Source organism: Gymnogyps californianus, chromosome 27 (assembly GCF_018139145.2).
Source record: "Gymnogyps californianus isolate 813 chromosome 27, ASM1813914v2, whole genome shotgun sequence".
Taxonomy (NCBI): domain Eukaryota; kingdom Metazoa; phylum Chordata; class Aves; order Accipitriformes; family Cathartidae; genus Gymnogyps; species Gymnogyps californianus.
Genome location: NC_059497.1, coordinates 3,954,977 through 4,093,270, shown reverse-complemented (window position 1 = coordinate 4,093,270; position 138,294 = coordinate 3,954,977). Strand labels below are relative to the sequence as shown.

Genomic DNA, 138,294 nt, shown 5'->3' with positions numbered 1-138,294 from the left:
TGCACTTTGGTAACAATAAACCCTGCTTTTAATTTATGCTAATATGTAGGGTTGTGGTGACAGTAAGAACAAAATTACAGAGTGGCTTTCTAGCTGGTAATTATCCCTCCATTTTCGTTGCTCAGGAAGATGGACACACAATTATGCTCTCTTGCTGTATATTAATACGGATTCTTGACATCTTCAGCAGACCTGGAGCTGTCATCGGGCTTTTTGTCTACTTTAATTGAAAATTAATGGTTACTGTGTTACCACGGAAACCGTGGCAATGGACGCCAATAGCGCTCACATATCAAACAGGCACTGGTGGCATTGTCTGTCCGTGTTGACCTTGAAAGTTAAAAGAAAAACTTAAATAAAAAAAAAAAGGGAGGAGAGGGGTAGGGAAGAAGGGAAGAAACCCCTTGAAAACAGAGGGTTGGATACTGCGAATCAAGGGGAGGGGAGAAGGGGAAAGAGGGATGTGAAGGAAAAACTTGGTGCCTTTTGTATCTCGATGGGAAAGAAGAGGGAGCTTTGAAATGAGAGAGTTGGAGTGGCAAAGCGGAGAAGGATGTTTGAGTATGTAAAACCATACGGGTGTCTCGTGAGCAGCTCCGGGGCTGCGTGAGGCTCTGTGTGCTTGAGTCACTGTGTGAGCAAGGGGTGTGCGTGGGGCTGTCGGTGTAAACCATGAAAAAAGCATGCAAAGGAGCCCCAAGGAGGGGAGGGAGGAGGGTGGGCAGCACTGGGGAGAAAGTTAATGGTCTATGTGGAGATAAGAGAGAAGGAAAAAAAGGCAAGAAAGAGGGAGAGAAATAGGCTGAAGGGAAGAGAGTCCAGATTTGCTTTGACTGGAAATATTGCCTGGACGGTGGATGGTTGCAGTGCCTGTGGATTAAATCAGACCCGCCGGTGCTCTGGAGAGTGTTTGGGGCCTGCCGCCTCCTCCCGCGGCGCAGCACGGAGGGACCCTGCAGCCCCTTCCCTCCCCCAGAGATAAGAGCGGGAGGAGCGGGCTGGGGGCGCGCGGGGGGACCCTGCTCCAGCGCCTGGGATCGCTCAGCTACGGGGAGGGCTGGGGGAGATGGAGGGCTGAGACCAGCCCTGAGCCCGCCCAGGGTTCCTCAGCCTCCTCCGTCTGGGTGAGACGCGGGTGGGACTTTTTCTTCTTGGAAATGCAGTTTTAGGTAGGTTTTGGTTTCCCTGGCATCAAAATTTCGCTCTCTCCTTTCTTCTCCAGGTTGCCCAGGGGAAATGCAGCAGCGCCTGCCCTTTGGGGGCTGCTCCGTGCCCTTTGGCAGGGCTGCAACGGGGGGGAGGAGGACCCCAGAGCAGCCTTTGGAAAGGCGGACCTCCAGCTCTGCTTGCCAGGGTGCAAAGGCATGGCAGATCCTGGGGAAATGATAGGGGAAGCAGAGCAAAGTTGTGATACTGGGTGACAAGTGGCTGGGTCTCTTCTTGGTGACGTGGTGGAAAGCGAGCAGGGGACAGGCAGCAGCCGTGGGGAGCGAGGTGCTCCCTGCCTACAGTGGGTCCCAATTTCCTGCACCTAAACGAGCTGCGCAATTGGCCTGGCTTTTCCTCCTCCTTTCTTGCTCTCCTTGAGGTTCCCATGACCGGTGGTCCTGTGTTTAGCAGGGGTTGGAGCATGGGGAGAGGCAACTGCTCTGCTTTCCCATGTGCAATAAAATGGCACCTTAGAGCAAAGGGATTTGCAGCTGGTAAGAACGTTGTCACCACCCCGGGTGTGCCTGCTGCTCCTGCCCGGGAGGAAGGCAGAGACACCCCGGCCGAGAAGCACTGCGGAGAATGGAAGTGGGAATAGTTTGGTCAGGAAGTGAAACAGTGCAATTTCAGAAACCCCTATGAAAAGGCAGATATTCCTCAGGCACCTACGGCTGCTTGGTGCTGCTTAATGCATCCTCCCACGGGACAGCATTCGGTCTGCCTGGCCTCTCCCTGCTGCCACCGGTCCAGCTGCACCAGGGACAGCAGAACATACCCACTGCATCCTCACTCCCCTTGCAAACACCTCCAGATGCAGCACCGAGGTGAACCCTGGCCTCTTCAGGAAGGCGATCGGGGGCCTTTTAAAGCCAGGACCCCGTCCTCCTCCCGAGCAAACAAGAAGACAAACACAGCGGAGGCACGCCTGAAAGCCAGAGTCTTTTTTAATTTTCCCCGCATCCCTGATCCCAACCTTAATCCCCGCTCTGAATCCTGTCAGCCCGGCTGTTCTAGCACTGACATTGCTGCAGGCATCTTCTCGGCTGCCTTCCCTCAGATCTGCCTCCTCCTGGGACATCTAAAGAGGACTCCGAGATTTCTGTGTTACTGGATGATTCACTCTGTGCCCTCCAGCAAAGCGCCGGGGCTCCCCGGGGGAGGACGCAGGCAGAGGGGGGACGGGGGGTTGCGATGCCGTGCCGGCGGATGCTCCAGTACGGCAGCTGGGGCTCGGGGCCGGTGTGCGGTGGCTGCGGGCTCTGGCCATCTCGCGGAGGTCAGCCAAAAGCAAGGGATGGGCAGGGAAAGGGTGCTGCTGCCTCTTGCTAGCGCTGGCACCAGTGCCCAGTGGGGGAGATGAAACCGTCACCCCAGGACAGCATATACTGATTTTGCTGTCAGGTCGTTACAATAATGATGCGCTGGAGTATTTTGCCCAACCTGCCATCGATCGGAGGCTGTAAATTCTCAGTGATAGACACATCACTGGGCTAGGGGCTGCCGCGGGAGAGCGGCTCTGAAGGAACCTGTCTGCCTTTTCCCTCGCCCACCCACGCGGCCAGCCTCGGCGTGAGCGAGCCCACGGCCTGGCTGGGGTGGGGATAAACTGCAGGAGAGCAAAGGGGTTTCTGTGGGGTGGGTCTCCCAGCCCTGCATTCAGAGGGGCAGGTGCCATGAGCTCTCCCCTATTTGTGTGACACTGGGAGCAGACACTCCTGGTGATGGTGCAGAGAGCTGGGCTAAGCCCGTCTTGCTTTGACCCTCTGAGGTGGGGGAAGGAAAGGGAAAAAAAGTCTGTGGGCTGAAATCTTCTTGCTCGGCTACGTCCAGTTGCAGCAACAGCACGGGGCCTGGATTGCTGCAGGGTTTGGGGATTTCTGTCTCTGCGCCTCTGGAGCTTGGGTGGCACCGAATCCCAGATCCAAACACCTCTGCCTCCGGGCGTGTGGAAAACCGAGATTGTTCCACGACTGCGAGTCACAGGCTCCCCGTTCAGGCAGGTTTCCTCAATAAAAACCAGCCAAGCTGAACTGCAAACTCCCCAGCAGGCATTCCCCTTGGCTTTGGGAGGGATGACGATTTCTCACACCCACCTTCGGGCTCTGTGGCCCCTTCCCCGCTCCCCATCGGCTCCCAGCGGGGAAGCGGTGGAGTAGGACTGAGACTGGCAGCCCCTGGTACTCCCGATGGCGTAAGCCCCCCAAGATACCCCAAACTCAACCCCATTGTGCATTGCAGTAAGGAAAGGAGCGGTGTCTTTAGGACCTTCAAGCTGGAAAAAAGGCAGAGCTCAATTAGAGGGTCACAGGTAGGATCTGCCCCCCCACCAGTGCCCACGGGGAGGGTCTGTCCCCCTGCTAAACCCACCTGGGGCAGCTGGGACACCCCCAGGCACTGGCACCCTGGCTCCATACTTTAATCGCCACTGCTGCACGCATCTGAGCGGGTGTCAGTGCAGCGGCATAAAGCTTTTAGTGTGTTTTATGTGGGCACTTGCAATATGGGCAGTGTGGGGGATTTTTTTCTATTCTGTATGTGGGGACTCTAATAGTACATGTTTGGATTTTATTAGCCTGCGTACGTGGGGTTTATGACAGGAAAGGTGGGCATTTTAATGAACTGCTCAAGACACAGGAACAAGAATGGAAAGACATTTTCAATGGCCCTTTAATAAATAACAAAGAAGCCATCCATTTAAATGTTGTAAGCAATAAAAAATATGTATATATTTTTGAACATACATAGTTCTTGTGAAGTTAAAATCCATTATTAACCTAAGAAGCTAACTGTGCCCACTACCCAGACAAGAATATTTTTGCTTTCGGGGTTGCCAATGCATGATGCAGGAGGCGCTGAGGTCTTCTGCACACCCGGGGCAGGACGGACCAGCGCGAGGGTCGATCCCTCATGACTGAATGGAGGCGGTGGAGGGGCTGCCTTTGCCCACCGCGCTCTTTGGAGCAGCCCAGCAGCATGCTGTGGCTGGAGAGGTTCATCTTTGAGCACCACTGTGCTGCACGGCAAGTCCCGGGACGTTAAGAAGGAAAGAACTGTCTATCCAGGACCATAAAGGCATTTTCTCCCTGGGGAAATTCCCCTTGCTGCCCTGTTCCAGCCCTGCCCTCTGCTCTTCCCTTCTCCCCGGCTCCCCGCAGGCAGGGAGGTGGGCGAGGGCAGAGCATCCCGGCCGGTTCGGGCACACGGGGCGAGCGTGCGGGCTGCGGCTGGCCGCCGCGGTGCCCCAGGGATGCTCTGCGACGTGCCCGGCCGGTGCCAAGGCGGTTGCATCGCCGAGCAAGCCCCGTGCCAAATTCGAGCGCTGTCTTTTGGCTTAAGTTCTCCTGCTTTTTGAACCCCCGCAGATGAACGTAAAGTGGGCTACAAACCCGGCCGAATCCTGCAGTAACCCGACGCGGGGCAGGGGGGAGGGCTGGATTCCTGCAAGAGCCTGAAAATATCTTTCTTTTTTGAAATGTTTGTATAGCATGACTTGGCCGATTTACCTCATAATATCTCATGTTGGCCTAAAGCCGAGGGCATTAGCGAAACTGTGAGCCAGATAAATGATTCTAGCGCTTTTTCTTATCCGTATCTGCTGTTACAATAAAAAAGGGCCTGTTCCATCCAACTGCCTCCCGTTAACCCAGGCGGTGCTGGGCCGGGTGGCAGGAGCACGGGCAGCGGGGAGGCGGAGGGGGGTGCGGAGGCAACCGCAGCCAGCAGGAGCAGGGGCTGGGTGTTTGCACAGCCAGGAGTGGAAAAAGCCATGGAGAGCCTTTATGCTTCCTGGCATGGCCACTGTCCGACGTAGGGTCTGGAAGCCTGGAGACGCGAGATCTGCAGGTAGAAACGTTACCCGGAGGGACCTGGTTTGAAATTCCCATGAGATGGCATTAGATACGGTTCCCAGCTGACAGGCATCTTCTCCAGAGGCTGCAGGCTCCCTCCAGATGCCATCTAGGCGGTCTCCAGGATGGCATCTGCCGGTGTTCAACACGAGGCAAGAGGATTTGGGGTTCATCACCTCCTGGCTGATGTGACCCACAGCAGGAGGTGACACAGGTAAAGAGGTGGCACGTCCCACGTTGGCCAGGACAGCCACCTAGGGCCGCAGGAGCTGGTGGGGGAAGCATCCACAGCTCCTTTGCAGAGCGCAAACCCCCTCTGCACCAAGAGAGGTGCAATAAGGCACGTCGAAACCTCCGATGCTGTGCAGCAAAAGTTCGGCTTACGGAGGGAAAAGGGCCACATTAAAGATGAAATAACCCCAATTAACCTGCAACAAATTCCCAGCCCTTATTTTTTGATGCTTGCGGGGAGAGAGGAGCAGGACCTGGAGGCCTGAGGAGTGGGTTTGGGCTGCTTGTGGAAGGCTGTAAAAATTGCTGGGGCAGGAAGGGGATCAGGGGAACCAGCGGGGTCCATCTTCCCCCAATCTCCAGCTCAAGGTCTGCAACGAGAGCTCGCTGTCACCTGAAGCAAGAAGATACTGATTTTACTCAGTTAAATTGCTTTTAAAAAGGACAACTCCATCAACACTAAAAGTGTTCAGACACTCAGCGTATGGTTCAGACTTGGAGCTGGGGGGTTTTTGCTGGGGTGCGGTGGCTCCAGTCTGGGTAACAGCTGGCTTTTCGGTATTTGGGTGAATTTGAGCACATTTTTCACAACGGTCTCGCTGGTGGGACCTCACCTCCGAGACCTGGAGGATGCTGGTGCAGCCGGTGAAATGCCAGTCTCACCCCAAACCAGTCGCTGCTGTGTGTCACTAGAGTAGATGTAGGAACCAGCGAAGCAAAGTGTTGTGCAAATGCCTGTGTAATGAGTGTGCACGCGTGCGGGTGCTTGTGTGCAGGGCTGGGGGAGCAGAGGATGATCTTCTCCCTTTCAGGCACGCTGGGATTATTACGCACAAAACCTCCGGAGAAATGGTTTTCATACGTTTTAAAAAGTGATCAGCCATATGAGGAGGTGTGTTTGCTAAATTGAATTGAGGTAATTCAAACACAGCGAAGGCTTTGGGGTTCTGGTTGTAGAGATTAGGTATCGTAGCTAACATCGTGTACACGCTGTGATTACACACCAAGTAACGGGACCTGGACCCTGTCGAAGGCAGGCGGAGCGATGGGTCAGTGGGTCTCGTTTCAGGAGGTCTGGGCGAGGGAGATACGATACTCGGTGCTATTTCAGGACAAAGGGGCACATTCAGCCCCAGCACAGCTCCCTCAAAGCCCACGGCAGTGTATCGGGCAGGGATATTGGTAACCAGTGCCACTTGGGCTCTGACACCCATCCAACCACTGCCGCATCTACGCTCGGGTACCTGATTTGGCCTCTGGGAATTATGCCACAATTAATTGCCAGTTTCCTCGGCGATGGGATAAGGCTCTGGAGCGAGCCCAAATGCCGGATCGGGATGAGCCGAGCTCCCCGGCACACCCCGTTTGGACCAGGCTAGGTGTGCACCTCCCCGAACGTTGGTGACCTCATGCCACAGACATGGATGAGGTCACTCAGATAATTGCTCTCCCAAAACGATGTATCTTGCGGGAAGAGGATGTTATGAAGCCGGAGAACTTGCTAGGGCAAAAAAATACATTGCACGCCCCTGGCCGAGAGCGTTCCGAGGGGAAACTCATCAGCAGAGCGTGCCAAGACCTCCAAACAATAGACTGCAGGCTCCGGGGGCATGGCAGGAGAAGAGACGCCAGCAGCCGAGATGCGGCGCTGGGGGAAGCCGGGGGGATAATTGCAGGAGGAAGATGTGCGGTACCTGACGGGAAGGGAGAGGGGCCTTGCAGGGACCTGCCCTCCCCAGGGCACGCGCGGCAGGCGGGCAGAGCTGGGTACGCACGCTGAGCTTTCCCCGACGCCAGTCCAGGCTGCGCAGTGCGCTGCAAGTGCTTTTCCTCGGGGAAAGAGCCGCGCTCGTCTGAGATCTTCTCCTTCGCCTGCCAGGCTGCCTCCTTCCCCCCACCAGCTCCTTCTCCCCCAGTTAAAACTCGGCTTCTGCCACTCCGGGACAGATCAGTGCAGACGGCTGGGGGTGCGCAGGGTGCTGGGCTCTGCTGCTGCAGGTTCGGTGCCTGGATGAAATCTCTGCAGCGCCGTGCCTCAGTTTCCCTACTTGCAAAACGGCAGGAGCGATGCTCTGTTACCCTGGCAAAGCACTCGGAGAGCCTTGCTTGCAAAAATGTCACAGTTATCGCTCATCTAACCCTCCCTTCCCTTGCCAGGGAAAACTCTGATATGTTTTATCCTCCGGTATAAAGTTGCTGCAGCCTGAGAGAGATGCGGGCTCCACTCTTCTCACAGACCTCACTCAGGGTGCTGTTCCTTCACCAGTCTGTTTTCAGCTGTTTCTTCTCCCCGCAGCCCCGTGACAGGTATTTGAAAAGAAGCTGAGAATAGTCCTATCAAACCTTTGCAGTTATTGGGACAAGCCAGGCTTTAAGGAGACTGAATATGAGCAAGTTTCATAGGAAAACAAACAGAAATACTTTTGTCACTGCACCAGAAAAAAAAAAAAAAGGTGGGGAAAAAAATAGCCGCTCTATGGAAAAAATCAACTCTTTCCTGAATAAAGCAGAAAAAAATGCTGCCGTATTGAGCTGTGACATATGGTTACACAAATAGAAACCACAGAGGGGAAAATCATGTTTTCTCTTTCATTATTTATCACTCTCTAACTGTCTCCAGCTGGGTGAGTAAACAGCCTCATTGGGCTGTAATGAGAACAGCCTGCTGCCACTGTGCTCCGGGCTGCCGGAGCCCGATGGTGCGCGGCGCACGTGCGAGCCGGCCGGCGGGCGAGCGGGCGAGCCGGCGGGCGACACACCGGCCCCTGCCTTGCAAAGGAGGCCAGCCCCCGGCTCGCCCCGCTGCCCCTCGGTCCTCGTGGCCTCGCCGCCAGCACTGGGGGTCCGGTGGGATGAGGATAAGTTGGCCCCGGCACCTGCAGCATCCTCCCCTCGGCAAGCGCTAACTAGGTGCAGGCTCGGAGTTAAATTAAGCGGGCTGCTCCCGGTTATTGTTCAGGGGAATTATGTGCCCAATTTCCCCCCTGAGCCGCGTTGCAAATTGACTCCTAAGTGTCCCGTGAAATGGCTGCATAATTTGCACGTTTGAGAAGCGGTGGCAGGAACGGGTCTGAGGAGCCGGGTGCTTTGCTTCGCTTCCTTCTCCACCTCGCTCGGTTTTTAGCTGGTTTTATTGCCAGCTTTCGCCCACCCCACGGCTCTCACAGGGTTTAATCGCAGCGTCCGTGGGCTCTGCCACTCTCTGAATGCATCTGCCCTCCTCTCCCATCTTGAATGGCTCCAAAAGGTGAAGTTTTGCAGCTCTCGCCTTTCTGGGGACCAGACCCGAGGCCACGGTCCCTTCCTGCACCCCAAGCCCTGGTCCGTCCCCAGGAGCCCCAAGGAGGGGCCTCTGCGGATGCACGGCAGCTGACCCCCATCTCCTGAATCCTGCTGCATTTTCCCATTTGCTTTACTGGGGGGGATCAGACTTTAAGATTCAGATCCCCCTGATTAGGGCAGGCTTTGGATTAGGCTCTGAATTAGGTCAGGGTATGGGATGTTTCAGCCTCCCGGTTGCTTTCGTGTTTCCCTCCTGCATCTTTCCTGGGGCACGGCTGAACTCGAGCCGCCCTGGCCAACACGCAGCTCGTGCACGTGAACCAAAAGGCGAGTTACACACGCGACATGGGCACAACCACCACGGCCCAGCTTTGAGCAGTCCCTGTCCCTCCCCGGTCCTTGCACCCAGTACCCAGCACCCAGCGCAGGACCCTCGGGAAGGTGCAGTCATCGCAGGCTCCGTGGAGCACCGAGGCACTGCGTCCATCTGAGCCTTTCGGAGGAGAAAGGTCTTAGCTAAGAGCCAGAAAGTCCTTGAGCATCAACAGCAGTGAGGAGTGATTTCCCATGAAGATTAACCCATTTCTCAAGTCAAGAACGGCAGCCGTCCCCTCTGCGCCAAGTGGCGTTTTGAGCAGATCCGGGTCCTTCCAACAAGTGAAAAACTATTAGTAAACGGAAGCATTTTTAATGAAAACTGACCCAATTTTGAATGCCACTTCTCCTCCCACCTCAGGAATAAGTCTGTGCCAGAGTTTGAATGAAATTAGGTCATTGTTGAACAAAGGTCATGAAAGAATATGAAAAGCTTTTCAATGGGAAACCCCAGTTTTTATGGCTTTTTGTGGAAATCCCCTCCCAAATAAAGTTATAAATAGAGTCACAAAAAAGTGCATGGAGCAAATCATCCCTGTATTTACCCATTATGCCCAGTTGGGTACTGTTAAAATATCCAGCTTGAACCAACTGCAGATTTCACCCCTTCTGAACTTCCAGTGAGTTTTGGGAAGAAAAAGAAAAGAACCTGGTGAGAACCTGACTTTTTTTTCCTACTAAATCTTTGCATCCTTCAAACCTGGCCATTGCTGCCCTCCTGCAGGATGGGGATTTGGGTGTATGTCCTGAGAGACCTGGGAGCTCAGTGCTGCGGGCAGGGAGGGCTCGGCTGCGCCTCTGATTCAGCCCAGTGCAGAAGCACATACTCCCATCCCATTGACTTAGCACTTAAACACCCGCCTTGCTGAATCAAAGCCCTCTTACAGTAAATACTCACTTAGCTTTCACAATCGCCATCTGATGATCTAATCCCTGCCCATTTCCCTGGGAAGGGATTGCAGAGGCAGCTCCTTTCTGCAGAAAACTAGTGCAGATGAGTGCCAGATTTGGAATCATTGGGAAACATTTACGAATAAGTAAATACAAGTGAAAGTCTGGGGTGAGGCTCGCCAAGGGAAGTTTTCCAAAGTGCAGAGGATAGTCGAGGGGGGCTCCTGTAGGATTAGGGCCCCCCAATGCCTGCTCAAGCACAGACGCATCCCATCACCACGTGTGTGCGAATGGAGCAGCAGCCGGAGAAGCTTCTGTCTTTGGTTTTGGGAACGAGCTGGGGGACAAGGAGGCCGGATCCTGCGACAGAGGCAGCTCTGATCCATTGTTTGACTTGATTTGTAAAGGCTCCTGTGCCTGTGTGCACACACACGCGTATATACGTAACTGCAAATGCAAAACTTGATGTGTATTTTCCCCTCGCTCTTTAACAGAAGTTTGGTCTCGATTGCATCTGGTTTGGGGGGTTGCTCGAGGTGCTGGTGGCGACTTCCTCGCCTGGTCTTGCAGGACCAGCTCACTCCTGGCGCTGCCCATCTCTGGTCCCATGCGTGCCAAATTCAAAGCCCCGCTGCTGTCCCGTCCCCATCCGTGGCACCTCTGCAGGGGCCGGGCAACTGGCCCAAGGGCACAGCGAGCACAGGCACGGGCTGCACGAGGGCTCGTGGCATGTGCCCCTGTTGTCCCCAAGCTCACAGGAGCTGCTCCGTGGCTCCGGTCAGGATCCCAGGCTGGCGTGGGACCCAGGGATGCTGCAGTGTCGTTAAACCGGAGCGAGGCAGTGGAGGAGCCCTCGGTGGGGGAAGCGGCGCAAGAAGCTGAATTCTGGCCCCAAACAAAGTGCTTTTGTGCTCCCGCCGGAGAGGGAGCAGGGATGGCTTCCTGCTGCCCTGCTTTTGGGGGCTGCTTCCCTCTTCTTCTGTGTCCTGTCCCGCTGCTGGAGCATTAAACAAGCCAAATCCTGACCTCCAGAGCCTTCCTCCTAATCCATGTTTCTATCTGAGTGCATTGCAACCCCAGCACTGGCTGCCTCGCCACCTTTCCCTCTCCTCCTCCTCCTCCTCCTCCGGTCTGCGCCATTAGCATCCTCCCCGTGTAAATTTTAATGAATTGTCATCAGACCAAAGTAATCACCAGTCAGCAAAACTTAATTTTACAAAAAGACAAAAAGAGGCTTCGCTCTAATTGATGGAAAATTGGTCGTTTCTTGTCAGGTTATTGTTCATTTCCCGCCCGGTAATGACTCCGCTCCCGCCAGCCGTGCCAGGCCCAGGAGCCCGGCGAGCATCCCGGCCGCCCTGCGGAGCGGCCCCGGCAGCTCTCATCCTAAGCAGAGCCATGAGGAAACCTGAGATGAAGAGGAATATTTTCATTAATAAAATTTCAAAAGGCAATGCAATGGAAACTTCAAAAAGAAGCGAGGAAGATGAGCCGATGTCCTACCCGGCAGCCCAGGGGGAAGCGGCAGGAGCGATGGGAAGCACTCAGCTGTTTTCATCAGGGCACACAAGCAAGCAAACGGTGTTGATAAGAGAGAGCCGATTACATTTTTGGATGCCTTTCTGTTTTAATCACCCAAGGTGAGAGCCAGGTAAACGAGGCCGGAGCCCTGGTGCAAATCTGGCAGAGCTCTGCTGAATTCGTGGGCTCAGGCATCAGAACTGGCTTTTAATGAACCATCCCTTTATCACGACGTTCTTGGGATGGGAAAAAAAAGATGGATAATTTTCTTTCCCTTCAAATATTGGCACCCCAAAGGAAAACAGACCTGCCTCATGCTATCCCCAAAGCTGTTATTTACGGATCATATTGCAGTAGTGCCCAGGGACCCTGGTCTGGTCCCATCTTGCTCGGTATCGTCTAAACACACCCGTGGAGTACGTGGAGTCGTGTCCCTGGTGCAAGGCAGCCCCCGGCCTCCCCGCGCCGCTCCACGGGCTTGGTCTACACAGGCTATTACGGTAATTTGATAAGCCAGTTCTTCGTGATATGAATCTTCGCCTTCGTTAAAGGGAGGAAAAAAAAAAAAAAACCATTGCATTTTGATGGCTCACAGGGACAGTTCATTAAGCAATCAACTCTTTTAATGAAATATTTCTTTGTTAAAATATTCATTGATCTGCCGCGGTTTTGCATGGAGAAAGGGAAGGACCGTGTCCCAAATGCTTTTCTGTTGAGTCTTCCCAAGCACGCACTTGAAACAGCGGGTTGTGCCCCGGCATTGCAAACATGGTAATTCACATCTCAGCCCTTGGCAGGCACCCTTCGGGGAGCCCGGCTGAGACCCCGGGCTGAAACAAGGATCTAGGGTGTTCTGGGTGCTATTTCTTCCCCCCCCTTTATCACATGATTATGCCTAACGATGGCTGAGGTTTTACACATCAGGTCTGGGTCTTCTTTGGAGGAAGCAAATGGAGGGATGTCGGGGTCGGCTCTGGTCTGGCTTAGGCAGAGCGGTTTGTGCCGGGGTGGCCGGGTGCCACGTGGAGACATCGTGGCAGAGACGGGGGGGAAAGTTGGGCCAAGAGTGAGCGGAAATGGGCAACTGCGGAGCGGGCAGAGCCGGCAGCGGTGGGCAGAGTGGGAAGAGGAGGGTCCCAAAGGGAGGGACTGGTTCTCCCAGCCGGGTGCGAGGGGATGGGGGACCCCTTTGCACCCGTGGGGCAGCGCAGCAAATGCTGTTTTACATCCTGCAGGGATTCGGCCAGATGCTCTGGCCCTGGTGTAAGAGCAAAGGAGGAGGGAGCTCAGAGAGCCAGGGTGGAGAGCATTGGCAGAAGAAGAAAGAGAGGAGGGAAAAAAAATATATCAAAGAGTGAGAAATGAACAACTGCAGACAAAGCGCCAAATCTGGCCTCCCCCCTCCTTTCTCAAACCTTACACCATGAGTAATCCCTGCCGCTCGGCACCGTGACGACTCAGACAAGAAGTCACCACGTGCGGGTAAGCATCTCCCCGAAGGAAACAATGCAGACAAACACGGTGAGTGGTGAATGCAGACGTCCTGCTTTGGATGAGTAACATTATTTGAAAAGCAGATAAATGAAAAAAAAAGAGAAGAGGGGAAAGGAAAAAAAAAACCCACCAAGCCACGGCACATGCTGGTGGGGAGAGAGAAGCCAGGTGTCCTGTGTCCCCGTGTCTTGGCATGCTGGTGGCATGGCACAGCACGGCACAGCACGGCACACAGGCTTCTGAGCGGGGGGTACGGCTCCGTCGGGGATGGGGATGCCGCGGTGCCCTGCAGCAGGGCGATCTGCGGCCCCTCTGCTCGCAGGGTCCTTCCTCTCCTGCGCTGAGGCTTTGCAGGCACAGAGGAAAATTGGTCACTGTCTGGAGACCCCCCACGCCACATCCTTTTCTCCGTGTGTGGGAGCAGCACACCCAGGCGCTGGTGTTTTTGCCTCTCCGCTGTCTCTCCTTTAACCGTTGGCTTCAGCTCACTAAAGCCCAGCCTGGTCTGTCTGACCCTCCTCTGTCTGTGCAAGTAGGGGAAACTGAGGCACAGCACAGCCTCAAGCCAGAGGGGCTGCAGAGCCTCTGCCTGGGCTCCGAGGCTGTGCCTGGGATGCTGCACCCCCCGCAACATTTCCCCCCGCATCCCCCCCTCTGCCTGCAGCTCTGAAGCGGGGCCGCCAGCCCCCGTGGGTGTCAGGATCCCCCCTCCCCGGGGGGGGCTGCTCGCCTGGGGAAACGCCGCAGGGCTTTCTGGCCGAGGGCAGCGGGGTCACGTCGGCCGGGGCGGGGGGAGCGATGCCAGACCCCGGGGCAGACAGCAGCCTGTCGCTTTAAAAGGGAGTCAGGAGCCTCTCATCACTTACAGTAACTCGGTGCATCATTTCTTTGCCTTACGCAAGAGGCGAGCGGGGTCCAAGAGCTCGGCGTCGGCCGTGGCCCTGCCAGCACGTCCGGGCAAAGCCAGATTCCTCCGGGTGCTCGGCGGCCTGCGAGCGTGGGCTGAGCAGGACGTGCGGCCACGCCGGCATCCTCCCTCAAGGGCTCTGGGGGGTCTCCTTGGGATCCCCGGCTTCGCCAGCCCTGTGCTGGCTGTGGATGTAGCACCCAGAGCTGTGGGCTTGCCCTGGGGAGGATTGATCCTGCACCCATCTCCGCTCGCCCGCTGGTCGGTGCAGCCTGCGGTGATGCCCGGGAGGGCACCTGGGTGCAAACGCTGCCGAGATGAACCCCGGGGTGGTTCAGCCCCGGACCCCAGGGGAGGCGAGGGAGCGGGTGGAGGACTGGGCTGCAAGAACTGCATGAAAACGGCTGGTGTATTTTGGGTGGAAAAACAGCTTTTCTGCTCATCTGTTGAGATTTCCACCTTGGAAGCGATGGGAATTTGGGGCTTAGCTGTGTCAACACACAGCTCCCTCCCAAAAACTCTACTCTGGAAGGGAAAAAGTAACTTTCTTCCCTTGTTCTCCCTATTTTCCACTCCCAATTTTCTTCTTTCTCTTCTTTCCATATGTTTTTTAATTTATTTTGCCTTGAAAGGAGGAGGGAGAGAATCTGAGACATGGCAGGAAGCAGAGGAGTTCAGGGGACTTGTTCACATCATCAAATACAGATTTTTCAAACGAGCATCTTTAGAAAAGTGAGCTTTTCTTTTTGAAGTCACTCTTCCCATAGAAGAAAAAATAGAAAACAAACAAGATTTCTCCACCACCCATTTGCCAGAAATGGCCAATCCATAACCTGTGGCAAATGGGCTTTGGATTCGGCTCAGAGAGAATTTCCTGGAAGGATGAGGATGCTGCCCGGTTCGGAGCTGCTTTGCCTTGAGTGGGATTTAGGACAAACCCAAATTGACCTTTTCCACGGAAGATTTTGGCTTTCTGTCAACCTTATGGCAAACTGAGAATGCTTCCATTCCAGGCAAGCACAGGATCGAAAACCTTTGGTTGAAAATTTTCACTTTTTAAAGATTTTCAATATTCTGGTAAGAAGAGCAGAAACTTTCTGGAGGAGAAAAAAAAAACTTTGCCAGGAAAAACAATTTCCCACAGATAAGAGTTTGGGGATCGATCGCAGAGGCATAAAAGTGAGGATGAGCTTGGAAGAGCTGCAACGTGTAATTTTACTAGAAGAGACGAAGGACACTACGTTTGGGACCCGTCGCTTACGCCACACTAACTCCTGGTCCTCCAGCCACGTGTCTCAGTGCTTTATAACCAGACATTATGTGAAATCTTTCATCCAAGAGCTGTAAATCCTGCTGCCTCTGTTACACCCTTTTGGAGATGATACATGCCCGAAGCTTTGCCTGCTGCAGAACAAAAGGAAGTTTTTCCCTTCCATTTTTTCCCCCCCCTCTCTTTCTCTTTTGGGAGTTTAACGCTGTAGCACGAGCATCCGTGGTCTCTCTTGCTGTCACCCTCCTGGGAATCTCCCGGCCTCCCCTGCAGCATCCCTGATGTCCATCCCAGCCGCGGCCATCGGCTTTCCAGCTGTGGCAGGAGCGAGGTGGTCCCTCGGAGACCAAACCCCACCGAGCAAGGTGCCGTACAAAACTCTTACTGAAGCCCGGTCAAGCCGTGTCTCCTCACCCACATCCCTGCTCACTCCTGTTTTTTTTCCTGGCTGACACAGATGCACAAAGCGGGATCTTTGGGCCACGCTGAATTCACAAACTCCCCTTGGTGGAAGGCTGCCCATGTCTTTTTGTGCAAATCCTTCCCGCTCAGATGCTATCTGGTGTCTTCAAAGGGGCTATTCTTATGTTGAGAAAAGAGGGCAAGCGCAGGTTTGACGAGGCTCGTCACTCAAAGCTATTTTTCACTCAGAAAAGTGCCAGTTTGGGATTAAAAAAATATATTCTGTTTTTCATAGGCTGCTATTTGGGTGAATAACTCATAAAGTCAGAACACTGGGTATTAGGGTATAAATTTGGGGAGGCGAATGGGAAAACAGCTTTTATGTATCTAGGAGGGAAGTAAAACTCCTTGAACCCACAAAAATGCCTGAAGAGAATCGTCTCAGCCGAGCCAGGGGCAGGCAGCGACTTGCGGTCCCTCCGTTTGGGTGCTGCGGGTCAAGGCTACCTCCGGGAATGATGGTGGGGCGGGGGGGGGGCAGCGAATCTCTGCGGGGTTGCCCCTCTGCGTGTGGGGAGCAAACTCATCGCACCGGTCTCAGAGCTACCAACGCTTCATGGGTTTGCAATGTGCCAGGAGGGATCTGGTCTGAGCTGGGGGGAATCGAAGCCGTTCCGCTTCCCGTGTGGTACCCAGCCCTGAAATGGGTTGGGGTGTCCCGTATCTCCGAATCCTAAGCACAGAAAGGATTGAGCAAAAGCGTTGAGCGCTTCCCCCCTTTCTAACGCCTTCTTTAAAATTTCCCTTTTGAGCAAATAAATAGCTAAATAAAGGAAAAAATGCCTTCACAACAGTGGCTGCGGGGTCCCGGGAGGTGGCAGGCCTGCCAGCTCGGCCAGTCCCCGAGGGAGCTCCCGTGGGTGACGCTGCGGGATGCAGAGCCAGCCCCGCTCGGCCACCCGAGCAGATTCAAGGGGTCGCCCGGTCACCTTCCCGCCGCGCATCCGCCGTGGCTGCCGGCGGAGGCTGGAGGGTGGCGGGGAGGGAAGAGGTTGTGGCACGCTGCGGATGCCAGGCTGGTGTTTGCGGGGTGCGGAGCATCGTGCTGCCTGCCAGCCCGGCTCGCAGAGGGCTCCTGCTCAGCCCAGGGGCTGCCTGCACCGGGTCCAATCCTTGCAGGAAATCCCCTGCCTGCGATGGAGAAAACATCGCCGAAGCCAGGGAGCACGGAGAGGGCTGGCTAGAGGTTTTTTTCATCTGTTTTTTCATTGCAAGGGAGAGGGGAAAGCTGTCCCTCCCCGAAGGAAAGTGTGCTGGCAGGAAGCGGAGCCCTCCCCTGCCCGCAGCGCCGCAGGGCCGGTGCACCACGCTTCCGAGAAACGGGTCCTGGGGGGCCTCTTCCAAGAAAGTCGGGCTCCTGCCACCGGGACCTGATTCTGCAGAAGTGGGTGTGCAGCAAACGCTCATCCGATGGGAGCCCCAGAGCTGCCTGAAAACAAGCCGAGCCCTCCGGAAAATCCCAGGCCTCCAAAAGGGTTGGGTTAAGACCTGGGTTTAAGGCTAGGCGCAGCCTAGGAGCCAGTCCAGCGCTCACAGTGCTCGCAGCCAGCCCTGCCCTCGCCCTCGTCCTGTTTGTCCCCTCGAGGGAAGATTTTTGGGGGGCAAAACCAATGGGTTTGCTGGAATCTTTGCTGGGACCACCAGAGCTTGTAGCTGGGGGGGGAACCAGCTTTTCCATCGCACAGAAATTCCCAGATACAGACTTTTCATTCAAGAACAGAGTCTTTTTTATAAAAACAGTTTTCCTGTAAAAAAATTAAATTATAGGAAAAAAAAATCCAGGTGGGTTGAAATACTTTTCATTCCAATTTCACCTTTTAAAACTATCTTATCTGTCCATAAAACGGAAATTTCAAAAAAGCTACTTTTGAAGTAAAAAAAGGAGAACGGCAAGTGGTCACACTTTGATGCTATTGGAACATACTGGCTGCGACGCTTGCGAAAAAGCTTTATTTCACTCCTTCCGCGTGAGAGTTGGACCATCCGTCCCCAGCCCGTGCAGGTGGGAACGTCAGCTCCCAAACCGCTGCTCTGAGCCAGCCTCAGCGGCAAGGCCGGAGCGCCGAGCCCTCCTCCGCGGCCGGCTGCGTCTCCCCGTCCTGCTCAGAGGTGGCCCCAGCGCCTGGGCGATGCTTTGGGGTCCTGCATCTGGGTGACGATTTGGGTCCAGCATCCTCACGCAGGTTTGGGGCCTCCATCCAGAAGATGTTTGGGTCCAGCGTTTGGGTGCTGGTTTGGGTCCAGCACCCTGACGTGGGCTCTGCTTCCTCAAGGGCTCTGGGGACCCTGTCCCTGCCGGTGGGATGGGACGTTGGGGTGTAACAGAGCCGGGGTGGGGGCTGCTGGGGTCACCAGCTCAGCGCCTTGCTGTTCCCATCTGTAAAATGGGGTCAGTGACTCTGCCCCATGCACGTTGTGGGTGGAGGTGTGTCCTCCTCCAGCACTCCACAGCCGCCCGCTCCCCCCGTGCCTCAGTTTCCCTCTCGCGAACCCCCACCCAGCCTCAGGGCATCGCTTTGCCCCGGGGACCAAACGCAGCAGAAACCAATTAGCGCAGGCGTTAATGAGCAAAACGCGGAAGGGGAGAGGGGAAGAGACCGGGGCACATCGCACAGGGGTGGGGGTGCAGGGGGTGGGGACACCTTTCCCCCCCCCCCAAAAAAAAAAAAAAAAGGGCGGGCAGGGGGTGTGCGCCCCCCACCCGCCCCAGGAGGGGGAGGAGGAAGGGGGGGGGCGGGCGGGGAAAGCGGCTGCACCTGCTTTAGAGGAACTATGGTAGGGCGGCCGGCGCCCGCCCCGCGCCGCCGCGCCCGCGCCGCCGCCGCCGCTGCCGCCGCGCCGAGCCGAGCCGGACCTGAGCGCGGCGCGCACGGCCCCGGCCCGGCCCCGGGCTGCCCGCGCTCCGCACGGCCCGGCGCCGCCCAGCAACCGCAGCAGGGCGCCAGGGGCGGCGGCGCCGGTGCCCGGGAGCCCCCCGCCATGCCGCGCTGCTCCTAAGCTCGCAGCCCCGCCGCGGCCGCCCCGTCGAAGTTTGGGGAAGGGCGGGCGGGCGGGCGGGGGGGGGGGGTGGTGGTGGGGGGCGCGGTGAGAGGCGGCGCGGCCGCATGCTCCGCCGCGGACCCCGGCGTTCGGCGCGACCAGGTGGGTGAGAGCGGAGCGGGATCGGGCGGGAGGGTCCGTGCGTGTCCCCGCTCCCCACCACGGGCGTCCCCACGGGGGTGCGCGGTGCCCCCCCCCCCCCCCCCCGCCCCGCCGGTGGAGGGGGATTTCGGGACGGCCTCCCGTCCCTACCGGCAGGTGTGGGGCGGGCGGGGGGGTGCCGGCCGTGTCGTCCCCCGCCCCGGGAGCGCGGTGGGTCCGTTCCCTCCGCGCTCGGCCGCGGCGCGCTCGGAAGTTTGTTGCGGTGCCCGGACAAAGGGAGCGGGGGCTCGGTGAGCCGGGGGGGGCGCGGGGTCCCCGGGGAGGGCCGGGGCTCGGTGCGCACCGCGGGGGGGCGGGAGGGAAATGTCCCGGTGCGTGCGGGGTCCTCGGTGCGCCCGGGGCAGCCCCGGTGGCGGGCGGGAGCGGGGGTCTCCGCCGCCCTCCCGGCTGGCGGAAAGGGGGGGGGGGGGGGGGGGGGGGGGGCAGGCAGCCCCCCTCGGGGAGGGGGGGTCGGGCACCGGGAAACTTGCACTGCCGCCGGGAAAGCCGCGCTGCCGGTGCTGGATCCAGACCTGCCTCTGCTCCGGCGCCTTGGGGTCCCGCACCCCCAGGAGGGAGGCTTCGCACCGGGCGGGTTTTAGCCGGGGGGAGCACGGCAGCCCCTGCCCTGCCAGCCGCCCCTGGGCTCCCTTTGTTGGTGCTTCCCATTTTTCCCCCCCATCTTTCTTTTCTCTCCGGCAGTTTTGTTTTAATTCCGGCTGCTTGGGGGGCTTGGGTGGGTTTTTTTTTCCCCTTCCCACCTCCTCCCCCCCCCAATTGCATTTTCACTCGGCCCCAGCCCCGTCGCTCTGTGCCGAGGAGCGGCCCAGCGGGCGCGATTGCCTCCTTTGAGATAAATAAGTAAGTCAGCCCCAAGTTTTGAAATTGCTGGGAGAAGCAGCCGCCGCCGTCCCCGTCAACCTGCAGCCAGACCTGCCGTCGCTCCAGCAGCGCCCTGGGAAACCCTCTGCGGTGTCTAAAAATAATAAACCCAAACTGCAAGGTGAGGGGAGAGGAGGACAAATGCACGGCTTCCGATGGAGCTGGAGAATATTCCCGAGAAATTCCCGCAGGTTTGGATTCCGGAGGGGGGTTTATGGCAGCTGGCTGAGCGGCGAAGCCCTGCCCCGCGTTTCGCCCGTGCCTGCGTTTCACCCGGTTGCAAAGTTTGAGAGGCTTTGGTGTGTCTTTGTTTGAAAGGGGAGCGAGGTTGGGGTGTTTTTTTCCAAGGGTTTGGGGGGGTCTTTATAACCTCGACACGATGCTCGCTGCCTGCGGGAGGTCTCGGCGGGCTGGCTGGGACCCTGCCGGCAGCGGCTACGAATAATATCAGCGATAATAATGTGTTTGGAAAGAGTTTTTATTATGGAGCTGTCGTCTTCTGGGAGTTCAGAAATTCCCAGGCAAATACCATTCAGCGAAGCTGGCGGCGGGTCGCTGGGAGCCCTGGATCAGCTTCTTCCATCCCGTTCCCACCCCAGTGTCCGCCTTCGTTGCGAGATGCTCTCCCAGCCCCGGCGCTGGCAAAGTTCAGATATTTCTATTCTTCCCTGATCCATCTCCCTCGTCTGTGTGATAAACAAACGCGCCTCTGTCTCTTCTCCCCTCTCCCCCTCTCTCCCGCTAAAAAAGAAAGGCACTTCAGAAAGTGCTGCGTTAGCAGCAGATTGCTCTGAATATTTCTTTTGGTGGTAGGAAATCTGGTTTGAGTTGGCAGGCGCATTTTGAAGGTGTGTATAGGAGAGAACAAGTGGAGTGTAATTGGTTTTTCTTTTTCCATTTGGGAGTGATTCATTTTTTTTTTCTTTCCCCTTTTTAAAAAAAAAAAGTGAAGGGCTGTCTCTCTCCCCTCCTGTGCACTTTTTAATACAAATGAAAAATGTGCGTAGGGGAAAGCAGGAATAATTCGCAGGCATCTGCAAACTCCACTTTGCTCGGGGTAGTGGTCGGCAAGTGCCCGCTTTGAAAACTTGTGCTGGGATTTTTTTTTTTTTTTTTTTCTCTTCTTAATATAGTCGTAGAGGAATTTGTGTCCGAATTCCTCCCCAGGATCGCTCATCGGCTTCAGGCAGCTCTTCCATCCCCATCGGTTGTGCTGGGAGACCGCGATACCCAGAGATTTGCCTTTTACCGCATTCAGAACCAACTTAGCATCGGATTAAGACCTCACTTTTCTGCAAGCGCTGTAAAGCTGTGGGGCATACAATAAAAATGTTACTAGTTTCTGTATTAAAAGGTTGGGTTGTTTTTAACCCAAACCAGAAGTAGGATTTACTTTTACAAATTTCTTCTTGTGTGTTAAAAATTTACACGAGAAACGTGTTATGCTGGAGAACAGGCATTTGATGTTAAATCAACCCAACATGTGTCTTGCACAGGCGGTGTGACCCTGGTCCTTCTGTGTTTGCGTGGACGTGTTCCCTTTCATGCCTCCCCGTATTCTCAATTAAATGTAGCGAAGTCTCGGGCTCTTGTGAAATCTAACTCTTATTTTTATTTTTTTTTTTTTTAATTTCCACCCCACCTTAAAGTCCATCAAAAAAAATCCAACAAGCCCCCAGGGGTGGGTGGATGGAGAAAATAATCAGATTTGGAAAAATTATCCCATTCCCCTCCTTTTTCTTTTTTTTTTTTTTTTTCTTCCCCCTCCCCTCCAGGTCACTTAAATCAAACTGGGAAGGAGGATAAGTGGGGGAGAAGGGACAAAATTTCCTGTGCTGAGCCGGGGAGCTTTTGTCAGGGCTGCGAAGCCCTCGGTGGCTCCAGCTTCTGCCTTTCTTCTGCCCTTTGTGGGGCTGGGGCTGGGGGCGAGGCGGGGAAGAGCATTCCCGCTCCCTCTGCTTCAAATAATGGTCAGGAGCCCCTGTTTTGAGATGCTACGTGTTTGGTTTTTTTTTTTTTTAATTTTAATTTATTAGTTGTTGCGGGTTTTTTGTTGTGGGTTTCCCCCATGCCCGCCCCCCCCCATCCCAAGCTCCTTTTGCTGGGGTGTTTGGCGTGGGGATGGGGATGCCTCTGCTCCGAGCCCGGGTCGAGCATCGCTCCCGTGATAAAAGCCAAACCGCTCTGAGAAACTGGCCCCGTCGCTCAGCGCGAAGTTGGACTCGGTGAGGGGGGGGGAAAGTGCGGGAGAACGGGATCGATGTGGAAAATCCCCCCCTTAACCTGTGCACCCTGGGGACGCGTCGCCCAGCTGGGCCGGGGGGAGCGGTGGGTGCCCCCCGTTTGCTGGTTTGGGGAAGGGGCGAGGGAAGGAGGAGGCGATGGAGACCGCCCGGGCGAGGGGAGGGCTGGGACTTTGCGTGCCGGGGGGGGCAGAAGGCTGAGCAAACAGAGCGAAATGAAATAAAACGGATTAAAGTTGCTGCTGGGGGGAGGCGGGGAGGGGGTTGATACTCAGACCTGAAAAAAAAATACTCTAAAAAATATCTGTAAACGCTGTGTCCGGCCCTGGTCACCTCCCTGAAAGAGGGGTGACTGTAGGTTTTACGTTCCCCTTTGGAAAGGGAAGAGCAGGGCGCGTTTAAAAAAAAAAAAAAATCTGTGCAATGTATAAAATCAAGTGACACTAAAATATCTACTCCGGGCCCTCGCCCTTTCTCTCCTAATAACCCGGCAGGAATGCGAGTGCACTCAGTTGTGAAGTTGCTGCCCGGAGAGCCCGGGAGCTTTTCTTTTCTGCCGCTGGAGAGGGGGATGCTTTGAGTCTGCTGATGTTTGTGTCTCGCTGTGGGGCTGGGGGAAAGGGGGGTGGCAAGGCTCTGGCTTTCAGGTTTTTCTCTCCTTTTATTTTTTATTTCCCACCCCCCCCACCCCCCTTTCCTCTTTTCTTGTTGGTCCCGCAGGGAGGGTGGAAGGGGGGAGCGAAGCCGGAGGAGGAGAGGTACGGTGCTGGGTTTGCCTTTGTAGCAGCAAGGTGGGGGGCGAGCCGTGCCCCCAGCTGGGGACGGGGCTCATTCTTCCAACCGGAGAAAGGCAGGAGAGCCCAGAGTTCCGCGGCTTTTCTTTTGCTCGTTTAAAAGTAATACACGTTTATGGCTCTTTGCGTCGCGTTTCCCACTGCAGAGTGGGGTTTGGTAGCCTAAAGTATTTCGGGAAATTCTCTTATTTATGGAAGGGAGAGCTGGGGCGGTTTTCCCCGCTTCATCTTCCTTCCCCACGGTGGTTTTGAAGCACGGGAGAGCCCCCGGGTTGTGGCTGGCAGGTGGTTTGTGGAGGTCTCGTGGGGGTGCTCCCCGCTGCTCGCACCCCAGTATCTCCCTGGGTGGGGGTGTGTGTGTGGGGGGGGGTCCCACCTCCTGCTCGGGGGCCATCCTGGGTTTATCCTCCGCTCTGCACTGGGGCTCCCGAAATGAGCCTGCCGCCGCCTCGGTGTCACCTGCCACTTCTGGAAGTGGAAACTTGAAATTTCCTGTCCTGTCCTCTTTGATTTCCAGCTCCTCCGGCGCGGCCGCGGGGGTTACATGGGATGGGGGGGCACCTCGCAAACCCGGCTGCGGGGTGGGGGGGGGGGGCTCGGTCCTGCCCCCGGGAGGCATGTGCTGTGGGCATCTTCCCTGCAGAGGGACGAGCTCTGTGTTAGCGGGAGAGGGAAGGAAAAAGGGGGGAAATAAAACTGCAAATGCACTTGGAGCTTGGAAACCCATGTGTTTGCTTCGGAAGATGTAAAAATCCTCCGCGTGCCACTTCTGGAGACCCCGGGGCACCTGAGAGAAACGCAGGGGTAGCGACTCGCTTGAAAATAAAACCAGGGGCCGTGACATCAGTTTTGCAGTGAGTTGCCGTCCGCCTTGCGACCCTGTCGGGCTGGCCCTGCTCGCCCCTCCGAGCAGCCGCGGGGGCTTTGGCCAGTAAAGCTCGCTCCTCTGCCAACTGATGGGAGAGCGGCATGGGGAAGGACTCGCGCCCATTTTATCATCTTGCAAAACCTTCCCCCTCCCCCTGCTCGCTGTGCTGCACCTTTTAAAGTCAAATATAACTTGTAGATCAAGATGGGGCTGGGCACGGCTTGAAAAACTTCCTAATTTTTTTTTTTTCCCCGCTGCAAGTGTTTGTTGTGTAAAATAGAGCGGAGACGCTGCTTGAGGGTTTTTTTTAAAACTTTTCCTAATTTAAACCCCTTTTGGCAATCGCATAGGCGAGTCTCTATGATAAAACATGTTGCTGGTAATCAGACTGCCCGTGACAAAAACGTGTTTGCAAGTGGAACGGCAGCGGGGAAAGGGAAGAATTAAGACGCAGAAGCAGCGGAGGAGGAGAGCTGCTCCCTTCGGAGGTCGGCAACGCGATGCTGCGGAGGAAAATGCAACCTGTCCGTCCGCCACGTTTTATTTTATAAAGATCCTGCTGGAGGAGAGATTAGATCTGGGGACGGAGCTGGAGGGAAGTCATTAAGGGATTACGATGCCTTGCGCCGGCAGCGCAGACGCGGGCACAGGGCTGGCTGTAACGGTACCAGGATACCCAGGCAAACGAGCCCTGCGTGTGCGAAGCACTTGGCACAGGGAGTTGGGATCCTCTTCTTTTTTTTTTTTTTTTTTTAAGGGGGGGGAAAAAAAGCCTGTGTTTGCAATTCACTCGGCCGAGCAGTTAGCTCGGGTAAAGCGAGCTGGTGTCGGTGTTCGTCGGCCCCAGGCGACACTTGCTGCTCGGCTCTCGTGCCCTGGCAAGTTGGCAAAAAGTCTTTTGCGGCGTGTTCCGGCGGAAACCCTCCTGCGCCACTGTCGCCGGGTCCGGATTAGCAGCAAAAACATTCTTATTTTTTAGCAAAATAGGGAGTGGAGGGTGGCTGTGGGAGGAAATTTCACCTGGTCCCGACTCTGCCGGGGGCTCCTGGGTGTGTTGATCGGAAGCGAAAGGTGCGGTAATAAAACTTTTTTTTTTTTTTTTGGAAGATTACTTTCAAAACCATGGAAAGGTGCAAAAAAAAAAAAAAATTTCTTTAAGGTACTAGAGGAGGAAAAAAATCCCGTGGGGGGCCCTGATTTGGAGGTGATTTGGAAGCTGTTTATCCTGCCTCATTGGCAAACCTCCTCCACTTGACCAGCTTCGGTGGGAAGCTGGCACTGGGCAGATGGGGCTGGGGAGCGCCGGGCTGGTCCCAGCTGGGCTGTGGGGCTGGCGGGGAGCAGAGGAGCTACAGCCCCCCAGGGAGGAGGAGGAGGAAGACCCCCACGTGATGGGTATGTGCTCCGTGTGTGTTGTGCGGGCTGTTTGGCAGCTCCCGAGGCTCGGGGAGATGCCGTCCCTGGGGGTGATTTTGCTCAGGCACCGATGCCCCCGTTTAAACAAACACGGGGCTGCAGGGGGGCTGCGGCCAGGATGAGCGGCTCGCCCGGAGCGGGCGGTGTTTGAACAACTTATTTCAACACACCTTTGCCAGGTCGCTGGCGGAGCTGGGTTTATCTAGTGGGATTTAACTGCGCCAAGGCTAATAAAGGCATAAAACACCAACGGTGCCGTCCGGGGTAGCGAGCGCTTCCCGTGTGCTTGGGCAGGGCTAGCCGAGCATCGCACTGCAGAGTCATCTTGGAGGCCAGGAGCCGTCGAAGCCCTGACCCTGAACCCTCTGGCCGTTCACTTACTTCCTCCGAGTCTTGGTTTATTCCACAAACTGTAGATTTTAGGTGAGTGATTTTCTTTTTGCCTGCTTATTGTGAATCTGTGAGCCAGGGACTGTCCTTTATTTGTTTGCCTGTAGCGAGATCTGGACAGGGACCACCTAGAAGCTGTCGTGGGCTTGGTAAAAGATGCGTTCAGCCTTAGAAAAGAGGGACAGCGGAGGAAGGCTCGAGGTGGGTTGCTCAATGCAAAATACAAGGCTATATAGGACTTGTGCTCGTGAGTGAAGGGTGTGCCAGGATTCCATCTGCCCAGGAGCATCTCCTTCTTCTGGTGGCCCCTCAGCTTTGGTTCTCTGTCTGCAAGTTGTCCGCTGCTGCCTGTTAGTGGGAATGTATTTGCCCAGTGACTTTGTGCCACTGCTTCTTGGCCTGGGGGGGGGGTGGGGGGGGCAGCTCGCTCGTGTGCTGGAGCTTGCGCTGGGCTCGTGGCTCGGTTGGGTGCCACCCGTCACGTGCCGGGATCACGGCGCATCGGTTAGGTTGGCCACCGCGGGATGGGGTTTCTGGCACGGGTGATCCCGCCTTGGCCACGCAGTCCTGGGTGCTGCTGGGAGGGTGCTCCTGGCTGCAGGACTGTCCCCAAACCCCACTGGGACACAAGGCTTCAAAGGCTCCTTGGCTCCCGGCTTGCCCAGTGGCTTCACCCCCAGCTCCCAGAGGATGGAAGCGCCTGGCTGGGATGGCAGGGAATGTCTCGCTGCCTCCCAGGACGGGGGGAAGGTGCCCCACTGCAGCACTGGCAAAAGGTCCTGGGGCTGTTTGGGGCTTGGGCTGGTCACGAGAGTGTTGGAGGAGCCACCCCCGGCCCCTGGGCAGGGGGGATGACTTATGGCAAGAAATACCTGGCAGAGATGAAGTTTCTTGTTGAGCATCGGGAGGTTTTGGCTGAACTGGACCAGGGTTTGGGCAGGGGTGGTGGGCAGAGACCTTGTATTGGGGAGGGAAAAACCCTCTCCCATGACCTGGGGCTTCCCATATGGTGGTGTGTCCCCTCTGGGTGCCACTTGTCGGGCTGTGTCCTGGCAGCCACCCTGCCACGGAGCTGTGCGGCACCAGGAGCCCTTTTGCAAGGGCTGCGCTGGCTTTTGGGCTGCTCCGGCTGGAGAAGTGCACCCCAAAACTAGCCGTTCCTAAGCACAGTGTGGAAGCAGCGCAGGACCCCCGTGCCTTGAACAAAACCAAAACGCCCTTTAACAACCTGTGATTTTTTTTTTTTTTTTTCTTGGAAATCTCCCCCCTTCTCCCAGCGGAGCTCCACACACCCAGCAAGGGGCTAGTGCTGCTGAGCATCCTGTGGCCCCGCATCCCTGTCCTGGCTGCCAGCTGGGAGGGGCAGGAGGAGGTGGTGAGATGCTTTGTGCCACGGAGAGGGTTTCCTGGTGGGTGGCTGTCACCCAGCAGGCTGGCTTCTTCCTCCAGAGTCCAAAGTCCCCTGGCCGATCCCTCCTGGATGCAGCCAGACCTGACAGTGGGAAGGCAGTTCCCTGGAGCGTGGGGTAACTCAGATCTGGAATACAAATACGGCATCATTGGGCCTATTAAAAAACAGAAGAAGGAGAGAAAATAAAGGCAGGGTGGGAGGGAAAGTGTCCCATAACTTTTGTGGCAGGAAATGTGGATTTTGAGAATGTGCTGTGCCAGGTGTAGCTGCAAAAAACCCTTATTTTGCTGAGATGGATTTGGGTGGGGGCAAAGCCGTGGCTTTTGTAAAATGCCATCTCCAGCTTTGCCCTTCTGTGGGGTTGTTTCTAGAGTATTTACGCGTTCCCCTTTTACTCCCCAACCTGCTTTCCCAGCAGTGAAGTCGCTTCCCAGCCGGAACGGTGCCACTTTTATTCTGCATTTCTGCAACAGGGTCCCGGTGGGATGTGGTTTGTTTTATGGGCAGAGGAGACTCTCCCCCTTCCCATCTCCTGCTCATGTTGCCGTGCCCTGCACTCGGCTTCAGCTCTGCCAAGAGTGGGGTTTGGGGAGCCGGGCTGCGACCGCTCCGCCTGGCACAGATGTTTGCCGTTCATAAATTAAAACCTCAAAATCGACATGATTTCTCATTTGGAAAACAAATGGGGCGTTTGTCCCCCACTGTGCGGGTACATCTGGGGCTGGAGGGAGGAGGAGGAGGGTGCTGCTACGAGTCCCATCGCTCCCAATTTGTCTCAGCCTCTCGGCACCTGCAGTCCAGGACACTCGTGCCTTGCTCCTGCCCCTTCCAGTGGGTGCCATTCCCGTCCCTCCGACCCCCTCCCCGGCACTGGGGGTGGTGGGTTTGTAGGGTGCTGCTTGCAGGGGGGTATGGGTTTGACAGTGGAGCCGTTGCTCCTGTGTGCAGGTGTGAGGCAAGAAGCAGGTGAAGGAGAGGAACAGGCAGGCTGGGGTGCGCAGGGCCAGATCCTGCACCCCTGCAAACCTGACTGGGGTCAGGGCTATCCTGGTTTCCCCAGCAGATCCCAATGGATGAGGGTGAAGCCACCGAAAGCATGCTGAGCAAAGTGCCCTGGGCAAGGCTCCGAAGCCGCCTGCCAGGGGCAGGCGGTGCTGGTGCTTTGGGTGCGAGGTCCCCAGTGTCCTCGGAGCTGCGATCGGTTGTCTTCTGGGAAGGGGTCAAGATCCAGGCGCTCCCTTCTTGAGTGCCTGCAAAACTCCAGCAGATCCTGCGTTACATCAACGGGGGGTTCGGGCCGTGTTTTTGCACATCACACCCGGCTGATGCAGTCCCGGGGGATTGCTTGGGAGGGTTGGGGGGCACACAAAGGCGGAGAGAAAAGGTCCCTGATATGCACCGGGTGCAGGGGGATCTTGACGTGGTTTTCCTCGTTTTCTGGCCCCTGTGCACAGGGTGTCTGGCTGGGGCAGGGACATGGGGGCTGCAGAGCATGGGACATTGCTGCTGTACATAGCGACTGCCAAGCCCCTAAGTGCCCCTCGGGGGCTTGTCCAGCCTGCGGAGGCATCTGTGCAGTCTCGGGGAAAATCTCCTCGAATTTGGGGTTTGTTGTGCATGTTGGGGAGGGGAGATGCCCAGTCAATGTGCTCCTGAGAGAAACAGGTAAAGGAAAATGTCCTAAAATCCGTCCTGGCGAGGGTTGGGGGTGTAAGCATGCCAGAGAAACCCCAGTAAGGGATTTCTGGCCAAGCTCCATTCCCGTGGCGCGACACGAGGTTCCTTTCATCCCTCTTTTGCTGTAGCGACAGGCGGAAGATTTGTGCTGAAATTTGGGTCTGAGTTTCCTTGGCTCCTCCGCTCACCCTGGCAGCGGCATTCGGTGCTGCGGGGACCGGTCCGGCTCCTCTTAACGGGTCTCTGCCTGCCCTGAAGGATGCTCGGGGCTCTCCAAATGCAGCGGGCAGGTCGGGGTCATTCCCTGGTTGACACGGCTCTGTTTGGGTTAGTCATGCTTCCCCTTTTAAACCAGGTTTTTATTTATACCTAGCATGGCAGAGTCTGCTTTTAGGGCCTGTTTCAAAATCCCTTGAAGTCTTTCCCTTGGTGCTGGCAGGCTCGAGCCCTGAACAAATGTCCTTTTCCCTGGGAAGTGGAGCCACGGCTCCAAATCTGGGTCAAACTTCGGGGCTGTTGGAGCAGCCCCATCTGCAGATCAAACGCCACCTTGTTCCCGCACCACGCAGGTATTGCACCAGTGCTGACACCGGCATCGCTGGCCGTGCTGCTGGGCAAAAGCAGTGCCAGAGTGATTTCCCCCCCCCAGGTAATAGAGCTGGTAGTTTTAAAATACTCTCTGATGAAAAGGCCAGTCCATTTAGAAATGCAATGAGATGAAGTTTAACAGGCAGGGGGCTCTTTTGGGGATTGATGCTGGCTTTGGGGAAGGTCGGTGCCATCTGGTCACTTGTGTCCTCACCGTACCGGAGGAGCGGATGCCGCAGCGGGGAGCGTCGGTGCCGCTGAATTTCCAGCCGTAGATTTGGGCTGCTGTGGGAGGAGGTGGTGGCCGTGCCCATCCATCTGGGAGGGGGATGGAGGGACAGACCCCTGTCCTGTGCCCTCAGAGGGGATGTGCATCTCCTTTCATTGCAGGATTGGTCCTTTCTGACTGCAGCGGAGATCTCCGCTGGGCCTCACTGTTGCAGAGACAAATGCTCCGGGAGTCGCCCTGGGGCTGGGAACGAGCAGGGAGTCGCTGGTTTTAGCCGGAGGTTTAAAATAATAATTGGTATTTTAAAATTCCTGGCAGTGGGCAGGAGCTGTGGTCTGCATTGGGGCTGGCTGGGGGCATGGGGCCGGGCTGCTGGCACAGGCAGGTACCGGGGGCTCGTGGACCGGGCAGGGAGGTGGGTCGTGTCCCTGGGGCAGTTGGCGACCCACACTGCGTCTGCTTTGTGTCTTGCCTGATGCTATATTCTGGTGTTGTTGCCTTCCCTCACCATGATGTGATGATTTTTGGTCCTGGGAGGAAGGGGGACATTCCCTGGGTTGGTGCCCTGCCTGGGGCAGCCGGTGATGGACCCCATGGCACCACAGCCTACAGCCGGTGATCACGGAGCCCTTGCTTCCCGCCCGGGGGGGATGCGCTTTGGGGACAGGGGGAGAGGGTTGTCTGTGACCCTGTCTCAGCGGGAGATGCGGAAAGATGGTGTGACCTGATTGCGGAGGAGCGGTGCTGGCGGGGAGCCCGGAGCCATGGTGCAGCTGCAGTGGGGTTCACGCCGACGCTTTCCATGTGGGCACCCTCGCCTGCGCCCGTGCAAGAGCGTGCACGCCTGCGGCTACACGGTGCCCTGGGCTGGGGGTTTCTGGGTTCCCCATTAAAGAAAGCAGCTTGTGGTGCCCGAGCTGCTGCTGGGGTGCCTTGCTGCAGTTCCCATCAGCCGGCAGTGAGTCCTCCCCGGGCAGGGGGGCATGTTGGGAGCTGGCCGAGCACTGGGTACCTCGAGCCCCTTTCTGCTCCAGCACCCGTGGGTGCTCGCAGGGCCCCTGGGACTCGGCAGCCGAGAGCTGCGGGCCTGGGCGAGGTGCGGGGTGTTACAGCTTGCAATTGGTGAATCATAAACTAATATTTTAAGGAATGAGGATTATTTTTAAGAGGGGTGGAGGGAGGAAAAAATGCACAATTTTTCAAGTGTGCTTTGCGGTGAGGATGTATCTTAACACCACATTAACTGTAACAATCCCCTGGATTTGCACGGTGCTGTCTGTCCCATGCCAGCAGGAAGGTGCCGGTGGCTTCCTTGGCTGCTGCAGCATGGCCACTTCTGGCCTGGAGCATCAGCAGCCACCTGCATGCTGCTCTTGGGTGTCATTGCACCCTGAAGCTGGGCTTGTTCGGGGATCTCGCTGTTCTCAGGAGGAAGCATCACCCGCTGCCTGGGATGAGCAGGGGTTCGGGAGGTGCAGATCACCTCGATTCACTTCATCCTTCCATAGCTCTGTCCCAATCCATAAAGCAGGGATGTGCTGCCCGGATTCGGGAACATGCTGTGTCCTGATGTGTGATCTGGTAAGGGCTGAGCTCTGGGGATGCACAGGGCTCGGGAGCCTGGATGGATCGGCATGACCTGGGAATGCCGTGGGTGACACCAAAGTGATGCTGTGGGACCAGATCACCTTCCTGTGTTGGCAGCCTGGCAGTGGTCCAGAGGGATGCTGAAACCGCGGAGGTGTGTTGCCATCCTGCCGGGAACAGAGGGGAGAAGCTCCTGCTGCATCCGCAGCCATGGGTGTGCTGTGGGAAGCGTCGCCCTCCCGGACTCCCCGGCGAAGGGTGCTGGAGGGAGATGCTCTCCCTGGGAAGAGGACGTGGTGGCTGGACGTGGCTCATCCAGGTCACACAGAGAAGGAGCACGGGGGACCCTGGTTGATCTTTTGGTTTTGGCACAGGGTCTGCGTGGGGAAGCACTTCCCCCAGCTGGAGGGATGCTCCGTGCCTCTCCGCTGAGCCTTGCTCTCTTCCCGACACCCGAAATGTTAAATGCACCTTCCCGATCCCCTCCACGGGTGGTGTGGCCTTGCGGCCGCCCGTCACCATTCCCGGTGCAAGACCCCGGGACAGCGCAGCCTCTTTGCTGAGCACGCCGCTTCCCAGCTTTTAAGAAAGCACTGGAGAAATCGCTTGTGTTATTCCAGTCGCTGCTCTAAGCAGAGATGTCGGGAGCCGTGTTTGTCTTCGGGGCTGCGGTTTGCTCCGCGGGGGTGCCGGGTGCCCGGGCAGACTGGGAGATGTTGAGTCCGTGCGAGATGGAACCGAGCTGTGCAGAAATAAAATCAGGAAGGTTGTTTGAAAGTGCCAAGACCGGCTCTGGCGGTGACTGCGAGACGGAGCCGGCCTTGGGTCATGCTTGCCTCTGATTTGGATGCAAAAAAATGGACTTCAGACCAGGAGTTTGAAAATGCCCAAGGATAGTTCTCCCCCCCACCGCCTTTTTTCTTTTCCCTCCTCGTGAGCAGCATAATTTCTGGATGGAAACCAGGCCTCTTCCTGCATAGAAATGGGATTTGCAGTGGAAAGCATCAATGTGCAGCAGGGAGCGCATTAAATAGAGCGTTTTCTGGATGAATTTTTGCACAAACATGACGGAGTCTGGGAAAACTTGCGGCATCTGAGTTCCTCCCTCCTGTTCAATAGGCACCGTGACTTTTTTTCCCTCCCCTCTGGATTATTTAAAGGCCAGAAGAGACTTTGAGCAACCTCCAGGCTGACTTCACGCAAACTCAGCTGGAAAATTTCGCTCGGGGTCTGACATGGGAGCTTGCATCCCAGCGCCGGGTCCGTCACACCAATGGCCCCGCCATCTCTCCTCGTCCTGGTCTGGTTTGTCCCTCACCTGCTCCAGGTCATTTTCTTCCTCCCCGGCTATGCCCTTGCCCTTTGCAGCCTCCCCTGAAGGGATGGGGCCGGGGGAGCTCCTGCAGCTTGATTTTTATTTTTATTTAAGAGCTTCCCCCATAGAGCTTCACCCCCTTGCTGGGAGCCTTCCTCCACCCCAGTGCTGCTTTTACTGTTCCCAGGGCTGCCGGGTGCTGTGGGGCAGCGGGCATCTTTCTCCCGGGCCAGTCAGGATGCTTCCCCGCAGCCCTCCTCTTCCTCGGCTCGTGTGGGGTGATGCCCTTCGTGGCTCTATCCGAGAGGAAGAGCCCTCCTCTTCCTCGGGTGCCTGAGGCTCTGGTAGACGGGTGCCTCGATGGGGACACCCACGAGCGCGGGACCGTGTTCAGGCTGTCTGCGTGCAAAAGGGATGGAGGTGATTTTGCATGTGTGGGGTGTGTTGCATGTGCAAGGCGTGTTGCATGTGTCCCGGGTGGGCTTGGGGCTCTGCCGCTGGTGGGATGCTGCGGCCAAAAGGCTGGGTGAGATGTGCACCCCCGGTGCGTACCCCCGCTGCGTGGGTTCCTGATGGGGTAAAAAAGAATGGCGTGAGCCGGGCGCTGGGCACGTGGGCAGAGACTTAAACCCGAGTCGGGATTTACAGGGAGATGCCGGAGGAGCCTTTGCAAAATGCTGGTGCAATGCTGGCCGCGTCCCGGCAGCTGGCGGGGACGGACCCGGCCGCTGGCGCTGGGCTGCGGAGCGATGCCGGAGAGCCTCGCCGGGGCTGCGGGTGCGATGGCCGCAGGCTGGGCAGTGGCGTGTGAGTGTGCACGCGTGCACAAGCATGTGTGTGCGTGCACAAGCGTGTGTGTGCCAATGTGCACTACGGTCCGCGCCGCCGTGCTGGTCCCTACAGCCGCTGCCTTTGGGCTCGGGCTCCGCTTTGGCTGCAAATGCATCCCATGCCACACCAGCGATGGGAGGTGCTTTTAATTATTTTCATCGGATTTTGAGGGGTTGTGTGTGCTGAAAATCCCCCGTAACTTAAAAACCCCATCCCAGGTGGAAGTGCAGAGCGGCTCTTGACAGCGAGTTGTGCGTGTTGGGAAATCACACGTTCTTCCTCCTGTGTTTTTTTTTTTCCTGGGAGTTTGGAGTATTTTTTTTTTGTTCCCTATGAATTTTTTTCCCCACCCTATTCATTATCATTTTTGTTAATTAGATTGTGATGGGGAATGGTCTCTATTCAAAAGAAAAACCTCTGAGATATGTTTTTACAAGTGCGTGTGCGTTTCGGGGTAGGGGGGGAGAGCAGAGATGCTTGAAAGAAATAATTTTAAAAATAATTTCTTCATAAAGCTCTGTAAAAAGAAAAACCCAGGTCCCCTTCCCCCACCACGGCCACCTCCCCTCGGCCCCCCCTAATTAAACGATTTGAATTTTCACGTTAACCGCTTGGTGCTTCCTCAGCGCCTCAGATGATTAGAAAGGGATATTCATTTATGCCTTTTAAACGCCGCCCCGATTAAAATCAGAGAGATTTTTTCCTTCATCAAAATCTAACATCCTTGAAAAATTAATTTGATGCCTCTTGTTATCAATTAATTGAATCTCGTTGGGAGAGAGGCTTGTACGGCGGGTGGTTGGAGCTGGCCCTTCTGTTCTTAGTTGCTTTCCCCCCCTTCTCCCTTCTGCTGCTGCTTCCAAACACTGTGACATTATAAAACTCTGCCTTTTTTTAATATTATTTTTACTCATCTCATAAAATAAAATAAATGAATAAAACTTGGTCTCTCTTCCCACCCTCCTCCCCCATTCCCTTGAGTTCCTCTTGTATGAAAGGCCCTTTTTTTTCTTCCTTTCTCTCATCCCTCTTTCCTATAACTTCCGAGGCAGGGGGAGAGAAAGAAAGTTGAGGCTTTAGCAATTTCTCGGTGTAGCAAAGCGGCCAGAGTCCGTCTTTCTTCCTTTCTTTAATGGGGGATATTGGATATTTCATTTGAATCTCCCTCTTTTCAATTAAAAGTGCACAGCTCCTTCTCTTAAAGCCGCTCTATTCTCCTCCTCTGTCTCAGCAGCCAGAGAAGCGATTTTCCTTTCTTTAATATTTCAACTCTTCCCCCGAGACAGGCTGCCTGCGTTTTTTTTTAATAGACTTTTTCTCCCTCTATTAAACTTTTCCAATCTTCGTCCCTTTATTTTTTTTCCTTCCCACCTCTTTAAACAAAAAAGAGAGAGAGAGGAAAAGTTATAAAATTTAAAGAACTGGGTCATTCAGGAAGTTATTTCAATAACTTAAAAATTAGGCGTTTGCTTCATTTTTACTCTCCTTGGGGTGAACCTACCTGGTTACTTTTAGATCCAGACTCTTCCCTGGTGCCTCTGTTATTTATGTCCCGTCGTGAATTTGGGGCTGGAGGTTTTGGGGGAGTTCAGCGATAACTTGAGTGAGTGCCGAGGGCGTCCCTGCTCGGGGCTGGGGAGGTGGTTTTGTCTTCTCCGAAGAACAGATCTGCGCCGGACACTCGTCGATGCCCGAGGGGTGCTGGGATGGGGGATGTAGGCACGGGTGTTTTCTCAGTGGGGTCCCCACGGCTGGTGGGGGACGGATCCCCGTGGTCCGGTGCCCTGGGCAAGGGGTGATTTGGTAGCAGGGCCACCGGTGCGGGCATCCCTTCGGTGCCGTGCGCTGTCCCATCCGTCCCGTCCCATCGCAGCGAGGGGTTTTTGTGCCAAGCTGGATTTAGGGTCCTACAGGTGAGAGATGCCGTTGTCTGTTTCCAGCCCTGCCTGTCCTCACTTGGGTGCCTCTTCTGCTCCCGTGTGAGTTGCTCAGGATTTTGGGGGTGCTCTGCATGGGGCTGGGGAGGAGGGGAGACCCTGAAGCTGTGGGCGTGGGGGGCTGCAGGGCTGTGTCTGTGCTTTGGGGTATTTTTCCTTTGAATTCCCATTTGGAACACATTGAGCAGAAGGAAAGCAAGTTTTTTGGGGGGATGAGAAATTGGGGTCTGCTTTAACCTCCCTCCCTGCTGCCAGGGCCGGGTCCTGGCACCACGGCGGCAGGCGTAAGTCCATGGGGGCTTCCCGGAGCTCGGGCTTTGCCCCCCAGCCTTTCTCGCTGCAGCGTGCATCTGCCGGGGCACGGATACTGGACCTGCACCCCGACCCACGGGGATGCTCCGGCAAGGCAGCAGTGAACTATGCTGGGTGCAGACCACACCGGCACCTGCCCAGCCAGCACCCACCGAGGGTGCTGCCCCTCTCGGGGTCCCCCTGGGCCCACACATGCGGCTCCTGAGCAGCGAGGCAGGAGCCCCCGTGCACCACGTCACTATTTAATTAGACGTCCCTGATTAACAAAACTTGGCGTTCGGCTTCCTCCTGCCCTCATCTTTCCTGGCTCCGAATCAATGGCTTTGATATGCTAATTAGGGAGTAATTTAATTTCAAAAGGCCGCAATTAACAAGGGTGTTGTGGACATGCTGTAGTTAAGCGGCGTAATCTAATTTGCATTAGTAACAAGCAGGGACTAATTAGAAGCTTAATTAGACACTTAGACGGCTCTTGTGTTTACTTTCTTAATGAGATGGAGTGGGGCTCTTTTTTTTTTTTTTTTAATCTTTTCAAGAGCACAGCGAGGGAAGCAAAGGATGGAGCAGCAGCCCCGGCACCCGGCACGTGCCCGGCACCGGCCTCGGCAGCCGCCCAGCACCGGCCCAGCCCGCGTCCGGCCAGCCCCACATCTGCGCCGCAAGGGATTTTATTTTCCTTGAAGCTTGGCAGGGGATGGGAGATGTGCCAGCCAGCCATCAGCATCTCCGGGGATGCCCCGTGTCCCCGTGCGGGACGGCTCGCTGGGGTGGGCAACCGGCGGAGGATCTCCCGTGGGGTTGGCTACGGTTGGGGTGTCCTCGTTGCTGCATGGGTGCGAGCTCCGGAGAGCAAAGGATGCTCCGAGGGAGATGCGTTTTGGAGAGGCAGGTGGGCTCGCCGGGATCCAAGCAGGAGTAGTGCCACATCCCGCTGACCGGCACGGACCCGGGGCTTCCCCCGTTGGTGGTGCTCACACTTCCAGGTGCGCTGCCGGCTCTTCGAGTGAGATGACCGACCTTTTTGGGGAGAAAAACATCACTGTGGTCGTTCTTGCTTGATTTCTGCGTAGCAGCAAATGCTCTCTGCTGCCTGATGGTCACTGGTGCCTGCGAGCGTGGCCAGGGTGGCATCGTGGCGGGCAGGCAAGGAGAGCCGCAGGGGGTAAAGGTCTGTCCGCCAGCGAGGGCACGTGCCCGGAGGTTGGTTCTTCCCAAAGAAGTTGCTGGGAGCAAGATGAAAGTGGGAGATGAAAGTGCCCAGAGGTGAGATCCCATTAAAGCGGTGCCCAGGCTTAGCCAGTCCTTGGTTCCTTAAATCTCTTCTAATTTACAGTAATGCTCTAGATTCGTTTCAGCTCCCCCAGACTTTTATTTTAATCCCCTTTCCACATTTCCATGTGTTTATGTGTTAATTAAAGGGTAAAAAGCCACTCCGAGCAATCCTGGCTGCTGCTTCTCTTCAAGCCAAAGCCTTTTAAGATTAGCGAGCCACTTCCTAAAGCCTCAGCGGTGCCGGATCCGGACGGGCAGGTTGCTCAGCTTTCCGTAGCTCGTAGCAGATCTGGTGCCTGGGATTGAGCCTCCCCAAGTCCTCGTCTCCTCCCAGCCATGCAGAGGAGCATCCCACAGGACTTCTGGCGGCTTTGGGGGGATTTGCTCAGTCCGTGCTCCTCTATCATCTGCCGGTACCCACAGAAGAGGCTGCCAGCACGCCTGGCTCCTGCTGCCAGAGGGAGAGCCCTCCTCGTGCTGCAGAGCAGCCCCCTGCTCCCCTTTGGATCCTGGCGAGGCTGGAGCTGGGAGGAAGGGTCTGGAAAACCACTTTGGGGCTGGGATGTGGTGGGAAGGGCAGAAAAAGCCTCTGGAGCATCACAGTAGTGGGCTGCTTGTAAATGCGTGGTGTCACCTATGCTGCCCCTTGCAAAACGTGGTTCGGCACTGGGACTTGCTCAGCTCACGGAGATGTGGCAGGGAGCATTTTCCAGCTGGTGTTTTTCCCACTGTTCATCCTCATCCCTCCCGGGTGGTGGTTTTGAGCTGGGGATGCTCTTTGGGTTTGCATCTGGGGAAGCCGAGGCCAAGGGGCACCCGCTGCCGTCGGCGTGGGGATGGGGGCTCGAGGACAGGGACCCGCTGGCAGTGGGGAGGAGGCACGCACAATGCTGGGTCCGTACGCAGCCCCGGTCCTGCCGGCAGCCCACGCGCGAAGGGCAGCCCAAAGTTACGGAGCCCCTGAGGATCCACAGTATTGAGGATATTTAAAAATAGGAGAAGCAGCTAAAATAGGTGTTCAGGCAGTTGCTTCTTAGGAGCTTGTGGTCTTGGCTGTACCTGTTTCTGCGGGTCCTGGGGGCTGAGAAGTGCTACTTAATTTTCATGTCCGTCGAGCTGAATCGGGTGCATCGCTTTGGGTGGGTCTGGATGCCCCAAAATTCATTGGGAGCTTTTGGGGAGAAATCGCTCTGTAAATGCTTCGTCTTCTATTCCTGCTCCTAAAGACCCCATGTCCTTTGGTGCAAATCTTTGCTTTAAGTCTGCTGGCTCGCTCGCTCACCTCCGCATTGGTGCTCCCCTTTCTGCCGGGGCTCAGAAAGGCTCCGCGGTGATGCTGGGCTCCGTGGCACGGCACGCACGTGGTGCTCGCACAGGACCCCGGGGAGCGTGGCACACGCGTGTCAGGCACACGTGGACGCGGCGGGAGCCGTGTCCAACAGCCCGGCCGGCTGATCTGCACTCTCCCTTGCAGGGAAGCTCTGGGCATCCATCAGTCTGCTAATTGTGCTAATTAGAGAGTGTGGAGGTGTTAATTGGAAAACCCTGGTATCGTGCCTGTTTGGGGGGGGATGTCAATAAAAATGAATTGATGACTTGGCATGGCACGTGCACTTTACAGGTTAGCAGCAAGTCAGGGGATGTCAAGGAAATGTTACTGCTCAGATGAAGCAATTGTTAATTAAAAAGCAACGGTAATTAATATACTCTCATTGCCATATGGTACTGCTAAAGGCAGGGGGATTCTTTACTCCATTTGTAATTCTCTGTTTCCTTTTCTTTGTCCTGCGAAAGGTATGTTTAAGTAAAAGGGGAAAAAAAAAAGGCAGAGTGCTTGTTCAGTGAAGTGACTTTGAGTCTGAAATGGTAATTAGCAATCCATTTTCGCAGCTTCTGTTGCTCATTGCCATTAGAGGGGTCTCCTCCCCTCCCCTTTTAAGTAAAACCATCCTTTTCTGCTTTATCTGGGTGTTGTATCTTCTGCGATGACTGTCTGGACAGGGTCCCTGCCTTTGTGCCTGGTGGAAGGTCTGATCCTGATTAGACCCTCTGGATATCTGTATGGAGAATCCCTAAAATATTGGATGTGTTTCAACTAAAATAGATGAAAAGCGGGAGCTGGGATGCTGCAGAGCCCTCCCGTCTGTGTGCGGGGATGCACGTGTGCTTCGGCACTCGCAGCTGGTCATGCAGCCGGGTTTTGCTCTTCCCAACGCGGCTTCAGTCGTCCTGGATCAGTCCTGGCTGGAAAAGCGCTTGTTCCTAATTTAAATCGACTTTATAACATTGCAGACACTGGCTTCATTTTTTTTTCTTTAAGGTTTTGTAAAACTTTTATATGAATGGAAATATTTTCATTATTATTATTACTTTCTTTTATTACTTCCCTTGCAGTGTTGGGAACCCAGACACACCAGCATCCCAGTAGGGTTTGTGAACGGGAAGTCGAGTTTTACTAGACTTGGAGAGGGAACCCAACTGGCCTGGTGTCCCGGGCTGCGGGAATCACCCGGCTGGACCCCGGTGCCGGTTCATCTCCTCCAGCATCCTGCCTCTGGCAGGGGCTGGGGACGCCAGAGCAAGCCCATGGTTACAGCTCCTCCACCAGAAGAGATTTCCTCCTAATTCCCAATAGTTAAGCTTCAATTTATGCCCCGAAGCCAGGAAAGTTTTATATCCTTTCCAAAAACTTTTTTTTTTTTGCCTTTTTTAATACTTCCTGTTGTAACTCTGGATATTCTTGTTCTCCGTATAAAAGTCAAATCCCTTTTTGAATCCTGCCGAGTTTCTGGCCGTGGTGATGCCTTGTGACTGCCGGACACGGGCAGAGCCCAGCTTTCCCCGTGGGGCCGCTCGCCTGGTTGAAACGTGGAGCAGGCGGCGGATTTCAGAAGGAAAATGAGAAAAGGAACAGCAATAATTTCATATTTCTGCAGGCTCTTGTTTGACTTGGGGGTGGGCAGGAGCAAATGTAGTTTTCGAGGCAAAAGGTGTTTTCTTTCTTCCAGCTTTTTTGCTCCTAACGCAGCATCTGTAGGCAAGCATCCCATCCTTTCCCGATCCTTTCTTGGGAAGCTGCTCCTACCGTGCCGCGCTCTCATCCCAGCACCCCGGCTCCTGCGCTTCAAACAAAACCAAAGCCCAGTAATCCCGTTAACCTTGAACTCTCCCGCAGCCACCGGTGTGTCACCCTGCGCGGGTTTGGTAGCACCAGGACGGCGGGAGGGAGCCGGCAGCTCCACATGGGAATTAATGTCAGTCATATACCCTGCGGAAATGACTTTTGAAATGCATATAATCTCAAACATGCAAATGAGAAGCTTGCTTCACCCTGTTTAATATGAATGATCAGCTTCTGAATAGCTATTATTACACGCCACATTTCAGCAATTATGTTGTTCGCGGTTTGTCTTTCTGTCTTTTGGGGTGGGGGAAGACGGGGGAAAAAAAAGAGAAGAAAAAGGGAGAAACAGTATTTCTTCTCCCCGTCCCTCTTTCTTTATTCCCCTCCTGTTTCAAACTCTCTGGCCAGCTGCGAGCGGCGGTGGGCGAACGCCGATCCCGCTCCGACACCCGCCGGTGGGGAAGGAGCTGGATTGAATGAGATAAAACTGTCCTCTGCTTTTCCACAGAGCAAAGTGTGTGTTGGGAAGGACGGAGAGACCCTTGGCTCTGGTGGGGCTTCCCGTGCCCCCGATCTCTGTGTGCGTGTGTCAGGGCTGGATGCGGTCCCTGGGGGGCTCGGCAGTTGCTGGCTGGAGCGGCAGGGTTTGATGCTGGATGCGGTGGTTGTGTTTCCTCCAGTGCCAGCCCGAATCCAGGAGTTTCTCCCAGAAAAGGGGACGCTCAGGTTCACAGCTAACAACCTGCCCGCCAGTCAAACCCAACTGAGCAAAGATTCTTCATCTTATCGCTTTGAAGCCAAGCCCTGTAACTCCTCAGGTGTCCCTCCCCTAGCCCATCTGCCTTAATTTAAACAGCATTTAAGATGGGGGGGGGTAAGGGATGCACTTAGCACCCAGCTCTCGTGCGGCCGGCTGTGCGTTGGAGTGCAAGCAGCTTTTCCAGCCTGCGGCTCTCCCAGTGCCTGGTGGTTTCCCCCAGCTCGGTGCAGTGGCTCAGGAGCTGGCGTCTGCCGAACAGAGCTCCGGATGGCTGTCCCGAGGCTGCCGGCATCCCACGACTCTGCTCCTGGGATTGCTGCAGCACCCATGGCACCCTTGCCAACGCAGCCTTGCAGCCAGGGCCCGGGGATGAGCTGCGAGCTTTGGGCAGTTCTGCCCTTGTGCCCGGGTGTGACGGAGCGATGGGCAGGGGAGTTTACAGGGATAAAACCCATCCACGGAGGCAAAATGTTGCGCTGTTGCCTTGTGAGAGGGAAGCCTGTAATTGCATGAAATGAAGCACCAGAGCTGCAAAATGCAGCTGCCGGGGGCTCGTGTGGGGCTGAAAATGCAGCGAGCGTTGTGGCCCTGCACTCTGCGTTGAAGGGCGAAGCGCTCAGCTTGGTCCTTCGAGGGCTTCCGAGGGGTACGGCAGGAGGAGGGGGTGCATGGAGGCATCTGGGAGAAAGGGAGGATTTTCTGGCTGGTGTTTTCTGGAGCGCCGCAGCACTCTTGTTTTGCCGTGTCCGGCTCCGTGGTACCTTTGGGCTTCCTCGACCTGGTGGCAAACTCTCTGCGGGGTGGTTTTTCCTGCTGGGAAGTGCTGGTTTGCTGGGAGCTGAAGCGCTTTGTGGAAACGTGTCGACTTTGTTGAGATTTTCACGGTGAAATATGTGGCGCAGGCTCCACATGCTTGGTGTGCAGCCTCGCTGAAACTTCAGCTTTGCTGTCTCCAGCGTCTCAAAGTGAAATATTTTGGGATTCTGTGAAAAATGCCTGGATTCCTGGGGTTTTATATCTTGTGTCAGGCTGGGAGAAAGCTGAAAACATGGTGTTTTCCTAAGGGACACAGGTTGCACTTGCTTTGCCCCAGTGCTGTACAGTGCCAGCAGCATGTTCATGGCAGCTCACGCTGCTGCACGTTTATTTTTTGGAGCAAACTGAACGCAGCTAAAACTGGCCGGGGTTTGACATCTTATCCCTGCATCTCCCTGCCAGACCTCGCGGGGACTGGAGACGGGGCAGGGCGAGGATGGGGCCACGGGGCAGGCGGAGGTGGGGATGCCAACCAGGGATTTCAGGCTCTCTTCTCAGCCTCTCCTCTCTCCTCCTCCTCCTCCTTAGGTCCTGCTAGCAAGTCATGATGGTTGAATCTGCCTCGGAGACGATACGGTCCACTCCCTCCAGCCAAAACGGGGTCAGCAGCCTCAGCAACCAGCCGGATGGCGGCGGGGGAGGCGCAGGCGGCGGCGGAGGAGGAGGCGGAGGGCGCGAAGGAGCCGCGAGCGGGGAGACCAACGGCGAGATGAGCCCCGTGGAGCTCCTGCACTTCCAGCAGCAGCAGGTAGGAGGGACGCCCCGCTTCCTCCTCTTCCCTGCCTTACACAAGGCAACGTGGAACTGGGTCCTTCGAGGATTTGGTTTGGGGGCAACACCCCGGTTTTACCCTCCCCTCATCCCCGGGGCTGGCCCAGGAGATGGGTTGTACCAGACTTGGTCATCTCTGTTGAAGGTGGGGTGTAAGTGCTGCCCCAAAAAGCAGGTGCCGCCCCAAAAAGCAGATGCCTGTCCTTTGGGGTGCGCATCCCTCCGGAGACAGAGCCCATCTGTCCGTGCAGCTCGTGGGCTGGTGCCTGCTGCCCCAGAGATGGCTGTGTTATGGGGGGAGGTCCTGTCTACGCTGGTGGGGTCTGCCTGCTCTGTCCCCCATCGGTGCGGGGAAAGTGGGGCAGGAAAAGGAGGAGGGCTGTGAGAGTACAGTAAAGACCCGTTGGCTGTAAAATAAGGAGCGGCTTTTCTCTGAGTCTGTGTTTGGTCACCCAGGTGGGTGACTGGAGGTGGTCCCCCGTTCTCTGGGGCTCCTGGTGTCTTCAGCTGAAAAATTAACCTCACACGTGTGGCCTAAAACACGCGTGACCGTGACATGTGCACGCGACAGTTCTGTGCTTGAGCACACATGTGTGCACCTTGGGGAGCCCGTGCACGGGAGCTGCGTGGCACACGTCTCCCCTTGCACCGTGCACGCCTGGGCGGCTGTTGGGAGCGGGGACGTGTGTGCGTGCCTGCAGGTTACCTTTCAAAACAAACTTTGGCAAAAACATAAATTTTCCTCCTCGGATACTAAATAAGGCAATGATCCCTGCCTCGTATGGAGATCGCCTCCCTGAGCCATAAATTCCAGCGTGAAAGCTGTAAAAAATTGCTGTGTCTGATACTTTAGTAGTGAGTGCTGTAAATCCATTACCTGAATAACAGCCGTTTCTCACGCAGTTAAGCCCCTGTTCCCCTGATCTGAAGGGTAATCATGCGTGTAATGCTGCTGCGAGTCACCCCTGCCGAAGGAGCCGCCGCTCGCTCCCCTCCCCGCGCCGGGGGCGGCCCCGAATTTCACTGAGCGGCAGCCGGAGCCGGGGGTGAATAGGAGATGCTTGTTCCTGCCCGGCCGAAACGGTGCAAGTCGGAGGGTGGGCAGCGTGCTTGTGAAACGGGGTTATCTTCTCCGGAAAATAAGGAAAAAAAAAAAAAAGGGGGCTTTTGCAATGCAGAGCGTTACTGCTGTTGGCTCATCCCCGTGGATGCTGCTCCCTGAGCTCACCTGGTAAATCCTGCCCTGCCCAAAGCACGGCCAATGTTTAATTTCACCTTTTTGCATTTCTTCTTTCGGATTCCTGGTGTAATTACCCTGGGAAACTCGCCGGCACGTGGAATTATTAAGGCAGAGGGTTTGGTAAACTTCCAAAAACAAATGACATCTGCAATGACAGCACCTTGGGGGGAAAAAAAGAAACCATCCCGAGGACTATCAATCTTCATGCTTCAGGGAACAGGCTGAGCACCAGCTGGGGTCAGGAATAAATGTCCCCATATATAGAGTTTTGCACAATTAGGTGCTTTATGAAGGCTTTACACCATCCTCGGGAGCATCCAGCATTCGCCCCATGTCGCAGGCAGGCTCTCGGACCACTGGGCTATTCCCGTCTGACAGCTCCTCTGTCCCGGCTCCGCCGCACCTCCTCAAATGCCGGCACTCAATCCTTATTCTTGTTTAACTATATGAAATCCCCAAGAAATGTTAGGAAGCCTGGAGGGGTGGAAACCCACCGCTCAACTACCCACCCTGGGCTTGAAAGGCCACCGGTGGTTTAAAACTCCATGTCCATAGGGGTTTGCTTGGGCAACGCAGCTCCCCGGGGGCACGTTTTCGGCTGGTTTTGCACCTTTTGGCGAAACGAGCTGGTTTTGACCTTCTTCGGTGCTCGCAGTCTCTCTGCTTTCACCCTTTTGAGAGGGTGAACCCAGACAGCCCTGGGGCTTGTTTGCAGGGACTTCTCAGGTTAAAACTCCTCTCTGAGGATGCTGCCCGGAGGCGAGTGCCCTGGGTGGGAGCTTGAGGGGAGGTGTGTGTATCGTAGGGTGCTCAGGGACCCGCCGAGGCTGTTTTGTGGCCTCTGGGGAGTTCCTGGAGCAGGAGAACACGGAGCAGGAGGACACGGGTGTCCGGCTGCACCAGCCCAGCTTTGCCAAGAGAGGGGCTGCCAGCCACGGCGTCGGCTCCGCTCCAGCGCGGAGCACAGCTTTCTGTCGCCATCCTCAGCTGCGCCTGGTCCGGCTGTCCACCCCAATCCGTGCGACTTCAGAGCATCCCGTGATCCCGAGAGTCTGGAGGGAGAGCGGGAGCCCAGTGGGATGGGGTGAGGAAAGGGCATCCCCCTCCCCGGCGGGGCTGGAGCATCCCCCTCCCGTCCTTCCCTCCTTCTCCCTCCAGCCTAGGGGATGGCGTTCAGGTTAAATCCCTGGATTTCAATGGCGGGATTCGGCTGAAAAGCTTGAATAGCGCACGCCCGCATTGTGCCGGGGTTGGCGGAGGGGAGAGGTCGGCCGGGGGCATGGGAGGGCTGCCCGCCGGCCGGGGTCTCCCACCGCCGTTGCTGTGGGAACGTGGCGAGACCTCCAGCGCGCTGACATCCTCTAACCGGGCTCCAAAGGGCCCCGCTGCCTTTGTGCATTAATGAGTTTTTAACGTGGGGGCCGGCCCCTCGCCCCCCGCCACGCTGGGCCCCCCCCGGTAATCCTCGGCGGAGGAAGGCTGGGCAGGAAACGGGGGCAGCGGGGGGATGGGGGTGTCACATCCCTGTGATGGGAGAAGGATGGGGGTGTCACATCCCTGTGATGGGAGAAGGATGGGGGATGCTCCGGCTTGGGTATCGGGGTGCAGGGCTGTTCCCCATGGGGGCGGCGGGGGGGCAGGGGAGACCCACAGGTGGGCATTGCACAGGGCTGCCTGCCGAATGGGTGCTGCTCTCCCATCTCTCCAGGGTTTCCTTGAATTCCTGCAAAAAATCCTAGGTCTCCCAAGTCTTATCCCAGAGCCGGGGTTTAAAGCCGTGGGGTGCAGAGAGGCTGGGTCTTGGGGTCGTTGCAGCTTTGGGGTGCAAGGGGTGGCGGGGTGAAAGCATGGAGGTGCTCGGAGCAGGGATGTCCTGGGGGAATCATGGGGAAAGTCCCTGAGCCCTGCGGCCACACGGTAGCTCTTTCCAACTTGCAATTCCATGGAAAGGGAGCCATCTGGAAAATCCAGCTGCTCTAGCATTGTTTGGTGGTTTTTTTATTATGCAAAAAAAAAAATATTGCAGGCACATGTCAAAGAAATGTTAAGTTATTAAACAAAAATAAGACTTTTTTTTTGAAAAAGAAGCAAATTGGACTTTTTTGGTAGTTAAAGAAGGGTGTGGATGGGGGAGGAGAGGCACTTCTCTGCCATAGGAAAGATACCGTTCCATAAAACATGTGATCACATCTCAAATATATTGTGTAATCCGCTATTATTAGGGTATTTAAGATAAAAATGAGACTGGAGCACTTAAGTGAAACTCATCTCTCTATTAGGTTCCTTGATTTATATTTCGTATTCTACTGAGTACAAATGCAGGAGGGGTTTTTTTCCTTTTTTTTTTTCTTTTTTTTTTTTCATGGGGTGGGATTGTCGGGAGCTTGTTCCTTGTGTTCTTCATTAGTGGAAATGGGTTTAACCCCTCGCCTGCGAGGACTGAAGAGTCAAGAGTGGAGGAATAAAGTCCAGAAACATTAGCGTGTGCGGCGAAAGGGAGAACAGCTGGGGCCGAGAGAGAGGCACAGAGCCGGTTGTAAAAAGGACTTTCCCCCCCCACACCCCCCCGCCATGAAGAATTGTGTCATTTTTGTTAATTTTGATCTCTTTGAGCCATTTGGTTCTGGTTAAGCAAGACCGGGGCTGGGCTGGGTGGAAGTGCTTCTCAATATGGCATCATTTACCGTTAATATCCATCTAAAAATATCCGTGTGTGTGTGTGTTGTTTTAATAGCTCTAATTCTGGAATGTGACGATGTCATTTTTATGAGGTTAGTGTAAAAAATCTTTTTTTTTTTAAACATTTTTTCATCTCTTCCCAACTTCTTTCTACCCTCCAAAAGGAATGGAGGGAAAAGGGAAGATACACACTCTCTTTATAGATCCTCTTTCTGCCCCCTTCCTTGCAAAATTCTTGGTTTAATATCATTTTTAGGGTGGCTTTTCACTCGGTGGAGGCTAAAACCCCATGCAAAGCTTTGATCCCATCCAGGTGGAAAATCCCTCGGCTATTTTTGGGCAGCGGTTCCCATCGCGGGCCGGGTGAACCCGCTCCCCCCGGCGCGGCAGGCAGCCGGCGCGCTGCTTTTGGCTCCGGCAGCTGGAGCGTCCGGGCACCGCTGAGCGTAATTAAAAAGTACACCCTTGTAAAATGAAATACCTGGTAGAATAAGGTAGTTTAAAAATACCCTGGGCAAGATTTTCCATTGCGCTGTTTGATTTTTTTTTTTTTTTGGGGGGGGGGAGGCTGGGGCTTGTGTTTTTAGAAAGACCCATGGATGTCTCCATCCTCACCAAACTTTTTTGAACCTCTTGACCTATTTCTTCCCAATTTGACTAGGCAGCGGGAGGCCTCGGAGAGGTTCAGCTCCGGCAGGTTTTGAGGAGAAAAAGGCGACCAGACAGGGATGAGGGCTTAACGTAGGGACTGAAGTGTGAATCAGCCCCCCTAAAAGGGACGGGAGCTGCTGTCTCCTCTCCCCGCGCTTTTCCATCGCTGGGGCCAGATGGGACCTGGTGTTCCCCATGGGAGAAAGGGAAGTTTGTGGTGGTTGCTGTGGGGAAGGCAGGCAAAAGCTGGCCCTCCTGCCGTCCTGGGATGCCTCCGTCACGTACAGGGGTGGAGGTGTGGAGTCTCACTGGCTGGAGCACGAGCCTTTGGGGGAAGAATTAATGATAATCCCCAGGTATGTTGGGTGGAAGCCGGGATAAAGGGCTGCTTCCCCGCTGGAGGATGAAATGCTTTTGCCTGAAGTCAGGGGGGAGGATCCAGCCCTCGGTTTATCCAGCGAACTGGAGGGATTCGGTGTCTCCGGGGAGAGGCGAGCATCCCCACGGGCTGGGTACCCCGAGAGCCCCCTTCCGTGGCAGGGAAACCTGTGCTCTTGCAGGAGCCGCTCGGAGCTGGTCCTGGCAGCGTGTGTGCTGTCTGGACAGAGCATTCGCCACGCCTGGGATTAATCTCGGGCATGGTTTATTTATTGACCCCCTCCCTGTCCCAGCACACACCTTCCAGCATCTCTCATCTCTTCCTGCAAAAACCTGGTGTGTTATGTGCCCCCGCGCAGCCTGGGATAGTTGTGGGCCACTCCCAGCAAAGTTCAGGTCACCATCCTCTTCCTCAGCCCTGAAATGTGTTGCTGCTGCTGCGCTTGGGGAGGGCAAAGCCAAACAGCATCAGCTCTTGACGTAAGTGTCTGAGGCATTACAAACTTTTTTATGGGATAATTTGCTGATCAAAGGGAGCTATCCAGGAGCATGATGAATTTGACACAACCCATTCGTTCCTAATTACGGGTAACGTGCTAATGACTCTTGAATAACACCATGCAGCAGGATACAATTTTTAAAAAAAAAAAAAAAAAAATCATTTTTTTTCTCTGGTTCACAGAGCCAGGAGGTGAAAGCCCATCCGCTCCTACGGGGGAGACTTTCTTCCTTCTGCTTTCACGTCTCCTCAGCCCTGAGGAGGGGTTGTGGGCGATGCCTTCCTTGCTCATCCCTACGGAAAGGCTTTATCCCCCCCAGCACCTGGGCTGGTCCTCTTGCCCTGTGAGCTGAGGGTAACAAATGCAGATAACGCGGGGCTCTGCATCCCAAAATTCAGTTCACGGCCTTGTGCAGCCATGCAACAGGTTTGCAGATCCCGGCACTGCCAGCCAGAGCATCCTTCGTTTGCAGGCTGAGCTGAACTTAGGTTTAAGTGGAAATCGCTGCCGGGTGGTGGGGAGGGAGGGAGGGGGCAGCTCCGGGGCGCTGGCGGGGAGGCCCCTGTGTGCAATTGTAAGGCCATGTCATTTTTTTTCCTGTAAATCTTGTAATTTCGTGCTTCAGAGCACAACAAAGTGAGAGAGCCAGTGGGGAGTGAATTAAATTCCCCCCTGAGAGGCGGCGCGGGGTGGGCGGCCAGCGGTGGGGCTGAGCCAGCCGGGCGCTGGGGACTCGGTGGCACCCGCGGGCCAGCCAGTATTTGGGTTTAGAAAGAGAGATTCTGGGAGAAGTTCTGCCTAGTGCTTTGCCTGGGTGCTGGCATTATGTCTCTTCTGTTTTTTCCCTCTTTGCTGTATTTTCCGTGCCTGCTGCACTGATTTTTGTTGGGCTGGGGCAGGGACCTGCCTCACTGGATCACCTCTGTGAGATGGTCCTTAACAAATACTGGCGGAATTTTACGTGGTGCAGATGGAGGAACCAAATCCATGCAAACCTCTGTCAAACGGACATGTGGAAAAATAGGTAAAGCTCGGGTAGCCGGTATGCACCCAGGGGATACAGCCAGTGGTTTGGCACCCGTCGTCCTCGGGTGGGTGCCTCGGACCTGCCGGCTCTGCCGCACGCTGGCGCTGAGCAGGCGTCGATTGAATTCCTCCACCCTTGGCTTTTAACTGGAATTACTGTTTTCATTTCAAAAAGTAATTAAAATATCAGACCTTGAGCTGTCATAACTGTCACATGGTTTTTGTGTTCACATTACCGATGCACATCTATTACTGTTAATAACAGGGAAATAACATGCCTGCAGAGAAGCATGGCTTGTGCTGGGGCTGCGTCGGCTCTGGGACTTGGACCACGGGTTCATTCCATCAGTGATTCCCAGCAGCAAATTGCCATGTTTGTCCTCACGGATTTTATTTTTTTAATCGTTTGGATAAAGTGAGTTTGCAAGTTAGTGGTCGTGCAGTTTTTGAGCATCCCCAGCAGCCGGCCGGGGATGCTCGGGAAGAGGCGGTGGGCATGGGGCAGCTCTGGGTGCGCCTGCACTGGGCATGCCAGGCTCTGTCTGCTCCTGGGTGCACCTTGGGGTGCAGCCCCGCCAGTTCATCATAGGAGCATAACGTTAGGATCCCGTCTGCTTTTGAAACTCCTGAGCTTTTGACTTTCCCTGGACTGTTTGGTTCACGCGTGTGGTGACAAACACAGCCGGGCAGGGCAGAGGGTGCGCTGCGCTGCGTCTGGGGCACAGCTGTTGGGTTTGGGTCCCTCGCTATGAAATTATAATGTTTTTTTAATAAGATAAGTAAGGCTGCGTCTGCTAAACCCTCTGCTTGCAGCCTCCAGATTGGGCAGCAACTTTAAAATTACCTCTCATTTTGCAAGCGCGCTTCTAATGCCTGACCACATGCAAGGAATGAGCTGGATGGATTTATCCACAAACAAAAAAAAATGTGGCACAGCTCAGACATCCTTTGCTTTAGATCTGTTGCATACACTCTTCCTGAGCAACCCCTGCGGAGAGGAGCACGAAATGGGACCTTTTGATTAAAACGCAGGTAATGAGTCTCCATGGATGCTCCGTTTAAGGAGGTGCTCTGTTCAAGGGTGCCATGGGTGCTCCTTGGTTCGCAGAGGTTAAATAAATAGGCGAGCGGAGCTGTGTGCTAAGGTGCATCCACGCCACGGGCAACGCCGCCCCGGTTTGCAAGCGGATTTGGCAGGGAGGGATGGAGAGGCGGTGCGCGGGCTGGGGGCTTTCTTCTTTATAGCTGGAAATGCGGAGAATTAACAAGCGGCCCTTTCTCGGGGCGCGCGGCCGCCTCCTGGAAGCCGGGGCGGTGATTTACGGCCGGGGTGATGACAGCCAGGGGAACCCGCGTGCCGCTGGCGGCACCGCCGAGCCGGGCTCTGACCCCGCGCCGGGCCCTAATGCAAACCTGTCCTGCAGGCAGGCCTACAATGACTTGGTTGTTCAGAAATGTACCCAAAAAAAAAAAAAAAAAAAAAAATTCTTTAAAAGCAAAAATAAGGAGCGTACGAGGAAGCAGGCCTGGGAGCAGCAGCCGGGTACCGCAGGGTTGTTTTCGTTAGGGCTTTATTCCCTCTCCTGGCTCTCAGCTCCTGAATGAAGCTCCTTTTCTCAGCTTGCACACACACCGGTGCTTGCCCTCGGCCATGCTCGCCTGTGACCGGCCAGCTCTTCTGCCAGCTCGCACTTGCTCCTCTCTCCTCATTGTCTCTTTGCAGGATTTTCCTTAATTTCACCTACTTTCTTCGGCTGCTGACACCGCTGTGCATGGCTTGCTCACGGTTGCTTGTGCCTACGTGTGTTTCCACAAGTGTTTTTTATCAGTTTATGTTGGTTTCTCCCTCTTTTGCCTGGTGTGCGACTTCCCAGTGAGACACCTTCATCCCTGCAAACACGTTAAGGAAAGCCATAACTTTTTCTAGGCAAACACCCATAAAAATAAGGAGGTTTCATCTTGGTCACTTGCGTGAGTTGCTAAACTCCTCCTGCATCACCATAAACTCGATGCGGACACGTTCATGGATTATTAATTCAGGGTGTAATCCTGCACTTGGCCTGACCCAAATCTGGGCAGTGACTGGGACTTTTTGGTGCTCCAGCGTGACTATCAGATGTAAAATTAAATATACACGGTTGCTTTAGACACAAGGGATGTCAGCTGCAGCAGAAATGTAGTGGTGGCTCCATGCGAGGGTGGAATAAATCAGCCGAGAGCCGGCCCCTCTGCCGGACCTTCGGTCGGGTGCCGGTCGTGCCTGGCCAGGGGACGCCTGTGCCAGGGCTGGGGCTTGGGGAGGCTGGCGATGACCCACATGAAAACCTGCCGGAGGCACAAAGATGCTGGACCTGGTGACTTGCTGAAGGATGGGGTGGGGGTTTTTGGAAGAGGATAGGATTGCCCCCAGGTCCCCGTGGCCCTCCGGGGGTTAGGGAGAGTGGTGGTCTGTAATGGGATATACTGGTCATATTGGTGCTGCAGGAGGGAGCGTTGGTGAGCACTGCCCTCCTCGTGCGTCGCTCGCACCCCGTGAATCAAACCTGTCGAGAACCAGTCCGGCCGGCCCCGCATCTGGGAGCTGGAGGGGGAGCGTGCCCGGAGAAGGGAGGAGGAAGAGGGCACCCTTCCTCCTGCCCACCCCGCTGTGTCTCTTTTGCAGGCTCTCCAGGTGGCACGCCAGTTCCTGCTGCAGCAGGCCACGGGGCTGAGCTCCCCCAGCAGCAATGAGGGCAAGCAGCCAGCAGTGCAGGTGAGCCCCGAGGACGTGTGTGTCTGTCCCCCCCATCACCCCCTTTTTGGGAAGGGCTCAGCTGCAAACTGATGCTATGGGAAAGTGCACGTGCAAACACACGTCGTCTCCGCCTTTGATATGGCTAAAGCACACCAGGAGCCCACAAAGAGTTAAATCCCCTGTAAACTTCCAGAAATTTCTGGGGTTTTTTTTTTGGGGGGGTTGCGGTTCCCATTTTGTGCTGACATGGTGGGAAAGAGCGATGCAAGGGAAGGGCTGGCTCCAGGCGGGGTAAGGACCGGGGAGAGGAGGTCACCGTGTGCCACCATACCTTGGGACAGTATTTTGGATAGGGAGGTGCAGGGTTTCCCAGGGCCGGGGCACCCCAGGATTGATGCTAGGTGCTGTGAGCGGGGTGCAGGGGCTGGATAGGGGACAGTCCTTTGGGGCTGGAGCCAGGGCAGGTCTTCCAGCATGGGGCAGCCACTGGAATGGGACAAAGGCCCATCTGGGTTGGGGTTTTTGTGGCACTGTCAGGAAAACAGGGCTTTGGGTGGGCGCAGCACCCTTGGGTGGCATCCTGCTCCCGTAGAGGAGGGGGGACCTCCCCTTTGCTCCCCTGCTGCCCTCCTCCCCCAAAGGAAAGGGGCAGAAAATGGGAAGGAAAGGGGCAGAAGAGGGGTGTGAACCTGGAGAGAGGGGGAGGCAGAAAGAAGCAAAGCCCAAGCGATGGAAAGTGACAATTTAAATAGCTGTGCGGAGGGGCTCTCCCTTCAGGCTAATTAAATTTATCGGAGAACAGCAGGTTACCTTATTAGAGCCACGTGGGTTTAATTAACAAAGGAAAGTAATTAGCACAAGCGCTCTCAGAGCTGGAGGTCCTGCCTATGCCAGGCTGAGCCGGCATGGCAGCAGGAGGGTGGCGAGAGCCGGGGCTGGGACGGGCAATCGCCGGCTCCTCTCCCGGCTTGGTGAGCTGTGTGGCCGGGGCATGGCTGAACCTCAGCCGGCAAGCAAGTGCCGTCCTGGTGCTGCCAGTACCGGGGTGGGCTCGCTGGGACTGGGGGAGCCCGAAGCCCCCCGGCTGCCCCACCAGGTTTGGAAGCGGCAGCTGGGTACGAGCAGCGGGAATTAGTCAGGGCTTCTGCGGCACAAACAGGCGGCTTTTTCCAGTGGTGCTCACAGGAAGGAAATGCAGTCACTGCATGGAAAATGTCTGCGAAGCACAAAGGCAGCGAGGGTGAAGTCAGATTCCGGTAACCAGCGCCTCGCTCCCCTCCGTGGGTGCGTGTCCCTGCCTGCACTTCTTCTCCTGCCTGCACTTCTTCTGCCTATCCCTTGCTGCTCCCTCCGCCGCTTCCCCCGGCTGTGATGCACGCGCGCTTCGCTTGCTTGTCGCTTGCTTAACGTCCCGTTCCCCCTTTCTCTGCTGCTTTCTCTCGCCTCCCCTCCCTGCCCATCTGGCCGGCGGCTTTGCCGGAGTGAACTGGATCTGCCTTCCTCTCCCCTCCTCCCTGTTTGCGTTGCAAAAGGACTTGTGAAAGTTGTAGACGTGAGTCAGAAATAGCTCATAACTCAGCAGCGACCGGCCTCTTCCTCCCCCCCCGGCCCCGCCGGCAGCTGGAGTGGGATCTGACCGAGGGGAGATAGAGGATTAAGCAGACTCCTTTGAAAGGAAGTTTATCTAACGGCAGAATGGTGTGGATGAGACTGGCCAGGACGGCTGGAGGAGGAGGAGGAGAAAGGCTGGGTCCCACTGCAGCAGCCCCTGGCTGGGGTGGGAGGGGGGAGCACGGCAGGACCAGGGGGGTTCATTGCAATGCTTGGGAACCGGGGTGCCCTCGGTGTGCCAGCCCAGACCCCCACGGGCTTTGCCTGTGGATGTGCAGCTGCACCGCAGCCGCCCGCGGCTGGGGGCTGGATTTCCACATCGCTTGGGTGTTTTGGGGGTGGGGGGAGAAGCTGTTTCAGTGCCCCCCCCCTCAGCTCCCTGTCAGCCAGCCCCCAGTCCCAGGTGAAGCGAGCAGGAGGGTCCCAGCACCGGCAGAGAGAGCAGGAGCCCCTGCGCCCAGCACCCAACACCCAGGAGCTCTGCAAATTCCCTGTGCTTGCCAACACCATGCACTTGCGTTTGCAGCGAGCAGCTCCCTGCCACCTTGCTGATGGGAACGGGACATTTATGGGGCGTCAAGCCAGCGGGAATATTAACGACGGTCGGCAACGGCGTGCTCTTAAAAACAAACAAGGAGCTGCTGGGCTCAATAGGGATCTTGGGGGGGAGGTTTTTTTGGAGTATATACCCTCTCTCCCCCCAGATGCCTGGAGGTGTGCATGGAGAGCCTCACAGCTGACACTCAAATTACAGCTGCCTCTAAAAAAAAAAAAAAGCCAAAAAAACCCACCCTGAAACATTTTAAAATGGTTTTATTTCTTTGCAACTTTGAAACTATTAGAAACTTGGCAGATGCTTACAAAGTGTTGCATTTGAGGGCTTCTGCTGCAGATGGTCTGCAGGGCGCTCCTCTCCTGCATGAGGCTGGTCAGGAGCAGTGGATCCCCCCTGGGATCCTGCCGGCATGGGGAGATGCTGCCGGTATCCAGTAAAGCCCACGGTACGAGGTGCTGGAGCGTGTTTGGAAAGGCAGCGCCGTGTTTTTGGTGCTGGGGCATTTCTGGCTTGGAGGCACTGCTGAGTCACGGGGTGCCCTCCTTGGGGTCCCTTCCCCAGCTCAGCCCCCGGAGCCGGGGGTCTCCCAGCCTCTGGCGGGAGCAACTTGCTGAGGTTAAAAAGCCTCTGAAATGGGAGAGAGGCTGAAGGGTGCTGAGGGAAGGGGAGAGGAGTTTGGAGCAAACTGCGGGAAATTGCTTTTCTTTTGTCTGCTGCGGCGGGGAGGGCAGCGGAGCGGAAAAGTGTATTTTGTTGATTTGAAACTTGAGTGAAATGGGTAATGAAGACAGATCAATACCAGCCCTTCTGCGTTCCCTCTCCAGGAAAAAATACAGCAGCCCGTCCGTCTTGGCTCGCGCGGCGCTAGATTTTTCCATTTGAACTTGCAGCACCGCCGTCCATCCCCGCTCCCCCCCGCCGTTCCCCCTCCTCCTTCCTGGAGCCCCCGGCTCTGCCAGCCCGTAGCCTCTGCCACCGCCGCCATCCGGCTCCGCTGTCCCCGCCGCTGCCGTGACAGCAGCAACGGCGTTTTGGATTAATGAGGGAGCAAAAGAGTCGCTTCAATCCCTGCAGATTTCATCGGTGTGACGAGCCGTGCCGGCACCCTGTGCCCATGGAGGAGACGTGGCTCCCTGGGGATCCTGCCCGGGTGATGCTCGGGGGCAGCGTCTCACCCCAAGCCACAGCAGGGCAGTGCCATCGAAGGGGCTGCCAGGCAGCAAGCGCTCCAGCCCACCGTCGCCTCTGCCGCGAGCATCCCCCAGCCAGCTCCCTTTCAACTTTTAGCAACTCGCGGCCCAATTATGCACGATTAGTGCCTCCCCAGCAGGGCACACTGCGCTAACGAGGATGCACGTTGGGTTGAACACGCAGGGGATTGATTCCTCCTTTTCTTTGCGTGCAGCTGAACATCAGAGGCTGGTTGTCCTCCACTCAGCTACGCTGGTGCCCCCTCGCCTGCTCGCCCTGTGCTGCTGCCCTCCTCCTGCCACCCCCACCCAGGGCAATTAATCCTTTGGTGCTAAGGCTGTTCAAAGTATTCATAAAATAACCCCGCAGCCTCAAAACCCAGCCTGCAACATGGAGCTAGAGCTCCCTTGCAGATCTGGGTTTGGTTTCTCCTCTGATCCTGGGTAGATTTTGGTCTGTCACCTCTGTCCCATCTTGGTAAGATCCAGACATGCTGTGGTGTGAGTGGAGCGGGGGTAGAGGCTGGGTGGTGTTTGGGTGGCCCTGTGCCACCCATCAAGGCATATATAACCATGGCTGGGGTTACACTGGTGTGAGCGGCATCATTGCCTGGCCCCGGGCGTTTGAAGCTCTTGCAGATGGTCCAAGCCAGCTGAATCTCGGAGCTTGCTCGGGGATGCTGAGCACAGGAGGGGATGCGTGGATGTGCCTACGCGCTTTGGCTGGACTCAAAGTGAAAGGTTTGCTTTTCTCCAGCCGCAGCAGCGAGAAGCGGGTGCTCTGGAGGGGGATTTGCTCATTCCCTGCCCCTAAAACCAGCAGACCTGAACCTGCTCTTGGTGGTCGTTGTTTCCCCCCTTCTGTTCCCGGCTCCCAGCCTCCCTCACCGACCTCCTCGGTTTGTTTCTGTTGGTTTTGGATTTGAAAGGGGTGTTTTAAAAAAAAAAAAAAAAAAAAGAAAAACAGCGCAAACATGTTTGCTGATGTTTCTAATTGGGAGTTAAAACCCGAGATTAGATCAGAGACAAGGATGTGCAGCGCCTTGGGCTCTGCGGGAAGCATCGAACACCCCAGGTAGCTGGCGTGCACCCACCACAGGGAGAGGTTTGCTCATCCCGGCGGCCCCAGAGCCCCCCCAGGTCAGCAGGAACGGGGTGGGGGGGGGACACGAGGTCTGGGCTGTGCCTGCCCTGGCGCGGGAGCTTGGATGTGTGGTTTTAGGTGTGGACCTGGAGATGCTCCTTCCCGTAGCAGCAGTGGCGTGCTGCCCCCGGCTCCCCAGGGACGCGGCGGCTCCTGCGGCAATCTCCCGGCGTGGGTGACGGCGTGGCTGGGAGGTGAAGGTCGGTGCAGGGATGCTTTGAGGCTGAGCAAAGCACGGGCTTGCTCACACGCCCCGGGCTGATGGGGGATGTCCCGGCTCCCGCGCTGTGCCAAGCCAGCTGTCTCGGGGGTCAGGAGGGCGGCCGTCCCTCTGATGGCAGCCCTGCAGCGCTGAGAGCCAAGACCGGCCGTCAGGCCGTGGCTTTCCCCGCTCTGCCTCGTGGCTGGGAGTTGCAATCTGCTTCCCGTAAAAAAAAAAAAAAAAACCAAACCAAAACCAAAAAAACCCCAACCAAAAAAAAAAACCCTAAGAAAAATTTAAATAAAAGCATCGCTCCCCCATCCTGCTGCGTTACGCCCGGCCAAATCCTGTTTCGCTCAGCCGGCTTTGGCAGAGTTGCTCCGTGCTTACGCTGAGCGCCGAGTTTCCCCTGTAATACCCATCTCGTTTTCCACCCGCTGCCTGATGATCTGCGTCCACCCCATCCTCTGGCACAGAGGGATTACAACCGGGACCGCCTGGAAAATCACCCCCTCGAGATCCCACTCGCCGGTTGGAGCTGCAGCGCTGGGGCTTTCTGGGAGGCAGCCGGAGCTGTTAGTAAGCAGTTTTGCGGAGTGGCAGCCGGCCAAGGAGTGAGTCAAACCCTTCCTGACTCGGTGTCTGGCAGATGCCAGCTCGTGACGCATCGGCCGGGGACCAGCCGCTGCTGCGGGGCTGGCTGCTGGGACCTGCTTCCCGAGGGATTTGCTGGGTGCGGTGCGACCACCACATGCGAGGACGGTGCCCGGCTGCTCTGGCGCCTGGGGAGGGACTTTGCTGCCGGGTGGATGCGATGAAGAGGAGGCAGCTGGGCGCAGCTAACCCCTCGTACCCGTCCTGTGCCGCTCTGCTCGGTGCCCTTTGGCTCTCACTTGTGGTGTTGACCGCCGTGACCGCCTGGATCCGAGCTTTTGAGGCGACCGTTGCCTAAAGCGTCCAGGGATGCCAGGCTGGCCTCGTCCCCTGCCGCAAGGAACCTTGCACACTGGCGGTCACCAAGTGCCGTGGCTGCAGGTGAAGGGGCTGAACTGCGCTCCTCGGTGTCCTGGGGGGCCGCGCCGTGCTGTCCCCCTCCCCGTTAGCAGATCAGCTGCCGGTGGGTGCCCCCGCAGGGCTCTCGGCTGGGCTGGGGGTGGACATTTCCATCCCCATCTCATTTTGCCAAGGCAGCAGCTGTCACCGTCCCCGACAGAGGCAGCTGGGGCTGTCACCAGAGCCCGGGGTGGAGAACCGCAGCACTGTGGTTTGCTGTCCTGCGCCGGGGTTGAGCCAGCTGCCGCCGGCAGCGCTGCAGCCTCCCGGCACCCGGCACCAGTGCGTGTGATGAATGGCCACAGCGGGAGCAAAACTTGCTGTAAATGGGAATTTCCCTTCTTACTAAAGAAAGTTCCTGCCCTCCCTGGAAACCTTAGCCGTGAAGGGGACGTTTTCCACGCCGGGGGGAAATTCTTCGTGCGGCTTTGGCATCCGTCAGGGCTCGGGGAGGCGGCGAAGCCCGGATGCCCCTTGTAAGAGCCGGCACCGGTTCGCCCCGTTCACACCTCACCCCCTCGCGAAGCCGCCGCCATTTCCCTGTGTCAGCTCCGCATCTGAGCGTGGAAGAAAAAAAAAAAACATTTAATGCAAACAAAGGTTGTATGAAAATATAATTCTGCTTTTGTTAGCAGCCATCAAACTCTAAAAAGCGTCACTTTTGTTTTCTTGTAACATTGTGAAAACCTCGTGTCGGATCGAGAGCTGGGGCCCTCTCGACTAATCGCCTCTCCTTTGTGTTTTTAGATTATAGGGGCAATTAGTGTTGTCAAAACCTCTGGCAATTCTCTTTGCTCTTGACAGGGTGTCAGTCCGCTGGGCGAGAAATGGAAGGTGTTATAACTCTCTGGTAATTAGGATGCCTCCGATTTGAAAATGCCAGCAAACGTGTACGAGAGGCCGCACAGCAGCGGTGGGGGCGGGGAGGCCGCCCGGATGGGGGATGCGGATGAGCAATTAATTAGGGGCTCTCATTCCGAGCACGTTGCCAGCTGATGAATTGGCAAAGGGAAATTAGCAGGATGCTTAGCTCCCAGCGAGCGGGCGTGCACCCCGCTCACTCTTGTCTTGCTGTCCTCGTGAGCTTCCCTCCTTCCCAGATGTTCGCCGAGGGCTTTGCACAGCTGTCTGTGAGCACCTGACCGCTGAAACAGCAGCTCTTCACCGGTGCTGGTGCCACGGGGGTTGCTTGGGGTTCTCCTGGCTTTCTGTCCGGCGTCGGTGGGTGCCGGAGCCCTCGCAGGGCCTTGCAGCTCTTTGCTGGGGATGCTCTTGCAGCCTCGTGAGCCCTCCACCGCCAGCCAAGCCGGTGCAGTCGAAGGCGCCCCAGCAGCAGCCCTTGGGTGTGAACACGCAGCAATTAATCAATAACTCTGACACGAAGGCAGCCGGGGGGGGGGGGAATTGCCGGCGACAAATGAAACTCGGCCCGCTTGCGACGCCTCCCTCCAGCAAAATGCCTGAGTAAACAGATAAGCCTTTGCAATCTCCCTTGAAGGTCAGCGTGCTCCAACCCGGCCGGACACCCACCACGGATGGGAGGGACTGCACGGGGCCGCCCCTGGGGTCCCATCCCTGCTCTGTGTCCCACTGGGGTGGCTGGAGGTCCAGACTGGGGAATCTGGGCATCGCTGGGGGTCCTGGGCAGGAGGGGCTGGCAGGTACTAGGCTCTCATTTGGACTTTGCCGGGTGCTCTGAAGCTGGTTGCTTTGTTTCTCTGTCCCTCGGTCTCTGAGGTCCTGAGACCCTGGACTCAGGACCCTTGAGATGACTTCTCAAGTCATCTACTTTGGGTCAAAATTGGGTCTTTGGCTTGCACCGGGAGCCTGGCTCGGGCTCTGCTGCATCCCACGTGCCGAGAAGTTGCCTCCTCCTGGGGTCCCCTCGAAGAGCCCAAGGCTGCCAGGCAGGGGCAGGCAGGAGGCTGCTGGTAGCTCACCAGCTCTCCTGCTCCCGACCAGCGGCGGTCATCTGCTTTCCTAGGAAAAGGAAGCATCCAGGAAGGGTTATTAAATTACAGCAGAGCCATAACCCTGCGCAGAGCGTTGGGAAGGGCTTTGGGCTGGTGAGATCGGCAGAGGGCTGGGACAAGGCAGCTCTCAATGGCCATGGTTGGGAAGGCGGCATTGCTCCACCTGGGCAGGACCAGCGGGGCTGGGATCCATCACCGACACCTTCCCCGGCTCTCCGGCGCTTTGCCGTGGGGGTGTGGACCCGTGTTATGATAACCAAAGGCAGGGGTTGGCAGGTTTTCTTCGCCCTCCCTCCACTTGGCATGGTAATTACATGAGTTACTGGTGTCAACTGGAGGTAAAGCTTTGATGTGTCTATGGAAAACCTGGTAACCTCTTCCTCCGTGCTATGCTTTGCAAAGTTATTTGGGTGATCGGTATCTTCCCTGCTTCCCTTGGTGTTTCCCTCCTCCCTGCATCCTCTGGGACCCCGAGGGAAGGAGCAGTGCCCGGCACCTTTCCCGTGCTCGCAGGAGGGGAGGGAGCTGTGGTTTGGAGCTGGCTGCCCACGTGCCACTGGCTCCTCTCGATGCCTAATTCCTCCAGCTAAGTTGCATTTAAAGAAGACCCTGCGGGCAGAGAGCATCCTGCCCTCAGGACGGGGGGAGCTCGTGGTTTAGGAAGCTTCGCCCCGGTTCCAGCTGCACCGCAGGGCATCTCCGTGCCATCGCCATGTCTCCAGCAGTGGCCTCAGCATGCCAGGACAGACTGGTGGCCAAGGGCTTCACCCGAAGGTGACGCAGGGATGAGGGGCATGGAGGATGCCCTGGGAGAGCCTAGGGGCTGGGAGGCACTCGCAGGCTGTTGGCATTTGGGGAGGGTTTTCCAGGGTTGGAATTGGGAGTGGTGACGTGTCCTTCCTCTCCACAGGTCCCTGTGTCCGTGGCCATGATGTCCCCGCAGATGATCACGCCGCAGCAAATGCAGCAGATCCTCTCGCCGCCCCAGCTCCAGGCCCTCCTGCAGCAGCAGCAGGCAATAATGCTGCAACAGGTAGCGTTGGTCCTGGGCTGGCTGTGCATCGGCCAGATCCGGCCAAGCGATTTCGCACTGGTGTCCGTGAATGCTGGAGCTTGTTGGGGGCAGGCAGATGGGTCCTTTCCTTCCAGAGCTCCTGCATTCCCTCCATATTTCCTTGGGGATTCCCAGCGTGTCCAGCGCCGAGGGATGAAAAGAGCTGCGGGTGCTAACGGTGCCGGCAAAGCCGGATGCTGCTACCCTGAGTCAGGGTCTCAAAGCCCAGAAAGCTCCCGCACGAGGGCTGGTTTGGGGCTGGCCGGCTCATGGGGAGAGATGGGTGCCAGGGTGGATGCTCTTGGCTCAGCGGACCCCAAGCAGAGCCCCTGAGGCTGCTGCCCGGGCTTTGGGGCCAGTGCCTGGGTCCAGCTCCAGACCTGAGCATGTGGGTTTGTTTCGCACGGCCCCGCTCAGCTTTTCTGGAGCGCTCCGTCAAATGTAAAACGAACAGGGAGGGAAGAAAAAGGAGGAGAAGAAAAAAAACAAACCTCAACTCCGAAACAGGTCTGCTTGGGTAAACACCTCCCGCCGGCGGGAGGGAGAGAAGGAGAAATCCCACAAGCATCCTCCACACCCTTCCTCCTGCCTCCAGTACCTGTTTACTCCAAACAGGCTGATAAGGATTCAAGGTTGGCCCCAGGGAAAGAACAAAGGGTAAACACTACCCTGGGTGGGTCCTTCTCCAAGCCTCTTTGGAGCCGGATAAAGAAACACGTTTGACTGCAAATTAAACAACCCAGGCCGGAATAGCTCGCATTCTCCACCAGAAGAAAACCAAACATCACACCTCTCACCCCTGACCCAATGTTCCTGCAGCCGCGCTCGACCATGTTGCAGAGACCTGGCTTTGATTGGCTTTCGGGTAAACACCCAGGCTTTCCAAACCTGTTCGCCGACAGAAAAAGCAAAGTTGCTGCTGTCAGCGCTGTCAGGCCCGAGCTGATAAAGGCTTCCCGGCATCCAAAGGGGCATTCCTGAGCCGCCGCCGTCGCCCCTGTGAGGGGGTACGGGCTGGGTGGGAGGGGGCCGCCGGGTCTCGCTGACCTCCCCATGCCTCTGGCCCCCCTCCTGCACACAGCAAATCCATCACCAACAGTTTATTTAGGGGCCGGGGCGAGAGCTGGCGTCAATGCCGGCAGGTCCCGGCGCTGCCTCCTGCAGACTGGGATCCTCTCCGGTGGCTCGTCGTGGGGCCAGGGTGTTTTTCTCTGTTTTACTGGCCCAGCAAAATCCTCTGTTTTGACCGGGGTGCTGCAAGGAGCCGGGTTGCCTGCACTTTCCCGTGGTGCCCGTGAAGGGGGATCTGAGGCCCCGGCGCTCGTGGGGTTGCACCGGTCAGACCAGAGGCTGTGGCTGCTCCTGGCCCCTTCCCAGCTCGGAGCTCCCCAGCTCTCGCAACGCTTGCCAGGGGTGTTTTGGGGTCCTACCATGCCGAAAATGGGGTTTCTGTGCTGCTGAAACTCCGTATTACATGCCAGAGCACCGGGGCCCACTTCTCTCAAAGGGCTCACCCACCTCTTGGTGTTTCATATCCCCCCATCAAATAAATCCCCCCCAGCACAGCTGCAAAATCGCCAGGATACACAGGAATTACTGAGCCGGGGGGTTGTGACCCTTCTCCCTGGGGTCGGGCAAGGCAGAGGCTCCCGGACTGGCCGACGGCAGAAAGCCAGGGCAACCGGTTGGCATTAAAATGAACGGCAGGTTTGGCATTGGTGGTGTTTGGGGATTTTGCTTGCTGTGGGGATCCACAGCCCTTAGGAGCGTGTGCCCAAGGTTTCTTCTGCAGCCGTGACTCCTTTGGCGGGTGCTTTTCCTCTTAACCCGCAGCCAAGAGCCTGCCCTGACGACATGGTGCCAGGAGCTGGTATGGCTGTGGCAAAGCCCGGTGCTGGGCCACGGGGTAGTGCCAGGCAGGGAGATGCGAATGTGGTGTTTCTGCTGCTAATCTGGGCTGCTCTCTCCCCTCCCATCCCTCCCTCCCAGTTGCAGGAATACTACAAGAAGCAACAGGAGCAGCTTCACCTGCAGCTATTGACACAGCAGCAAGCCGGAAAGCAGCAACCCAAAGAGGTGAGCTCACGCAGATGGGTTCTGGGCCATCAGATCTGGCAGCAAATAAAAGGGGGACCAGCACAAAACAAGGTGTGTGGGAATCCTAGCACCCAGGGTAGCCCGCTGGGAGCCAGCAGGGATGGGACACGGGGGCATCCTGCTCCTGGGGGGTGCTGGGGCAGCCGGTCTGGGCGCTGGGAGTTCCTCCTCCTCCTCCTCCTCCCTATCTGCGGTCTGGCACATGCACCGAGCTGCATCGTTCTCAGCGTTGCGTTCTTGTCGGCGCATCTAGAAACTATGGGGTGGGTGTGGGGAGCGGTGAAGTCAGCGGGTGTGGGCTGGCAGCTCCGGCAGAGCCGCCGGACCCTCCCCGGCAGGAGGGACAGGTCACTGCCCCCCGGCACAGAGCGAGGGCTCCCCAAAGCCTCCTCGCGGTGCGGTGGGGGCAGAGGAGGCTCGGCTCAGCCCTTGCCTGATGTGATGTGCTGGCCCTGCCAGGCTCTCGGCACGGCTCGGGTCAGGCAGCCCAGTCCTGATTGAGCTGGCACGGCAGCACCCTAGCAAGTAGGCAGGCAGGGCTGGTCAGGTGGGAACCCAAACCAGGGCTTTTCCTGCCAGGAAAAGCGGTTCTGCAAAACCCAAGCGCTGCGTGAAATAGCAGCGATGCCGGCAAAGGGCTTTTCCAATGGGAGACGCTCAGGCAGGGGATGCTGTCAGCCCCCCGTGACCAGGTTGGCAGCGGTGGGCCCTTTGCTGGGGAGGTGGTTGCCTGGCAGAGAAGTGTTTATGCCGGTGTGATTGCATCCATCTTGTATAACTCCCTTGACACAACACGTTTTGCTGTCCTTTTCTGTAGTAATGCACTGCGAGGCGTTGTGGCTGTATCAGCAATGCTCAGTTTTGGGGATGTGCTGGTCGTACGGAGGCTGGGGGTTGACCCTGACCGGCAGCGGGCAGACAGCACCGCTCTCTTCCTTTTTCTTATATATTTTTGGCCCTCTCTCTTCCTAGATCGGTGCACATGGTACCACGTGGGGGTATTTTGCGTTGCGTGTGCTGCTGTATGTCTAGCATCACTGCCCTCTCTATCGGGCATCCTTCCTTAGGCTCCCAGTACAGAGGGACGTGGAGCTGAGCCGCTCAGTCCCTGTCTCCGGCCGAGCATCAGTAGCAACTAGCGGAATGGGGTGCTGGGGCTGTTCATTGCAATCACCGCTCCTGACATCCAACACCCTGATTTACACTCATCAATTCTCACCACTTAAAAATTCAGCTTTCTTTTGAGGAAGAAAGCATTTAAGCCCAGATTGCGCATCGGGCTGGCTGCAGCGGGGGCTTGACGGCAAAGCACACACTGGTGCTGGGGGAATAGGGCAGCTCGAGCGGCTCGGGGTCGGACCAGCACCCTCTTGAGCCTTCAATAGACTTTGACCCGGGCTTTCATTGCGGGATGTTGGCGTATTTACGCAGCGTGCGCGGGGTCAGGCTTTATCGGAGCCATCTCCAGGAGCTGGAGTAGCTGCTCGTGCTCCAGGAATGGGGGAGGCATAAATCTGAGCTTCCTCAAGGACTTTCCTCTTGGCCGTGGCGATGTTATATTGCAGCAACGAACAGGGATATAATTAAGCTCTAACAAAGGGCTTGCTTAGCAGGCTCCTGGTTTAAAAAGCGCCCGTTAACTTTTAATTAAATGGTACAGAGGAGATGAGAAATTTATCCGCTAAGAAAGTCTGAGTGGCTGGCGGGGGGAAGGGGCATTAGATGCTGCTGAAGGGGTGCGTGTCCAGCTCCCAGCAGCATCACCACCCCATGGCCGGGAAGAACAGCGAGGGCGTCCCCACGAGTGGATGTCATAGTGTTTCCCCTCCCCAAAACCCCCGGCTGGGCTTTGTGGGGTCGGCTTCACGCCGTGAATTTGGGCAGCTGCTATTAATAAAGCCTGCGTTCGGCAGCAGCGCTTGCCTGCCGGGAACGGCGATGCCGTTGCTTCCCCCGACGGCGTGGGGAATAGCTGGCGTGTCTGGGATGCCGCCGCAGAGCCGCTCTTGGCCAGCATCGGCTCCTTCATGGAAATCCATGGCGGTATTTAATTATGGCCCCGCTGCAAGGTTTGTAAACCGAGTGCCTTCTGCTTTCCCTCTGCTTCATTTCAAGGACTTGCCTCGGTGTAATTGTAAGTCAGCGGCTCGTCTGCGAGCGTGGAGGGGGATCAGCAGGTGGGAACGGCTTTGTGCCGCCGCCGCGCCGGGGAAGGTGCCAGGAGCAGGTAGCAGCATCTCATGGACGAGCGGCTCAGATCTCCCCAGGAGGAGCGGCGCTGCTGGAGGTCCCCCAGCGGGCGCGGGGAAGGGGAGAACAGGAAAAGAGGGAGCGCGGAGGATGGAAACGTGTCGGAAGAGCCTGTCGGCAGCATCCTGTCCCAGAGGATGCGGGGGGGGTGCTTTGTGTCCGCGGTCTGCGAGGAGCTGCGCCGCAGCAGGGGGGCACGAGGAAGGGGCCGAGCAAGACAACTGATCCATGCATCCCACTGGGATGGGGCTGAGCTGCAGCACATCCCAGCCCATCCCAGAGCGTTTTTCTGCATTAGGGTGTAAGGGCGAACCCCCAGCATCATCCTGGGCACAGGGGGAGCGAGGAGGTGTCGGGGAAGCAAGGAGCTGCGGCGCAGGGCTGGGACGGCTCCGGGCAGCCCCTCACCCTCGTGGCAAGAGGCAGCGAAGCCGGTGTCTGCCATCCCGCTCTTTCCCTGGGCGCTTTGCCTCTCCAAGCCCAGCTGCTGCAAGCGGCATCTGGGTGCAGAGACCCCAATATCCCCTGGGGGCAAGGCCAGTGGGTCTCCGTGTGACCCCTAAAGCTGCCAGGGGTGGGGGAGTGTTTGTCCCTCTCCTGAGTCTGGCGGGGCAGGGGAGGGGGGCGGCGAGGGGGGCCTGCCTGCTGCCTAACCTCGGTGTCAGCTTAATGAACTGCTCCTGTCAGTCCCGCGTGTCACGCCGAAACTCCTCCTGATGTGCTCATAAATCAAAGTGACGGCGGCTCTTACCCCGGTAGCTGCACCCAGTCATCTGCGTCTAATGTACGCCGAGCGCAGGCGAAGCTCCGGACCCCGAGCCCCCGCGTTGGGACGGGAGGCAGGACTGGGATGGGGGGGGGTGGGGGCCAAATGCAGGATCTGGCCCTAACACAGAGCAAGCTCCTCCAGTGGGTGCTGGGGGGTCCCCTCTGGGATGGACTCAGCCAGCATTTGCCGGGCTGGGGCTTGCCGAGGGGAGAGGAGCTGAGCGAAGCTCGTGGGGTGATGGCTGGGGCGAGAGGTTTTCAATAAGGCTGGGGCTGTAATTCAGGCTCTCACCACCCTGTGTTCTCCAGGGCAAACTCTTGACTCAGAGCCCCCGGGCTGGTGGGTGCTCTTGGGTGGGTCTGCACGTGGGTGCACCTCTTCCTCTTCACCCATCGCACTCGGTGGTTTTGAGCCCGTGCAGTTTGTTGGCTCTGTGGTGCAGTGGTGGCTCCCTAGGGACTGGCAAATTGGCTTCCCCAGAGAGAAGTGGTCCTTGTTTTTACTTAGCCCAGGCGTTTGTGCATCCGTCAGGAATCAGGACTCCTATTCCCAGGGTTGGTCCCTGTGTTCGTGGTCTGGTGAAGCTGGAAGGATGCACACATGGATTTGAAGCACGTGAAGGTGCAGGTTCAACGTGGACAGCATCGTCCCTGCCAGAACCACACATGGGTCGGGGCTGCCCGGTCCCCCGGGAGCTCGGGGTGGGTCTGACTCTGCCGGCCGCAGCTCTGGTGAGGCCAGGTCGGGAGAGCCCAGCCGGGCTACGAGGTGCAGGCGACGTGCCCCGGGGATCCTCATGACTTCATCCGCTCCCAATTTCCTCCTGCTCCGCAGCCTGGAAGTGCCGTGAATGAGGCTGTGTTTGCACGGAGCCCGGGCTTGCCCCGGGGCCCCCGGCAAGGGCGGTGGCGGAGCCAGGAAGAGGAGGAGAAGCCCATCCCATCTCATCCCATCCTGGTTCCAGTTTCTAACCAAGGCAAGGACATGCGTGTCCGTCCCACGCGGTGGCAGAGCTTCCCCTCGCAGGGGACAGGGACACCATGGGGGACAGCGCTGCCTCTGTTAAGGCCCTTGGGCGCACAGCCTGGTCCTGCCTTTTTCCCTCCATCGTGGTCCTACAGGGCCACCAACTGCTCCGGTCCCGTGGCCTGAAGCCCTCCTGGCTCAGCGCCTTGCTCAGGAGCGAGGGCGAGCACGGGGATTTCTCTTTGCTGAGCAGAAATTGCTTTGATTTATGCCTTTATCTTCAAGCGTCAGAGGTGCAGGACTAAGGCAAAGCCAGAGAGGATCCAGACCTGACTCTGGGGGGACAATTCTGCCATGGCCAAGAGGTGGACAGGACAGGGAGGAGTCCGCACATCCCTCTGAGGCTGAGAAACCAGATTTAAACTCTCTCCGTGCCCTTCACAGGACTCGCAGTCATGCCTTACGTTGCAGACCATGGGGATTTTGCAGGGCAGCGCCTGGAGCCCGTCCTTGCCCTCCGTTTCACAAAGACATGGCCGAGCATCAGCAGCATCTGCAGGGGACAGCCTGTATCTCGCGGTGCCCGGGGTGCTGCTTCGGGTACAGCAGCACCTGCTGATTCAAAAATAAGCCATGAACTGGGTTTGCCATGGAGAGTCTGTCTGCTGTTCCCTGTTGAGCAGAGCACGAGGTGCAGCCTCGGGGATCATCGAGAGAGCGAGGTGGGGCTGTGCCAGGTCCCTGGGATTCCCGGTGCACCGGGGGCCTGAATCCCCGCGATGCTCAGACCCAGCCAGAAGATAAAAAAAAGGACATTTCCTATTGCAAAGCTCTCGCACTCATCAGCAGGAACACGGACATGAAAATATTTCTTTTTGGGCCAAGCAATGGGGCTGCAAAGTGCCCCCACCCACGAGTGCAGCGAGATCGGGGCAAGCGCCTTAGCATGGGCTTGGCCGGTGTTCTCCGCTGAGGCGAGGGCTTGCTCTGCCGAGAGGGGCCCCGGCACTTTTCTTGCTGAGGATAACAAACCTGCCACGGAGGGGCCGGGCTGCTGCTGGGGCTGGTCGGCGCGGCACAGCCGGCTCGCACTGCCTGCCAGCCCGGCTTCTCGCAACCTGCAAACAACGTCTGCGCAAACAAGAGGGGTTCAAGGGGTTACAGAGACGCCTGCCCCGCTAATGAGGCTGGGCAGGCCCGGGGCAGCTCCCCTTTCGTGGCCGGCTTGGATTAGCAGCTGCCTGTCCCCATGCCTAATTGAATTCTCTCCCCTTCAGTTAATTCTCATGGATTTCTTGGTGCTTCCCCAGGGACTTGTCCTGCCTAACTAGTTTAGGGCCAACTACGCCGGTCAGAGTGCGGCCAGCTCCTGGGGATGGGTGGGAGAGTCACCTACCTGGGGGATGCTCATGGACAGGGTCAGGGCACTGGTACTGGTGCTGGACATCTTCTCCCCCGCAGACAGTTGTTTTCTGCCCCCCACCAAGAACGGGCTCGTAATGGTAATTTTTGGCAAATAGGGACCATTTCCCTGCTTAAAGGAGTGTCCTGTGCATCCCGGATGCCTTTTGGGTCCTGGGAGCCCCCTTTCCTTTGGTGATGCTCGGTGCCTGCGGGAGCTCGCCCTGCGGCTGAGCCTCCCTGCATGGGACCCCACGGCTCGGGTTTGCGGGTTTGCCCGTGTTGCAGGCAGAGCTGGGTCTCTGCTCTGAGCAAGCCCCCGGCTCTTAACGCTCCCTCTCTTTTCACCGCTTTATTTTTCCCTTCCCCTTTCCTTTTCTTCCCCTCCTCTTCCGATAGATCAAAGCCTCCGTCCGGCTCAGCCGCAAGCTGAGCAGGCCCAGCGGCCCAGCAGCAGGACGGAAGCACGCACGGCCGCGGTACCGCCGCCGCGGGCATCCCTCGCTGCCGCCGCCGGGCCCCTGCCTCCCCTGCGAGGCTTTTGCTGCAAGGCTGGAAAATAACGTGCTTTGATTTCTCCCTTTTGTCTCCCGGCAGCCGTTAGGGAACAAGCAGCTGGCCTTCCAGCAGCAGCTCCTGCAGATGCAGCAGCTCCAGCAGCAGCACCTGTTAAACCTGCAGCGCCAGGGGCTGGTGAGCCTCCCGCCGGGGCAGGGCACCGTGCCCCTGCAGACCCTGCCCCAAGGTAAGGACCCCTGCCCGGGGTGGGGAGTGCATTTGGGGGGCCCCCGGGGACTGCAGCTTCTCCCTGCTCTGGGTTGAGGGAGGGCTGGGCAGGGGGCTGGGGCGTTGCTTTTCCTAATGTGCCCGTCTAAAGTTTGGGACCTGATTGCATTAATGGCCGGAGCAGCTTGGGAGAGTTTGAGCTGGGTTGTGTGCAGGATTGGGCTCCCGGCTTCTTCTTGCAGGGGGGTGCCAGGGTGCGGGGAGCCGGGGTCTCCTCCCCTCCGGGGGTGGCTCTGCGGAGCTCCCTGGGTGCTGCAGGCAGCTTGTTTTGGGCTTCCCAATGGGGCTGTGCAGCCTCTCCTCCCCGGCTGCCAGCACAGAGCGCTGTGCCCAGCTTCGGGTGATGATTTCCCAGTGCACGGTCCATGCTGGGCTGCCTGAGCTTCAGAGAGCCAAGCTGTGCTGGCCGGGCAGGGAGGGAGCCCGTGGGGTCCTGAGCCAGCCTGGTGCATGGGTGCCAGTGGGTGCTGCTCCTTCTCCCTGCTGACGGCGGGCGCTTTCTCCCCACGCCGTAGCTGTGTGCCCCTCGGACCTCCAGCAGCTCTGGAAGGAGGTCACGGCTGCCCAGCCCGTCGAGGACAGCATTAAGCAAGAAGGTCTCGACCTCACCACCAACACCTCCAACTCTACCTCGTTTTCGGCCGCCAAGGTCTCGCCTCCCATTTCCCATCACCCTCTGCCCAATGGACAGAGCACCATGCACACGCCGAGAAGGGACAGGTAGAGCTGGGTCGGGCCCTGGTGCTTTGTGTTTTTACCCCCGGAGAGGTGGAAGGGGCTGGGATCTGTCACCCACGGGGCTGGCAACAGGGTTGGGGGGTTTCTGCCTACCCCATAAACAAGTCCTCTCGCTGTTTTGCTGTACCCATGTGCCCATGGAGGACAGAGAGCCATTGCTGTGGGGTCTCCCGTGGGTCCCCGAGGGCTGGCCCAGTGCGTGGGAACGCTGGAGCATCATGGCTGCCCTGTCTGACGGTCCCTTTCTCTCTTCTGCAGCTCTTCCCATGAAGAGACCCCCGGCTCCCACCCGCTCTACGGCCACGGAGAGTGCAAGTGGCCCGGCTGCGAAACCCTCTGTGAGGACTTGGGACAGTTTGTCAAGTAAGTGCTCTGCTTTTTGGGGGAGGTTTTCCCCGAGGAGAGGAGAGCCTGCGCTCTCAGGCCGGGACAGCATGGGGCTGGCGGAGGGGGAGACCCTGGAAATAGGTCCAGACATCTCAAAGTCTGTCTGCCCAGAGCTGGGGCGGGCCCCATGTGAAAGGAGAAAACACACCAGGGATTGCTGCTAGAGGAGAAGAGACCCAGTGCAGCGGGCAGGAGCGGGCAGGCGCAGGCAGCAGGCGAGGGGAGTTTGCAGCTCCCCTCCTGGGGGGCGAGAGGAGAGGAGGAAGCAGATGGCGGCGCGGCAGCCCGCTGACACTGCTTGTGGGCTCCGGCGCTGACTGATTAACTCCGCTGTCGAAGAGCCCTCTGCTAGCGTCAGGGTCAAACAAATTGTTTTCACGCTTCGTCAGAGGTTTACTTAATTAGTTCATTTGCAATTAGATCTCTTTGTAGCCGGGATTTTTAGCAAAGACATCAGAAGGAACTGACGGGCTTGCTTGCTCCTTCCCCCCCGCCTCTCCGGCTGTCTGCTTGGCACGGCAGCCGAGACACACCGGTGCGCACTTTGCTCTCCATCGGCGAGATTTTGGGTTTTTACAGACTGATCCCATCCGCTGCCATGCACTTGGGGCTGGCTCCGGTGGGAGCACCCCTTGGACCCCACCAGCCTTCTCATTCCCAGGGAAGGAGCTGGGCAGAGGCCTTGCACAGGAGGATGAGGAGGTGCGAAGGCAGCCTGGGGAGGCTGGGGGAGCATTGCCTGGTGGCGACTGAGTGAGTGAATGAGTCAGGCTCCTGCATCCTCCTTCCTCTGCCTCTGACTCATGAGGTGAACCTAGATAAGGCATCTCCTCCTGCCTCTCCGGGCATGTTTACATGGCACAGGGCAGATAAGCAAGCTCCGGTTGGGAAGCTGGAGCTGGGGTTGGCAGGGGATGGCCGGGGCTGGGTCGTGGTTCCAGCAGAGCCTTGTTGTGCTGGCCGGGGCTGTAGTGTCCCTGCGCCCTGCGTCGCACGTGCCTGCCCCCCTAAGCACACCGAGTGCTTGCAGGAGCAAGCTTCCCGAGGGGCAGCCTCCCCGACAGCACCAGTGAAGTTTTTCTGTCCCCTCTCTGCCAACGTGAGCACGGGTCAGGGTATGGGACAGACAGACGGAAAACTTCCAGCTCCCGAAGGCTGAGCCCAGCTGCAGCATGGATCTTGCTTTGGGTCCGGGCACCGGCTTCAAGCCGCCTCTGAGCATCATCTCTATGGAGTAGCTCGGAAAGCCTCAGCATTGGGGTGGAAAGGGGCAGCATGTCCTTTGAGCAGTGGTTTATAAAAGCCTGTGAGGGTCAGTGGGAGACGTCTCCGTTCCTGCTCAGCACAGCCTAGGCTCTCAATAGCTTTTTCCCTGGAGAAACAGCCGTGCTCTTGGTCTGCCGTGTGGGGAGAGGAGCAGCGGCTCGGTCCGGCTGCAGCCCTGTGGAGTGGGGCTGAGACACCGGCGGGGTTTGCTCACATACAGGCTTGGCAGCTGGTCCCAGTTACCTAACTTGTTTTTGCAAGTTGGGGCTGGAAGTCTCTTGCAAACAGCCGGGTGAGACTCTCGCTGTCTTCCGCATCTGGACCAAGGTTAGACGCTCCTGAGGCACCTTCTCCTGGGATGTCTCAGTCTTGGTCCTGGAAAGCATTGGCCCATGGCCCTGGGACACCTGTGTGTTTCCCAGCATCAGATGCCACCTTTCGGGGCGTTCCGGGGGTGGCCTTGGTACAGTTTGCCCTTCCGCCCAGCATCCCCCCTCTGACCTGTCCCACTCCTCTGGTGAGGACCCCCCCAGCTTTGCACCCACCTCAGCAAGGACATGGCCTGGCCATGCGACATCTTCGGGGCTGGGTGCGTCCCCAGGCTGCCCTCCAGGCGATGACCCCCACAAGGTGATGCCGAGATGTCCCTGGCTCTGCAGCAAGTGGCATCCCTGTCACGGGCTGCTTGCCTCTGCTGGGAGCCCTTCCCTCCCCGAGAAGGAGGGAGGGCGGCGAGGACCAAAGGTCCTCGTGCCTTATAAACATAAAGTGCCTTACAAACATAGGTCATGAAAGTGGTAGGATGAGGAGCACCCTGGAAATGTCACCTTCTGCCTTCGGGGGTTTCCTTAGAGGGTGTAAGTAAACCTCCATAATGCCGCCTTTGTCCTGGAAACCTGCTCCTCAGGTCCTCCTGGGTGCCTCCTGCCAGCAGCCTTCTCAAGGACTTGCCATCAACCAGAGGCTGCTCCTAAACACCGCGGGGCTGCCACGGGCAGGGCTGGTTGTTTACAGCTGCCATCCCGCCCGGGTTCAGGGAGGAGGCACAGCCCAGTTTGCTTGACCACCTTCGTGCTTTGGTTTCCCTTCTGCTCGTCACGCTTTGGGTGGCGGTGCCAGAGCATCCCTGGCACGGGCAGCGCCTCACGAGCGTCCCCAGGCATTGCTGCGGTACAGGCGGTTTGCAGGTCGGGGCTGATCCCAGATGTGGCCCCGGCAGAGGGGCTGCATTTTGGGCACGTCCAAGCATAAAACCCCGTGTTCTCCTCCCCAGACACCTCAATACAGAACATGCACTTGATGACCGAAGCACGGCCCAGTGTCGAGTCCAGATGCAAGTGGTACAGCAGCTGGAAATACAGGTGGGTACCACCCCAGCCTCGAAGGACATGGGTTTAAAAAGCTGTCTCCTTTCCAACTCTGCGTGCCATGTCTTGGCTGCTCTCTGCAGGAGGGGGTTAGCGAGGTCGGGGACCGTAGTGAGATAACCAGCCACCCTGGGGGCTCATTTTAAGCATCCTTCCCAAATAGGAGTACTGGTCCTGGGCCACATCCTGGTGGAGACCAAGACCTGAGGGACCCTCAAGCTGGTTTCCCCTCCAGTACCAGCAGCCCTGCACGATTATGGTGGGGCTGAAGGAATGGACAAGCCATCCCTGCTGCCCAAAGTGTCCCTGTGGGTACAAGGAGATGCCACAGACCTGGAAGGCACATGCTGCCGGGGGGGGTGCATGCCCGCAGGCGGGACATGAGCTGTGCCCCAGCCCTCGTGCCCAGCCATGCCGCCTCAGCGAGAGCCATAGGGCTGCTGGGCTCTTTGGAAATCAGACCACTTATTTTGGTGGCTGAGCGTGGTCTTTGGAGCCCAACTTCAGGGTGCTATTTTTGGAAAGCCAGTTCTTTAAATAGTACCTTTCCCAGCATCTCCGACTCCCCAACGTGTCATGCCTAATTCGGTTAATAGAGAAGGGAGGGAGGGAAAATGGGAGGAAATGGAGGTTTTTCATCTTGGGACTTGAAAGCGGTTGAGGAGGAAAGGAGGACAGGGCAGGGGTCTCTGTCAGAGGGTTGCTCACCGAGACCCCCATGGCATGACGGTGCCTGGGTGTGCCCGGCTGTTCGGCCAGGGGCTGGCAGGAGCTCAGAGCGGTTTGTGCCCATCGCTGTGCGTGGTGGTGGGTATCATCGCAGGGGACGCCCGGGCAGCGGGCTGTGATGTGTGGCAGACTTGGGAACCTCCACCCGGAGTTACAATAACGGGGGCTGTGGGATGGGGGGGACACGCAGCAAAACCTTCCCGGGTGGGGAGGCTGCGAAGCCGCCTGGGCGAAGCCGTGCGATCGCATCCTGCTCCCCAGCCCTCGCTAAAGCGAGAGGTTGAAAGCAATTACTGGGGCTTAAAGAGGGGAGGGAAAGGAAGGGGGGAAAAAAAAAGCTGAAGGGCGAGCAGAAAGCTGCGTGTGCAGAGAGGAGAACCTGCCACCGGAGCTACCAATTATAAAGTTTTCAGCATGGAGCTCCCGCTGTGCCGGTGGAGAGCGTCTGCATCACGAGGGGAGACCTGTCAGCTCTAATGAGCACCACGACAGCGCAAAAGCATCCGAGCTGCTCCAAACTTGCAGCAAACTCTACTCCAGCTCCTGCCTTTAACTCCTTCCTCGCCTGACTCCTGGCTCCGGCGCCTGCCTGGGGAGGGGGCTCGGCTGGCGGGGAGCTGGCAGCGTGCGGGGATATGGCCGAGCGCCGAGCTTGAGGGGTCACAGTGGAAAGGGAAGGTGACGGGAAGAGAGCGGGTGTCAGATCCTATTGCCTCCGCCGGGCTCAAAATCTCTCCTGGTGCCACAGTGAATATTTCACCCTTCTCCGCACTCCGGGGAGTAAACAGGCAGGAGTGCGCAATTAAAGCGATGTTGGGCGTCTGGGTGGATGGATGGACGGACGGAGGGGTGGGTAGATGGACAGGGAGCTGCTGGTGAGCAGGAGGCAGCAGAGGCTGGAGGAGGGCAAAGGGGACTGGGATGGCTGGCACCGGGGCGTGGGGACCAGAGTGCCCAGGAAGGAGACCAAGGGCTGCGGTGGGTGGCTGGGATGGGGCCATGCTGGTGGATGGCAGTCTGAAGGCGTGAGAAATGACTCCATTTCGCCATAGATTGTTCATCTGGCTGCACACGCGGAGCTGGAGCAGCAGCGGCCCCCGTGCCCCCCACGATGGGTGCTGTAGACCCCTGCAGAGCCACGGTCCCGCTGGGGCTCTCAGGAGGGCTCAGCATCAGGCAGAGGGTGGCTCCTGCGGGGACGCTGGAGGATGCTGCCTGCCCAGAGCCAGGGCTGGAGGCTCGGCGGGCAGCTCCTCCAGGCCGTGGGCACCTCCACGGGTGACTGCCGGCACTGCCTGACTGTCTCCCTTCTGCTTCTTGCCTCCTGCAGCTGGCAAAGGAGAGCGAGCGTCTCCAAGCAATGATGGCCCATCTTCACATGAGACCTTCAGAGCCAAAGCCTTTCAGCCAGCCTGTAAGCGTGCGTCCCCCTCCTGCCCTTGTACGTCCCTGCAGCCGCCTCCTCTCCTCCCCTTTCCCCTCGCCGCTGGCTGCCATCCCCTCCCTGCCCTGTGCACAGTCACCGTGGCCCTGTGTGGCCAGGCTGGATGGGCTCCCCAGGATGGGCATGCCCTGACCACGCTCCGGCACACATAGCCTGGTCCCTTGTGCTGGTGCAAGGCATGAGGCAGGAGTGAAACACAGCCTGTGTCAGCGTGTTTTGCTGCTCCACCAGCTCGGACATGTAGTGGATGCATCCCGTCCCGCGATTGCATCCCATTCTGTGGGTGCATCCTCTCCCGCGGTTGTATCCCCATCCTGCGGTTGCATCCTCTCCTGCGGTTGCATCCCATCCCTGCCAAGCCCAGCAAGTCTCCCCCCTGCAAGCCCTTTGCTGCCTGCTTTGCGGCATGAGCCGGCTCAGCCCCACCGAGCTGCCGGTGTGCCGGGGGCTCTCCCAGCCCCTGCCTTCCCCGCGCCGGTGCCCAACTGCCCGCCCTCCCTCCTGCCTGTCCGTGCAGCTGAACCTGGTCTCCAGTGCCACCCTCTCCAAGAGCACTTCCGACACGTTCCCCGACGGCTTACCTCATCCCCCCACCTCCGCCACGGCGCCCATCACCCCCCTGCGGCAAGGCCCCTCCGTCATCAGCTCTTCCACTTTACACAACGTGGGGCCCATCCGCAGGAGAAACTCGGAGAAGTTCTGCACCCCAATATCTTCAGGTGAGCTCCGGGATGGGGCTCAGCACCCTCCATCGCGCAGTCCCCGGGTCCCAAAGTGGGTCCCTTCATCCCCCACCCCCCCCATTTCTTGTCCTCCCTCCAGAACTTGCACAGAATCACGAGTTTTACAAAAACGCGGACGTCCGGCCGCCCTTCACGTACGCCTCGCTCATCCGGCAGGTGAGTGGCTCCCCGCGCCGCGGGGTTCAGCTCTGCACCCCGAGACCTGCCCGCGAGACACCTCCGGCAAAGCCACGCTCTCCCCCACTTTCTCAGTCCTGGGGGAACGCCCGTGCCCGCTGAACCCCCATTCCTGCCCCTTATGCCTTGCCACGGGACGGGCGTCGAACCCCGCCAGGGTATCGTGAGTGATACTCTTGTCCCCTCTCTGGTTTCCCAGGCCATCCTGGAGACCCCCGACAGGCAGCTAACGTTGAACGAAATCTATAACTGGTTCACGCGGATGTTTGCCTACTTCCGGAGGAACACGGCCACCTGGAAGGTGAGAGCAGCCCTGCTCAGCGCCGTGGGGCTCACCCCATCCCGCCCGGGGCTGCCTGCTGCGGGAGATGCTCCAGCTTATATGGGCACCTGTGGTAAAGGACCAGTTCGTTGTACAGCTCTGAGATGGTGCAGGAAATGATTTTGTGGATAAATCCCACATTTTTCCCCCCCAAAATGCATCCCGGGTCTGTGGGGACACATCGTCCGTGCAGTAGGGTACGGCAAAGGGCTACGCTGTAGAAAGCCAGGGCTTTGTGTAGAAACCAAGAGCTTTCTGTGGAGCTGGGGCCGGAGCGAAGCTGCCCGCTGGGAGAAGGGCAGAGAAAAGAGCAGGACACTCAAAGGAGCAGATAAGGTTAATGATAACCCGGGGGTCGGTGGCACGCTGCGAGCGGGAGGTGCCGCAGCCAGACTGCAATACGCAGCGGGGGCCAGGGGTGCGGGTGCTGGTCCATGGGGATGGAGGGAGAGCGGTGGTGGCTGGGGGGGACCATCGGCAAGCGGGAGCACCCATGGCTCCGCTGCGAGACCCCGAGCGGGTGCCTGTGCCTGTCGGCTCCCCTGACCCGGTGCATGGTGCTGTATGGGTGGGTATTGAAAGTTTTTGGCACCGAGGAGCCGTTTGTCACTGGCCTGGGCTGACGAGTGTGAGTTTTGGGGCAGTGCACGGGTGCCGGGGCTGCTCCCCCCTTGGTTATTTAGAAATCGAGAACTGAGAAAACTCATGTCAGAGGAACAGGGTGGTTGTGAGAAGGAGCAGTTACTGCCCTGATCAGGGAAGATTTATTTATTGTTTCCTGCTGCATGTATTTACTGAGACACAGCTTCCTCTGCTCAGGGCAGCAAGAAGTAAAGTGGCAGAGGGAAACTAACACTTAAAAAAAAAAAATAATTAGAATAAGCGAAGTTCAGGCGAGATGGTGCATTTTGAAAGGATGAAGGAGGAATCGGTTATTCTGGAGCCCAGGGCCCCCGTGTGTTGCTGCTGCAGATCAGAGCTGACCGCAGCAGGGATTTGCTTCTCCACAGCAAACTCTGGGTGAATAACGGGCGTTTTGGCTCCAAAGCGCTATGGGTGGCCCCTGGCTTCGGCATGGCCCATCCCGACCATCCCTGCACGCCGAGCGGGAGGATGGCCAGTGGGAAGGAGTAGGGCAGGAGCGGTCAGGGGTGCCTGGGCCATTTTTGGTGCTGGCCGTGGCCCTGCGTCAGTCTGGAGTCCCCCTCACGGCATGCGTGCAGCACTGCAAGCCGGTGCCGCGCGGCACGGGGAGCACCGCTGGCTGCGTCGCTGGCCGCCACCGCTGCCCCGGCCAGGCCCGTGGGGACACCCCCGGGTTTGGGGGGGGAGAGGGTGGGAAGTGATGGGGAGCGTTGGGGCAGAGAGCCCGGTGTGGCCATCGCTGCTCCCAGAACAGTGTCTCGCCATGGGGCAGAGCAGGGGCTGGCCGGGGCAGGCCTTTACCTGCTCTGTGCCTCAGTTTCCCCGTCTGTGGAATGAGATAATGGCAGGTGAAAATGCCTTTTTCCTGCCCTTTTACTAGCTGAAAGGAATAAATGTTTTGGGGTTTTTTCTTTGCAACTCCCCCACACCCCATGTTACCCAAGGGCAGAGTTGATGTCTCAGAGGGGCATCCCCCAGCCCTTCTGGTTCCTTTTTTGCTGCTCTTTATTTTTTCCTTTTCCACCACCAAAAGGGATGGCAGGGGATTAAAAAGAGCTGGGGGGGATGATTCCCTTCACAACTTTCAGCGCCCAAGGCCAGGCTTCTTTTGAAGGAGGGGGATACGCAGGAAGAAATAATGTATTTCCCCTCTTCGGAAAACCACCGTTTCTGCTGCGGCTTCTCCCTTGTCTCCTGCTGTAGCTTCGCCCCGGGATGGGACAGGGTTGCCCAGGGCCAAGGTGGGTACCCCAGCCCCACGGCAGGGCAGAGCCACGGTGCAGCGTGGGGGCCCATGGGGAGACCCCCGGCACGGCATGGGGAGCGGGGCTGTGGGCGTAAAGCAAACATCATTAGAAAAGACAAAGATGAGAAGCAAACAGAGCAGCCAAGTCTGGCACTGAACAAATACTCTGTCGAAATACAAAAGCCGCGTTAGGATGAGGCAGGGGACCCACCCCTGACACCAGGTGGGAGGATTCCACGTCGGGGGTCTCGCCTGGCACCTCCTCCATGTTCTGGGGCCAGCACCCTGCCTGACACCCAGCACCGGGGACGGGGCATCCCAGGCTCCGGTGATGCTGAATTGCATCCTGCCCGGTGCCAGGAATTATTTTATCTCCACTTTTGCCTTTGCAAACACATACCCGCCGGTGCCTCGAAGGAGGGGGGTGTCATGAAGGGGAGAGGGGGGACGTGGGCACTGCTGGACCGGGGCTGCGTCTCCGCGTGCAGGAAAGGTTTTGGCTTTGCCATGCTTCTTGCTTTTAATCAGGGCTTTGTTTGGACGAGGAGTCCCCTGCGCGCACAGGAAGGAGGAAGGGGAGCGCGGGGCAGGATCCGGCCCCGGCAAGGGGAGGAAGTCCTGTGTTTGCTCGCCAGGGGACAGGGGTTCAAGGGCAGCGGCAGGACCCAGCCCTGGCTGGCCTTCAGAGCCCCGGGCGCAGGCAGGGAGCCGGGTATTTGCAGAGACGGTGCAAGGACAGAGCAGGGGCCGGGGGCTCATCCTGCTCCCTTGCTGGGCCAGGGGCACAGCGGTGTCTGGGATTCCCCTTGGATTTCCAGCTCCCTGGGGCATCTGTCTGCGCGGTGCTGAGTGCAGCCGGACCCTCCTCTCTGGGTGATGCCAGCACGGAGCGTATCCCTTTGGGTGAGAGCGGCAATGGCACCAGGCTGGGACCCGGGGACCTGGCTCTACACCGCACTGAGCATCGCCCGAGGAGCCGGGCCGGCTGCCGAGCAGCAGGTTCCTGGTGCGACCAGGGAGTTCCCGGTTCCCCCCCAAAAATCACATCAAACAGCACTGACTGTGCCCGAATCTCCTTCCCCAGGAACCGGCTCCTTGGAGCCAGGGAGCCGCTTGCAAAGTTTCCCTTTCGGGCTGGCTCTGCCAAACAGCGAGAGGAGCAGGAGCCTGCCCGTCCCCGCTGCCTGCCACCGCGCGACCCGGCTCTCGCCGGGGCCATTGTGGCAGCGCCGGGCATGATGGCACGGCCGGGGACGCCGGGGTGGCTGGCAGGCAGCGGGTGCAGGGCAGCGGGTGCAGGGCGGATGGATGGATGGATGGATGGAGGACAAGGGAAGGAGCTTTGTTTGGTTTTGTCCTTAAATTAAAAAGAAAAAGGGGCGATCGTGCAATTTGATGAGTTTCTGGGAACTCTAACACTTTCCAGCGCGGGGGGGTTCAGTCCTTGTGTCTCCTTTTGCCTTGTTGTGTTGGCCGGTTCCTTTGTTTATACAGCCCCCGTTCGACCTTTTAAATTGCTGTTAATGTTTTAGCGTAACGAATTAGTCTCTCATCACGAATCAGGACTCGAAATAAAAAAAAAAATATATAAAAAAAAACCCCTCCGAGGCCAACTTCCTGAAATTGGGGTCATTCTCATTTGCAAGGCAGAGAATCTGAGAACCTTAATGCAAGGAAATTTATTCAAAGGCAGAGCCCCGGCGTGATTAGGCCCTTTGTAATTATAGCTCGGAGAGATTCCACTCCAGCCTCCTGCCTCCCTCATGGATTAGCAAGTGAGTCGGAAAAATACACAGGATTTAATTAGAGGCAAATTAAAATTGGTAATGAAATAGGGGCAGTAGCAAATGGCAGGGAGTTGGAAGGGGAAAAGGGAGCTGGTATCTCTCGGGGCTGCGCTGTCTGCCTACGTGTGTGTCTCTTTATTTTACATTTAGAAATGTAAAGATGGTCGATGTAAGGAAGAAAGGGAGGGAAAGGACCAAAAAGGGAGGGTGGGGGGAAAGAAAAAGAAAGGAAAAGATTAGCCGGCTTTGCCAAGCATCGCCGAGTGAGCTGCAGCGGAGAGGATGGCTCTGCTCCTGGGTCCTTGCTGGTGTGACTTGTCCCTTGTCCTACGCTGTCCCCATCTTCCTCGGCATCTGGCCAAGGTCCACGAAACGGGGTTGTGTCCCACGTGCAGCTTGGGAGCTCAGCTCCTAAACTGTCTCGGTGCTGATGGAGCAAGCGAGCATTTGCAGCATCCCCGGGTGGCTTTGCAGAGCATTTGGCTGTAGACAAGCCGAGCATGGCCGGGACAGCCTGGAGCCACGGGGACCCACAGGGGCTGGGCGAGGAGGAGGATGGGGAGGAAGAGGAGGGGTCCGGGCAGCGGGGTAAGGGCTGTGCCACTGAGCTCTCCTGCCCACTCTGCCCGCAGAACGCCGTCCGCCACAACCTGAGCCTGCACAAGTGCTTCGTGCGTGTGGAGAACGTCAAGGGAGCCGTCTGGACTGTCGACGAGCACGAGTACCAAAAGCGAAGGCCACCAAAGATGACAGGGTGGGTCCTCCTTTCCCACGGGATGCAGCCTGGGAGCAGCTCTCATGCCCATCTCTGCTCCCAGACCCCCCATCCCCGGGCCGGGAGTGCTCAGCCATGCATCGTTCTGCTTTCTCTCTTTCTGCAGGAGTCCGACTTTAGTCAAAAACATGATTTCAGGACTCGGTTACGGAGCACTTAATGCAAGTTACCAGGTAAGGACCCAGTCCCGTCCCCGGCAGGGATGCAGGGGCACTAAACCTTTGCCGCTTTGCAGTCCTGTTTTCCCTCATGGCCACGTTTCCCAGCTCGCGTAGCTCCCGGTCTTGCATCCTCCCACCATCGCTTTCTGTTGCAGGCTGCGCTGGCAGAAAGCAGTTTCCCACTGCTGAACAGCCCCACCATGATCAACACCAGCTCCGCCAGCGGCATGCTGCACGTGGGCCACGACGACGTGAGCAGCACCGTGGAGCAGGTCAACAGCAACGGCAGCAACAGCCCACGCCTGTCCCCGCAGCAGTACAGGTCAGCCTGGCCGGGGGCGAGGGGCTGAGGGACGGTGCTGGTGGGTGTTACTGGGCTGCTGGAGGGTTTGGAGCTGAGGGACGGTGGCACATTGGGCACTGGGAGCTGCTTGTTGCCTCCCATGGCTCCCGTCCCCCGGGGGGGGAGAAGGGGGTTGGACTGAGAGCTTTGTGGGGTTGCGGCCAGTGGGACCAGCTCCCCAAGGCTGAAGGCTTCCCTCCCCGCAGCCATCCAGTGCACGTGAAGGAGGAACCAGCCGAGGCGGAGGACGACAGCAGACCTGTCTCGCTGATGGCCTCCACCAACCAGAATGTGACGATTCCCGACGACAGGGACCTGGAGGAGGAGCTGCCGGTGGAAGACTTGTCCTAAGGACCCCTTCCTCCTCCCCACCGAGGGGCAAACCCTTCCCACCCTCCCGGCTGGAGACCAAGCGACGGCTCCCACCTCCCCAAGGTGACCTTTGGCGTTAACCTGTTTTTTAAAGGCACTTCCACAAAGCAAAAGGGTTTCCTTGGTGCAACAACCTGTTGCTGACGGCGCGTCCCTCACGCTCCCCACTGCCCTGCGCTGCAGCCCCGGTGACTGACCGACCCCTGCCACGGGGGACATCCCACGACACGAGAAGCAAAAACCCAAGAGCTGGACTTTTTCTCCCCTCCTCCCTTGGTTAGTGACTGGTGAACGAGGATGGTAGGTTGTTTCTGTCCGAAATGGTCCCTCCTTCCTTCGCCGTGCACGGTGGGCACAGGGAAGGCACCTCCGTCCCCTCTTCCCCTGTGGTGCTCTGCCGTCCGGCGATGCTTGAGCCTCCGCCAGCGACCGCCCCGGGGAGGGAAGGTGATGGCAGGAACCCGCTGTCATCTCTCCGTCCCCCAGTGGGTTTTGCACTAGGAGGGACCGTGGACCCTGCCCACGTGCTGCCTCCACCCAGCTTTGGGGGAAGAAACAGCAGAAACAGGGGCGAGTCCTCTGCCATGTCTAGATGTCGGGCTTGCACCGTTATCTTGCGGCTGGGGAAGGATGAGGACTGGCGCGTCGGTGGGACTGTGTCCCCTTTGCCTTGTCACCTCCGGCAGGTTGCTAAACTGCCCGGCGAGCAGAGCAGCCACCCGGGGTTGGCCACCCTCCCCAAGCCCCCCGGTCCCTGCTGGTGGAGGGGCTGGTGGCAGCCGGCAGCGATGACCGTCCCCAGCCGACCACCAGCACCGGGCAGCGAGGACACGGCTCCCCGCTTCCTTCTCAACGTCGGCTGCAGCGGGTGACACCTCTCCCAGCCCATGCGGGGATGGCCAGTGGCCTGACTTCGACTTCAGGGAAAGGCTCCCGGCCCCCTGCGTGCCCGGTTCCTCCTCTGAAGCCAGGGCAGGGTCTCCAAGGACGGGCAATGGCACGGGGAGGAAACATCCACCGCCGCCGAAACTCCTCCTGGGGGGCACCCGCAGAGGAGCTGGCGTGGGCAGAGCCCGGCGGTGAGCCGCTGCTCGGCCATCCTGCTGGTAGCAAAGCTGACCCCAGTGAAACCCCGTGGTGGCTGAACCTGGCCGTGGCCGGCAAGCCGAGCCTGCTGCCGCCGGGGCTGCCGCTTTCATCTTTTCTTTTCGTTATCCTTTTGTGTGCTTGTGCGTCCAGATGGGAAGATACCAAAAGATTTCTAGAGACAGAAGGTCCGTAGTTCAGGTGAACAGATGGTATTAATGCCAAAAAAAAAAAAAGAAATATTAATAATAATGAGAACAACACAACCAAACACCCCTCTTCTCCCTGCTCTTTCTTTCTGTGGTGGTGATGTTGGGTACCCAGCACCGGGCTCCTCCCGGCAGGCAGCCGCAGCCTCCCTGGTGCCCCGTGCTGGCCTCGGGGAGCAGCACCTTCCTTGGGGACCAGCACTTTCCCTGGCACGGCTGGGCTGGCACTGGCTGTCCTGGCATGCAGCGGGGTCTTGGGGGACTTGTTGTGATGGATGTGGAGCTGCTCTCGTTTTTGAGCTGAGCTCTGGGCTCTCCCGAAGCAACGCTGAGTGCTGCTCCGTCCCTCCCTGTCCCTGGTACCTGGGGTTGAGACACTGGTGGTGGGGGCTGCATCACTGCCCCAGCACGTGGCCCCCAGCCCCGTGCCGGGGTCCTGGCGCCGGCACCCAGCGAGCTGCGTTTTGGGTTGAAAATGCAACACATAGCTGTGGGTCGTGGGGGGGTGTGCTTGTTTGTCCCCGTGCATCACCTCTGTGACATCCCCGAGGGGCTCTTGGCCCTGTGATGTGTTCCTGGGGCGTACCTCGGATCATCCTTTTTGCTGCCTGTTGCATCCTCAGTACCCAGGTGGCTGCAGAGATGGGGGGGTGGTCCCTGGCTCCCCCCTGCAGCCATCGGTGAGGCTGAGCAAAACCCCCCTGGTCTTGTTGCCCTGTGCCACCCTGGCACCGTCCAGAGGATGCCGAGACCCTCGGAGAGCAGCAGCCGCCCGGGGGGAGGCACAGCCCGGTGGGGCTATTAACGGGGGTCACCAGCATCCCCCCTGGCTGGTGTTGCAGAGGGGCCCTTTCCCCTCCCTAAAAGCCCAGAAAATCCTGCAAAACCTGCCCTCCCCAGCCCCACGCGTGGGCAGCCACCGCGGTGCGTGGGTGCTCGCTGCGCGGTGCTGTGCCGTGCCGTGCCGTGCCGGCCTTCGCTAGGTGTCTCCACTCGACCCGTGTTTCTCCCTGCGCCGCAGCTTCGCTCGCTCCCTCGCTGCTGCTGAAATACCAGGGCGAGGAGGTTTGCCATGCCGCCCGCTTCCCCTCGCCCTCCGGCCTCTCCCGGCTGGTCCCTGCCGCCACCGGCTCCCACCGGGCTCTGCCGGACACCAAAGACCCTGCCCGGGCTGGGGGGCATGAACCGAACCCCATCTCTTGCAGAGTGGGTGCAGCCCCGTCCCCCCCGTACCTCCAAAGGAGCTGCGAGGCCGGAGGCACCGTGTATTTTCCCCACCTGCTTTCTTTTCTTTTTTTCTTTTCTTTTTTTTTTTCCAGCCTTTTGATTTTAAGTTATTGTTTTAAACAAGTTTACAGCTGCCACGGGCGGGTGTTGCTGGAGGGAGGCCAGCGTCGCGCATTGCTGCTTTACTTGTACGAAGGAGTGGGGAGGGATGGATGGGGTGGATGTTGGGGTGCAGCCCCTGGCCCCCCTCCGCTGCTGCTCGGCCGCTGTTCACCCTCGGCAGGGGATTGCCTGCCTCCATCCAGGCTTTTGGGTTTTTGGTTCACACCTCCCTGGCGGGGAGCAATTGTGCCTCTTTATGGCAGCGCCAGCACCCGGTGTCACCCCTCGTGCTGCTCCAGCGTGTCTGGGACACCCCAGTGTCCCTGGGGAGGAAGCAACCTGGCCTTGTACTGGGAACGACCTGGCCTTGTACTGGTGTAGTTTGTCCTTTCCGTGGAGGGGGAGGTTTTGCAGCCTGATGCATGCAGGCACGGCTGGTGCTGCAGACGCTCGGGAGCTTGCACGTGCGTGGGGAGGGCTGCCAGCCGTTGCACCGGTGGGCGGTGGGTGCTGCCGGCCCCGGCTCCCACCCGGTGCTGGGGGTGTTCTGCTGGTGGGTCCTTCCCTGCATCCACGGGGCTGTGAGCTCTGCGTGGGTTCAGACCCCCTCGCTGTTTCAGGAGGGTGTTTCAGTAGCTGCTCCCCTTCGTTTGCTCTTCCTGGGGCTTTTCCCCTCGCCTTCCTCGTGCTCTTCAAATTTAATTTTTTAGCAGCTCTGCAACCCTCTGGTTTCTGCATATGGTTCAGCAAAATCCAAGGCGGTCCAGGCACGAAGCACGCCCGGCATTGGCGAGCCCTCCAGTGCCCGCTGCGGTTCCTGCTCGGGGTGTGATTTATATATTTTTTTTTTTTTTTTAAGCTTTTCCAGAGGTACAGACATCCCCGAAATGCCTCCCAGGGCCAGGGTGAGCTGCGTGCCTCCAGATCCCCACGGGTCCAGCCAAAATCCCCGTACGCCATCCCACCATCCCCCCCAGACCCCACGAGGACAACCTGGCGCCTTCCCCTCCACGCCATATATTCCTATAGGTCTTTAGCCGCCATCCTGGCTCCGAAGAGCAGTATATATATATATATTATATATATAAAAATAAATATATAAATATAAAGGAGTTCTTTTCTTTAAACACGTGCACAGGTTTGGAAAGTCCTGTGGCTCCAGGTGATGCCTCTTCCCCGGCCGTTGCTGAAACGGGAATCACGGTGGGTGATTTCACGGGAAACGTGACCGGTTTGATACTCAGGGGTAAATTTAATTCATTCTCTTACCCCCCGCCCAGCCCGGCCACCTCTGCAGGGTCCCATCCGAACCCAGGTACCGCGTCCCCTCCCAGCCTCGTCTGCACCCACCCCTCTCACCCCTCTGGTTTATTTTTTGCTGGTTTGAATTCTACAAAATTCTGCGTGTCTTACCTCAAACACACGCCGGAGGCGGGGAGCGGGGAGAAGGAAGGATAAAGGACCAAACGCAATGTGTGGCAGAATTGTATGTCTGTATATATTGAGATATATATATACTGGGTTTCAACCTACCAACAATGGTTCTTTTTGGTTTTTTCTGGATTTTTTTTGTTTTGTTTTGTTTCCTGTTTCTTTCCCCCCTGGGGCAGTTCTGCGAGGGGAAGGTGTGGGCACCTCTCTGTGAGTAAAGATGTTTTCCTGGTATCTCTCACTGAAGGAATTACTCAGTTTTCCATGTTTTCCTTTTTTTTTTCCCCCAATGATTTCCCCCCCCCCCCGAATAGCTAGCATGGGTAGACCTGGCGGGGTCGGAAACCGGTGCTCGAAGGGAAGGGGTGCTGGTAGCACTGGGGAGCTGCTGGGGAGGCCAGTGGAGGCGAAGGGAAAGCAGCAGCTGAACCTGCGTTAAACCAAAGGGTTTCTTTGCTTTGTTTACACGCCTGGCCAGCCTCACTGCCCAAGAGGATCTCCCTGGATCTAGGTTTTTGTCCTGGAAGCGTTGGGGAAGGTAGGGACAGGCCAGAGCCCTGGGGCTCGGGGACCCTCCGCTCCCCGGAGGTGCCCGCGATGGCCCTGGGGGAGCCCAGGTGGGTTCCCCGGGCTGGAGGCATCCCTGTCCCCTGGCTGCTCCGGGGAAGTGCCAGCCCTGCCACAACCTTTTCCTTTTTTCCCCTTTATTTTTTTCCATCCTCTTTGGCGCTGGGTGGGAAGGTGATGCTGGGGAGGTGGGATGAGGTCTGAGGGGGCCGGAGGGCGGAGGGGAGGGAGGATGTGTATAAAGTGACCCTTTCTCTCCCGCCGCCGCCTTCGCTGCCGCATCCCTCGTGCTGTATAAAGGAAATAGCATTGCTGTGTATTTGTACTCTGAACTTCCGTGTGTCTGCTTTGGCAGACGGTAAACCCTTGTACAGTAGATCTAGCTGCATGTAATCTGTATGGACAATGGCATTATAAAATGCAATAAAATAAATTACCTATCATGCTGCTGTGCTGGCTGCTTTGTTATGATTCTTGATTAAAAAAAAAAAAAATCTGCATTTTTAATCCTTGTAGGCTCTTCAGCAGCGAGGGAGCGATGGTCAGCCTAGGCATCAGAGGGGAGAGAAGTGACTTGCTCTGCTCTGTTGGTGTTGGGGTAGCTGGGGGGCTACAGCAGCCGTGGTAATTTAGGTCCTTATTTCTACACCTCACCAGCTCGCTCCTTCCAGCACCACCAACTGAACCCAGGGGACTGGCTGAAATACCTGTCGCGGGTGGGTTTGCTGAGCTGGCCAGCCTTGGGGTCGCATCCTGCCCACGGGACGTTTGCTGATGCTGCTGGTGGCATCGCAGCAGCGGAGCCCCACGTCTGCGGGTGCTGGGAGCTGTACGGTCACGGTGCTGGGAGCCGTACGGTTGTCATAAGCTGCCAAACCCAGGGGTTTTGGTTGCCAGCACCAGCCGGTGTTGTAGAGCTGCATTGGCTGATGGGGAGCTGGGAGATGCTCGGGTTTTTCGGCAAGTTCCATCCCCTCCAAGCCCTGGGGGGCAGAGGCACAGACAGGGGACCCGGCAGCACCCACCCAGTGCCCACAACCTCCCCGGGTGCTGACACACTGCTCCCTGCATCCCAGAAACCTGGGAAGTGCCTGAATTTCCCTGGATGTGCTGATTGCAGGACAGCCCTGCCAGCCCTCCGCAGTACCCAGCTCATGCTGGTGGACTCCTGCAGGTGGGATGGGATGGGATGGGATGGGATGGGATGGGATGGGATGGGATGGGATGGGATGGGATGAAGCAGCAGTGGCCCCTGGAAAAGTGCAACGGCAGCTCAGACAGGAGTGTCCCTCCTCTTCCTCACCAAACAGCCCCTGCTCCACCCTGCTGAGATGGGGAGGGTTTTCCTAAAGGCTGGGGCGAAGGTGAGTTGCTGGATGTTCGCTGGAGTTACCACAGTAAGAGATCTGCCTGTACAAATGAAAAATAACAATTATTAAGAAGTTAATACTTAGTAGGTAAGAGAGATTTTGCGACTGCTCTTAGGGAACTTTTTTCCTCTCTCTTTTCTTTATTTTTTAAGACCAGTTCTGCAGCGAAGCCCCTCCACCGCATGTTTAACACATCCATATCCATGTTCTTCAGAGGCCTCTTAATCCAGCAGCAACAGCGGCACCCACCAGCCGCCCGCGCTCCCTCGCACCGCAGAGCCCCCGGGCAGCCGGACACACGGCACCCGGCACCATCGAGCCCGCGGCTCGGCCCCGGTGGCAGCCCGGTTCTCCCCGGGATGACGGTGAGTGAGGAGGCAGCTTCTCGGCGGCTCAGCACCTGCAGCCGGAGGACTGGAGGTTTATTCAGAAGCGCTTGGTGCTCATCGAGGCTCCGAAAGCAGGGCCAGGTTTGCAGCCTCAATATCTGCCCTTTAAAAACAAAAAAGCAAGGTTTTGGCGCTCCTCTCAGGGAATCGACTTCCCGGGCCATCGGGGCTTCACCATCAGGAACTTTTGGCCATGGCATTATTTTTTTTCCTGAATACCCTCGCTCTGAGTCCCAGCCAGAGCTGCAGCAGCAAAGGGGACAGGAATGAGGATGGGACAGGGCAGAGAGCAGATTTCGGCCGCCACCGCGGCCCCCAGCCGCCTCGCAGCCCCACGGTTCGCAGCCCAGAGAAATGGCTGGCTCCCATCTGTGTCTAGACTCTGCCAATATTAATAGACTGTTATATCCCCCTTCCCTCCGCTGCTCCGTCTCAGCCAAACTTGCTTAATCTTTTTTCCAGTGGCCCTTTTCCAGGGCTCTTTGAACCGCGGCCAGCTCGCCGGTGGCTTCCTGGGGCGCGCTGAACGTGCCTCCGCCAGCCCTTCGCCACCCACCCGGGGGGGGGCTTGAGCCAGCACCCATGGGTGCACGAGCCGTGCAGAGAGGCTGATGTCCCTGTCCTCCGCTGGCTCCCCAGCTCCCACGGGGAGGGCGTGGGGGCTCGCGGCTGGGCGCAGGCTGTCGATCACTTGGGGGAGCACGTGGCTTTGATTGATTTAACACTTGGAGAAAGAGCTTTTAACTTTTAAACTACAAACTTTTTTCCTTTCTTTTTTTTTTTTTTTTTTTTTTGGTTGCTATGGACATGAAAGCTTTCTTGGTTTGATTGCTAAACCAGTATGTGGATGGGGGAAGAGACTGGGACCAGCCACCCCCTCCCCTCAGCTCCTGGGTGCAGAGCAACTCCATGCACCCAGAAAATGGTGGCAGGAGGCACCCACACCTCTTCTCCTCTTCCCTCCTGGGTGCTCTGGAGCCCACATCCATGAGGATACCATCCCTCGTCTCCGGCTAGCTTGATGTTTTGCCCCAAATCGGTGGGAGTTTCACACATCTCTGAAGCACGACGTGGGGTTTGCTGCTGGGAGTGGAGCCCCCAGCCAGGGGCGAGTCGCTGCCTCGGATGCACACAGCCGGCACGGCTTCCAAATAGTTAAAAAGAACAAACAAAAGGAGGGAGTGCTTTTGGTTGTTTTAGGTTTTTTTAAAATGAGCATTAAGGAATTGCAACAACTGGGGCCAGGAAGGGATGTGGCCAAAGCGTTCTTGCTCCAAGATCTGTTCCCCTCCCTGAGCCGCTGATGTCTCGGGAGGTCTCTGCTCCATGTGGCTGTATCCCCCCCGCCCAGGACCAGGGCTGAGAAGGGGTCCTGAAACAGCACGTGTGGGCAGAGGGCACACGCAGAGCCCTCAGCTCTGCAATGGCCACCCACCCATGGGCCACGAGCGGGTTTACTCCCTGCTTTAGTCTCCCTTCTGCTCCCATTTTGCTTCTCCAGTTTGTTTGTTGGGCTGGAGGCTGCTGCAGGAGGGGCAGCGCCTGGGGGTCCCGGCCCACCCTCTGCCCAGGGGCTGCTGGACGGGTATAGACGAGTTCCTGTAAGAATAGCCCTTGAATATACTTTGTGTGCAGCTGATTTATTGTTCTCTTGCCACTCAGACAGCGATGTATTCCCTGCAGAGAGACCGTGGCCAATTTAATACCAGCGTCGCATCGTGTCCGGAGCAAGGCACAAGCTGTGATGTGCTGCGGCCCCGGGGCTGTGAGCCCTCTGCACCGGGGGCCTCAAAAAGTGGTGGGAAGAATAACTGTGGCTTTAGTAGCCAGGAAGGAAAAGACCAGGAATGGGGGGAGTGGGTGCTGGCTGGGTGTAAGCACCCACTTTTGCCACTCCAGCCTCTCTGAAAGCCTTGGTTCGTACCCATCCGTGCAGAAATCTGGAACATCAACCCCAGGCCTGCAGGTCCCCCGGGCGCAGGATGGGGAGGGAGGACAAAGGGGACCTTGTTGGTGAGCATGAGCGCACCGCATTGCTGCCCACGGCAGGATCTGGCCGCCTGCGGTGCCCCGGGGTGGCAGGGAGCCCCGGAGCGGCTCCAGCCAGGGCAGCTGAAGCAGGCGGTCGTCCCTACCCCAAAGCCAAATCTGCTTTGCTGACCCTGCCCAGAAACGTGCTCAGCACGGGCCCCAGCGCAGCAGCGGAGAGAAATGCTGTCCCCAGCCCCGTGCAGGGCTGGTGCTGCTGAGCATCACCATCCCCGGGTGCACCCCTATCTTCCTCAGCAATGCACTTCTTTGTGCCTCAGTTTCCTTCCTTGCAAAAGGCCGCGGTGATGCTCAGTCCCCTGCCCGGCTGGGACGTGGCCCACTCACCCCCCAGCACCAGGGGGCCAGCGAGCCCCCCAAGCCGTGGTCCGCAGCGGTCCCCCTGAGAGCGGCCGTGGCGGGTGGCAGCGGGGGGGCTTCTCCGACGTGCACGGCACGCTGCTCCCGCGGCTGCTCATGTGTCTCTGCCTTCCCCCCCGATAACAGCGCTTGGACACAACCCCCCCAGGGACGGAGCGTGGCGCGGAGGGGAGGGGGGAAGTCTTTAATTTTTCCATCTTCAAAAGATGAATGTTCATGGGGCCCCTCTTTTTTTTTTTTTTTTTAAATGTCCATTTCCTTCTTTTTTTTTTTTATTATTTACAGAAATAGCTCGTGACTCATCAAAATCTTTTAGCAGAAAATCTAAAACAGTGGGGTCATTCACTGCGAACCCAGCGAGGCAGCGCCTCTCCTCCCCCCCGCCCGCTTCGCACAGAAGGGTTTGAGAAGGTTATTTTGTTTAGAGATTTTGTGTGCGCCCAGTGACTGGTAATTATGCTAGACAGATCAGGGGGTTATGGCTTGGACCCTAAGCAAACACGGCTCAGTCTGCACAGCCCGGCTCTGTGCTGAGACACAGCCGAAATCTACAGTCCCATTCATGGCAGGTTAACCACACGCTGCGGCTCGGGGTTTTGGGTTTTTTTTTTTTGTTTTCGGATTGCATGCATTTTCTCTTATTTATTTATTTTTCTTTCGAAACTGCAAAGGGTTTGCCGAGGGATAGATGCCGGGAATGTTGCAAAACCCTCTTTGAACTGCAAAGTCGAGGCTTTAGTGCTAAATCCTCGCCCGAGTCAGGAAGGTCAGGGAGGTTTAAATCTCTGCCCCCCTCTTCCGCACCACCCCCAGTCTGGGTGATGGGGAGCTATGGGGTAAAGGGGGAGCAGCAGACCAGGGGGTGATGGGGTGCAGACCCTGCTCCCCCCGAGGAGCCCGAGACGCAGCCGGGAGCTGGGAGGACTTGGGTGGATTTACTTTGGCGGCAGAGGAGCTCAGAGCGGTGGCTGATGCCAGGGTTTGTGAATGTGGGTCAGTGCAGTCACACACCTACAGAAATGGCTTTGTTTTCCAAAATACAGCCAGGTCCCACAGTTCCTCAGGGTGCAGCAGTCCCGGGTGTATCGCAGGATTAATCCGGGTGTAATCACTGCAGGATTAACTTGTACACTGCAGGGTGCCCCCAGCCCCTCTCCTGCCCACCCCAGCACCCTGCTAAAACTGCTCGGGGGGAGTTTTCTTTAGAGGGGACAAAGCTTTGGGGGAAAAAAATACTTGTTTTTGTGGAAAACTCTCTCGTCAGTGTGCTGGGTACTCGGCATCGCTGAGCAAATTGTAACCCCCGTGAGAGACCTCGCCGGACTTGTTCACACCTTCCTGCTCGCCTCCATGCCTGGGCTTTTCCAGTACAGGAACAGGACTGGAGCCCCCATGGGACCACCGTGCCCAGGGACCAGCAGCCCCGCAGCGAGGGAGGGCGTTGGAGGCTGGTTCATCACTGTTGGGCAACAGTGATGCAAAGCAGCAGTACATGGTTTTTTCCAGGGCCCTTCATGGGAGAGCGGTGGCGGGGCCAGCTGAGCCGCTCGCCCCGCCAGATGCTGCCGGTGACGGATGCTGCTGGTGACGTGCTCGAACCGTCCCTGCGACGCAGCACGCTAAGGAAAGGTCGGGAAAGGCTGGGCCCCGGCTGCCCTCGGTTTGCGCTTGCCAAATTTCGCCTCCTGCTTCCGAATGAACGTGAGACGTGGCAGGAGAGAAACCCCAATGGGAGGAGGCAGCGAGGAGGTGGCAGGGGGACAGCAGAGGAGGGCTAAACTCGGGGTTAAGGCACCAGAAAGCAGGCCCGCTGTTAGCCATCAACATGCTGTGCCGAGATGGGATGTATCCTGCCCAGGCTTGCAGGGAGGGGGCAGAGCCCCAGGGCACCAGGAGCAGGTACAGGAGCAGCATTTGGCCTTACAGTAAAGGGACACGGGTGGTGAAAGAAAGGAGGGCGCAGACTTGTTTTGCAAGGTTGGATCCTGCCTTTGGCTTCAGTGTAATCCCTTTCATTTGGAGGGGGAGCGGTGCTGTGCCTCTGAGGCCAGGGCCATCCCCACTCAGGACGTGGGAGGCTTGGCAGGATGGCCCACGGGGCAGGCAGCACCACGGCCGTGGTGTTGCTGTGGGTAAAGCCCTGCTGCTCTCCAGCCCCCAAAACCCTGCAAAGCGCTTTCCTGCATGGCACAGCTTCTGCTGTGCCCGGGTGTCTGCCAGCCCGGGCGCCCGTGCAGCCGCCATGGGGAGCCCCTTTCCCCCTCCAAAGCCAGGGCTGCACAGGGGGGAGAACCCGGGCCACCAAAGTTGTGACTCCACTTCCCAAGTACTCTCTAATTTTTTTTTTTTTTTTTGTGGGTTATCAGGCCGAGCTGTCAGCACAGAGGAAAAGTGCTGCTAATCCCCACCCGGCTGTGCAGCCTCGTGGCCTGAGCAGAGCATGTGGCACCCGGGTTCCCGGCTCCGTCCTCCCCCAGGCAGAGCATCACCCGCCCAGGCAGCCGCCCTCCTCCTTCCCCAGCTGCAAGGCAATCCCAGGGCTGCTGGGTCCTTCTTGCATCAAGCACCATTGTCCGGTGCGGCCATGTCCCTCGGGGCTGCCCGGGAGAAGCGAGGGTGCGTCTGCCCCGGTGGGGCTAGGCTCACGGGTGTCTGAGCAGGTAAACAGGGAGGAATGTGCGGCGGCAGCGCGTGGGGCTGGCGTGTTCCCGGTGTGACTCACAGACACTGCCTCAGAGGCCGGTGATGCTGGCACACCCCGTGGCCCCGCTTGCCGTCACCAGCACGGCTGGCTCCATGCTTGGACGCTGCTTTAATGAACCCTTGTGGAAAGCTGGCTGGGTCCTGCTGGGGCTGCGGCCAGCGGAGCGGTGTCAGGTGAAGGAAATGATCCAGCCGCTGGCTCCTGGTGGGGTGACCTGAGCCGGGGTGGCCCTCCGGGGACAGGGCGTCACAGTGTCAATCGATGCTTCACCCTCGGTACAACGATGCACAGAGAAAGGCTCTCTGCGGCAGGAGCGCTGCAGCTGGGAAGGAGGGTGCATGGCCCTGCATGGCACTGCACCCCACACTGCACCCCGTGCTGCATCCTGTGCGGCTCCCCACGCACCCACCACTGCCCGGGCAGGGAGCACTCGGGGCTCCATCCGTGTCAGGGTCCCTATTTTCCTGACCTGCCAAGCAGGGACGGTGATGTGCAGCGCCCAGCACAGCAGGGTGGGCGGGATGGTGCTGGCGGGCTCTCAGGAGGACGCAGCTCCAGCAGCAGGATTTTAGGGCCGCTGTAGGGTGCAGGCAGGAATGCTCCTCCTGGAAGGATTATTTAAAAGGCACAAACCGTAGTGACAAGTTGGCTTTAAAACAGACCGATTCTTGAGGTCTTGCACGACCCTCTCCATCCCCCTGGCTTCAGGCTGGAGCTTTCAGAAGGATCCTGAGCGTGTCGGGTCCCTCCAGTCCTGCTTCGTGCCCCAGGCTGCCTCATTTCCCCCTCCCAACCTGTTTCCTTTACATGTGGCCGCAGCAGTGATGTCTCGGTGCCTTCCCCTTATCCCTCGCCACACTAAATGCTGCACCACAGCATAGGAGACAGCCCCGATGGCAGCAGGGTTATGGCATCACCAGGCAGGAAAGAAGCGGGATGTGGGGAGTCACCCGAGGCTGTCCCATGGGTTCAGCCCGGCTCTGGGAACCCTGAGCCACAGCTCTGGATTGCAAAATCGAGCTGTCACCCAGACCCCCGGCGTGGCTGGGAAGCGGTGACCGAGGGAAGTGCCAGCTCACGGTGACCCCCCAGCCCCATGCTGCAGGGGAGGGCAGGGAGGGCAGCCCCCTGTGCTGCCGGCTGGTTCAGCTCCAGGCTCACGCTGGCAGCAGCAATGGCTCCAGCCGAGCTCCGGAGCGATTGCAGCCTCTTTTTGTAAGCTTTGCAATGCTGGGCTTTTTAAATGCAGGAAAACACAGCGGTGTTATTAAAAAAAACAGCTTTGAAAATGTCCCACCGGGTCCTGCATGAAGCTCTGCACGAGGACGAATCCTCGTGGCGACCCTGCAGGGACACAGTGCCAGAGCAAACGCAGCGAACCCCGGGTTGGCCCACTTGGGAAGTGCTGATACCGCTTGAAACCCCAGTTTCACGCTGTCACTCTCAGGGCTGGTGACAGCAGTGACGCTGCCACCTCCAATCCCAGCACCTCCAGGCATCGCCCCACGGAGCTGAACCTCATTTACCAGCTGGGGAAATTGAGGCAGGGAGGGGTGGGGGAGGCAGAGGCTTTCCCCAGGACACGCCAGCAGAGTCAGGAACAAAAGCACCCTCTTTGCTTCCCCGCCTGGGCGCAGAGCGGACAGGCTGGAGCACCCACCCGAGGGTCCCGAGCACGGCTCGGTGGTGGGAGTTTCCCAGACCCACTAATCCCCACTACTCCCCCCCACCCCAAGTTTTCGGGGGAGAAATCCAACACTGAGCCGAAAGCGCAGCAAAGCTGAGAAATCCCAATTTCGAGGCTGGCCCTGGGAGCCAAGCAACCTCTGCCTGCCCTGCGCCTCTCCCCTCCCCGGCTCTGCTCCATCCCCCAAAAGAAACTTTTCCTCCCCCTCCTGCTCCGCGGAGCGCGGCGGACGCGGGTGGTTGTTTGTTTGTTCTCGCAGCCTTTTTTTTTTTTTTTTTAAATTTTAATTTTTTTGAAGGAATCGGAGTTTTTAAAAAAAAAAAAACCCAACCAACCCAACAAAAACCAAACCCAAACCCAACCCTGCGCCCCCGACCGGCTCGTTATAGGTCGCCGGAGCGGCGGGGCTGGGAGGCGGCGGGGCGGTGAGCGCTACCGGCGCTCTGCTGCCGGCGGGGCCGGGGGATGCGCGGCGCGGGCGGGGGCGGGCGCGGGGCTGAGCCGAGGCGCGGCGCCCCGCGGGGCCCAGGTGAGCGCGGCGCCCGGGGCGGCGGGGCCGGCGCCGGCCCGCACTGAGCCCTCTCTCCCCGCCGCAGCCGCCGCGCCCCTCTCCGATGTCCCAGGCCAGCAACCACCGGCCGAGCCGCCCGGAGCCCCGCCGAACCGAGCCGGCCCCGCCGTCAGGTACGCGGGGCTGCTGCCTGGGGGGCGGGGGGGGTCTGCACGGCTTGGGGGGGGGGGAGTGTGTGGGGGCGTGGGTGCACGGCTGGGTGCACGGCTGGGGGGGGGGGGTGTGTGTGCACGGCTGGGGGGTGCCCCGCGGGGGGTGCGTTGCTGGAGACGGTGCGGGGGGGGGGTGTTGTGGGTGGACAGCAGAGGGGTGCGTGGGTTGCGGGGGTGGGGGGGATGTATGGTGGAGTGTGTGCGTGGCTGGGGGGTGTGGATGCGTGGGAGAGGGGGTGTGCGTAGCTGTGTGTGTGCACGGCTGGGGGAGGGGGGGTGCCTGAGTTGTGTGTCCAGGAAAGCCCGAGTGTGTGTGTGTGCAAGGTTGTGTACAGCTGATTGTGTGTTTGTACCCCTGACTGTGTGTGTGTGTGTGTGTGTGTGTGCGTGTGCCTGGCGCGGTGCGAGCACAGCAGATGCAGGCGGGCCCGGGGGGAGTTCGCAGCACAAACTTCGCAGCAGTTTCTGTCACTCGGCCAAGCGCACAGGGCAGCCGGGGCGCGGGGCCAGCGCAAGCCGAAGGGGTTAAAAACACCCCCGAGGGACGGGTGCGAGGGGTTGGGGGCTGTTCTGCAACCCGGGGGTCTGGGCTGGGCTGGGGGGGCCCCTTCCCTACCCCACACGACTCCCTGGGGTTCTTGAGTGGGATGCAGGGGGGCAGGATCAGGCCACGGAGAAGTGGATTGAAAAGTTTTGGGACTCTTCAGTTTTTCCATGGGGTAAAGCTGAGCCGTTCAATTGTCTGGGCGGTGTGGTGGCTCTGCCTGGGTCGTGAGGACCTGCGCTGGTGTCCCACGGTGGTCGGTCCCCGCCAAGGTTCACGTGTGGAAACTGCATTAAAAGTCCTGATGCGAGAGAAAAAAATGCTGGAGCAGGAAGCTGATGGCGAGAGGTGGAACACCCTGTTGTGTGCTGTCAGACCAGACACAAAAGGGGCCAAATCCACCCCGGGACCAGCTCCCTGCGTGCTCCAAAAGTGGCTGCCGGGCAGCAGGGTGAGCAGGCAGGAGCTGTGCTGCGGGAGCACCGGGCATGGTGATGCACAGAAACCGAGCTTAGCACAGCTGGATCTCTCCCCTTGTTGGCTTTGGCCCGGAGCGCGGCTGGGCCCAAGTTTCGGAGAATACATCCTCTTGTTCTCTTCCCCCTGCTTTTCCAGCTGGATGCTGCAGGCTCTGCTTCCAGGCTGAACTCTTATGCTACTTTGTGCTGCAGCCGCGTCCCGGGGCCGAGGCAGCTGCAGGGGCTGCACGGAGCTTATTTCTCTGGATTTCCTTCCATTGCCTTTCCTCTCCAGGTGGGAAACGGTGAACTGTTAATGCACGGACCTAGTGCAAAAAAGTTTTTGCAGGGGAACTTGCCACCAGCCTGGGTTAGGAGGAGCGCTGTGTGCTAGCTACTGTAAGATCAAGTGTGGGTTATTTTAAAAAGTGGTTCAGAAATCTGTTAAATGCGTCGGGGGAAAAAATGGCCTTGCAGCTTTTCTGCATTCCCAGCCGCTGGCCGCACGGGAATGATGTGTAGGTAGAGCATGGTTCAGCCTCCCGGTTGTACTGGTGTCCTGAGCAGGAGCGGTGGGACCCGGCCAAGGCGTCCAATGTCTGGGAGCCCGGGGGCATCCGTGAGTGCCCGATGTGGTGTGTCCGTGGTGGAGGGGTGTCACCTCCATCCCAAACCAGCCCCTAACCCACCCTCCTCTTCCCCAGCTCCTCCCAGAGGGGAGCGTGGACCCAAGGTGGGTGAACCCAAGCAGAGCTGGACCAAATTTGCCTCCTTTAGACCCCCCTTTCGCAGCGTGCAAAGCTGGGGGGGCCAAGGGCGTCTCCAGGACACCGATTTCCATCTGCCCGGGCTCCGGGGGCCAAATTTCATGCTGAGAGAATATCCCTGTCCTGTCTGAGAGAGCAGCTTTCCGGTTGCACATCTTGAGCTTTGAATTCTTGCTCACATCAATTCTTTCTTTCTTTCTTTCTGTTTTTTTGGTGACCAGTGAATGGACAGGGTCCGGTTTGTCTTTCGTGCTTGTTTGGCTTCGTGACGTTTCGGTGCAGAGCCATTATCGCTTGGGCAGCATCCAGGGGCTCTGTCACACACTACGGAGCCTGGGAATTTTTGCTCGACTCCCTTTCCGATGCTTTGCAAATTAGACCAGCTAATTTGGTAACACCGAGCCTGTGAAATAAATGGGGAAACTGAGGTGCCAGAGTGGTTTGGTCCAAGTTAGTGCGTCGTGGGCAGGGTCGGGTTTGCATTGCCATGCTTGGTCCTATTTCCCAATCTGAGACGAAGCCCGTTTCTCGGAGTTTGTTCCTTGGCATCTCTGGAGGTGGGCCCGGTGCTGCCGCAGCCTCCTCCCGCCTGGGAGGGACGGGCACGTTGCAAACCAAACCCTTGAAATAGCCGATGTACTTTGCAGAGGAGCCTCAGAGAGAAGAGGCAATTGTCTGCCTATGTGGAGTACATGGAGTATAATTATTTTTTTGAGGAATTAACAGAAAACAGGAGAAAAACAGAAAGCCATTTGGCTGATGAGATTATTTTTGTCCTTCCTTCCCTTCAGAGGGAGGAAGAGGAGGGGGAACAGGGACAGTGGGAGAGGGGCTTTCCTTATGGGAAGCAAACCCATGTAAAGATGCTTGAGGCAAACCCATCTCCAGAAGAAAAACCTTTCCCTCGGGTTTGACTCTGCTCACTCCCACATCCCTTCTTTCCCTTCCCAGCAGGACATCTGCTGTGTGGGGCCACCACTGTGTCCCCCTCCATGTCCCATCTCCGTGTCTGTGTCCCGGCTTGGCCGCAGGCGCCGGCAGCTCCGCGGCTTTTTGCTTGGAGCTGGGCAGGGATGGGACACACACACACACACACACACGTGCACTTTTTTTTCCTTTAATTCTTTCTGCCTGTTCCCAAGAAGTTTGCCCCGAGGTGTAACAGAAGGTGCAAAGCTGTTGGCAACAACGCAGCCTTCAGAATGGTGGGCGGCTCTGCCCCGCTCGCCCGAAATACTGAGGTCCAGCTGCCTGCACAAGGGTGCTGCCACCCTGCTTGGGGTCCTGAGCACCCATGGATGCCCCAAGCACTGTGGGGCTGCGGACGGGGAAGGCTGGGCAGGAGTCAGTGCCACCATCGCTCGGGTGCCCATTACGGGGACGCTGTCCTGCCCTGGGAGGGGGACAGAAACAAAGGCAACCCCCTCCAAGGTCAAAATAAAAGGGTCTTTGCTTGTCTTAGCACTGATTTAAATGCAACTGGTTGCAGATTTGCATGCAGACGTCCTGTAAGTGCAAAGGAGCCAAAATAAGAGTGAGCCCTAAAAGAAACAAAATTAATTTTTTTTTACCCCAGATAAAGACTTTTTGCACCAAAAGATTCATTTCTGTTTTTCTTTCAAAGTTTCTCGCCTCCTCATGAAAATGCTTCATTTTTTTCTTTTCTTTGAAAAACAACAACAACAAAACTCAAAAAACCCCCAAAAAAGGCCAATTTCTGGCTTTTTTCAAATGTTTCTGGTTTTGAGCAAAACAAAGCAGGCCCTTCGGGGCTGTGCTGCTTGCCGCCCCGGCGTCCCGGTCCCGCTCCAGCTCCTTATTGAATTTCCTTGGAAAGCGCCTGCTTGAGTCTATTAGTTGCAGAAACCCAAGCTGTCCTCTGGGCGTTTTCTGTAGTTTTTCTGATTTTTCCCAGAGCTCTGCATTGCTCAGGCCGTGTCCTGCACAGCCTCCTGCGGGATGGGCACCGGCAGCCTCCCCAGGCTGCGGGATCGAGCCACGTCGGTCCCTCCCGGTGCCGGCAGCCCCTTCCCGTGTCCCCCCCCCAGGGTGCCACGCTCGGGTTGTACTGGTGGAAGTGAGCTATTGCGTAGCAGCAGGGACGGGGTGATTGGGATTTTTTTTTGTCCCGAATCCCAATCTTCAGGCTTTTCCCACTGCAAGCGCATGCACGCACGCTTTCGCCCATCTCTGATCTTCAGCCAGGCTTTGGCAGCCTCGCTGGACTTGGTGTTTGACTTGGGGAGAAGGTTCCCCCCTCGCTCTGATGCTGTCCCACTGTCTTTCAACTGATGCATCCCCGGCTCTGCGACAGGGCGGATCAGGGAGCGGGCAGTAGCTTCGGGAAGCGCTTTCACCCCAGTCCCATCCTCTCTTGGAGTGCTCCCCGTGGGTGCGCAGGAGGCTCCCAGCACCGGCTCCTTCCCCCGGCGCGGGCGGCCGTGCCCGGGGCAGGATGGTGCTCACCCGGTTCAGCTGCTTTCGGTGCCAGGGCTGGGCTGCCGGCGCGGCGCGTTCCCCGCAGCAGCTGCGCCTTCGCATCGCGAGGAAGCGGGTCGACTGGCTGGCTCCAGGAGCAATTACTCGCTCCACCCGAATGGCTTCATCGTTGGCTGGCCTCACCGCCTTCCTTCAGCGAGCAGGCACGCTGCTGCCCTGCGAGCTGTGCCCTGACCTTTGCAGAAGAGCCTGTTTTCACCTCGCTCTGGCCCCGTTCAGGCCACGCTGCAGCTCCTCCGAAGCTGCTTTGGGGTCTGTGCTTAGAAGAAATCCCAACGTGGCAAGCGTGCACGCCAGCTGGAAGTTGAGTGCCAGGACTGCAAAGTTTTGGGCTTCGTCGCCATAGGATGTTGCTTTGGGCAAACCCCTTTTACGTGCCTCAGTTTCCCCGCCGGACCGAGCAGCGATAAGGTTCCGTTTCACAGCGGCTTAGAGCTGCAGCTGTTCTGATGTAAAATACATGGAGATTGGGTAATGTATGATGGGCACTGGCTTAAAACTGTACACAGGGTAGATCTCAGGATGAAAGGTGCTGCGTAAGTGCAAATTATTATTCTTGTTAATAATGATGTCCACCAGCTCACATTTATCTGCTCTTCAATTAACTTTTTTTAAGGACTCTTAGCAGGTTAGAAAGACACAAATTTTCCCTGGCAGAACCTGTGCTGGCTTGACCCCGTAAGGTTACGCAATTACTGTACTGGCATGGTCCTTAATTAGACTCTCCATAATTTTCCCCAGCACAGCGATGTGGCTCCTTGCTCTGTAATTCCCAGAATCTCCTTGGATCTGATAGGCATCGCGTTAGCCGCTTTCCAGGCTTCAAGGATAATTGCTTGTCCTTAAGGACACCCAGGATGTCGCAGGATCTCCTCCTGCATCCTTCCTCCATGCCAGGCTCCCATGGCATGGGGGTTTTACATCCTTCTGGCCAGCACGGAGGGTTAGCCTGTGCCGGGGAGCACCGAGCCGGCACGGTGCTTCTCAAACTCAATGAAAGGTGACTCGACCCCAGGCTGCGTCTCTGACCCTTTGTTTTTCCCCATCGTTTTTCTCCACTCCTTGGCCCCGCAGTGTGTTTGGGATGTTATACGTTGCTCTTTGGTTTAGGCAGAGGCCAGGCCTGACGCTGGGAGATGGGCTGGCCTGGCAGCTGGCGGCAGAAACCTGGTCCTGCTGGGTCTGGTTTGTGTCCTGGGGCAAGTCGCGTTGTCCCTTGTCTCCAGTTTAGGCTTAGAGATTGCTTCTTCCCTTGCACCTGCAGCTGCAGTCCCGAATGCTGCCTTAATATATATATATATATATATATATATATATAAAAAATATCCTTACTGCATAAGGAATAGTTCCTCACCATTGCTGCAATGACAGAGGTGCATGCTTCATGCATGCAGTGATTTTATTTCTTATCTTCCCTGAAACCCCTTCTCGAGGGTTATCCCCACCACCCCGGTGTCCTTGCTCTCAGGTAGGAGCAATTCTTCCATGAGGATTTGTTTGCGCCTCCTTTGCAGGAGCCGGTTGAGTCAACGAGGACCTTTGGGTGATGGGATTTGTAGGGACACCTTGGCACGGGGTCTGCACCCCAAACCTGGAGTCGGGGTTTTGTCGCCGGAGGAGCTTTCAGCCGAGGTCGAATGCCTAACGCGGACAGACTGGATAGACGCTGGTCCTGGCCTGTCTGGCCGGCCCGAAATTCCTCTCTTCCTACCCACCCAATGGCTATAAATAACAAATAATAACAACTCGCAGGCTGGCAAGCTATTTGGGGTTTTGTGGGTTTTTTTGCTTTGTTTTGCTTTTTTGCATTTAGGAAGTAACTTTTCATAGAAACCAATATTTTTTTGACTGGATTCCTCATTGTCCCAGAACTGAACTGTTTATCCAAAGCATTGGCCAGGTGAGCAGAGAGACACTGGGGCAAACGCTTTCCGTGAGGGAAGCAAAGCTGTGCTGGATCTGTCCCGGGCGTGCTCAGGAGCTCTGGGCATTTCTCCTCCTTCCCCTCCCACCCTCCTTTTCCTTTCCCTGAATATCATAGAATCTGAAAATGCTTTAGTGCATTAATTTCAGACTGAATGTAAATAAGCCATTTGGATTTTTCCCAGTTGAGCAAACTTTCAAACCAGAATTTTGCTTTCCTCTCCTCCAGCCTGGCTCATGGGATTGGAAGGATTTGCTTCAGTGCCGTCTCTTCTGCACTTGAAACCACTTAATCAAGCTCTAAAATATCCCTTGAATAGGTCAGACAGGCACCTGATTGGGCCAGGCAGCATGTACGGGAAAACCAAGAGAGATTACACGCTCATTTTATCTGCATAAAACAGATTAGAAAGCTCCCAAACTAAATATTGCTGCAAGGTAGCGTGTTGTTAATGGCAAATGCCTCACTAGACTGTCTCTGTTTGTGTCTCCATCCAACATTATCTCGTCCCTGACCAGCCATTCCTGAGGGATTAAAGGGAGAGAGAAGGGGGGACGGGAGACTCCTGAGCATCTCCACGTCAGCAGGAGTCGCGACCCATGGCGTTAGGTTTGGATGCTCTTCAGGTCCAGAAGAGCTCAGATGTGGATCCAGACGTGTCGAGACCCTTCTCCCTCCCTTTTGCAGTGGGTTGACACCACCTAATGCAAACACGCTGCCCGCTAAAGAGGTGGGATTTGCTTCTGAGCTCACCAGTCCAAGCCTGTCTTTAGCTGCTGGGTGTTGGAGGCATTTTTCTCTCCCGTGCTGCCTGTCGCTGGCATGCAGCCACGTGTGGGGCAGCGGTGACGGGTACTTGCCACGCTGCTGAGGTGTCCATCCATCTCCTGCCGCCGGATTTCTTTCTCTTGAGCCAAAGGCACTTGGGTAGAAGAGGGGCAGATAAATCAGAGATCCCAAGCAGCCACGCAGATCGTCTGTTGCATTAAGCTACAGCTCAGGAAAGCTCAAGCAGGAGCCATGGGACAACCTGGGTGGGTTTGACCCAAAAGCACGGCTCCAGCTTTGCATCTTCCCACATCCTCTGTGCCTTCCCAGCTGGGGGTCTGGGCACCACAACCGGCTGCAGAGAAGGAAACCCACAGGTCCCTGTGAGCCGTAAGACGCTGTGGCTGTGCTGCCCGCGGTGTGGCTCTTGTTTGTGCTGCCGGAGCGGCTCTGCCCCATCCCAGCTTGGCGCAGGCGAGCGCTCTCACCAGCTGCTGACGCGCTGCTCTTTCCTTTTGTTTGTCCAGCTTTTCGGGGATGGGTTAGCTCAGTCCTGCAAGCTCATCGGGAATTAAGCGCACCTCCCACCCAAAGCACAAATACTTTTTCCCCGGATCAGAACAACTGATGGTTGCCCCAGAAGCTCCTGCAGACACTGGCCATGTAAAGCGGTCCTTCCCGCAGCCGCTGCTCCCAGAGGGACATTTTCTATGTTTGACTTTGCAGGAGTATTACAAGATACTCGGTTAAAGCCAATGAAACCTTTCAGCTTAAGATCTATCCTCTCCTCCCGCCTTTTTTTCTCAACTCCTGCAATGTTTGGTGGACTTTGGAGCTCACTGATGTCTTGGGGCTTTTATGATGGGTGGGTTTGGACTTTGTAAATGGGGAGAATAGTCAGAAAACCTGACCTGTGTGCATCTCCTGGGCTTGGCAACCAGGAGGCAAAGAAAGTAGTTCCACGTCTATCGCCTTTCCTAATCTTTTGTACCTTACGGCAGCGCTGTGATTTATTGAAGCCTGGCTTATTATTTTTAAATGCCGTATTATCTCTGTTCTCATAAACAAAACACGTGAGTCGCTCTCCCTGTGCCACGTTACCTTCGTTTGTCCCTTGTGTTTTACCAAAGGTGGTGCAGAATGGGGGAGCGGAGACCTGGACTCTCGTCCCAGGCTGTTTCTCTGCCATGTGATGAGCGTTTGCCCCGGCCGGGAAGGGGCTGGGGGTGCAGCTGCTATGGGGGTGCAGGCGGGGAAGGGAATGGATGTCCCATCCTGAGGACCAGCTCTCCTTACGGCTTCGTCTGTGTTTTGCCCGGGCTTGTGGTTGGTTTTAAACCCAACAGATTTAGGTCAAGCCTGGTCTTGTTCTGGTGGCAACGAGGTAATAGCAGGGGAGGGAAGAAGCCAGTCCCTGCCCTGGTGGCAGCAGGGAGAGGGGACCCCAGAGGGGCCTCACCTTGCCGGGGGACCCCCTGCCAGACCCCAGCGATGGAGGGATGGAGCTGCTCCTCCCCGCGCCTCTTTCCCCGCTCCCCCTCTCTGCTCAGCTTAGTGTGGTTGGGGGAGCAGGAACCCCTCTCTCGGGGGGCTTTGTGCCCCAAAGCGAGCGTTTAGAGGAGCGATGAGGGCACGCAGCCAAGGGGGCAGGGGATTATCTGCACGGGACCCCTGCGGAGCTGCATGTCGTGTGCGTGTGCCCGTCCTGGTCTGTAAGAGATGCCTGGCAGTGCCAAGCAGAGCAGCATGAGCACCCTGCGAGCAGGGGCCGGAGGGGGTATTTAAAGGAGGAGGGGGAGCCAGGCAGCTGCGGGACAAGCCTGTGCCCCAGCGTCTGTGCCGGTGCCGGTGATCTATCCATCTGTCCCTGTGCCGTCAGGGGTGATGCCTCTTCCTTGGGTGCATTTTTCCAGGCTTGTTTGAGAGCCACTGTGCTCATGCATGCCCAGTGCACAAGTATTTCCTTGTGCATTCCCACTGCATTTCCCTGTGGGTCGGAAGGTGCTTGGGAAGTGCCCAGACCCAGCAAACCAGCAGCGCAGGCAGCTGTGGGGCAGGAGCCTGCAGGGTTTGTGCTGAGCCCACACGTGTCCGGCTGTCCCCAGCCCTGCCCCGGGGTCAGGCTGCGACCACGAGAGCAGACACAGCCCTTCTCCATCTCACTCCCAGGGGATGCCATGCACTTGGGGGTCAGCGCCGTCTGTATGCTCCCCACGGACGTGCAGCAACAGGGAAGCAAGGCTGTATAAGGCAGGGAAGGACCAGCTTACCCAAATTTCTTTCCTGTCTATTTTTGTCTCTCTTCTGGCCAGCTTGTTCCAGGGGGATTTAATTTAATTGCCATCTTCCTCCCTGCATCGCTGTGGTTGTGTGTGAGACCTCTTGTTGTGCAGGGTAATTATATGTGTGAAGTGGACATGGCAAAAACGAGCCTTGTCTCAATAGTCAGCGGACCAGCACGCTCACCATCCATACGGCCCAGTGCCGCTGCTTTCTCGCAGAGCTGAGGGTCTAAACAGACCATCCTTGTCCTCAGCCCCTCGGGAACGGGCATGGAGGGGGTGAGGGATGTGATGGAGGCAGCGCAGGGCGGCCATGGCAGAGGCAGGGATCAGCTGGAGCTCTCCCCATGCCCAGAGCAGCTGCCAGCCCTTCTCCCGCTTGCAGCACCTGATTTTCCAGCTCTTTTTCCCAGTGTAAATCACTCGCTGCAGAGGGGAGCGCTGACCTCGGGGGTGAGAGCAGGGCAGGGGATCTGGTGGTGATGGAGCTGCTCTGGGCAAGCCCAAAGTCTTGGCTGTTGATTTTTAAGCCCTGAGCACACTCCAAGCATCTCATAGCAGAAACTGGAGCAGCTCCCTGGCTACGCCGATGCCTGGAGGCTTGGATCCCTTCCCAGGGACCACGCAGGAGCTGCACCCTCCGTGCTCTGCACCGGGCACCTCTGACTCAGGGCTTCGTCCAGAGCTCCTCAGCCGTCAGGGTTTTCATGTCTGGTTTTTACAGGCTTTAGATCAGGCGCTGACTAAATGCCGCAGGTCTGACTCAGGCCAGTCCGGGTTGGGACATGACAGAGGACGTGGATGCAGCAACATGTGGTTATTATTCACCTATACACCACGCCTATGTGCAAACACCTATAGGTAGATGACAGCCTGCTCTCTGCTCCTCTCTGTTTTGCCCTGGGCTTTCCAGGGGCATGGGAATGAGTTTTCTCCTTTCTGGGGCTCGCGTACTCCCACTCCGCCTGGGATTTGGAGCCAACGTTGCTGTGCAAAATTCAGCTGGAGCTGCTGAATTTCCCTTGGTTGAGCCCCCAAAATTGCCTCGCCTGTGAGAGCTGCGAGCAGGGCTCTGCATCAGGATGAGCTTTCCTTCCCAGCAAACCCCCTGTCGCAGGAGCTCCGGTACCCCAGGCTGGATCGGCATCCTGGGGAGGGCGGAGAGGATGGTCCTGTGGGGAAACTGAGGCAGGTGGATGAGCATGTTGGATGTAGCGGAGCTGGGAGCTGAGCAAGCATCGCTCCAGGCTGGTTGCAGCCCTTCTGCAGCATGTCCAGGCTCCTGCCGACCCCCGGGTGCTGATGGGGCCCTCCGCCTCCCTTGTAGGGCCTCTTGTTATAGTCCCTATAATTATACGTGTGAGGTCTGCCTGCCTTCCTCCCCGGCTCCTGCTTGTAGGACCTCTTGTTATATTGAGTATAATGAAGTGTCCAAGGTCTCTCTTCCCCCACCCGCCCTTGCCTGCCTGCGTGTAGGACCTCTTGTTATAGCCAGGGAAATTATGGGTCTTTGGTCTCCCTCCCTTCGCCCAAGCTATAATTTAGTTTTATATAAAGTGCGGTCCAGCCCCTGTTGTGCAAGCGGTTGCTATTCCAGGTGCTGGGGAGAGGGACGGGGAGAGGGATGGGGCGGCGAGGAGGGGGCTCGTGGCGGGTGGGGGAGCATAGCATCGCACTGAGCACCCTGCAGCCCCCCCGGACACCCTGCAGCCCCCCTGGACACCCCGCCGTGGAGGGGCAGCCAGCTCCCAGCCCACAGTGCTGGCTCTGCGGGAGGTGGTTATGCCTTCTCCTCGCTGGGTTTCTGCAAGGGGTTGTGTGGCATTGGGGTTTAACCCCACGGGGAATAACACTTCTCTTGTTTCGGGTTTTGCTTGCCCCATCGAGGGGGTCCCACAGGGGCTGCTCCTCTCCCAGAGCAAGCGGGAACATGAGGGGAGGTGGCAGCCGGCTCCCGCAGGGAAGACACTGGCCCTTTCATGGGAAGGGGGAATGAAAAATCCAGCTTGAACCGCTGAGTGTAACCAGATCCCCTGGCTTTTTAGAGAAGGAATGTGGGACCTCGGGAAGGTTTTTGGGAGGGTGCTGCCGAACCGCTGGCGTTGCAGTGGGGTGAGCGGCTGCAGAGTGATGCAGCCCCGATGCCCATCCCAAGTAGCCCAAAATCCCTTGCAGTGCTCCAGCTCTCCCCCCCGCACTGTGGCTGCAAAAGCAACCGGGGCAGCTGGATTTGGCTCATGCCCGAAATCAGAGTTCCAAAGCACCGACCGGTGCCGTTTGCAGCGGCTGGGGATGTGCTGCGGGTTGCTGTGGGTTTGGGTGACTGAGGTCTCTCCCCACGGCGCGGTGCAGCCCGGGGTGCTCAGCTCCAACCCTGTTTCTCTTGCAGAGGCGGGCGAGACCTCGCGCCCTTCGCCGAGGCAGACGCCAGCGGCACCGTCGGCAGAGCCCCGGCCGCCCACCCGCCCCGCTGCTGGTCCCGTGGCGCCGAAGAAGGAGAAACCCCTGGAAGATGACGAGTCCCGAAAAGTCCTGACGAAGGGCCCCCGCGCCGAGCTCGCAGGTGCTCCCGAAGCTGTGACATGTGAGTGTTTCCCTCCACGGCAGCACGTGCAGCTCCGGACACCTCTGGGTGCCCGTGCTTTGGGCTGCTGCCGGCTGATCAGTAACAGGGCTCATTAAAAAGGCGGGCAGCTGTGGTGGGAAGCCGTCTCCTCCTCGCTCTGCACTTCCCCACATCAAAGCAAAAGGCTTTAACTGAGCATGAGTCACCGGGAGCCGGGGGAAAGCGGAGGGTGGCATCCAGCAGTGCCGTGATGCCTCTCGCTGCCTTCGTCCTTGGGACCGGCTGGAGGCAGAGGAGGAGGAGGGCAGGTGGCTGGAGGAGCTCTTGGTCGTGTTGGGGTCCTGCTGGGATGCCATGGTGGGAAGAGGGACCGGTCCCTGGGGGAAGGAGCTGGCTGCTGTATGGAGCATTCCCCGAAGCCACAGCAGGAGAGAGGAGAGCCCCCGGCAGAACGGGCTCCGTGGTCACAGCCACAGGAGAGGAGTGCCACAGCCGTTTGCTGGAGCAAAGGGAGGTGGCTCCCGTTGGGACAGCTCTTGCCTTGGCATATCCAGGGCAAGGGTGAGGCTGGTGCAAAGCCTGAATGAGCAGGGGACGGGATGGGATGGGCTGTCTGCACTGAGGATCTGGTTTTGCTGGAGGCACTGGTGAAGCCAAGCAGCACCTCCCCATTTCTGCTGCTGTGGACCTGCCAGTCCCCCTGCCGTGAGAAATACCGGGGTGGGGTAGGAGCAGAGGTGGGGGCCGGGGTGCCCTTGCTCCATTTCCCATTGCAGGGGCGGGAGAGCAGAGCTGGCAGACATGGGAGACCGGGGGCCAGGCTCTCCTGGAGTCACGCCGTCCATCCTTTCCCTGGCCCCCAGCCTGGATCCGAGGGTTTTTGCTCCCAGGCTGCCCCTTACGCACACAGCCATTCCCCTTTTGTTGGATGCAAGCGTGCAGCTTTCCCTTCCAAGGGGCGTAAAGTGGATGGATGCTTCCCAACGGGGAGAGGGAGGGTGGGAACGAGGTTGCAAACTTCGAAGAGTGGGCAGGCGGGGTGGGAAGGGGAGGGGACGGCAAAAATCCAGGCCCTCCTGACGGTGTACGTGGAGCGAGGAGAGCGCACGTTTCCTCAACCAGAGCTCGAGCCCTTGCAAAGCATCTGGGAGCTGGGCCGGCTGCCCACAGACATTCTGCACCTCTGAGTCACGCTGCAGCCTGCTGCACCCTGCGTGGCGTGGCCCCACGCAGCCCCCTCCCCAGCCCACCCCCCCGGGGGCAGCCGCCCCACAGGTCCCAAGGCTGGGAGGAAGGTGGCCGCCTGCATCCGAGCTTGCCTGGGTGCTGGGTGCAGGGAACCCCCCCTCCTTCCCCTCTCCTCCTCGGGAAATGAGGTTCAGCTCCCTGCGGAGCATCGCCTCCGGCATCCCTTGCTTTGCAGGCTGCTTCTCACAGTGCATCCCGCTGCTGCTGATATGGGGGGGCTCACCATTGCTCGTGGGGGGCAAATTCCCCCCCTTTGGCAGTACCTAGGGAGCACAGTTAGGCTCCCGATGGGAAGGTGAAGGGGGTGATGGTGGCATTTTCGTGCCAGTCTGGCACATGCAAGGTCAGGAGGGACCAGGCAGCAAGGGGCTGTCGGGTGTAAGGTCACGTCCTTCGCCAGCAGTGCCAGGATCAGCTCCCCCGAGGCTCAGCACTGCTGGTCGAAGCCTGCCGTGGTTCTTAAATAAGTCAGTCTTCTGGCAGTTCGGGAGCAACCAAAGTGGGGATTGCGGGTTTGGATCTCTGGGTGTTGAGTTTCAGGCGAGAGCAGCAGACTCCGCTCAGGCGGCCACGACGTGCCGGTTTGTCCAAGCCCTGTTAGCGGCTTGGGAAGACAACCTTTGGCAGAGCCGATGGCCGGGGGGGGTCACAGCGGGGCGAGGACCGCTGCGGTCTGGGCATCTGTCCGCCGAGCCCCAGTGATGCTGCCATGGGGGAACCTGAGCTGAGCCAGCACCGCGGCTGTGCCGGGGAGCAGCATCTCGGGTGTGAAACACAAAGTGAACGTCCAGGAGGTTTTTGGTCGTTGAAGAGCTGAAGGCAGGCGCTTTCCCCCAAAGGCCTGGTTTCCCACCCTGGTGCTGGTGGGTGGATGCAGTGGGGGCCGTCGGGTGGGCCGCTCCCCCCTGCTCCTGCCCTGACACCCATATTATTAGGGAGCATTATACACGGCTCCACCTAAGCCTCGGGTTGAAGATGTCTCTTTTAGAAGAGCTTTGGGCTCCTGTGAGTTGAAGGCTCTCCTAAAAAATGGAAGCTATTTTTCCTAACTTAGAGGGGGGGATTACTGGCTGCCTTTCGCTGCCACTGGCTGGAGCCAGAGCGTGATTTTGATTTACAAACAGTTTAATCTGAGGAATGCAGCGAAATGGAGAACACCAAAGTGAGCATGTTGCATCCTGCTGCAAACCCCCGGAGAAACCCAGCGCTCGAAGCTGCAGAGTATTTGCTGCCGTCGGACACTGCCGGGCTGGGCTGCTGCGCGGGTCGCTGCGGGCTCAGCCCCTGCCCACCGCGGCTCTGGGCAACCCCGGGGCACCACGGTCACCCTCCGGCTCGGTGCCGCTTGGTGCTGGCTCGGTGCACGCACTCGGGCGCGGGCAGGTTGAGGGCACTGGAGAAGGGTGCATGGGAAGCCAACACCCCAGGAGTTTCTTTTTGGGGGAGACACACATCCCATTTTATCCAAGACCTGTTTTCCATTTCTCCTGTCTGCCCTTCTCCCACTCCTCCTGCTTCCAGCCTGTTCTTCCCGTTCAGCTCCAGTTATTTTAAGTTCCCTTCCCAGCGCAAGTCAAAGACGCAGCGTTTCACCCAAGCACCCGGTTAAACCTTCCTCTGCGGTCTGAGCCCAGCTCAGTCTGGCAGAGCCAGGCGTTGGGTCCACGCACTTGTGTTTTTTTAACCTCCATCTATTTTATTTTCGCCGGCGAGGGCGGGTGCAGGACAGACACCGTCTGTGCCCCCTCCACCCTGTTGGTCTCCCCGTGCCCCACGGCCACCCCACGCAGAAAGCAGCTCCTGTTCCCCGGCGGCTGGAGGTGCCTTTGCTCTCAAGCCTCTTGCCTGAATCATCCCTTGTTTACTGCCACGGGAGAGGAAAATCAAAGTTTGGCCAAAGTACCGTCAGGCGGGACTTTATTTGTGGATTCGATTGGCGTTGCTGCGGGGGGGGGGGTGGATGCTCGAACCCCCCTCCCTTGTGCTGTGTTCGCAGTCTTCTCCCCCACTGCAGAAGGACGGCAGCGTGGGGATGCGGTGCCAGGCAGGAGCAAAGGGCTGAGCCGTGCCGCTGGCTCCGGCAGCATCCCGGCGGGGCGCGGGGCCGCCAGCCTCTCTCACGGCTGCAGCGGGCGAGGGCTGGAGGGAGGCGCAGACAGAGCAGATAGATAGTTATTTTCCTCCTCCTGCAGAGAAGTTCAGCCAGAGGCTGGGGAGACCTTTAATTAAGTGGCCAGTTCACACAGTCCGGGGGAGATGAGCAGCCCGGCTCTCTAGTGGTGCTTCATCTTCTCTGGCTTTACAGACAGCGATGGGGACGGCCAGGAGCTCCGTCCGGCAGCGCCGTGCCCAGGGCTCATGGGATGGTGGCTTGGCCACAGGGGTGGCTCTCAGCTGGAAGCAGCCACAGGCTCTTCTCTTCCCTGCTCGGCACGAGGCGAGCGTGCCTTGCTGTGCCTCCGCGCCCACTCCGGTCAGCCTCGGTGACTTCATCCCTCCTGCCTGTGCCAGCAGCGCTGGGACCCCGGGAGACCTCCTCCTCCAGGTCCTCTGCTGAGTTTTGGCAGTTGCAGGACGTCCTTCATGACAAGTTTTTATTTCTTGCTCTTTTTTCATCCCTTCCTCTCTCTGGAGCCTCTGTCTCCTTCCCTCCAGCCATCTCTTCTTCTGCATCTCCTTTTCCATCTCCTCTTGGACCGTGCATCTATTAGCATCACTTCTTCCCAGCCACGAGGCCACCCCGTGTCCAGCCGGGGACCGGGTTCCTGTGCAGTGGCAGGGGACCGGGCACATGTTTCTCCCCTGGCAGAGCGCTGCAGGGAGGGTTCGGGGGGGGGGTAACGTGCTGTTCTTTCCCCCCCCAGGCCAGCCCCAGGTGCGAGGAGCCCCGCAGCCCCCCAGCCCCTGCACCCACCTGCTGCAGAACGGCGCCGGGCGGGGGCCGGATCCAGGCGGCTCCAACGGGGAGGCGGGGAACGGGGTCTTCCGCCCCCTCCCCAGCACCCAGAAGCCTCACCGAAAGCTGCAGTCGCACCACTCCATCAACAGCCAGAGCAGCAAGAAGAGCAAGGGCAGCTCCAAGTCGGCTTCTTCCCACATCCCTATTGAGGCGCAAGAAGGTACCGGCTCTCCCTGGGGTGTGTCCCTTTCCAGCCATTCTCCCCTGGCCCCGCATCCCTTGGGGTCTCTCATGTAGCATCCTTCGAGCCCACCGGGACCCCCGGACCTGGGCACCAGCCGAGCTCCCCTCCTGGCAGCCTTCTGCAGGGCAGGTGCTGAGCGAGGTCATCTCATGTCCTCCAAAACTGGTCTCTCTTGGGGACTGGGCATGTCCCAGGTAGCTGGGCATGTCCTTGGGTGTTGAGGGAGGCCCCTGGAGCAGTGCCTGGCTCCCAGCTCCTCTTCCCATCCCTTCCATTAATTCCTGCGGGAGGATTTCCACCCTGACGGGGCTGAGCATCCATCCGCTGGGTGCTCTCACCCAGCCAGGCCCGTCCCTGCTGCCCACTCTCTGGCCATTCCTCCGCAGACTGCTGCGTCCACTGCATCCTCTCCTGCCTCTTCTGCGAGTTCCTGACCCTCTGCAACATCGTGCTGGACTGTGCCACCTGCGGCTCCTGCACCTCCGAGGACTCCTGCATCTGCTGCTGCTGCTGCAACTCGGGCGAGTGCGCGGACTGCGACCTGCCCTGCGACATGGACTGCGGCATCATCGACGCCTGCTGCGAGTCGGCCGACTGCCTGGAGATCTGCATGGAGTGCTGCGGGCTCTGCTTCTCCTCCTGAGGGGTCGCACTCGGAGGGGGGGACCAGGAGCGGGTCCCCCCCAGACTCTCCTGCAGCAGCTGAGGGTCCAGCCAGTTCCTGAGCTGGTGTGAAACGCCGAAAGACGGAGCCTGGCAAAGGAGGAGAGCGATATCCCCCCGTTGCAAACCTCATCCTCAGAGCTGGCGAGCCGGGCTCGGATCCTGCCTGGGGAAGGGTGAATCTGTAGGGCCGCGGGGGCTCCGGAGACGGCCGGCATCCTGTCACGCTCTACCTCTTCCCCGCACCGGGCCGCTTTGCCAAGGATCACGGGAGCCTCCTGCCACCTGAGCCGAGAGCAGGAGCACCCACGCCGTGCACCGCAGAGCCCGCAGGTGCCACCCCAGGGTCCCGGTGTTGGGGACAGCCTGTCCTGCTGCCGCTGCCTGGGGCTGCCCCAGGACAGTGCTCCGGGTGCATTGCTCTGGTTTACACGGGGGTGGCACGGAGCGTCCTCCCCCCACCCAAGGACACCTCCAAGGCTGGGTGCAGTACAGAGCCTTGCTCCCTGCCGGGAGCCCACCGGGCACCGGGAGATGCCGAAGCCTTTAGCCAGGCTGCGGGGTCCCGTGCTGTGGGACGCATCCTGCCAGCCCCCGCCCCTCCTCCGTGCTGAGATCGGCAGCCAAGTGCAATACACACAGCCTGCTCCCCTCCCTGTTTCGCCGGCTGGGAAGAAGCTTTTCCTTCGCCGGACCCTGCAGCAGGGTTGCAGCCAGGGGCCAGGGCTGGGGAGAGCCCAGAGCCGTGCCAACCTGTTACCGACCCCCATGCGTCCCGGGGGGCAGTGGGGCAGGGTGGCATGGTTGGTGCCAAATGACCCCCAGCAGTTGTTGGCCCCATCCCGCTATTCCGGGGACAGGGCTCGTGGCTGAGTGAGGGTGGAAAACGGCCCCGTTGAAGGGCTGGGGAGAGAAGTGTCACGGTATTTTATTTTTTTTGTCTCTTTCGTTTGTTACTGTAAATAAAGGTCTTCATTTCTGAGCGACGGCTGCCCCATCACGTGCTCCACAGGGCACTCCCGGGGGACAGCTGCTCACAGCCACGCCGTGTTCCCCCGTCCCTGTGCCTGCACCCCATCCTGCTCCCAGCTGCAGGCACGGGGCGGGGGGGCTGGCGCAGAGCCTGCAGGGCTTCTTTGGCCTTGGGGACATGGGGCGGCTCAGTGACAGCCCCAGGGTGCTCCTGCTTTGGTCCTTGTGCCGGGAGGGGAAATGCGAGAGGACTCCCTGTCCTTCGTTCCAGGGAGCAGGTCAAGGTCCTGGTGTGCTGTAGCCTGGCACCAGCTCCCTGTCCTGCTCCTGCAGCCATGGGACAAACCCTGGCCCCATTGCAGCACCGTCGCCTGCTCCAGGCTCTGCCCTGCAGCCGGGACCCACGAGCTGCTTCATCTGCCCCAGGGACACGACTTTCCTAAAGGAGAAAATCAATGACGCAAATTCCCGGCTGCGGGGCTGGGGTGGGCACCGGCTGCCCAGGGTTGACGTGAGGCTGTGGAAGCTGGCAGCCCTCCGAATTCGGGCGGCCTGGGCGCTCCTGCTGCCACCCGCTGCCTCCCAGCCCTGCCGTGGGACCACCAGCCATGCCGTGCTGTGCCATGCTGTGCCATACCATGCCGTGCCATGCAAGTAAGGGACCATGGCCCCCCGCCGGAGTCTCGCTGCCCCTCGGGGGGGCTCGGCTGTCCCGGCGAGGCTGCTGCCTGGGCTGAAGTTGAACAAGGAGGGAAAAACACTTAAAAATCGAGGCCAAATGGGTCAGTTGGTCACGGCGACACAGGCTGGTTTGGGATCTGGGCTGCCTGCCCTCCGGCGCTGCCGCTCAGCCATGAAACCTATTTTTAGTGGCAAGCTGAAGGCGGTCGGAGCCCGGCACAGTGCACGTGCATGGAGGGGAAGAGGATGGTACGAGCAGCCTTCTTCCACCCCACGCACGGCGGGGATGACTCGGTGTGGTGGATTGGGGCTTTGAGCCCTTGCTCTGGCACCTCCTCTTGGGCTGAGCCCCGGAGTGGGGGGCCGGGGGGGGGGGGGATGCACATCACTGCCCACCCTGGGACGGATGGGACCGGGGCCCCATCCGGCACTCGGTGGGAGCTCTTCCACAGGCTCTGGCTGAGGCTCTGCTCCAAAGCGTTTGCATCCTTGGCAAGGAGGGATGGAGGCGCTGGCCTTCCCCAGCCTGGCCTCACTTGTGGTGCTAATTAGCGAGGTTGGAGCTGGCAGGGCTGCTCTCCCCACCAGCCGCAGTAACGAGTGCTGCCGGATTCGCTTAATGGGGAACAGATTCCCCCAGTGCGGGAGGGCCCTGTGGGCTGGCCGTGCCGTGCGTGCTTGTGTCCCGGCATGGGAAGGGGATCGCACGCACCCCACGTGCCCCAAGCACCCAGCTGCCCCCCCCCCGCCTGCTCCTCCTCTTTGCTCCAGCATCAAATGCCCTTTTAACGTTGCTCCCAAGGGACCAGGTCCCCACACAGCAGCTCTGTCCACCCACCGCGGCTTGAAACTCGTAGGCAAGGCGGAGCAGGGAGGTGGGGAGCAGAGCTGGGCTCTTCGTGGAGCATGATGTGCTGCTGAATGTATGTGATATTCACGCCTACGAATGTACTTTAGTGACGGCTGCCTTCACAAAAATGCAAATAAAATAGCAGTTGCCGGTGCAGGGCTACCCAAAAGCACAGCTCAGCCCTGCAGATTGATGCTCTGTGAACTCGCCCTCAGGTCCCACCTTCTCCACTGGCTGTTCAGGGCTGGACATTGGAAGGGTCAAAGCCAGATTTTTTTCAGCCCCTACCCCAAGCCTGGGGCACATTCACGGCCCTGAGCAGTACTGGCTGCTCTGCTCATGTCTTGGGTGCTCCTGGAAATCACAGGGATGGTTCTGGGATGTGGGAATGACAGACCAGAGCAGGGAATGATGGACCAGAGCAACTCAAGTCGCTGGAAAGGGCTTGAAAAGCAAAGTTCAAGCCTTCCTCTGGATGCAAGCTGATGCTGGCCATCCACCTTGCAAACCACCGGGGAAGGCAAGAGTTAAACCCTCCTGCCTGGGAATTAATTAACAACAGATGTGCTCGGCTTTAACTAATTACTCTCCTGCCAGCACTTGGTTTTTACGGTTCCCTCAGAAGCCTCTCAGAGCTGGGAGCCATCACACTGTGCCCGCATGGATGCTGGCCCCATCGGCTGGGCTGTGCTGAGCACCCTGGGCTCGCCTGCCCTCCTTCCCTGGCCCCTCGTTTGGTGTTTCAAGTGAAACAATTCAATGAAACGGGCTAAAATTCATGAAACGGTCCAGTCACCTAAACTAGCATTGCCCTGTTGTTGCTGGTTTTAGAGCAGCTTAGGGGCAGGGTCCCCCCAGGAGTGACGGGCGTCTGCCTCCCCGGGATGGGCAGCGCATGATCCCAGCTGGTCATCAGTGCTCCTTGTCCGATGCTCTGCTGGCGATTTATTATGGATGGGACATGGGGTGTATTAATGATGGGAGCTTATGGTCTAATTGCTAATAGACTGCCAGGGCTGCGCGTTCCCGGGGCTGCGTCTGTGCTGCCGGGCTCCCACGCTGAGCCTGTCTAGAGATGCAGCCAGCATATAGCAAGATGTACAACACAAGGCTTGGAAACTATGCAGAAGCCGTGGCAGGCAGGTGAGAAACCGTTCTGCTTCAGGGCTGGCTCACCCCATTGCCGTAAGGTTTCTGGGCGCCCTTTTTCTCCACGTGCTGCGGGCGGCTGGAGGATGCTGTACGGGATGAGCCCGGCATTCGAGCAGCTTGGATGCGCCTCTGCTCCTTCGGTGGGGACCGCTTTCAACAGCCCGAGCTATTTCTGTCCACAATCACAATCAATAAAGCAAGAGAGAGGATTTTTATTTTCCACTCCAAATACTTTCTTCATCCTGTTTCCTCCCAGTTCACACGGTGGACTGGGGCGTACTCCAGCAAGGAGGCCCATGAAGCCATCTCCTCCTCCTCCTCGCTGCTGATGCAGTCCCCTGCTCCCGCCCCAGCCCCATGCAACCCCGACGGTCCCTTCCAATTCACTGCAATCCAAGGGGCACGGGTTTTGCGCATGTGCGCGCGTGCACACACACACACACTCACGCACACATACACAAGAAAACACTTTCAGAGCCAAAGGGGAAAAAAATAAAACTAGGTCTTTGGAAGACACAGCGGCTCATGTAATCCCAGGTTCTGCTGGGCTGCCTCCGCACGGCGCGGCGATGGGGGGACGGGCCGAGGGGAGACGACTGCAGTCTATTAAACTTCCTTTGAGAACCTGCCAGGCTGACAACAGCTGGAAGGAATTAACATTTCAGGTCCACCAGCTCCTCTCCTCGCTTTCACCCTTCCCCAAAAACCAGCTTGAGGCCGCAGGCCCAGCAGCATCACTTTTTCCCACTCCTTGGCGTCCGACAGTATGTGGTCCGAGCTGATTTCTTCTTCGATCCTGAACCTGCCAGAAACGTGAGCATCTGCTGAATGAAAAATCCCAGTGCCTGTGCCAGCGCAAGCACCCAGTTTGGGTCCCTTGTGTCCTAGAGGGTTGGGACAAAGGTGGGGCGTCACAACGGCGCTGCAAGGTGGCTTCAAGCCGTCTCGCACCTCTCAGCCTCCTGCACAAGAGACAGCACTGTCAAGGAAGGAAAAAATACCCAGGCTGCCAACTGCTGCCACTCAGGGCAGCACGGATGCCCTGCACGCGTGCAAGATGCAGGCAAGGGTTTGTTGGCCGGTGAAACCCCACCGGCTGCCAGAAAGCCTGTGTTTGCTGTCACTTTGGGGTGTCCTCACGCTGTGCATGCACCCATGCCGGGGGGACCCTCAGAGCTACCCGTCCCCTGATTATGGGGGGGACCCATAATCACCCCGGCGCATCCCGGCAAGGAGGTGCTGCCAGCCCGGCACCCTGGCCCCTTCGCTCCGTGCGGCGGGAGCTTGGCAGGAGCCGGGTGGGGGGAGCGGGGTGGGACAGCTTCGTGCTGCTGTCGCCAGCAGAGATTACACAGAAAGTTATCGTGTCTCGAGGGAAGGGGGGTGCAGAAGCTGTCTGAGCTCAGCGATAGCTGAAGCAGTGCAGAATTGGCAAATGCTGGAGGATTTCGCTGCCAAACGGCAATCTGCCTGAAAGTGCCGGCTCCTCCAGCCAGCCTTGGAGGCTGGGACCCAAGCGGAGACCATATATCCCCACGTTCTGCCTTGCTACCAAGTTGGAGAAGGAAAATGCAGAAACGCTCATGTTAACCCTCTCCTGGGTGCCTGGGGAGGAGTGGAGAGAAGCCGAGCAGCCTGGCGAGCCCCTCACCCTCATGCACTACCAGAGACCTGGGCAAAGAGGGCAGGCGAGGGTTTTGCCCCCAAAGAAACACCAAGACCCTGAGGGACACAAGAAGGGACAAAGCCGGGATGCACAGGACAGCTGGACCCATGGCCCCTGGGGTCATATACACATATATACTCATAGGCACATATATCCAGGGACCACCGCTTGATTTAATGCAACCCCTTCAGCCTCCTGCCCAAAGGCAGAGAAACAAGGTTGAAGCCCAGCTGTAGGAGAGCTGGACAGACACACGGACCCCGTCCCGCCCCGGTGGGTATTTTCCCTTGCCCGAGCGCATCCTGGAGCTCAGCATCACCATGGGCTCCAGCTGAAGGGGGCTCTGCCTCCCGGCCGGTGCCGGGGCTCAGGGCAGAGCCGGTGGCTGGAAGGAGCGGGTCGATCAGGTTGTGCAGGGAGCAGATGACTTTTCCAGCATCGGAGAGGTCAGGAAAACAAAAGGGAGAAAGGACAGCTTCAGAGGGGTTGATGGTGGGCTCAGTGTGTGGTCCGGCCGCCCAGGGAAGTCAGAGCAGCCCTGGGCTTGGGCACGCCTGGGCTGGGGCATGCGAAGGCCGGATCCTGGCCCAGCAGCACTGTGATTTCATGCATCACCATTACCAGGGCTAATTACATCCATTGGGCTCCTACTTAGGAGCCCCACACTGGGTGCTGGGTCCTCTGTGCATGCAGAGCAGGGGCCTGAACCAGGAAACGTCACTAATAAAGTTGTTATTTTTGTTTTAATAACATTTCTTATGCCTTCAACACCTTAACGTACACCTTTTTTCGCCTACGGAGCTGATACGAACCCCATCAGCTCAAGCATCTCCTTTTTTCCTGCTAGCACAAGCTGCAGCCGTTGCACGAGTGGCTTTCGAGTGTCACCTCATTCCTCTTGGCCATGCAATGCCGAGGGCTGGTGCATGATGCCGAGGGCTGGTGTGCAATGCCGAGGTGCCGAGCTGCCCCGCTGGCACAGGGATACCTGCCTTGCAGAGCAAGCAGAGACTTTTCCGCGTGGCTCGTCAGGAAGAGGTGCCTCATAAACCCAAATAGTGATTTCCTGCTGCAGTCGGTGGGAGTTGTTTTCTTTAAAAATGCAGCTGAAACTGGAGAGGAGATGGAGTTAGCTTAAATATCTGGGAGCTGGGGAGTTTGCTGTGTGTGAGACAGCGCCAGCAGCCAACACACACACATATGCGCATGCACCCGCCAGCGATGCCAACATTTGAAAGCCATTAACAGGAATATTTTGGGAGGAAAATTCGGCCCTACCTTTAACCCCACACAGAAAGGCGCTGAACAGCCCCAGTGAGTTATAGAGTGAAAAAAGTGGCACCATTTTTCTTTTAAGACCAAAGCACTCGTCCCTGCTAAGTAGGGAAAGTTGGCACACGTTGCACACACGTGCGTGACAGGGCAAACAGACACTCACCTCCCACGCATTAATTCACTCCTATTTACATGCTGGGCCTCATACGGGCTCCTGCTCACACCCACCCTGCTTCCCCCATGTGCACAGATGTGGTGGTGGCATGTGGAGGTGACCTGAGCACTCCTATTTCCTCTGTATATATATGTCTGTGTGTGTGACAGACCCTACTGTGTGCTATATAGTCTGTCTGACTGTGTGTGTGTGTGTATATATATATATATATATACGCACACACACACACCTATATGCATGCATATATAGATACACATACCTACATATACATATTTTTGTGCCTTCATTTGTTTGTATATATATATTTTTCTATACTTGCCCCAGAGGTACTATCATCTGCGTTATCTTCTTGTTGCAGGCTTCGTCCCGAGAGCAGCCTCCGGGTTTCATTTGCCTGTGGGTGGGTTTCCCCTTGGCGCTGGGATGCCCTGTGCTTGGGGCTGGGTTTCCCGTGGAAAGATGAACCTTCCGCCCGATTGCCAGGGCTCAGCAACCCCCTCAGCAATCCGGGAGCCATCCTCTGCGCTGCCATTTGGTGTTAATTATTTGCTGGCACTGCTGATGCTGGAGGGATGCTGGTGGCTCCCAGCAGGTCCAAGCTCCGTTTCCACCCAAGCCCCATTGATTTCCAAGCTCGTTAGTGCCTGAGCCTGTTCCATGGTGATGGGCAATGAAGGATTTTTTTATTTAAGGCTCTGAGTTTTAAAGTGTACTGAGTCCTCAGCACTGCTGGGTGTCTGCGCCTCAGTGTCTCTGCCTGCTTCAGTACCCCTGCTGCAAAGGGGAGATATGCATCTAACGTGTCTAGCTTGGTTATTTTGCTCAGGATTTTGGCAGCACGGAGGGAGCTCTCGTAACATACACTGTGCTGAGCATGCAGCCCCTCGGCTCGGCTGGGACCCAGAGGCTCAGTCATGCTGGCGATTACCCGGCTAACCTCACGCCTCGCGTGTGCTGCCTTCCAGCCACCTTTTATCTCCTTGCAATAAAGCGAATCCCGGGGGCTATTGCAGGGCTGCCTTTCTGGTTGCGCTCAGCCTCCTCCTGGGCCTCCCTCCCAAGCCGGGGAGCTGCTCTCCCCTTGCCGCACGTCAGCCGGGCAGCGAAGCCGCTCAGAAATGGCTTCCAGATGTTGCAAGCAACCAGCTCCCTCCTGCAGCCCAGAGGAGCTGGGGTTCATGAGCCCTGGGCACGTTTCCCTGGGTCCCTCCCGAGCCCGAAAGCAGAGGCTGCCCCTTGCATCCAGCTCAGCCACTCTCGGCGACGGCAGTTTGGCTTTTCGGGCAGCCCGGCAGCTGCCGGAGCGCAGCCCTTTCCCGTACAGACCGGCGCCTTTCGACGCCAGATTGCCCAAGGTGTGAAGTTCTTTGGATGCTCCCACCTGGCTAATCCAAAATTGCAAAGATTTAAGGCAATTTTATTGGCCTGATGCTGCCCTCTAGTGAAGGGATGACCAGCTATCCCAGTCTCCCCGCCACGCTTGCACTGGGCCCAGTTGCCCGACGGACAGTGGTCAGTGCTTGAGCCTCTGGTTTGTTCCTCGAGTGGAAAATCAAGACAAGAGTATCCTATTTTTATTGCGGAAGTGCTCAGCATCTGCAACTCTTAGTGACATCCAAAGACACTCATTGCATTAGCAAAGATTTTACACAACTTGATCTGAAGCAGTTTCTAGTCTAAAAGCACCAAGCCAAAAAAGAAATCATTGTAGGAGAGATTAAAAGAGATGTCGGAGGCTGCGCTGGCAGCGAAAGTGCTGGTCGGCTCCCACCACCCCATGGAGATCTGCCCTGTCTGAGCTGCGGCAGTGACACCCCACCAAAACAGGGGGGTCCTCCGGGCTGCTTTGCCATGAGGTGGGTTTTGCTGCAGAGCCTGGGGGCCAGGGACCAGCCAGGTGCCTGATATCAGCAGTGGGTGATGGAGATGGAAGAAGAAATCTCCCAGCAGCGAATCGCCTGGCAAGGGGCGGTGATGGGGAACCACCTGCACAGGGGCTGGGGTATAAAAGGCTCTCGGCAAGACAGGGCTCCCTTTGCTGGGGCTCCCTTTGCTGGGATCGGTGGGACAGGCTCTGTGGTGAGCAGCCAAGGTAAGCACGTGCTCTGCTTCCCCTGGTAAAAAGCAGGGGAAGGCGGTTGGGGTAACCCCGGGCTGGCGATGGGAAGGTGGGGAAGCTGATTTCCTCCATGCACCAGATCACGCTTCCCTTGGGCAGGGTTGCATGGGCTGTGCTAAAGAGGCAGTTGGCTTCTGTGATTTTGGGGTTGAATCCTCCTGTTTCTGCCTATAGCTCTCTGCCCTAAAGTCCTGATGCTTTCTTTTTGTACTGAGCAGCTTTCCCTTCCCAGCTAGGTTTTGCTCTTCTCCAAGTCCTAGGGCTCCCCTGTAGCATTTGAGATAAAATAAACTGCTTTCTGGAGGTTGTGTTGGGCCTTGGTGACAGCCAGGTTCCTATGGTAGCCGTTGTCTCTGTTCTTGCCTGAAAACTTGTAGCCTCTGGAAAGGCCAGAGGGTCCCCAAGTGCCTCTCACAGCCCTGCCCATGGGCTGTTTTGCCCAACTAGCTTGATCCCAGGGTTGCTTCCAAGGCAATAGATATTTGGGGCTCCACTTACTGGGCTGGTGTAAAGGACCACACCAGCTCCCCACAAAACCCCAGCTCAGCATCCTCCATCCCTTTGTCTTGTACCAAAGGGCCGAGCAGTCCCACAGTGACGGTGCTGCCGCTGCCTGTAGCGGTGGCTGTGTTTCAGAGGATTCATTTTTACACGGCATTTTACAATCCTCCAGTCAGGATAGCCCAATGCAGGCTACAGCCACTGTTATTCCCATTTACTGGGGTGCAGAGCAAGGCTGGCCTGGTGGGTACAGCACCTGATGTTAAAGAGGAGGGTTAGCTCTTGTTTCACATTGCTCAGGTGTCAAGTAGGAATGAAAATCCTCCTCCCCTTTCTCTCCAGCCTCTCTGGATTGCAAATATCAGTGCTGGCATCCCGGCCCCCCAGAGTGCCTGGCACAGCACCTCTCTGGTACCCCAATGCCCAGGCTCCCGGCTCTGCAGGGATGGCACCGGGGCCGGGAGGAGACTCCTCTCTGCATCCCCGTCCTGCAGGCAGTCTGCGGCATCAGCCTTTGCTTCCTCACAGCAGTCCCTGCAGCCTCCTCATTGAGAGCAAACGCTTGCCCGTGGGGGAGAGGAAGCAAATGAGGGAGGTGAGCATTTCAATCTCCAGCAGTATTTCTTGGTTGCCACAGTACTTAAATAGCCCCTTGATTATTTTTCTGCTTAAAAAGTTTCAAGCAGTCTTGCAGCAGGCCAGGCTGCCTGGCGGGGCGCATCCTGGCTCAGCCCCCAGCGACACATCTGGGGTCAATGCAGCTCTGTACCAGCCATAAGCCCCTCCGGACTCATCCTCCTGGGATGAGTATTGATACTCTTTCCTAACAGAGAGGACCACAACCACCCCTCGCTCCTCATGATGGCACCGACACTTCATACAACAGCTCTAATCCCAGTTGGTGCCCTACAGAAGTAGCTGTGGCCTCAGTAGGGACTCACTGGGCGTGAAGGAGAGCGTGGTGCAAGCCGTGATTGTCCCTGCCTGGTGCCCCTCTGTCCCTTTGGGTCACTCGGCTTGGTGTTCGCTGAGCGTACGTAACACATCCACACAGTAATGTCCCATAAAGTTTGCACTGTTCCCGGTTGTGGTTTATGTCCCCTTGGTTTTATGTTTACATTGAGTTATTTTCAATAAAGGTTTTTTATTGTCTGAACTATTTCATGTTCAATAAAGGTTGTTATTGATGATGGTTCAATATAGCATCATAAAAACTACACATGGCAGAAACATAATGAAATGCCCTTTCACGATAGTGTTGCACAAAGTACAAAAAAACCCCATGATAAATTCTCACTTAATAAAACCCCTTGCACAGATGGAGGAAACTCTCACAGAGCACATAATATTTCACCACTTTTTCTCCTAGGAAGGGGGTACCCTGTGCCCGTGGCAGCTGGCTGGGTGCAGGCACAGCCTCCTCGGGGGTCTCCTCCTAGCTGGACATGGGTGACAGAGAAGCCACATTGGGTGGGGTCCTACTTTTTGCCCCATGTAGACAGTTTTGTTGAGACACAGACCAGGTTTTCTAACTTTCCTCCCGCATGGCTTTTAGACAGCATGAGGCAGCCTCCTCTGATGGCCACCGCTAACCCACACAGAATGGAAAAAGGCAACCACACGGTGCAGAAAGCTGCTCTGCAGAAGTGCCAAAGCCCCTCGCTGAGCCTTTGCACTCCCCTTTCTCGGGGGCTATTGCAGAGCATTCCCCAGTACCTGCGTGCAAGCCAAGGGATGCCTGGCAGCAGCAGTTTCATCCCCCTGTATTTGACTTGCAGCAGCAGCTAATGACAAGGCTTCAGGAAGAAAAAGGGCATCTGCAACCTCCCCCAGCTGACGATGTGGTCCTGTGCTGGAGGTAAGGGCAGGCTCCCTGGGGTCAGCACTTGCTGTTCCCTCCTGCCCTGAGCTGCTGGGCTTTGGGTGGAGCAGACTGGGATCCCCCCAGTAGCTTAGCCAGAGCAGAGGATCGGCCCCTGCAACTGCAAAAAGAAACAGAAACCTGTCATGGTGGTGCACAGTGTGCTTGTCCAGCTCGCTGGCACCAGGAGTCACAGAGGGCGAAGGCTTGGCAGTGGCAACAAGAGCATCTCGAAGGAAGGTGGGAGCTGCCAGCCCTGGTTAGCATCTCCTGCTCCTGGATCCTCATCTGCTCTTAAGTGCTTCAGAGGGAGATACCACAGCAAAAGCAACTGGGCTCATCTGCTTCCCTGCCTGCAGAGCTGCCAGCCCAACCCTGACCTGTGCAAGCCTGAAGCACAAGGTTATTCATCCTTCCCAAACCTCTCCCATTTCCCTACCAGATCGAGGGATATCGCCATTTGCACAAACACAAAACCAAAATAAATATGCTGATGGGACATAAACCTGTGTGCACCCGGGGTTAAAGAGGGAGTTCTCCTGCAATGCAGCTATTCTGTAGCTGTCCCACCTGGAGATGTTTTTTTTAAGTTATCTGGACATCTAGTGCCAGCCTTGCTGGAGGACAGGATGGGGGACATGGATGACTGACCTCATGGTGGCATGTAGGTGGGTGTCCCACCATGCCCAGGTGGGCAGGGAACAGACAAACTCTTCAGCAAGCCCAGAAACCATATAATTTCTAAGCCATGACAGGGAAATAGGCAATCATTGTACTTGCTCTGCTCTTTGGTGAATCCCTTCTGCTTTTAGCCCAGATAAGCCAAAAAGTGCCCGGGCAAACGCGGGCCGGGGGTGGCAGGTTCGCAGAGCTGAGCTGGCACCTTCTGTCTGCACACGTATTCCAGAAATCCCGAGGCTCTAGGGAAAGGGAAGGAATAAATAAAAGTTGGCTGTTAGTTGGTACCAGCCTCGAGAACTTCTCCCTGCAGAAGAGCATGGAGGTGTGGAGTAATGAATAAAAGTAGTAAGATGGGGGGGGGGGGGAAATCTATCAAGTTCTTCTTTTGCCAGTATCCCTAAGTATAAAAGAAAAAATCCTGTCCCTTTGTCCCCTCACTTGCCCTCTACAGATGCACATGCAAAATCTAATTAAAATTTAGCAGAAGAGGGAAAAAAAAAATGACACAGGGTTTTTAGCTTTAAAAAAAGAGAGAGAAAGAAAGAAGATCCTTAACAAAGGCCATAATATTAACAGGGCTGATTCGTCAGCCGCTACCTGATAATATAGAGTTGAGCGAGCTTTATTAACGTTAGAAGCCTTGGCTCTTTGTTAATTACGGGCTTTGCTAATGATTTGGAATATTGGCCGGTTCTGGGGGATGTTGATGAATAGAGACCTCGCCAAGATTTATTCCTAATTATCTCATTTGTCTCCCTCCATTACTTTTTATGGCTGAAATTTATGGAGCTATTACCAGGGACCTCGCCACGGCTCTGAGATGATTTGGGAGAAGAGAGATGTTTAATAATAATAACAATACTAATAATAATAAAAAGCTAGATTAATAGGAAACTGATTACGCAGCGGCGGGCGGCGGGGGCCGTTCCTGGGTGACCCCCGGTCCCGCAGGTGCCCGGCCCCCGATGCTCCCCTCGAACCTCTGTGTCCCTGGGAGGGAGCAGTGTCCTTGCCCAGCACTCGAGGGACGTCTGGAGATGCTGAAAGAGCCATTGGGAAATTCCTCCTGGCACCTGTAAGAGTTGGGAAACTCCTTTCAGAGGAGATGGCAGAAATCCAGCAGGTTTTTTGTGCGTGGCTTCTCCCCGCAGCCGTCCCAGTCCGGGTCTCCTCCCTCCCCTCCGGATGATGCTCCTGAGCCGCTGCAGCTGCACCGGGATGCTCTGGCTCCTGATGCAACCCAAGAGCTGAAGTTAGCGACAACGCCAAAACCCCCAAAGCACCCCAGGGATGTTCATCTAACCCCCAGTGTTTCCATTTCCCCACTCATCCCACCAAAATAATTCCATGCTTTAATATCTGATACCTCGGGCCATTCATAAGGCGGTTTTGCCGTGTCTCCATGAGGGGTGGTGGCCGTGGCAATAACAAGTCACATCTGCCATCCCACCACAGGCCATGCCGGGAAAGCCGAGGGGCTTCCCAGCAAACCAACGCTTTCCTCCCATCCCATCCTGGGGCCAGGGCCAACGCCAAGCCCACCGCCCTTTAATTATCATGCAAAGCAATTATTTTTTCTCAGCTGTGCTGGGGACTAATTCTCTCCCGAAGTCTCCCAGTAAACATTTTCCCAGTACTATCAAATTTGCCACACAAAGGAGAGCCGGGGCTGCAGCTTATCTCCGTGGAGTATTATTCCCCTATCTTCCAGCGTGTAAACCTACTCTCGTCCCGATAAGAGGCCTCACACAAAAGATCAAAGGCAGCAAGACTCTTACGGAGAGGAGGGTTTTCTTCTTTTTTTTTTCTTTTTCTTTTTTTAGTGTTATTATAAATTTGCAGATCCAGAAGAAGCTGCATTCCCGCCCAGTAACGCAGATTAAAATAATTACCCGCAGCTAGTTTCATTAGCCAAGAGGAAAAAAATATTAGCATTAGCAATCCGGGGAACCCCAAATTACAGCATCCCTCGTGGGGACTTTGCTGCATGGACGGGGCTGCAGCGGGGACGGGGACAGGAATGTCCCAGCAGCCTGTCCCAGGCATGGGACAAGCGCAAGCAGAGCCACCACACACCCTGATTTGGGGAGAAGAGGGAGAATTTCCCATTGAGAAATTGTGTCCAAGCAGGATTTGCTGGATATATTTGGGATTTGGGGCTGTTCATGAGGTCCCTGAAGGCTCCAGGCACGTGTCCCTGTCAGAGGCATCGATCACTGTGGGGGCATCGGTGGTTTGCTTGGAGCACCGGCACCCCATGCCCACACAGCCAGACCCCCTGTGCCCCCCCCGGCCACTAGCCCCCCGCAGAGTGAGGGGTGCTCCTGCTGCAACTCTAGCTATTTGTCAACCTGAGTCACATCAAACAGCTTCTGCAAAAAATATAACAGGGAAAAGAGGAAAAAATATTGCAATTATTGAAACAAAATACATCAGTGCTTTTTCTTTTTTTTCTTTAAAAATAATGTGGTTTTCCTCCATGCATTGAAAGGGGAAGGGGCTGCAAAGCTCACCCTGCTTTTTGACAGCCAACATAACCGGCATAAAATGCTTCGGCTGGGGTTAAACAAAGCATTCTGGTGGACCCACAGCACTCTCCCCAAAGCCCAGGTTTTGTTTTCTCCCTCCCTCCTAATTTTGGCTGCCAAACCAAAACCAGACGTGCCAGCACATGGGCACCACTGCCCCACGGCGCGTCCCTGCCAGCCCCCTCCCCACCACCCCCCCTGCAACTCACAGATGCTCTGAGCCCCTTTACGCTTCCTGGGTGCTGCAAAAGGGACTTCACACCCATTTTTTTCCCCTGCTTTTGCACCCAGATGAAGGTTGGTGCAAATGAAAACCAGGGCTGCCTGGAATCTAAGGGAGCTCTTTCCTCCTCCGGGTCAGGATGAAGAAGGAGAGCGATTGCCATGGCTGTTTCTGGTTAGAAACACCGGGGCGGTGCTTGGAGATGAGAGTGGTGGCGATGGAAGGGGCAGGGATGGACCTCAGGGCATCCAGCCCTCCTGTCCCAGCACAACCCTGAGGATCTTCACTTAAACCCATGCTCTCAGCACCCCAGGGACCCCGACAAGCCCCCAGGGACCAAGACACTGCTCAGACCCACCCTGCCCCTGTTTCCTCCTCCGGATCCAGGCTCTGCCGGCGGCGATGCCGGCTGGCACCACCTGAGGATCGGGCTCCAAGCGCAGGAGCGAGAGCACCCCCTTCCCACCCGAGCTGCAGCCCGTCAACACAGATGGCAAGATCTAAATGTTATGATAAGGTATTTCTCCCAAATTTCCATCTTAATAGAATTACGAGCCTGTAATTACCCTACAAGCCTGAAAACCTGCCGGAATCCCAATTAGGAATCTGAGGACATAATTGGCCCCTAATTAGAAAGATTTGTCAAATGTGAACAATTTTCTCACCTCTTCATTTTTTTTCCTCTTTTCTTTTCCTCCTCTTTTCCCCCTGGTGAAAATACAGATATTTTCTTTTCCCCTCCGCCTCTTTCGCCGTAAACAGGGGGCTGCAATCTCCCAGCTGCACCGCGCTCCGCGTGCCGCTCCTTCGGGCTCTTGGGAAAGACGAACTCCGCAGCAGCTGTTAGGCCATTTTTTATATTTCCTGGAAAACCGCACTATTAAAAAATAAAAAAAATAAAATTAAAAAAGAGAGAGGGAGAGGGAGAGACCTGCAAAACTGCAGCCGTGGGGTTTTGACTTTGCTCCCGCTGCAAGGACGGGCACCGGCGGGCTGGCCAGGGTGGTGAGGCTGCTGCTGGAGCCGCTTTCGGGGCTGGGAGATGTGGAGAAGGTGGCAGATACCGGGCACAGCATGCCGTGGTACGGGTCATCGCTCCGTGGCTGCAATCCCCAGTGGGATCGGAGAGTTTTGGGGAGCAGGCGCTGTAGCTGGGCTGGTGCACAGCGGGGTGCAGGGGCTGGGATGTAGCAGCCCTGGTTCCACATGGCAGTGCCACGGCCAGATCCAGAGCGATTCCTCTACCAAAATCAGGTATTGAGCTTACACGGAGTGCCAAGCTAACACCGGCACAGACCCACACCGACCCGTCCCTAACGCACCCGCAAGCCCTAAGCCCCGTGACGCCCAGTGCACGCAGACAGCCGAGGTATGAAAATGCACCCCGAGAGCAAAGCCACGGCAGTTCCCACAAGTGCCCAGCCCGGTAAGTGCGTGCAGCCACCCCGGCATGCCCGTTTCGGGGAGGATGGGCCCTTGCCCCTGCAAAGCAAGTGGCCAAGCAAAACCCTGAGGGGACTTCAGGCTGAGGAGGACCCGTTTAAGGGAAAGCTTTGCTGCCCCAGCGATGAGATGCTCCTGCTGCCTGCTGTCTGGCAGGAGAGGTGGAGCAAGGCAGGAAAACCAGAAAAAACAAAGGAATAAAGGGAGCAAGTGGACAGACTCACCAGAAGGGAAAAAAACGCCTCTTTGGGGAATGTTAAGCACATGGCCATGGGGCAGGGAGTCATGCAACCCAGCACAGAAATGAAGGGTCTGCATCACCCGTCCTGTGGGACCCCACGGCAGAGCGGCAGCACGCCAGGGGCTGGGAGGGCCTGGAGCCGTGGGGGGACGATTCACCGAGCTGGCAGAGAGGGTTAAAGCGGTCTGTTGGCACAGGGGGCTCAGCACCCTCAGCAGCTGCCCGGTGCCACAGCAGCTTGTCCTGGATGGAGCTGCAGGGAAGGGGCTGGTGGGGGGCTTCATGGGGACATCTCCAGAAGGAGGGTTGTGCTGCATCACCGACACGTTATGATTAACCCCCAACGAGTGCTCCCCACTCACCCCCGCAGCACCTCTTACCCCCACAGTCGTGCCTGCACCCCCACCCCTGTCCCCCTGCCCAAACCCCCAGCCGGAGCCGCACACCATCCCAGTGCTGTGTGCTGGGAGCACAATCGCTCCCCTGGGCCAGGTTTCACAGCCTTCCCCCCTCTTCTTCTTCCTCCTCCTCCTCCCACCAGGGGCTCTTTAGTTAAAAGCGACAACAGGAGGGGAGGGATGGGGGGGATAGGGGGAAGCCTGGTTTTCCTAATTAACAATTAGCACAGAGTGTGCTGCTAATTATGTGGTTCCATGTAATTAAGAAGCTAATTAGTGCAGTGTCAATTAAGATTTAATTAGTACCCTTGTCAAAAATACTTGAAAGCGCAGTTTATATGCAAGTACTTCAATATTTCAATGGTCATGATCTCCCCGACGCAGGGAGCACCAGCTTGCCAGCCCTCGTCGGAGCCTGCTAACAGCTCTCCCGAGTTTATTGATATTGTCCTTTAAAACGCTGTGGCGTGTATCTCTGTAACAGACACTTGTATTGATTCTGCAGGCAGCCGGCGCTGGTGACGTGGCAGAGCTTTGCTTCCCACTGGGACGGGGCTCGCGTCGGCCACCGGCATCCCTGGGGCTGCTCTGGGCGGGTGTGAAGCCTCCCTTGCCCGGGCCACGTGGCACGGAACCGGCAGTACCGGCACCTGCAGGACCCCGGTGCTGGGAACACGGGGCTGACAGGGCTTTCTTCAGCATCAGCCTCCCCCAAGCAGCTCTGGACAACCCCACATTGCCCAAGCCCACGTGCAAGCAGCTTCCTCACCTCCGAGGAGCTCCCAGGCTCTTTTAGAAACAAGCATGCAACACCCACAGCAGTAATATTTTGTGCACCCAAATGCTTTTACTCTCATAATCATCCGTGATATCTCCAAAGATGATGACAACTTGCCTGTGGGCACATCAGTGCCCAGAGCTAAACCAACGTCTTTCCAGTCTGGAAAATAGTAGAGCAGCTGGACCACATCGCACGTTCCCGAAGGAACACCTCGAACCGCTGCTGTCTGTGCTGCTCAATGAGGCTGTGCCCAAAGCTGCTGCTTCGCCGAGCTCCAGACCCTCCTGCCACAAAGACGGGACAGCAAAGGGTCCAAAAAAGCCCCGGGGACCAAAGGTTGTGGCTGGTGATGGCAGAGCAAGAAGAAGATATGAAGGAAGGATGGGGAGAGCCAGGGTGAATAACATCCACCCCAACCTCCATACCGGCAGCATCTCTACAGCGCAGAGAAAAGCCTCTTTTGGTCTGGGATTGGCCCTGGTGAGGGGTCCCACGGCCACCTGCAGCGCTCCGGGCTCCTGCCCATGGTGCTAGGATCGCCCAGGAATTTCTAACGTCAGGAAGGGTGTGGGCTGAGGCAGGAGGAGGAATGGAAGAAATATGTCGAGGGCTCTCAAGGCTTCAAGAGACACGTAAGCAAAAACCCACCTACACAAACAAACCAGGGAAACTCTCCACAGTTTGTAAATCATCCTCTGCAAGCAGCTCAAAGGCTCCCAAGCCCAGAGAGGCAAGGAAAAGAGCCAGTCGCTTGCTGTTTTTCAACTCAAAGGCATGGGGCTGCTTGCAGGGCGCGATCTCGGATGTGCCATGACAGCGGCTGGGAGGGGAAACGGCTTCCCAAACTCACAGCCGGCTTCCACGCGCCCCTGGGAGCCGTCCCGTGCTGGGCACAGGAGCTGCTGTTTGTCACGTTCTCCTCCAGCAAACCCCTGCCCTCACCCCGGGCACTTTCCCACTTGTAAATCCACCCCCTGAGCGCACGGACCCACACACCATGGGGCTTGCAGACTCCTCCAAAGCCTTGCGCTTTGCCAGTGCCAGCAAATTAAAGCCTGGCTCGCTCGGGAAGCTGGTTGCCGCGTGGTTTGGGTCTTACCTATTCATTTTATGCACTGTGGGAACACATGCCTGGCTCGGTCAGGGACCAGGTTGTTGCACCAAGCACTAACCAGTCCCAGAAAGCATCCGAGCAGGAGCCCTCTCCCGCAGCACACCCAACAGCCCCATCAGCTACACGGACATCTGGGGCTTTGGCATTTTCACCCACCATCCCACCCCTTGCTGGGCCAATATTGCCAAGAAATGAACAACTCGAGCATGGACTGGAAGGTTTTATGGTCTCGAGGCAGCTTGGGATTGAGGTGGTTCACAGAATAATCTCCTTGGGTGAACAAAACCCTTCATAAAGCAAGTTTGTGCTTTTTGAAGCAATGCCCAGTGCTCCGAGTGCTGCAGTTGAGCAAAACCTTGCTCGGGACGTGGCACTGAGTCCCAAACGTACGTGCACAGAGCTTGACTGCAAAATGACTCCTTGAAACAGCAGCTCCCAGGCAGCTCCTCCCGTCAGGACGGGAAAGCCTCCTTGGCCTCATCCCCAGGCACAGTTTCTTGGAGGCAGCATCTCTATGCCAGGCCAAGGGACGAGGCTGGATCCCAACGGAGCCGGTGTGGAGCATCACTAGAAGATGGACCATTTCCCCGCCACACCGGAGGGTTCAGCTCCTGCCCAGGTGACAGTGGTTGGTTTTACACCCTGGGGAGGAACAGGGGCACATTTCTTGCCTCTACACTAATTGTCTCTGTGTGGGAAGCTTTCAGCACCACGCTGAATAGTGGAACACCCCCCCAGGGACTGAAACAGGGTCAGGACAATCCCCCAGAATAACCCCATGGAAGAAATCAGCCAGGAAGGAAGCAGAGACCAGGACAGCATCAGAGTCGAATAGCTGGGGGGCTCTCAGTGCCAGCCGTGGGAGGGGAGCCCCCGCTGCTCCGCAGACAGAGCCGGGACCTTGCGTTTTGGGTGCTGGCGAGGATGGACCCTGCATCGTCCCGTGGCTTTGAGCAGGGCTGTCCCACGCGCTCGAGTCCAACAGGTCTTTGCTGTCCCGCCCTGGGAACGCTGCCGCAGCCCGGGCTCTGACGCGGCAGAGGAGGATGTGTGGATTTATCACCTTGTTTTAAAGGGGAGAAAAGGAGACGGGAGACGGAGCAGCTCATCCTCAAAGCAGCCGCAGCCAACGCGTCTCCCAGCCAGAGCTGAGCCCAGCAAAACCACCGCTCCGGAGCCACACGGACAGAGGGACAAGGAGTCTGGGGAGCACGGAGGAAGCACAGGAGGTGCTGGGATTTTTTTTTCCCCCTCTTCCCTTCTCCCTCCTCCCTGCCTTGTACGTGGCTGAGCCGCCTGCTCTCCCACAACGGCTGCCAAAATACAGCGAGACAGGGTATAATTACAGACACTTACTGCGGCCATTACACCACCAGCACGGTCTGCGCAAAGTGACACACGACCCGTCAACTCCTTATTCACGCCATTAAGGGGACTCATTAGCATCTTCGCTCAGAAGCAAAATTACCCTCACTGCTCATTTCAAGATGTCATAAATTTTAATTTAGGACCCAAAGATAGCACAATGGGAGCGAGCTGGCTCTCTCCGGCAGTCGCTGGCTGGCTGAGGGAGGTGGAGGTGGTGGGAGGGAGGTGGTAGTGTTGGAGGGGGGAGGAAAGAGAAATGAAAGGGCTGGTTTGATAAAAGATGGTGGGGTTTTAAGGAGAGATGGGGAAGGAGGGAAGAGAAGATGTGCCCAAAGGCCTGGCAAGTGCTCTGCCCCATTGGAGGCAATGGAGGAGGAGGGAGCCTGCTGAGGGACGAATGTTTCCCCGGGAGGAGTGGGAGAACAGGGGCAGTGCCGGATCCTGCCAGGGCACAGCATACAGCAGAGCCCGAGTTTTGAGCCACCAGCACAGCCCAGCATCACCATTTGGTCCTTCCGAATCCCCTTCCCCAGGAGACTGCCCTGACACAGCAGCATCACCCAGAGCTTGGTGCCAGCCAGGTTCTGCTGGGAGATCATCCCCAGCACCCAGGGGGAGGTCGGGCAGAGGGGTCCAGCCCCAGCTCCCCGGATGGAAAGCGGAGACCAGAGGGACAGAAGCCCAGGGACATGATGCTGCAGCAGCAGAGAGCAAATCCCTGTGTGAGGATGCTCTTTGTGCCCGTGACGCACACTTTGCTTTAGAAGCACATTAATGGTAGATACAAACTGTCTCAAGCAATCCCATTACCACCACTCCATATGTTACCACTCATCAGCTGAGCGGCGAGAGGAGCGGTGGGAGTGCTCAATCCACGGGGCTCAGCTCAGGCCCCGGAGCCCAAGTCACCCCCTCGGCTGTCCAGCTTCACGTCTACCCCACTTGGACCTGCTGGGCCGGGACGTTTGCAGCCTGTGGCTCAGCAGAAGAGTGGAAATGTGCTATAGCCTCCCACAAAAAGGTTGCGTTTATTCTAGAGTAAAAGTAGCTGTTGGAACCACATCTGCACAGCGCATGTGGCAGATGATTGTAAAGCCACTTTTGCAAAAGACCTTTCAGCCCATCTCTCCTGCAGTCAAGCCCTGATAACCTCCCCGCCGGGTTTTTGGTACCCTACCCATGCCAGGAGATGCCCCTGCGAGGGTGACCACAGGCACCCGTTCCCTCCCACCCCAGCCCATGGGTGCTTGCTTAAACCTTCGCAAACGAAGGAGAGACACCTCCTCTCCCCGCTTCCCTGCAAATTCTGCCAGGACCAAACACAATTACAAACCTCCTAAACTTTACCAGCTACCAGGCTCCATGATTAGTGAGTTCAAATGTCCACATCTTTAAAAAACAGGAGGGGGAAAGAATTAGAAGAAAAGCAGCTCCAATTACAGGCGGCTGAGGGACTCTGGCCCACTCCTGTGCCATAAGAACATATATCCAGAAAGGTTATGTTAATTTTTAATGTACAAGACTGTAATTAATTTCTGGGGCTGGCTGGATTAGCAGAGAGTGTAAATTCCAGCCTCAGCTTGGGCTGCAGATAAACCAACACCACTGAGGGCTGGGGCCGCGGGGCTCCACGGGGCCAGGAGCAGCATCGTGCCAAGGCCACAGCTCTCCGTGGCTCCTGCGGACCCCGTGTCCCCATGCACAGACCCGGCAAGAACCCCTTTGCCAGCCCTGGGGCACAATGCTGGTGGCACCAGGGATGGGGTTGCCACACATTTGAGATGGTGTCCGACATTTGAGATGCTAAAGCATCCAAAACTGCTTTGGAAAGGTAAAAATACAAAATAATCCCTCCAACGGCCTTTGGAGAGACTGCAAGGAAAGGGTCTGGACCTGGCAGGCAGGGATCATGTGGCCTGGAAATACAGTAAGTTTTTAAAGGAAAGAAAAGGCTCCATTATTCTCCCATTAAACTCTCCCCAGCTCTCCCCCTCTCTCCCTTCCCTCTGTCAGTCTTTCGTTCGCTCACTGACTTCCCCCAGCCTCTCCGAAGACAGATCGTTCCCTTAATCACTCTGGAAAAGAACCCCAAGCCGATATAATATTATAATTAATTAATTCACTAAAAAGGTATTAAATTTCTTTTCCCCCCTGTGGATATTATCTGAATTCATTGACCTTTAGAAAAATCACCCTCTAATTGTAACCAGGTTCAAGTGCATTTCCAGCCTGTCCCTTTTACATTAATAATATCTTCCAGGACTCCACTATGCTGCTTAAATATTGTATAAATTTCACTGCCCCCTCAAAAAAGGAGAGAGAGAAAGGCATGAAATGAAAACTATGAGCTGATTAAACCAGCGCTGGAGTGGGGGGGAAGAGGTAAAAGGACTCCATGGCGGCGTGGGAGATGGACAAATCCACAGCAGGACCCCGAAGGGGCTCGGGACGAGGAATCCCACTTTCCCAAGGTCCCTGTGGTCCCCAGTTCCCAGCTGGGAGGAAAATCCCAGGACCAGGATGCGGGGTGGCTCCCAGGCAGAGCATCCTTGGGAAGGCAGATTGCCGAGCACTTTGGGGTGCAGCTTTTGGTGGGAGAAGGGATCCCAGCATGTCCACAGCGACCTCTCTGGGGTGTCCGTACGGCCCAACAAGCACAAGAGGACTGGATTTCCAACGGGGTTTCTAAACACCGAGACAAACGGGGCACTGCTTGTCTCAGCCTGGGCCTCCCTGGGGTCCCAGCACCTCCGTGGGCCCCGGGACCGCTGCTCCCTGGGCTTCTGTTGCTGCAGCCGCTGCTCTTTTCATTCCGGGTGCCCATTGTCCCCTTTATGTGCTTGCAGGGACAGGGCTCTGCTGCTCTGATCTCAGCAAGTCCATGCTTGAACGACAAGCCAGCCAGCAATTGCTCCAGCATCCGGCACTGTAAATTCAGTGTCAGGCATGGAAAATCCAGCTGGGCGGCTGCTGTCAAGTCTATCGGGTATCCCGGGCCAAAGCTCCCCCTGGCAGAAGTCCCAGCCCTGCCAGGGCCAGCGGAGCGGGGCCGTTTGGCTCCGGCAGAGACTTGGGGGTGCAAATTCCTGCTGCTCTACCCATCGCCCAGGAGGCAGAACACAGCCTCTCCCAGCACCCCAGTTTGTCTCAGCCGAATCCGACATGCGGTGCTGCGCACAGCCAGCCGGGAGCTGGGGTTTTGCTCCACGGGGCTCAAGCCTGGGGAGTTTGCGTCCCATGGGGAATGGGCTGCTCCGGCATGACTGCTCCACGCGAGCTGCCACCTACACCACAGGGGCTCAGTGACAAGGGCCAGGTCACCTCCCCTGTGTCAGCCTTTGCAGTCATCACCTGGGTGTGAGGAAACTGAGGCATGAACCTTCTCCATGTCCTTCTCCATGAGGGAGCGGCTTTCTACCTGCACCTCGTTTTCCTCTTCCCAGGGCTTTTTTCCAGCACATGTCTACCCCTCTTCACAACCAGCAACCCACCATCCTTCAGCCCCAGCTCTCCTGGCCCTTTGGTTTACAGCACACAGCCGCTCCCGCCGAGGCACCAGAAATCCTAACAGCCATTAAACTGTCTGCAAGGGCTCCATGCACGGTCCAAAGGGCTCCCCAACCCCATAGCTTTAAAAAGCTGCTGACGGAAAAACAACAGGCCAAATGCATCCAGGGAGTAACCCTTCCGAGCCAGGGACTCACCCAGGGACCAACCTAGCCCCTTCTCTTTGGAAGCAATTTCTGGACAGGCATCAGAGGTTTTCCAGTCTCTCCCTCTTTATTACATGCAAAGATTTACTTGCAAAGAGCTGCTTCAGTTTCTCGAAGCCAAGGCGGCCGTGCTGCCTATTCCCCCACCTGAAAAAGCCATCCCTTCCTCCTGACCTCATCCCAACCGTTGCCACAACAACCCCCGGTGACGTCACCGGCGGAGGATTAGGGCTTCAGGTGGGGAAGGAGCAGCAGGAGTAGCCGAAGTGCTCAAACCACAGAAGGAGCTCAGCGAGAGCCAGAAAGGAAATGAAGGGAGACGGGGGGAGAAGGAAAACTCAGCAACAGCCCAGCACCGAGACAGGGGATGGCTTCCAGATTGCAGGTCCGGTCGGTCCCACGCCAGGGATGCCACGGAGCCACGTGGGGATGCCTTGGGCCCAGAGAGCCCAAGGTTTGGGGTGGAGCAGGGGAAGCCCCTCGAGCCATCTCCCACTCCTCTTGCTGCCTCTGCACTGCTCTTCTGTTCCAGTATCCAGGGAAGGGCTGCCTTGCTCGGGTGAGCGTCTCGCTCCAGAGGTGCCGAGGGCTGGGTTGGCTTGTGCTCGTTCCTTCTTGCTTCAGGATCAAGCCCATCTTCTGTTTCATTAAAGGTTTTTTCCCCTCCCCAAGAACACTTTTTGTAGAAAATTCTCTGGGACTTGAGAAACAACCTGCAACAGCATTTGTGAGGGGGATTGGAAACATGTCTATACAGCGGTACCTAAAGGATGGCGCTGGGGAAGTCATAGCTCTCTTTACGCAGATATCTGTTTTCAGACAAGTCCAGTCTGACAATAAAACAACAGAACCAAACCAGCCCTAAGACCTTTCGCATGGAGCAGCCCAAGGGGGCATGGCTGCATCCTCCCGGAGAACGCGGTACCCAGAGCTCAGCCTCCGAGCTGGGCGCGGGTGCTCGCCCCGTGCTCGTCACCCCTGCTCGCACAGCCCCTGCCTGCAGCCCCTCTGCTCTTCTCCAGCCCACTTCACCCCCAGCCTCTTCCAGGGGCTCTCCCTTCTCCCAGCTTTTACTGGCACTTTATACACAGGGAGATTAAAAACTCAGCACGTTGGTTTGTTGGAGGTGCTGAGCGCAGGGCCTGCAGAGAGCAGGAGCTGCTCAGCACCTCTGCCTGTCCCGGTTTGCTTTTAACCCTCCTGGGTTTACCAAAGCCAACTCAGAGGTTGCAGTGGCCCCGGCGAGGGGATGCTGGCGGCAGGCTGAGAGCACAAGCGGGAGATGCTCTTGCTTGCAGAGGGCATCAGCCCCAGTACAACGCGCTGAATTAAAGTTGGACTCGATGATCTGAAAGGTCTTTTCCGACCTAAACGATTCTATGAGCTCTCGGGGCCCAGCAAACCCCAGCATCAGCTACTGGGGAGAGCTGCGTTTTGTACGGGGTGGTTCCTACACCCCGAAGCTGCAGCAGGGCCATGAGCAGCGCGGCTGGGTTCACTCCGCTCCCCGCCAGCGAGTCCCGGGCACCGGGAGCCGGCGGCGGGGGCACCCGGGGATGCGCATCCTCGGCCGGGCGAGGCTGGGCCGGCTCCCCCGCCGGAGCCCCGGGTTCTCCGGCAAGGGTCTGGCTCTCTCTTGTGGCTGCTCAGCCCCGGTGCAGCCTCGCTGCTCCCGCCCCGACCCAGCCCAAACCCCTCCGGGAGCCCGCGGAGACACGCGTCGGTCCCGAGTATCTTGTCCACGCAGGACACGCGCGACGCCTCCGCCCGGCCCACGGGAAGCAGCCGGTGCCGGCACCGCTCCGGTTCGCACCCTCCTTCCTTCTCCCCGAAAGAAAAGCCACAATGTTGCGTGGGGCAGCGGGAAAGAGTGTCACGGGCAGCGTCAGACCCGCGGTGCCACCGGGAGAGCACGTCACGGGTGGGGGGTGGAACGGAGGCGAGGACCCCCCGGGTGCAGCACCCCAAATCCCCCCGGTGCGATGGCAAAGGGGCTGCGCGAGGAGCAGCGGTGACCTGCCGCCCGCTCCCCATCCCGCTGCTCTGTCCATCCGTCCTGTCCATGCCTGCAGGCAGAGCCCGGCCACAGCTCATCACACCCGCCACAGCCCCAGCCAGCACTCCCTCCCTTTTATATCCCACTTGGAGCCTTGACACCGATTTTTTTTTTTCCGTGGGTGGCTCACAGACTGTAATTAAGAGCCCTTCTCTCCCGCCTGCCCCAGCTCCCGTCTCCAGCAGCTTCTGTTTAAGCGAAGGAAACCCCCTTTCGTCCTCTCTCTCCTTTATAATTTTATTTTTTTTTTCCCTCCCTTCTGAACATAAAGGGATGACAGTGCTCCAAGCCAGAGTCTTTTGCATTTCTGAGTTGGTTCTGTTAATTGGAAGGAGGGTTAAGAATCTGCAAGGTCGTTTCAATCTACATCTGACCTTCAGAGTAATCCTCTATGCCAACACCAGAGCATGTCATTAAAATGAGGCCCTCTACCATATCCCGGCATCCCTTTATTCTCTCCTTGTGCACATTAATTGCTCATAAGTTGATTTGATCTCCCTATTCTGCAAGAAGTAAATTGCCCTCTTATTTCGCCATTTTCATCCTGTTTTCTTAATTAGGCCCTTAAAAATCTCTAGGGCCTCAGCTGGGCCGCAGGCCTCATCCTGGGAATAAATTTTGATCTCAGCCTGATAAAGAGTGAGCAAACCCGGAGATTGAACAATGTCATTCTCCCCCCTCCCTCCCTCCCCGCTATTCTCTTGACATGAAAAGGCTATCAGTTTTTCTCTGTGTTAATATAGGAAATAATTCACACTTCAGGCGTTGTTCTCTATTTAGTGTTCACACTCCCCAGATAAATCAAATCAAGGATTTATTTTTTTTTAAAGTGTCTGAAACTACTTACTCTTTCTCTGCCCCCCCCCCAGCCTCACGCTCTTTTTTTCCCCTCCTTCTTTTAATAAAGTTTCCAAGATTAGCCCCTGTGATTTTCCATCCTGGGAAGTCTATTTTAAGGTGGATTTTTTTTTTTCTCTCGTGTGTGTGTGTGTGTTTAACACTGTCATGGAGGGGAGTGGGGGGCAGCGGGAACCTGGCATGTGGCTCTGCACACAGAGGAGCACAGACAGGGTCT

The 138,294-nt window shown here is 57.3% G+C and overlaps 2 protein-coding genes across 6 annotated transcripts; both read left to right on the top strand.

Annotated features, from left to right (window-relative positions):
- Positions 1-41,662: 41,662 nt before the first annotated feature.
- On the top strand, positions 41,663-82,494 carry FOXP4 (forkhead box P4). 5 transcript variants are annotated; one of them, XM_050911494.1, is made up of 16 exons: positions 41,663-41,870; positions 51,030-51,119; positions 59,741-59,863; positions 61,880-61,960; positions 67,965-68,112; positions 68,669-68,873; positions 69,150-69,254; positions 71,818-71,905; positions 73,971-74,054; positions 74,602-74,803; positions 74,907-74,983; positions 75,204-75,305; positions 79,637-79,758; positions 79,886-79,952; positions 80,096-80,262; positions 80,490-82,494. In XM_050911494.1, exons 1-16 carry the CDS (start codon positions 41,667-41,669, stop codon positions 80,632-80,634), a joined length of 2,010 nt encoding a protein of 669 aa, XP_050767451.1. In that variant the 5' UTR covers positions 41,663-41,666; the 3' UTR covers positions 80,635-82,494. The 5 variants fall into 5 exon arrangements, with proteins under 5 accessions (XP_050767451.1, XP_050767450.1, XP_050767452.1 ...); XM_050911493.1 differs by having other exon boundaries at positions 61,874-61,960; XM_050911495.1 differs by having other exon boundaries at positions 61,874-61,960; positions 73,971-74,060; positions 74,635-74,803.
- An 11,956-nt stretch (positions 82,495-94,450) lies between these two features.
- MDFI (MyoD family inhibitor) lies at positions 94,451-111,401 on the top strand. The gene is made up of 4 exons (XM_050911171.1): positions 94,451-94,520; positions 106,191-106,385; positions 110,480-110,734; positions 111,145-111,401. Exons 1-4 carry the CDS (start codon positions 94,451-94,453, stop codon positions 111,399-111,401), a joined length of 777 nt encoding a protein of 258 aa, XP_050767128.1.
- The last annotated feature ends 26,893 nt before the right edge of the window (positions 111,402-138,294 follow it).

What these genes read in the sequence shown, in the direction of transcription:
- FOXP4 (XM_050911493.1), top strand. Translation starts at nt 41,667, where the DNA reads ATGATGGTTGAATCTGCCTCGGAGACGATACGGTCCACTCCCTCCAGC. An exon ending in GACTTGGGACAGTTTGTCAA is followed by an intron (nt 69,255 to 71,817) that starts GTAAGTGCTCTG and finishes TCTCCTCCCCAG; the next exon opens with ACACCTCAATACAGAACATG. An exon ending in CACTTAATGCAAGTTACCAG is followed by an intron (nt 79,953 to 80,095) that starts GTAAGGACCCAG and finishes TTTCTGTTGCAG; the next exon opens with GCTGCGCTGGCAGAAAGCAG.
- MDFI (XM_050911171.1), top strand. Translation starts at nt 94,451, where the DNA reads ATGTCCCAGGCCAGCAACCACCGGCCGAGCCGCCCGGAGCCCCGCCGA. An exon ending in CGAGCCGGCCCCGCCGTCAG is followed by an intron (nt 94,521 to 106,190) that starts GTACGCGGGGCT and finishes TTTCTCTTGCAG; the next exon opens with AGGCGGGCGAGACCTCGCGC. An exon ending in CCCTATTGAGGCGCAAGAAG is followed by an intron (nt 110,735 to 111,144) that starts GTACCGGCTCTC and finishes ATTCCTCCGCAG; the next exon opens with ACTGCTGCGTCCACTGCATC.